This window comes from Phodopus roborovskii, unplaced genomic scaffold (genome assembly GCF_943737965.1).
Source record: "Phodopus roborovskii unplaced genomic scaffold, PHOROB, whole genome shotgun sequence".
NCBI lineage: Eukaryota > Metazoa > Chordata > Mammalia > Rodentia > Cricetidae > Phodopus > Phodopus roborovskii.
In genome coordinates, this window is record NW_026126407.1 from 21,703,354 (window position 1) to 21,819,324 (window position 115,971).

General features: G+C 41.9%; 7 protein-coding genes and 1 pseudogene across 12 annotated transcripts; 3 read left to right on the forward strand and 5 right to left on the reverse strand.

Moving 5' to 3' along the window:
* Positions 1-8,465: 8,465 nt before the first annotated feature.
* LOC127219231 (butyrophilin-like protein 10) lies at positions 8,466-15,207 on the reverse strand. The gene is made up of 6 exons (XM_051180588.1): positions 14,996-15,207; positions 14,249-14,338; positions 13,727-14,080; positions 12,706-12,987; positions 10,029-10,208; positions 8,466-9,359 (listed from the first exon to the last, which is right to left on the reverse strand). The coding sequence occupies exons 2-6, from the start codon at positions 14,334-14,336 to the stop codon at positions 8,797-8,799; spliced, it is 1,467 nt and encodes a 488-aa protein (XP_051036545.1). The 5' UTR covers positions 14,337-14,338; positions 14,996-15,207; the 3' UTR covers positions 8,466-8,796.
* A 4,261-nt stretch (positions 15,208-19,468) lies between these two features.
* LOC127219230 (zinc finger protein 39) lies at positions 19,469-31,945 on the forward strand. The gene is made up of 5 exons (XM_051180587.1): positions 19,469-19,611; positions 20,880-21,044; positions 25,708-25,834; positions 27,643-27,735; positions 29,491-31,945. Exons 1-5 carry the CDS (start codon positions 19,609-19,611, stop codon positions 31,254-31,256), a joined length of 2,154 nt encoding a protein of 717 aa, XP_051036544.1. The 5' UTR covers positions 19,469-19,608; the 3' UTR covers positions 31,257-31,945.
* Positions 31,946-41,212: 9,267 nt separating this feature from the next.
* LOC127219233 (zinc finger protein OZF-like) lies at positions 41,213-75,522 on the reverse strand. Of its 4 annotated transcripts, none has more exons than XM_051180594.1 (4): positions 75,382-75,522; positions 48,663-48,789; positions 45,199-45,291; positions 41,213-44,014 (listed from the first exon to the last, which is right to left on the reverse strand). In XM_051180594.1, exons 2-4 carry the CDS (start codon positions 48,694-48,696, stop codon positions 42,642-42,644), a joined length of 1,500 nt encoding a protein of 499 aa, XP_051036551.1. In that variant the 5' UTR covers positions 48,697-48,789; positions 75,382-75,522; the 3' UTR covers positions 41,213-42,641. The 4 variants fall into 4 exon arrangements, with proteins under 4 accessions (XP_051036551.1, XP_051036550.1, XP_051036549.1 ...); XM_051180593.1 differs by lacking the exon at positions 75,382-75,522 and adding an exon at positions 54,619-54,726 and having other exon boundaries at positions 48,663-48,830; XM_051180592.1 differs by lacking the exon at positions 75,382-75,522 and adding an exon at positions 54,619-54,719.
* LOC127219232 (zinc finger protein ZFP2-like) lies at positions 62,748-79,739 on the reverse strand. Of its 3 annotated transcripts, XM_051180590.1 has the most exons (6): positions 79,597-79,738; positions 78,140-78,196; positions 72,562-72,688; positions 68,564-68,644; positions 66,497-66,564; positions 62,748-64,449 (listed from the first exon to the last, which is right to left on the reverse strand). In XM_051180590.1, exons 2-6 carry the CDS (start codon positions 78,173-78,175, stop codon positions 64,174-64,176), a joined length of 588 nt encoding a protein of 195 aa, XP_051036547.1. In that variant the 5' UTR covers positions 78,176-78,196; positions 79,597-79,738; the 3' UTR covers positions 62,748-64,173. The 3 variants fall into 3 exon arrangements, with proteins under 3 accessions (XP_051036547.1, XP_051036548.1, XP_051036546.1); XM_051180591.1 differs by lacking the exon at positions 68,564-68,644 and having other exon boundaries at positions 79,597-79,739; XM_051180589.1 differs by having other exon boundaries at positions 62,748-66,564; positions 79,597-79,739.
* Positions 79,740-83,028: 3,289 nt separating this feature from the next.
* Positions 83,029-83,933, reverse strand: LOC127219845 (ribonuclease H2 subunit B-like; annotated as a pseudogene).
* Positions 83,934-85,571: 1,638 nt separating this feature from the next.
* Positions 85,572-86,498, reverse strand: LOC127219755 (olfactory receptor 1019). Its single transcript, XM_051181524.1, has one exon. The coding sequence runs from the start codon at positions 86,496-86,498 to the stop codon at positions 85,572-85,574; it is 927 nt and encodes a 308-aa protein (XP_051037481.1).
* Positions 86,499-102,291: 15,793 nt separating this feature from the next.
* LOC127219756 (olfactory receptor 1019-like) lies at positions 102,292-103,269 on the forward strand. Its single transcript, XM_051181525.1, has one exon. The coding sequence runs from the start codon at positions 102,343-102,345 to the stop codon at positions 103,267-103,269; it is 927 nt and encodes a 308-aa protein (XP_051037482.1). The 5' UTR covers positions 102,292-102,342.
* A 4,418-nt stretch (positions 103,270-107,687) lies between these two features.
* Positions 107,688-113,701, forward strand: Cfap144 (cilia and flagella associated protein 144). Its single transcript, XM_051181526.1, has 4 exons — positions 107,688-107,884; positions 108,935-108,994; positions 111,412-111,515; positions 113,510-113,701. Exons 1-4 carry the CDS (start codon positions 107,752-107,754, stop codon positions 113,618-113,620), a joined length of 408 nt encoding a protein of 135 aa, XP_051037483.1. The 5' UTR covers positions 107,688-107,751; the 3' UTR covers positions 113,621-113,701.
* Positions 113,702-115,971: the final 2,270 nt, after the last annotated feature.

The window sequence follows — 115,971 nt, forward strand, 5'->3', positions numbered from 1 at the left end:
GACACTTGTCTACAAAGGTAAGTACAATTTGGTAGTGTGCTGCATTGATTTGATAGGTGTGTTTTGTCTGCACCTGCTCCGTAAGACTATAGGTGGATATGCTAAGAGACCATGTCAGGCATCAGTGGACTCCCAGTGATTTTGTTTTTGTTAGGGTCTTCCCCATATGGAAAACAGCCAGGTTTTAGGCACGTTTCAGACTTAACTTAGGGTTTTTGCAAGAGCAGTAGCATGCTGAGTAGAGCAGGTGAAGAGCCTTACAAGTAATGTGCATGTTAGAAAACAGGCCAATACAGCAGATTAATGAAGAATATGTGTCCTTAGTGCCTGCCCACTGGGGGCTGATCCTGGGACCTGTGCAAGTCCTCATCTGTAGCCCACACCCAGTGTCTGCTGTTCTACAAACCCCCTCTAGGTTACTTCTTGGTCTATTATAACTACTACTATGAACTAGTTTCATGTGGTTGGGGGGAAATGGTGAGGTCAAAGGTATAGAATACACTATAGATAAGGGGGTTGGAATCTTTGTGTGTGTTTCTGGTAATTTTCTCTAATTGCATCCATAGATGTGGGGCCCCTGAACAGGCCGACAGTATTCCAACATACAAGCCATTTAGTTGGGCCTTGATCCAGAGGTTCTCTGGCAGCACCTAACACTGCAGACTAAAGATGAAGTTTTTTTAGCTCCCTTTGGGTACTGTTTGTGGGGTTCTGGGTGAAACTGGCATTTCTTCCTCAGCAAAAACTGGCTGTGACTCTAAGGTCTTCTGCCCTAATCACCCCATAGTTAAGTGAGGGTTGGTGGCAGCTGTCCCCAGGCAGGTAAGTCAAATGGCCATTCTCATACCCACCTAGTTTTCTCAAGTGAAGACACCCCCATCCCCACTAACCAGAAGACTTCTGGAAATCCTGGGAAAGGGAGGGTTCCACAAGTTTTGTGCTACTTGATGCCCACATGAGTGTCTATTTCCATAAGAAGTTTAATTTGGAGGTAGGTAATTGAGTCGAAACAAAGGTTCTCTGTAAACTGGTTCATGAAAAGGAATGTGCTCTGAAGGAATTGCTAGGAGACAAGGCTGTGCTGGCTTTAGAGGCAGAATAACGACCGAAACGCCTTAGATACAGCACACAAGCCGGCTAGGATTAAACTCTCACAGAACAAATAGCCTGCTTTTTAGCAAGATGCCACTTTGGGGGCTGGTGGGGTGCAAGTGAGGGCAGGCGAACTTTATAGCACTATAACAGCTGCAAGGACTCCTTGGACAGGCTGCCCTGAGCATCAGGTATACTGTGGGGTTGTGACAGAACAAACATTTCTTTCCCATTTTGCACAGGCAGCATCTGAATCCCTGTGGTTCCTTTCATAAATGTAGAGGTTGGTATTCTGAAGACTGCTAAAATTTCCATTCCTTGGCCTCAGACCTTCAGCCTAAAGGACATGAGCAAATCTCAGGATATGCTGCTCTGGGTTGTTTTCTCTGTCTCTGTTTTGTGGCCTGAGGAAGAGGTTCCAGGGGTATATGGTGACCTTTGATTACAGACCCAAGGTCAATATGCTCAGTCAATCAAAGCATCATGCCTCCCATTCATTGCAAAAGAATGCTTTACCCTTTCTAAGCGGGCTCCCCACCCTGCCCTGTGGGGCTGGTGTATATACTCCTAAATCTTATTAGTTGGTGTTATTTAGCCAGGGTCGCTCCTTCCTTTTGGACAGCTCTGTATCCCGGCAAAGAAAAATCACCAGTCTCTAACCTAGAAAAGCATGGATCTCTGAGGAACAGGTCCCTGAGATAATGCAATTCTGTCATAGAATCCTGGCCATATGCAAATGAGGTGACTTCCTGGACTCTTTTGATTGGACAAGTCTCCAGAGCAGCCAATGGGATTTTCACGTTGCATTTCGTGCCCGAGGGCCCGATAGTCTAATGAAGCGAGAGCGTTAGGTTGTAAGCTGTTTATTCATTTCTGTTCGTCTGCTTCCTGTTTCTGTCTCCAACTATGTGGACCGCGAGAGCCTTGTTCCCCCTACCCGTCATCATGCTCTGGTGACTCAGGTGTTGCAGCTTTTCTCCCCCTCCAAACCACCTCCAGAGTGGAGGTCGGTGAGCCGCGGAGCTGATCACCGCACAAAACATTGTCTAACCCAGCACTCAGCAATGCAGGGGAGGTCACAAGGCTACCAGCTACAGTGATTTTGTCCACCCTCAGGGCCCACCAAAGGCTCTTTTCAAAATTAACCGGAATCGTGAGGTAGCTTAATGGACAAGCTTTTACGAGCTGCCCTGTAGCCATTTCTACCTGGGCCACCGTGGGGAATCTCCCCCTGGTGGCCTGGCAGAAGTATTACCGTGCAGCATGCTAGAGAGCGGTTTGTCTGAAACAGCTGGGGTTTACTCAAACAATTCTTGGATGCTAAACAGTTTCGTTAACTTGATTCTCGCTAACTTTGACCCCAGTACTGAGAGATAGGTTAGCCAGTACTACAAGTCTCAAACTAATTTTTAAAAAACCGTATTGAGATGTTGGCAGTGACAATTAATTGCGTAGCTCCCCCCCCATTTTGCTGTACTTGCAAGCTGTATGTATTATATGTATGTATGTATGTACTCTCGATATAGCTTCTAAGTGCTTCAAAATTAGTTCTGCTCCTGACTATTGATACTTGTTGAAACTGCAATAATTTGAAAAGGCATACTTTTAATCTACATCTGTGTTTGGCTTTGACTCATTTTCAAGACCAATATCCAACCTTCTGGACAACTATACACTTACCAAGTGTAGGGGTCTTAGCGGCTAAAGCCACCCTCACTTGAGGCTTTCGTCCACCTCCTCCGGGTACATATATAATGTGGTGGGCCATGAGTCCAAGTTGCCTGATCCCAAAATAAATAACGAACGGGACCTGAAAGCACAATGACTGTTCATCATCTGGGCCAACGCAGGCAAATCCCAGTAGAGGCCGGCTCTCTGACTTAAGTCCTATGTTAACTGACTAACTTCCACCAAAGGACAAATGTTAACGCGTAGGGTCCCGCAAGTGCTTGGCTAAACACCCCCTTTCGATCTGGTGCCCTCCTTGGGGAAAATTATGCTGCCAAGTTTCCATTGCTCTTTTATTTAATCTACATGAGGAAAAAATAAAATATGGCCGACACTTTGCTCTGTGTACTAATACTGATACTTACCCTTGATTAAGATATCAGTTTTAGCCCATTTCCATCCATTTTCAAACTTTCAGGAAGATTGTGAAACAGACTGAAGCAAGCAAGCGCTCCCAGTTTTTACAGCCAGTTGTTTTTCACCCTCATCTAAAGTTCTTAACAGATGTTACAGAAGTCTCAATTTTATATTTACGTGTAGACTGTGGCCATTTTTTAAAAGAATATTTTAACTTTAGCTGTTTATTTTACTGATAAATGTGGATCATAGGTAGGCACTGAAGAGGTGATTTAGTGGTTAAGAGCCATGGCTGCTCTTCCAGAGGACCAGGATTGGTTTGCTACATTGGCCAGGGTGGGTGGGTGGGTGGAGTGTCTGTAACTCCAACTCAGGGAATACAGCGCCCTCATCTGGCCTCTGTGAGCACTACATGCACATGGTCTGAAAAGCATGGTAGCTCAATGAATTTTGGTGACAACAGAAAAAAAAAATCCTAGATGATGAGTATAAATACATATGAACAAAGGTGTGTTTATATTTTAGCAAACCTTAAAATAACTTCTTCTTCCTATCAGATTTTTCATTAACAGAAAAGTTTATGAAGCTTGGCTAGGTGAGTAATTCTGGAGACCACACCAACCACCAAGACATCCTTCATTCTTAATTTTTTATTACGTTTTTTTATGCTTAGTGCATGCACCATAGCAAGCATGCGGAGGGCAGAGGAAAACTCTTGGGAGTGAGTTCGCTCCTTCCCTGATACAGTTCCCAGAGATTGAACTCAGGTCATCAGGTTTGGTGGGAGGCATCTTTACTCACTGAGCTATCTTGATAGCCATCCTTGGTTCTTTAAACACGTTTCCCCCAGCTTACCATCAACACAGTGGATTTACTCATGGTTCTCCCAAGAATGAGATCATTCTTTAGAATCTTCCTTACATGGTTGCCTCCCATGCAAATAAATCATAGAGGTAGGAAAGGGGACTTGAAAAAGATACCATAAGCATTCATGGGGGGGGGAGAATGGTGCTTACTTCCTGTTTCCCTTTCTCAATGGTGAAACCAGACAATGAAGGGTGAGCACAGGTCTTAAGCAGAAAGGTGACATTCCAATAGGGAAGGACTCTTGGGGGAACTGAGAGCCACTTAGATTTGTACCGAAGTCACTGGGCATTTTAAAGGATAATGTGAGGTTGTTGAGAAAGCTCAGCAGGTAAAATCACTTGCCACCAAGCCTGGCTGCTTGAGTGAGTTCAGTCCCTGGAGCCCACATTGTGGAAGAAGGAACTTCCACAACTTGTCCTCTGAACTTCACGTGTGCCACAGTGCACATGCGTGTGATTTAGCTCATGCTCGTGCACACACACACACACACACACAGTAATTAAGGGAGAATAGGTGAGTGGGATGGGGAAGGACTTCATAGTCACAGGATACAGGAATGTACAAAGTAGAAGGTCCATGGGGTCCATAGGTTCACCAGCATTTAGAGATATGTTCCTACTTTTCCATGAAGCTAATGTCCCAGCAGGATTGGACAAAGTGATGCCTAATGACTCTGTAACATTGTTTCTGGGTGTCTCCACGATAGTGCACTGAAGAAATTATCGGTGGGTAAAGAAGAGCCCTGTTTACCAATGTGGATGGCCACCACCCAGTTCTGCTGAGCGCCTATTGGAGCAAGGGACAACAGGCAGGAGATCAGGAGCACAAGACTCAGTCCTAAATTAATACTGGCACTTGAGAGGTTGATATCCTGTCTCACAATAAAACCAACATAAAGTTGAAATCTGCCTCCCTGTTCAGCTGCTGTATTAGTTAATTTTGGGTTGCTGTGATAAAGTACCATGACCAGGAAGAAGAGACTTAAGGAAGGAAGCTGATTTGGGCTAAGGGTCTAGGGAAGGCATGGCAGCAGGCAGCTAATATCCCTTTTCAACCATACATAGGAAAAGAGAGGACAAACTGGATGTAGGTTGAGGCTGTAAACCCTCAAACCCTGCTCCCAACAACATGCTTCCTCCATCACGACCACCTCCTCAACCTTCTCAACCACCACCACTAACCAGGGACCAAGGGTTCAAAGTCATGAGCCTAGTGGAGCATTTCTCATTCAGTCACAGCTGGTATTGGGGAATCTAGAAAAAGTTGTTTAGTTTTCTAGTGCTGTGACAATATCAGGATCCAAAGCAACCCAAGGAGGGAAAGATTTTAGCTTACAGGTAGAGTTCATCAGGAAGAGAAAGGGCAGAGCCCTGGAGGCAGGAACTCAGCAGAAGCCACCAGTGAACATTGCTTACTAGATTGCTCAGCCTGCTTTCTTAGGGCACCCAGGACCACCTGCTCAGGTGTGGCAACACCCACCAGACCTTCCCATACACATCAATAAAAAATGTTCTACAGCAATGTATCTCAACATATGGGTTTCAACCCCTCTGGGGTCACATATCAGATACCTTATGTATCAGATATTTCCATTGTTTCCTAACAGTAGCAAAATTACAGTTATGAAGTAGCAATGAAATAATTTTATGGTTGGTGGTCACTACAACATGAAGTGTATTAAAGGGTTGCAGAGTTACAAAGGTTGCAAACACCTGCTCTACAGTCTTGCCCACAAGCAACCTAATAGAAGCATTTCCTCAGTTGTGTCCCTCTTCCCATAATAACCTTAGCTGTGTCAAGTTGACAACAACATGGCATAAGACAAACCAGGACAGGAGAAGAGAGAAGCTGTCGATTGGATGGTGAAAAGGGGGCAGCTACTTGGGGTTCAACAAATTGTCTACCTATGTGCTCCCCAAAAGTGTCAGCTAAGAAACATGTTTCCCAACTACAGGTATTTTGTTATGACAACAGGAAATGAACTAACCTGACAAAAAAGTGATAGTATTATTCCATTTATTTAAAATTCCAGAACAGGTAAAAGGATTCATCACATGGATGTGCCAAATAGGATACCAAGAGAAAATGAAAGTTCTCAACTCAAGGATAGCCGAGTGGTCTAGGGCACCTGACTCAATTCAATGGTCTCAGTAACACTCCACAATTTAAATGGACTGATTTCAAATTAAGTTTAAGAACCAGAGAGGGGAAATCAAAACAAAATAAAAATTCCACAAATCAGTGGCTACACACAGTGGAATCATCAGTGGGGATCAAGTTTCAACAAATCCAAAGAAACTTTAATGGCAAAAGACCAATCTCATGGTGGCACTGCTACATGATTGTACACTTTGAACAACGTTCGCCATACTGCACCCTTCAAACAAGAAAGCTTGAAGCTGGAGAAGAGAGTTCAGAAGAGGACCTGCTCCATCGGAAGAACAGAGTGCTGATTCCAGCGCCCAGGATGGACAGCTCACAAATGCCTTACCTGCAGCTTCAAGGGATCTAGCATCCTATTCTGTCCTCTGAAGGTGTTTACACACACACACACACACACACACACACACACACACACACACACACCCCGACAGACACAACTTTTTTGGGTTTTTGTTTTTATAAGACACGATTTTCCTGGGTAGCCCCGATTGTCTTGGAACTCTGTAAACCAGACTGGCCTTGAACTCAGGTCTCTGCCTGCCTTTGACTCCCAAGTGCTGGGATAAAAAGCCTGGGTCACCTTCTGGTATGCAGACATTCATGTAGACAAATATCCATATGCATAATATATATAAATCTTAAAAAAAAAAAAAAACTATCCGGGCTGTGATAGATGGCACATGCCTTTGACCCAGAGGCAGGTGGATCTCTATACATAATTTTTTTTAAACTAGCAAATTTGTTACATATAAATATCACACTGATGAACAAAGAAGGAAAAAGTAAAAGTACTATCACCCCATGTTTGAAAAACTCTAATGTGCAGATGACAAGGCCGGGGTTCTTTTATTGAGTCCCTCCCTTCTCCCATTTCTTCCTGTATAAATGCCAGCTGCTCTCAAGCCCAGCTCAGAGTCACCTGTGCCTGTGACATTTCCTTGCTACTCCACAGACTAACCCCAGCTGTGCTTTTGACTAGGAACCCAAAATGCTAGGTATTCTTCAGCTACAGAGCTGGCCATACAATGACGGGCAGCATCTGTGATGATGTGCCTGCCGGCCAAGAGGGCTGGACTCCACCACACACTGGGAGGGAGGCCTGGAGTAGATTTTCCAGTGCTTCCCAGAGAGGCCAACACCAGTTCAATTTCTGGTCTCCAGGACATCTTTCTGCCCCAGTCCCCCTGGAGTGGGGTCTTGAATGCCACATAGATCCCACCAACAGATCCCTGCTCGAAATTATAACAAACACCAAGAGGAAATGTTGGCTCTGGGGGACAGTGTGACTTGGTGTTTCTCTTGGGGCCTCCAGCCTCATAGCACTGGACACTGCACCATAGAGCAGCACCCCACTCCTGGGGCTCTTTTCTCCCTTATGCTCACAGTTTCGGAGTGGAAGACTCTCAGGTAGCTGAGAGCTGGTTCCATGGTCTAGCTTTGTCTTCTGTATTCTCAAATGTGTATCAACACCCACTTCTAGCCCACTTTTTTTCTGTCAACACTGTTGTGGTTTCTGTCCTCACTGATCTGACCACAGCCTTAGGAATCTTGGGATCTTTGCCTTTGTGTGGCTTGAACTCATCTGTCATAGTGAGAGACAGAAAGAGATTTAAGGTAAAAAGAGACCGGAGGAGTGAGAAAAGAGACAGAAGGGGAAGAGCTGGAGAGAGACGGTCTGTGACTAAGAGCCCTGGCTGCTCTTGCAGAAAACCTGGGTTTTGTTCCCAGCACCCTCACCTGTCAGCTCACAACCACTGTAACTACAGTTCTAGGGGATCAGATGCTGTCTTATGGCTTCTGTGGGCACTGCACTCTCTCTCTCCCTCTCTGTCTCTCTCTCTCTCTCTCCCTCTCTCTTTCTCTCTTATGCATGGGTGCATGTGTGCATGTGCGCACAAACACACACACACACACACACACACACACACACACACATCACTAAATTATCATTTAACAGGAAGAAAAAGGTGGGGAGGAGGGAGAGAAAAGCAGGGAGGAAGAAAAAGAAAGATGAACAAGATGGAGGAAGAGTAAGAAGAGGACAAGACTCCGTTATCGAACAGCCATGGTCACCCACCTCTGAGCTGGACATTCAATATATGCTGCTAAGAGCATGGCAAAAATATCCCTGTTGTGCTTATTGTGTTGTCTCCTCACTGAGGGAGTGCAGCCATGATGATTCTCACTCAATTCTTACTCCCCAAGAACCACTTTCAAGTTCCAGAAGCTAGAAATCTGAGACTGCTGGTCTCCTTGGCTAGTGAGTGGCAAATCTGAGTCCCCACAGAGTGCATATGTGTTCTGATCTCCTCTCTTATAAGAACACCGGGTTTGTGGGGTTAAGGTTACCAAGGATTTCCTTCTCTTTCAGTGCTTCATCTCCAAATTACAACACCTTCAGAAATCCTGGGTGGGGAGAGGGTAGGGGGGTCAGCATTCATCAGAGAAATTTGGTAGGGGCAGCATATGCAGCCCCTGGTGTCTTGTGAAATTTTCACACAGGAATGCAATAAATGATACCAGGAGCCAGGGTGGGCAAGAAGGTAAGAGCCTGTCTTCCTAAGGATGTCTCAGGAGTCCCCAGGGAGGTCAAGGACCTTCAGAGGATTCTGTGTCTTCTCCGGTCTCTCTGACCACTGAGCAGATGGTCAGGGGCCTGGGGTCATGGGTCCAGAGGCAGAAGAATGGCTGTAAGGGACCAGAAAAAGACAGCCCAGAGAACACATAGATCAGTGAGCCATTGTCCGCATTGTGAAAGGAGATTTCCCCTGCCTCAAAGTCCAAGAAGATGCCCACATGCCAGAGGGGTTGTGGAGGAGACAGGTGAGTTCTTGGGTAGGAGAGGGCCTGGAGTTTCTTCTTGTAAAACTCCAGTGCCCAGAGGCCATGCTGAGGTGACTTGGGGATCCTACCTTCCCGCCCCAAACTTTCCAGACATACACCCAGAATCCATGCCCTCCTGTCCCCGACTTCCACTTCCCAGTAATGTCTCCCTGCATCAAACCGCTCTTGGGCCAGGATGCAGGGGTCCTGGTCAAATCTTTTGGAACTGGGAGACAGGTCCTGGGCAAATAGCAACCGCTTCACACTTTTCTGATCCTCAGACACCATGAGTTTGGGGCTCGCGGTTTCTGGGTCCAAGGACAGGCTGGCTGTGGAGAGAGGAAAGTGTCAGATGTGGGGGTTTCTGCCATCTTGGCCCTGCATAGATGAGGGTTCCAAGGTTTGTCTCCTACATGAAGAACATTTCCCCTCCACGTCTAGAAATCTGCTATTGTCCCCATTTAAACTATTTTTGTTATTCTCCAAGCAATGGGGGTGGGGGATTCTTGAGGAGGTGTGAACACTGCCTGAGACAGTTTTCTGGGAACCCTGGCTAGTTCCCATATGATCCTGATCCCCAAATCCTTGCTTATTCTGTCTTGCTATCTTCCATGATTTGTCTCAGCCAAGGAGCCCTCACCACATGGACCACGTGATCTTGGACATTTAGACCCCCAAATGTGAGCTCAATAACATTCATTTGCACATGACGAAGCCTCCGGTGTTTTGTTTCACTAGTGAAAAAAATAACAAGCCCAAGCTTCAAGCTTTTGACTATCCGTTTCCCAAAAGGCAGCCCTGTAATCTGTCCAGAATCATCTTGTGAAGAATAATTGAGCAAGGAATCTCTCAGGGGTGAAGGGTGGGTTGAAGTGGAGGAAATTCCAGAGCCAAAATCCCCACTCATTCCATTCCTGCTGTGTTGGGTCACACAAAGACAAAGCCTCAGACCAGCACTTGGTATCCAGGTCTCTGGTGTGAGGGTCAGGTGCACTCACCGTGGAAGGGCTCAACCTCAGCACTGGCTCCTGGGACTGCTTCTTCCTCCTCATTGTTATCCTCTTTGTGCGATCTCCCGAAGGCACAGGCGATTGCTGCCGTGACAAGTCCCAGCGATGCAAGGATAAGGGGCAGAACGGGTACCCTCTCCGTGGACAGAGGCCTTCTGAACAGGGGTGCTAAAAGGATTCCAGGGCATCAAGAATGACAGGAGGGGACTGTCTTTGTTGCCAGTGTGTGCACTTGCGTGCAGACACACACACAAAACAACAATAACATTCTAGACTAAAGGACACAGTGTTCAGAAATTTCTCAAAAGGGTTCAGAAAAAAAAAATGAGATAATGAGATGTCTTTGGATACACAGTGCTATAGATTGCAGGTTTGTGTCCTCCAAAACATTGAAATTGCAGCCTCTTCGATGATGGTGCAGGTTGGCTGTGGGAGGTTGAGGAAAGCATGAGGGTGGGAACCTCACTACCAGGATCAATGCCCTTATGAAAAGTACCTCAGAGAGGTCCTGGCTCTTCCTCCACACAAGGACACTGCAAGATCTAAGAACTATGGAGCAGTCGTCACCAGACACAGACCCTGCCCACCCTGACCATGGCCTTCTGTTGTCTGTTGTTTTCTTTTTTTAATTGTTGCTGCCTTTCAAGCTAGCCCATCCTATTCAGCAATTGCAACTCTGCCCCTACCACCAGCACTTAGGCAGCAAGAGCTGAATGAAGCCTGAGGAAATTCTGCTCCCTCAGGTACCGACTCTTTCAAAGCTACAAAGGAAATTTACTTAAATCTCTGTCTCACTAAAGAACTCAAGATTCAAAGAGGTAGAATCCTGCTTCCCAGAGAGGCTGAACTGCAAGCAGCTCACCTAGCTCACCTCTTCACGTCTCCCAAGAAGTCTTCCCGCTCTTTCTCTCCCCTCCTTATACTTCCTTCTCCGCCTGGCTTCTCCCTACAACTTCCTGTCAGCAGTTGCTGCCCCAGCCTCCTGACCACAGGTGAATTTTGTTTAATCAAACACATATCTGCATCATTAAACAAATGTTACAGAGCATAAACAAAAGTAACACACCTTAAAATAATATTCTACAACAGTGGTCTGTCTGAGAGTGCTAACAACACACATGTGTTCATGGCCCATGAGCCTAGAACAAAGTATGGTATGAGTTGAGGCAGAGTGGACTGAGGGATTGACATATGCATAGCCATATGGGTAAGATACAGGTATTAGATCTGCTTTTGTAGCATTTAGAATATAGTGTATAGAATATAGTAAGTGATACAGAGACTTACTATTTTTGCAAACTATGCTATCATTTTGCAAAATTCAACTGTAAGTTTAACATTGTTTAGAAATAAAACTTTTGCCTAGCCTTGTGGCATACACCTTTAATTCTAGCACTTGGGAAGCAGAGACAGGCAGATCTCTGTGAGTTCCAGACCAGCCAGGATTATACAGTGATATCCTTTTTCAAAAAGTCAAAAAACAAGTTTTTAAAGAAACAAAACTTCAAATGAAAAGCTAAACATATCCTCTAGCAGATAAATAGATAAATTGACTGTGATCTATCCAGTGGAATATTCAGTCCTCAAAATAAATGATGTATTAAGTGTTGTGATTTGAATGAGGATGACTCCAATAGTAGCCTATGTTTGAATGCTTGGTCCCCAGTTAGTGGAACTGTTTGGGAACAATTAGGTGATGTGGCTTTTTTGAGGACATCCATTGCTGGGGATGGGCTGAGGTTTTCAAAAGCCCACACCAGTATCTCTCTCTCAACCTGCAACTGGAGAATCAGATGTAGCTCTCAGCTACATCTCCAGCACCACGCCTGCCTGCTGCCACCTTGGTCTCTGCTGTGATGATAAAGGACTCACCCTCTGAAATGGTAAGCGAACTCCCAAGTAAATGCTTTCTTTTCTGTGAGATGCCTTGGTCATGGTGTCTCCTCATGACAACAGAAGGGTAACTAAGACACCAGGCAAAGGAAAGTCACAGAGAATGCTTAAATACACAATATTGATTGGAAGACACCAGTCTAAAAAGAATATGTTTGGTGTGGTTTCAACTATAAAACACCGGGGAAAGGCAAAATCCATTCAAAGAGAAAAAGGTCAGGGGTCTCCAGGCATAAATGGGAAGAGAGAGTATGAATAGGGAGGGTAGAGAGCTTGGAAGGTCTCTCCCTGTAATATCCCCTTCTGTATTCTCATACCTGGGAGAGTTACAGCTGTGAAATGATGTATGTAGGAAATCCAGGTCTCATTTCCAGCACCCACATGGCAGCTCACAACCATCTGTAACTCCAGTTCCAATGGAACTGCACACACACAGAAACATCTGTACATATAAAATAAAAGAAATAGCTTCTTTTAGAGAAAAGAAAATCTATGTATTTTGTGGTTAAATTTGCCATGAACTCATTTAAAAAAATTATTGAAACAACAACAGCAACCAATATCAGGATGTATCTTTCTTGCTTTCTTGATGGATCTCCCTGCAACCCTGTCACTGCTTCATCTTGGACACCAACATCCCCGTGACTCCCTTGGCCAGGTTTTGGCAGGGGTTTCTCTGGCTCTGTCCCCAGTTTTCTCCAAACATCCCTGGCACCCAGGGCCTGGACTCCCATGCTAGTGGCTTTGATGGCAGAACTGAACAGGTACTCACCAGGCAGGTAAGTCTTAGCCACTTTCTTCTCAGGGAGGAGGGGGTTGGAGATGGAGCAAGTCAGGCCCTCCACAGCTCTGTCCTGGGTAGTCACAATGGATACCACAGTCAAGAGGCCTGTGCTGGCTGTGGCTGACAAGTGAGTCTCAGCTGGCACTGGCTGTCCTCTGAGGTCCAGCCACTCCACCTTGGGCTCTGGGAACCAGCCTGCTGAGGTGCACTCTGCCCATATGCTTTTGTCCTGGGTGTCAGTAATGTGTATTCTGGGTGATGAGCCCAGCCCTGAAAGAAGAGACATCAGCTCAAATCCTGTAGCTACAGTTGTTTCCATGGGGATGTCTTGCAGGTGTTTAGTAGGTTCTATGACTCTTCATGGACTACCTGTCTGTGCAATTACACTAATAAGGCAGCACTGTGATTCCAAACAAAATGAGGGAAGCAAGGGAGGTTTAAGGACACTAAATGTGGGAACAAGGAAGGAGCTGGGGTCTGTCTGACCACAAAGAACAAATTCTGCTAACCTAGGGAAACTTCTCCATACCCCCAAATAATTTCAATCTCTCTTTCTGTTTCATCCTGTCTCTTTCAGCCTCTCCCTCTCAGTCTCTCTTCCTGTTTCTCTTTGTTTTCTCTCCATCTTTCTGCCTTCCCTCTGTTTTTCTCTTTTTTACTTTATTTCTCAATCTGTCTCTTGCTCATCCTGTCTTCCCATCTCTCCAACTCTCCCTCTCAGGCTCCATCCTTCCACCTCCAAGCTGTTTCCAGGCCTTGACCTCCTCCCCCACATCTGTGATCTCTTTCAGGTACAAGAGTGTGATGAAGGGAAGGCAGATGGGAAACAGAGTTCTATTCAAAACTACATCCTGGGGATGTATGATACACAGAGCTGTAGTTGTGCCTGAAAGCAGGTGTCATCAAAGCCTCTCCAGATTTAGGGCTCAGGGAGGTCATGGTCTGGCATTGTGGCTATTGCTGAGAGATGCTCCCAAGCAGAATGAAAGACCTACACACTGGTCCTCACCTGCCACCTTCAACCACAGGGTGGCCTGGCTATGGGAAGTGTGCTCCTTGAAGGCACAGTGATAAGTCCCGTTATCAAACATGGTGATGTTGCGTATCCTCACAGCAGCCTCTCCTCTGACCATGTGGTTGCCGACGAATGTGGTCCTTCCCCTGTATTCCACCATCTGCTCTTCGTACACATCCTCCCCTTTCTTATGCACATGCACAGCTGTCGAGGGCTGGTCCCTGTACCACCTCATCTCCATGCCCTCAGCACTGATGTTGGGTGACAGTTTGCATGGCAACTCTTTGTCTTGCCCAACTATGGCCAGAAGTGGGTGAGGAGGTCCAAGGACACGGAAATCTGATTTTCCTTAGAGATGCAAATGGAAGGGCTGGGTTAGGTGACATGAAGGAGGCAGGGGCTCCCCTGTACCCACTTAACTCTGAGGGCATGAGGCTTCCCTTAGTTCTGAGCTTCTGTTGGAAACCTCAGCTTGACTCTGGGCACCCCTAGGTCAGGAGGGGCCTGTTGTCCTACCGTTCCCAGCAGGCAGGAACTGCAGGAAGATGAAGGTGACTAAGAAGCTTGGCGGAGTAGCAGCATCTCCATGGTGTGGCCTTGCCATCCCTATAGGAACACACAGGATAATACACACTTCAGACATGGTGAAAGAAAAGCTAGGAGTCTAACAGGAGAAAGGAAACAGCTTAGGAGAGAAAGCTGCTCATTCACACACCACAGAAGTTCTTAGTTCTAGAAACTGTTGTTTCCCATAGACTCCGTCTGCACAACTCCACACATGGCCCTGTGTGTGAGTAAGCTGCACCTTACCACTTACTCCGGGGTGGGTTTTGCCCTAGCTCATGCCCTTAGCAGGCACATGGAGAAAAAGCAGCTCCAATAGGCAAATCTCAGGTCATCACTCTCCTGTAACACCCTCCACTGTTCAACTGCCCTAAAAGAACTTGTCACACAGCTTTCTCCTTGGCAGAGATGGGCACCCCACAAAACTCAATAATTTAGGGTAGAGACTAAGTTTTGGGAACAGAGTGGCCAGCCCTAAGAGGTCCTTCCTGGTACAGCCTTAGACTGCCCTTCATATCTAGTATATTATGCCCTTCATATCTAGTATATCATGCCCTTCATATCTAGTATATCATGTTGGCAAGGGCTCTGCGTGGTTTTTGGTTCTTGACTACTAGGACAGCCGTGGGAATTCCCTGCCCATTGAGTATGGGGAGAGGTCCAAACTAAAACATCGAGGAGTGCCGTTAATTCACTTACCTCTGAGCCTGCTGCCTGCTTTCCAGGGTGGGTTCTGATGACTTTGAGGGACCTGGTTTGGCTCCCTGAAAACTCCAGACAGGGCACAGTTCAAATGAGCCTGACTGTCTCCCGGAGGTGATAGGAGAGGGGAGACTAGAAACCAAGAACACACAAGCTCACCAGCTTCTCTTGAGTCCTGTTATTGCAGTCAGAAAATAACCAGCTCTTACCTTTGGAGAAGTTCCAACAGAGAGGAAAAAAACTCTTCCTAAGGGGCATGGGCAGCTGTACTGAGCACTGAAGATAATGGTACTGGTAACAGGGGATAAGGGAAGGCATGGCATTGAGGGGAGGTGGCCTGTAGGAGGGTGGCAGCTGGACCAGGTTGGGGCCATCAGGAGCCCAAGGGGAGGACATAGACTGTCAGTGCTGGGATCCCTGCCAGTTGTAGGCCCTGGGGAATTCAGATAAGATTTTCTGTTTTTTGAGACCTTCAGAGCAGCCACATTGGCTCTGCTGCTTTTGGAGACATTGTGATGTTGATGTTGACAGTGATCTGATTCTGTCATTGGCTGTGGAAACGCCTATCCAGAAATCCAGGCCAAACCCTCCCTTATCTCCTCCCTGTCCCCTAACACTGTATGGTCCTGGATGCTCAGGTACTTACACCTGTCACTTGAGTGAGGTACTGGGGTATTTGTCCTACTCTTCCTTCTTATTGACTTAAAGGTCTGGTGTTCCTGGAAGCTTTGGGTAAGAAAAGAGCTGCCAGGCTGGGCCACTTTGTTGTGCTCACCAAGACGCCCCCAAAGCTTCAAGGAGCCAGCAATGCCCAGATGCAAATACAAGAAGGTGTTTATTTCAAAAAACCAGCTAGCTGAGGCGTCACTCTGTCGGGAGAGTTGAAGCCCTGAACTACAAATGCAAGGTGTTTTTAAAGAGCAAAGAGTGGGGATGGGATCCTGAGACCCTCTGGTCTCATGTCACAAGGTTTCCATGGTTACAGAGATTTCTTAGTGTACAAGGTTACAAAGTTTCCATACAAGGTAATTGCAAGACAAAGGGTATTTAGCAAAGGAACCATAACTGTCCTCTGCTCAGGCAGGGTTGATGAACACATCCTGGGGGCCGGAAGAGGTTATCTAGCTCCCCTTTCTTTAAGGACATCCTAGGGTCTGGGGGAGACTACCTGGTTCCCAGTTTTCTTAAGGGACAATGGAGTGGGGAGTGATGTTGACACAGTTGGTGATGAGCTCAGACTCCCCTCTTCTTGTGGGAACTGCTTGTGTCTTCCTGTCACATAGCCTAGAGTCAGGGGTCCCTTGTTTAGTTGGGGTCTTTTTATTTTTCTCATTACAACCTGGCTCTGCAAAAAGGAATGTTAGTTTCAATTCAGCAGATGGTCAAGGACACTTAGGTGCTCTAGTCCCCTGGCTATTAAGAAAGCCCAGCCCTATGTCCCTCCCAGCATGCTTCCTTGGGGGGTGCACCCTCTTGTAAACAAGTTATTTTATGTAAAAACATGAGGGGATGCCACATGAAAACATGAATTGTCAGGCCTGCATGCACTCTGCCATCCAGGATATGTGTGGTCCAGAGGCTCCAGCTGGGACCCTAAGAGCTTCACCTGCTCGACACCTGGACATCTGCCTCAATTGTGAAGATTATGTCCAAGGCCATAAAACGTTGCAAACAGTAGTTTGCTAACTGGTTTGATGAGGGAGCGGGATGAAAGTGGGTATGGAATTACCGGATTACACAATGGTTTCAAATTTTATTTTAAGGCACTGGAAATATCTTCAGATCAGATATAGGTGTAGTTGGAATACGGTGTGAATGTCCTAAGTGCCAAAGTGGTTTGTTTTATGCTATGTGAATTTAGCTTCAACGAAAAAAAAAAAGAATAAGGAAAAAGGAAGTGAAGTGAAAAGTGGCACACGCTACCCTGTCTAGATAAAAATTAATAAAAATTAAAAAACAAAAGTCTCAATTTTGCTCAATGGAATTTCTAACTCTTGGCGCCCTCTGCAGGAGTTTGTGTGTCAATACACCTGTATGTCCCGTGTTTGGTTTTTTCCCCTCTGGGGTCGGAACCAGGAAGAGTGTTTATTTGCGCTAAGCTCCCTTTGGCGCTCCTCCGCAACACCCCCCCCAGCCCCCCGCAGCAGCTTTGCTCCTAAGGCCGGGAGCCCCAAGCAGGGGGTCAGAACTCTGCTCTCTTACAATTCCTCGAAAGTGGTCTCACCAAAGAGCTTCACCCCAGCAGGCACAGTGTCAAATGCCCTGGCTGCCAGCATTTTTGAAGCAACTACAAGGGTGTGTCCTGAGTTTTCCCCTCATGCTGTGGCCCTAGCCAAGACTGTAGCTGTCCCTGCTTCATACATAGCACACATAGCAAAGATTTTCAGGACCTTGCAGTCATGGGCCCAGAGGTCCACAGCAGGGGGGTGGGGGGAGTTCACTTACCCACCTAATAAAGAAAAGGGAGGACAAAAAGTGTTACTAGATGTCCTGGGAATCTGGGGAGGAGCCACCATATGATACCCAGAAAATCAAGGTCCCCCTCTGTCTAGGACTGGAGTTTGTAGGGCCGCAACTTGAACCAGCTGATCAGACCCGGGTCGTTCCTTAGGGAGTGTAGACAAGAGAAAGACTAGATATCGATGATGAAAGGAAAACAGAGACATACATTATGTCAGGAAGGCAGATTCAGTCCATACTGAATTCACCATTTTATTCATATACCAAACTTAAGTAGTCAACCAAAGGTGAGGCCAGTGGCAGAGGACTTCTTTATTAGTATAAAGGGCAAATAGCAATTACTTCCTCTAATCCTCAAGGCACTACATAACCGAAGTACTCTCTGCTTTCAGGGTGAGTGTAAACCCATCTGGGCCCAAATTCATGGTGATTTAGATAGGAGCCATCTCACCATCTAGACCTAGGCACCCTGTAGCCGGCAAGCTAATTAATGTCTTAAGGACAATAGAAGTAATTTGAGGTCTCTGAACTCGTGACAAGATGGAATTCCTTCTCATATACAGGTCCTGACATGCCTCTGGAGTTCTTTCTTGCTCTCATGTCCAGCTCAATGAAAACCTAGGGACAATTTATGTGAGTTTTAAAGAAAAACTCTCAGGTAGGCAAGCTGTAAATCTAGTGTGGCCTAGAGGACAAGGATAAAGCAGAGAAGTGGGGGGGAAAGGCCATGTCATTTGTAATAAGCTGGGCTGAAGGTCAGCTTTGTGAAAAAAGAAAAAAAAATCTATCAAAGGTAGCCAGCCCACCAAGAGCCAATATTTCACAAACCTCTTCCACCATTAACCTCCCCCAGTGGGTAAATTCTTGTTTGTCTGAGGTCTTGTGCTCTCAGGCAGTCTCTCTGAATAGCCAGCACTGAATTACTGAGGGACAAGTGGCAGGAAGCTAAAAGCTCACCACAGAGCAATTACTAATTAGTTGTTAAGCTCCAACTTAGGCTCTGAGGCAGAGAAAACATTGTTGATGGTTAGAATCAACATAAGAGGGTTTGGGTTTTTCTTTTCTTTTACTTTTTTTTTTTTGTGAATTTCACATCATGCATTCAGATCCCACTCATCTGCCCTATGCCCTTGCAACTTCCCCCCAAATTTAAAAGAAAAGTCAAAACCAACCAAACAAACACATACACTTCTCAGTGTGGAAGCTGTGGTGTGGCCTTTTGGTTCAAACATCTTTACTTGTACGTGTTCACTGTTTTGAGTCATTGGTCTGGTTCCAGGCCTCTGGCTTCTGCTGCACTATAGATAACGGGCCATCACTGGGACTCCTCTTGGATATCCTGTTGTGGAAATCTTGCAGTTTTGGATCTGTAGGTTCGGCCCCTTCCCATGCTCCAGTAGTTTGTAGATGAGGTGGATGTTGGGACGGGCCAACTCATAGCCCTGGTTCTGGGACCAGGTGGTAGCTGGGTTGGTCAGCTCATTAACTTTCCCTCATCATCACTACTGAAATGAACTCTCCAGCACTGCCTAGGCTAGCTAACCCAAAGCAGCCTGCAGCAAGGAGCGGAACCAGTTCTGCTCTTAGGCCCTCAGGTCCAGTTCACCCGCACCCACAGGACCAGTGCCTGCTCCACTGTTTTGCCCAGGTGTGATGCAGGGCCCCCTCTCCAATTGCTGTCCACCTGGAGTGAGCTTTATCTTCAAACAGCTGCAGAAAAGGGGAGCATAGTGCTCAGCTCCTGCAATCTCAGCACTTTGGAGCCGAGGCAGGAAGACTGTCATAAGTTCGAGGACAGTGCGGGTTACACAGCAAGACCTTGTCTCGAAAAACAAATTTCAAAATAACAACAAAAAAAAAAAAAAAAAAAAAAAAAAAAAAAACACAAAACACTCGTAGATGTCTCTATTCAGGGAATTCTGTCCTACTCAGCCATGGATTGGTGCCATCTGCGGTCACTCAAGGTATTACGGGTTGGGGACTGAGGTGCGATCCAATCAGGCACGCAGCCCGGGCGCAAGGGCGGGCCTTCGAGGTTTCGCTGGTTCGCGGGTCTTTGTCTCGCGCCATCTTAGCGCTTGGTCGGTCAGCTGGGCCGGGTAGTCCGGGTGTCTCAGGACTGTCAGCTGAGGGAGGCAGACGGGGGCGCCATGGTGAGTGCTGCCCGCGGGAACGGCCGGGGCAGGGCCTCGATCCCTGCGCTGTGCTGTGTGCAGACGGTTTGGCTCCCGGAGGCCTTTGCGGGGTTGCGCTCACAGCTTCTGTCACTCCCGGTCCTGACGTGGCCGAGCCTCCATACTCCCTGAAGCTGCAGGGAGACTTGTCCTCAGCCGCACCCTTCCCCTTCTGGTCCAGACCCCGGTGCTACCGCTTTTGTGTCTGGAGTCATCTTGTTTAGCAGTGACAGCCTGGGCGCTAGAGCAGCCTAAGGTGTGGGCTGAGCCTGGGCTGGTTTATCTTCTGGCCTCCCCTAATCCGGAAGGCTTTTATTGTGTTGGCTTGTGTGAGTAGGAACGCGCAGTCTCTTCCACACCGAAATCGGGTCCTTTGCTGTAATTATGTTTTGCTTCCGATGTACCAGCCCAATGGGTCTATGTACACCTTATTCCGTCTTCATAACAAGTATGTGTGCTTGTGATCTTGATTGTCCGCTTGGTTGGACTGACTGTTCTTAACATGAATAAAACACACCTCTGGCTGTGTGAGGGCCTTTCCAGAGGTGACATTCCAATGGCTCTGGCCTCATGAATAATCTCTTGATGAATCCACAGCACGATACGTACTTTTGGGGTGTTGCTGAAAAGTAGGAGTTGGGACAGAGTTGTAGGAAGTTGGTCACAAGTGTGGCTATGGGCAGCAAAGAATCTATGTACTTCTTTACAATGGTTGGAAACTTTTCAAACCCCATTTAAAATCCCTGTTTCCCCTAACTTTGTAAAAATCTCAAGTAGAGCAATTAGTAGAATACATCAGAATTCCTGCATCTTTGACTGTTCTGTAGCTATAATTTACATTATTTTCCATGGAACTTGTAAGGTTTCAGTTGATATTATTGCCAAGTGTCTTGGTAAGACTGATACATGTATGGAAGAAACTTAAAAGTTTTTGGTTTTTTTTTTTTTTTTTTATAAATACTATAGCAAAACTTGTGTGACTACTTAGTGTGCTGCTGTGATAGTCTCTAACAATTTTGCAAGTATTTGGAAGCATTTTTCAGCATTTGCGTGTATGTCAGTTTTAGCAAAGGGTCTGCATTGTACCGAGGGCGCTGCATTTGCCAGGCTCACATGACAAATAATGGTGTGACTCATTCATGGGAGACTGAGGGTCATTCTGTTGAAGTTTGCTTTGGATCATGTGTCACTGTAAATGTGGCTCTAAATCACTCATGTGGCATCTTCGACATCGTATGCTTTTGTAGAGGAACTTGCATCAGGACAGCGTGGAGAACTGTATGGGTCAACTCCCCAGTCAAACTCTTGAGATTGGAAAGCAGAAGAGAAGCTGCAAGAAGAGCTCAGTCACTTACAATCACTGGAGATGGTCCCAGGGGTGCAGAGCAAGAAAACACAAGGAGTCAGTAAAGGTAAATAAGAAACTATAGAAGGTAATATGTGTGCATGTTATCATCTTCATTGCCTTACTTTATCTAGAAACAGTATTATGAGATTGTGTGTGCGTGCATGTGTGTGTGTAACACTCTTTTGCCAAACATGATTTAATGTAATATATCATAGTAATCAACTTTTTGTAAGTCCACAAGATCACCATCAAGGTAGATCAGTGGGTAAAGGGTCTCAATTCTAACAATTGAGTTGGATCTCCAGGTCCCACAAGGTGAAAAGGAAGGAGCCAAATCCCATAAGACCTTCATGTGTGCTCTGTGGCATAAGCATGCACATACACTAAATTAAATGCATTTTTAAAAATTCACATTATCATTTCAGTAAATGCAGAAAACAAACTGAAGAAACTCCACCTTTTGAGATGAAAAGATACAACAGCATAGGAACATAGTTACATTTTACTTGTAATTAATGTCCTACTTAATAAAATCAGTATTTTTATTTCCTGAGAAGAGAAATAAGACACATCCATTCTCACTACTTTTATTATCACTGTCCTAGAGGTGCTCTGCAGGACCCATGGCAGCAGTAATGACTAAGAGCCCTGTAAATTTGAAAAACGGGGTCATAATCATATGCATTTGGAGATGAGGTGACACTGTGTTCATTAAAAATATGACACACGGAAAGGTTGAGCAAAGTCACGAAAGTCAAAAATGAAATCAACTGTGTTTCTCTATACAAAGAGCAGTCCAAAAATGAAGTTGAGCAATCCCAGTGAAGGATACCAAAAGCAAAATAATCAAAATAACTTTCTTGAAAGATTTGAAATCTTGATCATTGAAAACTAGACTGTACAGTTTGTTGTGGGGTCATCGGCTATCACCCTTACACCTCCTCCCTTGGCTCTGGGGCCTGTACTTTCGTACAAGGAGGTAGGGATTGCATTTTTGTCCTTTGCTCAGGATGAGGCCTACACACTCCAATGTGTGTTGCAGTCTCTATTGTTATGGGTAGAAGAATGAAGTCCACAGAGAGGGGCACCCTAAAAGTGGAACGCCACGTACTGATTCCTCTCACACTACCCTGCCTATAGCCTTTATTTAAAGGACCCCATATGCATACTATACCAATGGGAATTTAAAGGGGGATCTGGGATCCAGGGCTCTAAGGAAGGAGGCTAGGCATTCCACAGTGTGAGGGAAGATGGCTCTGAGGAACTATATCTGAGGAGGTTGTCCTCTGGCCTACATGGACAATACTGTTTGGCCAGCCAACCTAAGTGGGGCATTATAAACCTGATTATTGGATTGACTACAAGGAGGCATTTGATTTTTCATCAGAGTTAGGAATAGCAAATGCTGTGGGTGAATATATAATATAAGGATGAGGCTGACCACTAAAACCAAATGTCACTGTATCTGTAGATAGGACATTTTGGAGTTAACTATGCTTTTTAAAAAAAAAAAAAGTGCTGGTTCCTAATCTTATAGGACTAAGGGCCTTTAAAAGAAGAGGGAGAGAGTTGTTTCTCACTGTGCCTTTATAAGCCTGGAAAGGCCTCAGCAGAAACTCAGTCAGCTGGTATCTTGATCCTGCAGAACTGAGAAAACGTGGCATGTTATGGAAGCCCAAAGCAGTGAATGCAGGGAGGGATTTGTATTGGGGAAAGCAACTGTTTTTGTCCTTTAGTTCCCCCAGAAAAACAGAAATAAATCCCTTTGCCCATATCTATAAATTTGATGCTTCCATTGGACTGCTGTTAAATTATTTATTGGTCAACAGAAAGTGTCTTTATAATATAAAATTCTACTCCATCAATATGGTACTCTCTCTATTTGCTTTTTAAATCCTTCACCCTTTCCTCCCTTAGTATACTTGCATACTTTTGTAGTTAGTATGGCCAGCGCTTTATTTCAGTACTTTTCTTATATGAATAGTCTCACACGTAGAGTTTAATTTTTTTATAGTTTTGATTTATTGAGTTTTCTATTTGAGATACTTTACAGGATATCATCAGGTGCTTTTACTTCTAAATGCTAAGGAAGTCATAATGTGCACTTTTCCCCTTTTCATTTAACTCGGTTGGCATATCTTGTCCAGTGTTGGTGCTCATGAGGTGGGTCTTTATGTTGATGTTTGAGTTTTGTAGGCTTGCTATATAGACCAGGCTGACCTCTTAACTTGGGTCCTCCTGCCTCTGCCTTCCAAGTGCTGGGATTACAGGCCTACCAAATCTTGCCTGGAAAGATGGAGCATCCTTATCACTCCCTATTTTCCTAAGAGTCATAACTTTTATCATGAGAGGGAAACTGTTCTGAATTTTTCTTTTACTGAGAATCTTTACAAAGGGCTCCTGTTTTAATTGGTCAAGAACATAGACTGCTCTTCCAGAGGACCTGGGTTCAATACCTAGCACCCACATGGCAGTTCACAATCATCTGTAACTACAGTTCTAAGGTATATAATGCCTTCTGGCCTCTGTGGGCACATGGGACACATACATATATGCAGGCAAAACACCCACCTGTGTAAAATAAAATAAATGATAAAAAATGCCTTTTCCATGTCTTTGAGGATAATCACAGGATCACACACCCCCACCAGTGAAACTGTGAGTACAGTGAAATACATTAATGTATTTTTAAATATTGAGTCTTTCCTTATTCCTAGAAAAAGTATTTAAGAATGTTTCTAGATTCCTGTGGTCTGATTCTCTTTCTCAGTCACTGAATGTTAATGTTTCTGCAGATTCTGTACTTCTATTTTTACAATCTCTGTGTTCTCCTCAAGCCATTTCACTTACTCTGTTACCTTCATATAACTGAGGTTCTGTTGTTAGTGAAATCTTATTTTTTCCTGCTAAAACTGTCTTTTGATTGCTAGGTCCTGTCTTAGTTAGGGTTTCTATTGCTGTGAGGAGACACCATGACCACAGCAACTCTTATAAAGCAAAACATTTAATTGGGGCTAGCTGCAGTTTCAGAGGTTTAGTCCATTATTATCATGGCAGGACATGGCTGTGTGCAGGTAGACATGGTACTGGAGAAAGAGCTGAGGGTTCTATGTCCTGATCTGTGAGCTGTCATCACACTGAGTATAGCTTGAGCATAGGAGACCTCAAAGCCCACCCTCCACAGTGACACACTTCCTTCAACAAAGCCAAACCTACTCCAACAAAGCCACACCTCTTAATAGTGCCACTTCTTATGGGGTCCATTTTCTTTCAAACCACCACAGGTCCTAAATCCAATAGCCAGTTGAATGACCCACATGTCTCATCACAGAAACAGTATGTTTAGTAGGATATGGTGGTACACATGCCTGTAATCCCAGTACCCTGGAGGCAAGAGGATCAAGAGTCCAAGGCCAGCCTCAGCTACACAGAATGTGAATCTTGCCTGACCTACACGAGACATTGTCTCAAAAACAAACTAACCAATCCACAGTACATTTAAATGAATCTATTGTCTATCATGTTCATTGTACTTCCTCTTGATTTTTACAAAATTACTTTCTACTTAGTTGATCATGTATACAGCCTGGAAGTATAGATCTCTTTTTACCCTAGGCATAGCAAATGATTACCAAATTTTAATCCTGGAGTTTTTTTTTTTTTCTTTATTTTTCTAGGATGAATTTTCTGTTCTCTCTTTGTATATGTGCTTGTTTGTTTGCTTGCTTGTTTGACATGGGGTCTCAGGTCTCACTATGTAGACCTGGCTGGTCTTGTACTTAACAGAGATCTGCCTACCTCTGTCTCAATTGCGAGGATTAAAGGTGTGCACTACCAGACTTAGTTGTATTCTTTTATTTGGTGTTTGATTTTTGAGACAGGATCTTATGTAGCCTCACCTGGCCTTCAAATTGCTGCTTAACTAAGGGTGATTTCTATTCTATATTCTTAATGCTATATATCCCAGTGCAGGTAATTATGTGTCACTTGGTTTCATCCCTCATTATTCTTCATTTGCATCCTTCCCTGTCCTCCTTTTCCAAGACAACTTTCAGAATGCAGATCTCAGATTAAGAGGCAAATATAAGGATTACTATAATTGTACTTGAGTTGTTGGAATTAGACTTTTTAAATGCAGAATCACTGGATTGTTAGTCATCTGGACATGTAACTTTAAACTCACCACTGCCCAGGAACAGTCACCTACATGTGGTTCTCCATACAGGTCCATTAACCACTGGTTTGTTTTGTTTGTTTGTTTGTTTGCTTTTATAACTTGATTTCTGTGTCTTGTTACTCATAAGAACTCATTGTGTCAAAGAGCTAAGCTTGCTGTCAGTGAAGCATAACCTTAAGGATGCTTAGTAGTCCTCATCTGCACTGTTCTGCACTGACATGTGTGTACTGACTCTCTCTCTCTCTCTCTCTCTCTCTGTGTGTGTGTGTGTGTCTGTGTATGTTGCTGCAAATTGATTCTAGAGCCTTGTGAATGTTTTACTGTACATAATTCATCCATTTTTGTTAGGAATGGAAATGTTGTAGTAGTAGTCTTTTGAGTTACTAAATTAGTACAGAAGCAAGATAACAGTGATTTTTTTTTCTTCCCATGATAGAGAATATAAACCAATATGCAGCCTATGTGAGACACACTCACAAAGAGCACAATCCCACATTCCTATCTTCTGGTATGCCCAAAAGCTTGAGTTAAGGAGAAATGTTCATTACAGGGATTGGTGACATTTGAGGATGTCTGTGTGGACTTCACCTGGGATGAGTGGCAGGACCTGGATGATGCTCAGAGAAAGCTCTACAGGGACGTGATGCTGGAGACCTACAGGAGCCTGGAGTCCTTGGGTGAGTAAAAGGCACCAGTAGTATTAGAAGCACTTCCTTTGTTAGTAAGAACAGTAACCATGTCTGAAATTTGTTTACACACACACACACACACACACACACACACACACATACACATACACACAGAGTATATTATATATGTATAAACCTACCTCCAGAAATTGGCAGGTCTATGCAAACATATCATATCTTTATGATAAATCCTCTATTAGCTATTTTGGAACATTTAATTATTTATAACTATGGTCATGCTTCTGTGCTATAGAAAACTGAAATTTATACTGGCTATCCAGGCTATATCCCTGCATACTTTAACCATCTTTGCTCTATCCCTCCCTTACATACTCTTCTAGGCTATGATCATCACTCTGTCTCTATTTCCTTGATTGCAACTTTGTCTTCTATTTATAAACAATGATATGCAATATTTATCTTTTTGTGCCTCAGGCAAAAACATTCATCAGTTCCAACTTGAGATAATTCTTGGGTTTCTTAGTGAATAATGTTCCCTTATGCATAAATACTTTTTTAAAAAAAGACAAGATCTCATGTAGCCCAAGATTACTTTAAAATCATGATCTATCAAAATACTAAAATACCTAACATCATCCTATCCTCTGGCTTCCAAATGTTTATGCATGTGTGTATGAACTTGTACGAATTCATGCATACAAGCACATACACCACATATACACATCAAAATCATTTTAAAAATCCAAATAAATAAATTATTCAGTGAAATAAATAATAAACCAGCTATCTCTCCTTGAATCCACAGAAACTGCATGCACATAGTGCCTAGACATGCATGCAAGCAAGCATTCATACAGATGGAATGGAAATAAATCAGTTTCTTTCTTCATTTTAGAATATGATACATGCCTTTAATCCTAGTACTTATAAGGCAGAGGCAGGTGGGTATCTGAGTGTGAGGCTAGTCTCATTTACATAGTAGGTTCCAAGACAGCCAGAGCTACATAGTGAGACCCTGTCTCACATACACACCAAAGAACAAAACGACATCTGACCACATTATTCTAAACTTTAATCACTTCTGCTGTGGAAGCACCCATATTTTTATTTTCCTTAAGTTTTGGTTGAGTCTTAGCTCCAAAATTCAGATTAAAATTTTTTCAAGCACACACACATGCCGTGCCATGCATCTAGAGGTCAGAGAACAATTTGGCAGACATGGTGCTCTTCTTCCTCCATATGGTCCTAAAGGTGGAACCCATCGCAACAGGTGGACCCCTTCGGTTCTTAGTCATCCTTGTCTCCTACATATGAGTCTGCTTGCTGGTTTTCTTTCTTTCTTTCTTTCCTTCCTTCCTTCCTTCCTTCTTTTTTTAAAAAAGTGAATTGTATTGTGTCTCTTTAAGTATTCTTAAAACCATTCTTAGATTTTCTTTCCCCATTTATTTATTCTTAGTGCTGGGGATTAATTTACGGATTCATATATATTAGGCAAGTGTTCTGTCACTGAGCTGTATCCCCAATACATTTTTTATTTTTTATTTTGAGACAGGGTCTTGTTAAATTGATGAGAAAGACTTTGAACTGGATTCTTTCTGTCTCAGCCTCTCAGGTATCTGAGGTCACAGGCCTGCACTAGTCCCAGCTTTGCTTTCTTCCTCAAGCCATTTAACTGCGCTTAATAAAGGCGAGATTGCACACCATGAAGAATATGAGTGTGCACTCACAGAATGTTTAGATTTGTCTAGCAGTCGCTCATTTCCCAAAGCTGTTATCTCTCTGCAGTGTACTTGACTTAGCACTTGGCACAATCTTACTTTTTTTCCCATTAACAGGTCACTGCATTACCAAACCCGAGGTGATCTTTAAGTTGGAGCAAGGAACTGGGCCATGGAGAGTAGAAGACATCCCAGAGCAGCGTCAGCCAGGTCAGTGAATGTGCCCTGGACAAAGAGACCAGGATGACCAGAATCCAATAGACACTGATGGTGTTGAACTGTTTCACTGATAGTCTTGGGGTCAGCTGGTGACATACATCAGATGTTTTCTGTGTACATTTTCTAAGGAGAATTCTCATATGATCCTTCACTCTCTTTTTAATTTTGTTACATATTTTCTTGAGTTCACAAATTTCTGTAACTTTGATTAGTTGGTTAACTACTTCTCTAAATTCTCAGTTATCTGTGTTTTCTACCCCAGGCATTTTTGGCTGTGTTAGTTCTTTTATCATGTGGTATTTGGTTAATTGCTAAACATTGCACTTTTAAAATAAGACATGTAATATTAAAACATTCATCGCAGATAAAGAGATTACATTTTACTGAAAAAACTTAAACACAAAGTATTTGGTTGTAAAATAAAAGTCACAATGCTTTATTACAAAACAAGGAATAAAAGTATACACGGTTTTATTTCAGGAAAAGTCTAAAAGGAAGGGAATTTTAAGGAGATGATTATTTATTTAGTTTAATCTTGACATTGCTTTTTTTCAAATTTGGTATACCTAATACATAGGTGGGCAAAAAACATAGACTTGAGAGTGGCCATGAACTTAGTCCTTTGGAAATGAGTAGTTTAATATAAATATTTATATCATAGTTATTCAGGCATTAACTAAGGTGATTGATGAGAAAAACAGAAAAAGAATTCTAGAATCAAGTCTTCTGTCCACAGAATCAGAATCCATGAAAGTGAGGGACACTTAGCACAACCAAATCGCCCAGTATGCAAAGGGGAAACCTAGCTTTGATGGGACAAACAGCTCTTTGACATGAAGAGACTTAAGTGAAGCAAGATTTCCTGCTTAAGTTTCTGTGTGGGTGCGAAGTCTCTCATCAGCAGTCTCTCTTTGTGAAAATAATTTGGAGAGAATAGACTTATGTAGAAGGCTCCATTTATGATGTAGAAGACAGCTTAATACAAAATAAAAGCTTCCAGAAGCAAAGGTTACAAAGTAGGGATGCATGTACCTTAACCTAAGTGAAGAATGACAATTTTATGAATCTCAGAAATACATTTCAAAGAACAATAGGCATGGCTCAGTTTCCTGAATGAGTCCAACGAGGAGGTTGGAGCTTCCTGACCTTGTTAGGATTCAAGGAAACAAAAAATAAATTTTGATTAGGGATTTGGAGGTTTATCGTTAGCTGTTTTCATGTGGGAATGAGACCATTTACATTTATAAACCAGCCCCCTAAGTTTCTATTGTGATTCCTCATGGAAAAGTGAAAACTAAACACATAGGTATCAATCCTTTCCTAAGTCTAAACTGTATTTCTGACCCGGTGAAAGACAATACCAACTTCCACCCTTAGATAGCCAACTGACAAGAACCTTACCTTACAAATCAGAGAGAAAAGGAAAGTTGGATGATTTAAAGAACTAGAAGGAGGGAACAGGGGAAAATAGTAGGTAGAAATGAGTGTACTGAAATACACAGCTAGGCATGGGTGAATATTTAATTATCTCACGCTAGAAATGAATAAAACACTTTTAAATCAATGGAATGATGTGATTTGACATTGTAAATTCTAATTTATAGATTCATTGGGAACAAATCTATCTATATCACATATCAATATTATTTTGAAATCATAATATAATGAGAAGAGAAGGCAATTCTTTATCTTTCTGCTATAATATGAGCTTGGCTACTTCTGTTTTTTTTTTTTTTTTTTTTTTAGATGTCCAGAAAGTAAATGAACTGGATGAAACCAGCCAGGACAATCAAGACAGACATTTGTGGCACCTTGTAATTACCAACAGCAACACATCAACTGAGGAGAATGTTAAATTAGGAAAAATACTTAATGTGAGTTCAAACCATGTTTCAAATCTAACTATAAAGAATGGAAGTTCTTCAGGAATGAGGCCTACAGCACTTAATGTGTGGCAGAATGTGCATCCCCCTAATGTGCCTGATAACATGCAGACTGGAAAGGATCTTGATGGCCCTCTAACTAGCAAGTCCCCCATACATGCACAGCACCACAGGTTGTATAACAGAGCTCCAAGTACTCAACAGCATTTCCAATGTTGTAGACAGGAAGCAGCCTGCAATACAAAGACCTTATGGACAAATAAGAGCTTTCACATTGCACATAGTCCCAGTAAATTTGGTGAGTCTGGGAAAGCATCTGATGAGGTAGCTCCTAATGCCCAAGAGAGGACTTGGGTAAGGGAAGAAACTTTTGAATGTAATATTTGCAAGAGAACATTCTGTTCAAAGTTTAAGCTCACTAAACATAAGAAAATACACAAAGTACGGAAGTATTACAAGTGTAGTGATTGTGAGAAAACCTTCATTAAGAAGTCGTACCACAAAAAACAAGTAATGCATGCAGGACTCAGATCCTACAGATGTAGACAATGTGAGAAATTTTTTCATCAGAAAAAACAGCAAAATGTACACCAGAGAGTCCCCAAAGGAACAAAACTGTATGAACTTTATCAATCTGAAAAAAGCTTTAACGAGAAGCCAAAACTCAGGAGGTATCAGAGAACCCGTACAGGCTATAAACCCTATGGATGTCATATGTGTGGGAAATCATTTTATCGGAAGTCACACCTCAACAGGCACCAGAGAATTCACACAGGTGAGAAACCCTATGGATGCAAAGAATGTAAGAAAACTTTCTACCATAAGTCATCCCTCACTATCCATCAGAGAACTCACACAGGTGAGAAGCCCTATGAATGTAAAAAATGTAGGAAAACTTTCTACTGTAAGTCAGACCTCAATGTACATCACAGAACCCACACAGGCGAGAAACCGTATGAATGTGACGAGTGTAGAAAGACTTTCTACTCTAAGTCACACCTCATTATACATCAGAAAATTCACACAGGTGACAAACCGTATGAATGTGAAGCATGTCAGAAAACATTCAACCGGAAGTCAAACCTCACTGTACATCAGAAAACACACACAGGTGAGAAACCCTATGAATGTAGTGTCTGTGGAAAGACTTTTCACCGGAAGTCACACCTCAGCATGCATCAGGGAACTCACACTGGTGAGAAACCCTATGAATGTAAAGAATGTGGGAAAGCTTTCTACCAAAAGTCCAGTCTCAGCAGGCATCAGAGGAATCACACAGGAAACAGACCATATGCATGTGAAGAGTGCCGGAAAACATTCCTTCATAAGTCATCTCTCACTGTCCATCAAAGAAGCCACACAGGTTATAAACCATACTCATGCGAAGAATGTAGGAAAACATTTTACAGTAAGTCACACCTCACTGTACACCAGAGAACTCACACAGGTGAGAAGCCCTATGAATGTACGGTATGTGCAAAGGCTTTTCACCAAAAGTCATATCTGAACAGGCATCAGGTAACTCATGAGAGTGAGAAACGATTTGAGTGTGAGGAATGTAGGAAAACATTCTATCATAAGTCCTCCCTCACGGTGCATCAGAAAATTCACCTGAGGGAAGGCCTGTGAGTAGAGTGTGGAAAGTTCTTAGCAGAAACATTCAGTAGGCATCAGACAAGTCACACATAGGTGATACTCTAAAAATTGATGAATGAAGACAGTGTTTCCCTGAGAAGGCCACTTAGCAGGCATTACATTTAATCAGAAAATTCTGTGTAGAACAAGTTGGCTGTTTTCTTTGGAACAGTCTCCATTAGGTAATCCACCTGACTGTGTAACAGCCCTACAGAAAAATGTGCACATATATGATGATCACTGTTACTACCAGGCCCATAGAAACACTTTAAGTTTTTTCTCCCTCAGTTTTCATGAGTCTGGGGACCTGAAGTGAACGTGATCTGCAAAATGGCCTTGACATCCATTGTCAGAAAGCCACAAATTTAAGAGAAATATTACTGATTGGAGAGGGCAGAGATGTCCTCATTTTTATCCCCAAATACTGTTTTTAGTTTAGTTGAGGAATACTTTCTTGAACCATTGTGCATGATGTTTTGATAAGATTGCAAACCCTTCATAACTGGATGAGATGTTTGAGAGAACTTATATGTTCTTTAATATTTCAAAAATTGTACATGCATAGCAAATTGTCAATACTGTATTAGAGAAGTTTCATTGAACAATTTGAATAAATTAAATGTTGATAATGTGTGAAATTTTGAGCAAAATTTAAATATCAGAAGTTTGTAACAAAGGAAAACTACTGGTCTTTATAATTTTAATATTAAAATGAAGGCATACATGTGCCAATAAATAATATGAGTGATATTATTGTGTCAGAGTACATTGTGTGTGGGAACAATTGTGGTTGTTATAACTGGAGGTTGGGAGTTGTTACTGGCACAAAGTAGATAGGGGCCAGACATGCTTTTTAAACACCCTGAGCACTTGCTCAAGTGGTTCTGATGAGAACCTGTTGTGTTTCACTTCTGCTTTGTTCTCTGCTTCATGCTTGTAGTTGAGATGTGGTCTCTCAGGCTTCTGCTCCTCCTGCCACACCCACCCAAAATGATGGACCCTTATCCCTCTGGAATTGTAAACTAAGACTCTATCAAGAGTCACTTCAGGTCATGGTATTTCATCACAGTAACAGAAAAATAACAAATACATAAGTTGGTACTAGGAGTGGGGTATTTCTGGAGGACCTGAATGTTGCAGAATATTCCTTTACACTGTGTGAAGATGTGTCACTGTGATTCGTTTAAGAAAGAGCTGAATGGTTAATAGCTAGGCAGGAAGAGGTTAGGTGGGACCACTGGGGACAGAGAAGACTCAGATAGGAAGAAAGGCAGGGTTGCCAGCCAGAAGCAGAGAAAGCAGCAGGAGCAGTATGAAGAGACAAAGTAACAAGGCATAATAAGTGTGTGTCATTATTTGGGAGCTGGCAGTACAAAAAAAAAAAGTTGCTTTTTGGAAAAATGTAGAAGGCCTTGAAATTTCAGACTAAAAAAGTTGTTGGATGCTATAAGCAGAGCTTAAAAGGCCATTCTAGTAGGAGTTTGGGATACAGTAGTGATGAGAATGTGGAGACTCAAGAATTTGCAGAAGGGAACAATATTAGAAACATGGCTAGAGGCCATTCATGAGATATTTTGGTAAAGAATCAGGCTGCCTTCTCAGGAAGTCCCAAGGACTTGCCTGAGGGCAAATCAAAAAGTAATGGCCTAATTTCTTTGGTTGAAATTGTGGCACAGTTGTTACTAATAATATTTATGAAGTTCTATAATGCTTGTGCTAGAAGACAGGCTATAAATGTTGAAAAGATTAGCACCCTTAATGAGACATTATCTGCACTGGAACAAAGGGGAGGATTCCTCCAGAGCAAGATCCCACTCAGATAAGCTTCCATCTTTTGAAAGGAAAAGGTGTAAGTTTTATGCTCCTAGAAAACAACTGAATACAGAAGCTGATGCTAATGTGGTTCAAGGTGGCAGGTGGTGGGTGGGCAGAGTCCATTCTAAGATGACAGTGGAACTTGGCAGTATCATCCACATGGTGTGTTAGCTTTAGAGAAATGAAGGATGCAGGCGTGAAGGGGTTAAGGATTCTTCCTCTGTGGTTTCAGAGGCCAGAAAGCATGTGACAGGTAGTCCTTGAGTGAAGGCTCTGAGAGGGAAAGAGGCCCTGAGAGGCCATTGTGTGATGCCATCTGAATGAATCTGGGCTTTGATGGAAACCCCAAGATGTTAGAGATGCCAGAGCCATGGGATTATCTACCCAGGAAAGCCATATACAGGAAGTGGAACCAGCCCAAGAGAAGGATGTACATGTTGCAGGCAGCAAAGCTGAAAAGGCAGAGCCATCACAGCCTTTGGAAAATAAAAATACAAGACACTGAACCACAAGATTTGGAGTTTGCCTTGCTGGGTTTCAGTCTTGATTGGCCCAGTATTTCCTCACTATAGCCCAATATTTCTTTTGGAGTTGCAATGTATATTCTGTACCATTGTATGTTTTGAGTGTGTAATTTGCTATTTTGAATTTATAAGGAGTTATCATTTTTAACAGTTCCAGAAGTCTCTGAAGAGATTTTGAAATGTTAAAACAGTGGGGACTTTGGAGTTAGACTAAACACATTTTGCATTATAATATAGCTAGAAGCCTATGGGAACTGAGGTTTGAATAAGATGTTCCCATACATTCAGGCACTGGAACACTTGGTTTCCAATTGGTAGCACTGTTTGGGGAAGTTTAGGACATGTGGCCTTTCTGGAAGCTGTTAGTAGGGGCAGGCTTTGAGATTTCATAGCCTCATCCCACTTGTGACTCACTCTGTCTGCTTAGTATTGGTTAAGATGTGATTTCTCAGCTTCCCATTCCTGCTGTCATACTTCTCTGATATGATGAACTTAACCCTCTCGAGTTCTAAGTCAAAATAAACTCTTCCACCAGTCACTTTTGGTTGTGGTATCTTATTTTTATCATAGCTACAAAAATTAATCGGTGCACATGTGATATCTTTCACTGAGCTTTGGGCTCAGTGATAGAACAAAAATAGCTGCTTAATAATCTCTGGTAATCCTCCTCTTGGCCACCTCAGCAATAGGATTACAGGAAGGCATCATGACCATTGCTAGAATCTTACATCAGATGAGGATCTAACCATGTAATGAAAACACTTTGCTGAATAAGCCATTTCTCCATCCCACCTCATGGGTTTCTTGTGTCGTGCTCCCTTATCCACTGTCTTAAGTCATTCAGATTTTATGTGCAACAAATTTCATCTGTAAAGTATTGGTCTATTCTTCAAATTATTGAAATTATCTATCTATATATATATACATATTAATACACACACACACACACACATATATATATATATATATATATATATATATATATATATATGTTCCTTGTTTTCCTGTTCTCTGAAATTAAAATGTATTCATGACCTCAAGTTGCTTATTTGCTAATAAAAACCTAATGTTTTTCATTCATGTCCCAAGTCCTTCAAAAAAAGCAAGTTCCTCATTGGCTATTTATTGTCCTTCACATCATTCACACTGGTTGGAAAGCTTTGTAGCATCACAATTATAGAAACCACATTTGGAGGGACAAAGTTATCAATCAGAAATTATGACTAAAGAGACCAGTGTGTAACTTACTCCATGTCTTCTGGAACTACTCTAAGAGAGGTGTTATGGAACTTCCACTACACCCCATCCCAGGATGCTAATAGTTAGGTCATATGCTTAGCTTTAAAAAAAAATTGGAAGATTGATCTCGTCTAATTATAAGTAAAATTGAGATAAATGTCTGAGTAGCATCCAGAAGAGACATCAAAGCCAAATCACACATTGGCAAGGTATAAGATGGTGTTGTGTGCTCAAAACATTCTGTTGCAGCCTCCTACCAGATTATTAATATGTACTTATAAACTGTAACTCCTATTACTATGTTGAGATGATACACTGGTTACTAATTCTAAGTAGCATTGACAGAAACTACTTTAGGTATGTCATGTTGAGAATTGAATGAAACAGGTTGTATTCTTTAAACACACACATTACTCAGTTGTACAGCATATACTCAGATCTACCTTGGTGCTCAATTTTAAGACATGAGAAAAAGTAATGAAAAGGAACTTATACCAAAACTATTTCTCTTAGAGGAGGGAGACAAGTACCATTGTTCACAAAGGTCTAAATCAATTTACAAATAGCTGTGAAAAACAGCTGTGAAAAAAGCTTTATTGATGTTTTTCTATCCTGATATTTATTCTCTTAGAAACACTGGCTCACTTTAGGACACCATGTTAGAAAAACACAAACATCAATACTTGGCAGATAGTTGGTGACAGTCACCTCATACTTGTATGTTAAAAGATTAAGAAAATACAAACTAGAAGCTTACAAGATGTAAACAGGCTAGGATTGTATTTAATGTTGACAACCCTAATGAAATCACAATAAACATTAGAGTAAGTCTATTTCCTGCATGTCCCTGCATATGGCAAACACCTGCTCTTGTGATAACATCAAATGCACAAACCTTACATATATCAGGATATCTTGTGCCTGATGTGTACCAGTACCTTCTGAATTAAAACATTCCCATCCTTGAGGAAGGCTCATTAAGACTAGGATATAAACCCGTAAGTCTCACAAAGTCCCAAAATGTATAAGATGCACAAATTTTGTTCCCTTCCCAAGTTTATTTTTATTTTTTAATTTTACATATCAATCCAAGTTCCCTGTCCCTCCCTCCTTCCCTCCCTCTCTCTCCCCCTCACATGCACCCTGACAATCCTCCCCTCACATTTCCCCCCCCCCCACTCCATGTAGGATGATGCCATCCTGGAGGGGTCATCTAAATCTGTCAAATCATTTGAAGTAGGGACTAGGACTTTTCTCCTGTCTCTAGGTTAAGGGAGTATCTCTCCATGGGGGATGTGCCCGCAAGGTCATTTTGTGTACCAGGAATGCATCCTGGTTCCACTGTCTGAGGTCGCTTAGACTGCTCAGGCCTTCTGGCTGAGACCCATATTCAGGGGGCCCTGAGTCAGTCCATGCTGGATTCCCAGCTATCAGTCTGGGGGCCCATTAGCTCCTCCTTGTCCAGGTCAGCTGTCTCTACATGTTTCTGCAGGGTGCTCTTGTCCTTCCTCTCTGCTTCTGGGTTCTAGTTCGGCTCAGTGTTTAGTTGTGGGTGTTTGTTTCTGTTTCCAATAGGTACTAGATGAGGGCTCCATGATGGTGGATAAGTTTGTCATTGATCTCATTACCCGGGAAGGACATTGATGGTAGCCTTTCCACTATTGCTCAAATTGTGGGTGTTTGTTTCTGTTTCCAATAGGTACTAGATGAGGGCTCCATGATGGTGGATAAGTTTGTCATTGATCTCATTACCCGGGAAGGACATTGATGGTAGCCTTTCCACTATTGCTCAAATTGTTAGTTGGAGTCAGTCTTGTAGGTCTCTAGACATTTCTTTAGGTTCAGTTTTCTCTTCTAACCTATAAATGACTCCATCTTTTATGCTCTCTCTCTCTGTCTTCTATTCCTCCCCTGACTCAGTTTTCCTAGTCCCACGTACTTTCCTCTCCTCCCCTTCTCTTTCTCCTATTTCTCTCTCCATTCACAGCCCCCCCCCCACACACACTTCCCATGTGCTCTGGAGAACTTGTCCCTTCCTGCTTCTGTGAGGGACCTTATATGAATCTCTTAGAATCCACCTTGTATCCTAGTTCCTCTGGCAGTGTGAATTATAGGCTGGTGATCCTTTGCTCTAGGTCTAAAATTCATATATGAGTGAGTATATACCATGTTCCTCTTTTTGTGACTGGGTTACCTCATTCAGGATGGTTTCTACAAGTTCCATCCACTTGCCAGCGAATTTCAAGATTCCATTCCCCCCCCCCCCCGCAGAGTAGTATTCCATTGTGTAGATATGCCACATCTTCTTTATCCATTCTTCAGTTGAGGGGCATCTAGGTTGCTTCCAGGTTCTTGCTATTACAAATAATGCTGCTATGAACATAGTTGAGCAGATGTCTTTGTTGCATGGATGTGGATCATTTGGGTATATGCCTAAGAGGGGGAATGCCGGGTCCTGTGGTAAACTGATTCCCATTTTCCTGAGGAACCGCCATACTGATCTCCAAAATGGCTGTACAACTTTGTACCCCCACAAGCAGTGGAGGAGTGTTCCCCTTTCTCCACATCCTCTCCAGCATAAGCTGTCATTGGTGTTTCTAATTTTAGCCATTCTGGCAGGAGTAAGATGATATCTCAAAGTTGTTTTGATTTGCATTCCCCTGATAGCTAAGGATATTGAGCACTTTCTTAAGTAACTTTCAGACTTTTTGATTTCCTCTGTTGAGAATTCTCTCTTCAGTTCTGTACCCCATTTTTAAATATGGTTATTTGGTATTTTGTTGACTAGTTTCTTGAGTTCTTTGTATATTTTGGAGATCAGCCCTTTGTCAGATGTAGCATTGGTGAAAATCTGTGTCCTTTGCCTTCCAGAAGCTTCTAAGTTTGAGGAGGTCCCATTTATTAATTGTCGATCTCAGCGTCTGTGCTACTAGAGTTATGTTCAAGAAGCAGTCTCCTATACCAATTTGTTCAAGGGTACCTCCTACTTTCTCTTCTAAGAGGTTCAGTGTGGCTGAATTGATGTTGAGGTCTTTGATCCATTTGGACTTGAGTTTTGTGCGTGGCGATAGACATGGGTCTATCTACAGTCTTCTACACACCCTCATCCAATTGTGCCAGCACCATTTGTTGAAGATGCTTTCCTCCCCCACTGTATACTTTTAGTTGTTTTGTCAAAAATCAGGTGTTCATAGGTGTGTGGGTTAATATCAGGAGTTTCGATTTGATTCCATTAGCCTACTTGTCTATTTTTGTGCCAATACCAGGCTGTTTTCAGTTACTATAGCTCTGTAGTCGAGCTTAAAGTCAGGGATGGTGATGCCTCCTGAAGTTCTTTTATTATACAGGGTTGTTTTGGCTATCCTGTGTCTTTTGTTTCTCCATATAAAGTTAATTATTATCCTTTCAAGGTTAGTGAAGAATTGTGCTGGGATTTTAATGGGGATTGCATTGAATCTATAGATTGCTTTTGGCAAGATTGCCATTTTTACTATGTTTATCCTACCTATCCAAGAGTATGGGAGATCTTTCCATTTTCTGATGCCTTCTTTAATTTCTGTAAAGACACAAAGTTCTTATTATATAGGTCTTTCACTTGTTTGGTGTTACCCCAAGATACTTTATGTTGTTTGTGGCTATTGTAAAGGGTGATGTTTCTCTGACTTCTTTCTCAGCCCCTTTGTCACCTGAATAAAGTAGTGCTACTGACTTTTTTGAGTTTATCTTGTATCCAGATAGTTTGCTGAAGGTGTTTATCAGCTGTAGGAGTTCCCTGGTAGAGTTTTTTGGGTTGCTTATGTAAACTATTGCCCCGACCAGCAGGGCCTAGTTATTCGTGGGTCGAGGTGGGCTAGAACCTGAAAATAATGGGAGAGAAAGAAGGAACGAGTGTAAGGAGTATGGTTTTTCTGCCTGCCGCAGCTGGTCTTGTCCCACCATTGCACCAGCCCCAAATAACACACTGAGACTCTGTATTTGATATAATTCTGTTGGCCCGTTACTAGTTTCTTATCGGCTAGCTCTGTCTTAATTATTAACCCATATCTGCTGATCTATGTATTTCTCTTACCGGGGAGCCAGCCGGCATACTGCTTTCTCCAGACTCTCCATTTTGGCTCCTCCTTCCTACTTCCTCTTTCCTCCTTGTCTCCTAGTCCCGCCTATCTTGCTTTCCTATTGGCCAACAGTGCTTTATTCATTAAACCAGTATGAGAAACATACAGAATGACATCTCCCATCAAACGAGACCAAGCAATCTTTGTCAAGGTCTAACTTAATTAGGCACAAAGAGGGGTTTTTAAAGCAAAGCGGGGAGGAAATGGGGAGGGGGAGCTGTGCTGACTCTGGGGCTCTGGTAATGTCCCAGGCCATAAACATCAGACCATAAAGGTCTGCTTATCTCAATTCCTGGCGTCTGGTTCATCTCAGTTCCTGGGTTGAGTGGAACAGACTGCTTGTTTAGCAGTTTTCTGTTTTACCAAGATAAGGCTCAGTTAGAGTTTTAAGGTGTAAGTAATTGCAAGAGGATGTGACTCAAGGCCGGCTCCCAACAAACTATCATATCATCTGCAAATAGAGAAAGTTTGACTTCTTCCTTTCCAATTTGGATCCCCTTGATCTCCTTTTGTTGTCTTATTGCTTTAGCTAGAACTTCAAGTACAATATTGAAGAGATATGGAGAGAGGGCAGCCTTGTCTTGTTCCTGATTTTAGAGGAATCGCCTTAAGCTTCTCTCCATTGAGTTTGATGTTGGTTGTTGGTTTACTGTATATTGCTCTTATTATGTTTAGGTATATCCCTGTTATCCAAGGTGATTGTGGCCTTGTAAAAAGAGTTTGGAAATGAACCTTCTGGAACAATTTGAGGAGTTGGTATAAATTCTTCCTTGAATTTTTGGTAGAATTCTGCACTGAAGCCATCTGGCCCTGGGCTTTTTTTGGTTGGAAGGCTTTCGGTGGCTGCTTCTATTTCGTTAGGGATTATATATAGGTCTATTTAAGTTGTCTGTTCTTGATTTAATTTTGGTGATAGTTATCCAGAAATTTGCCCATTTCCTTTGAATTTTCAAATTTTGTGGAGTACAGGTTTTCAAAGTATGACCTGAAAATTGTCTGGATTTCCTCTGTGTCTGTTGTTATGTCCCCCTTTTAGTTTCTGAGTTTGTTAATTTGCATGTTCTGTCTTTGCTTTTTCATTAGTTTGGATAAAGGTTTGTCTATCTTGTTGATTTTCTCGAAAAACCAACTCTTTGTTGCATTGATTTTTTGTATTGTTTTCCTGGTTTCTATTTTATTGATTTTTAGCCCTCAAATTGATTATTTCCTGGCATCTACCCCTTGGGGGTGAGTTTGCTTCTTTTTGTTGTAAGGCAGTGGGGGTCTGAGGCCAGACAGGTGGGGGCTTCGGGTGGTCCCACGTAGATAGGCAGGTGCTCAGAACAGCTCCAGGAAGTTCCCTGACAGTGGCAGGGTAGTTGGCTCCACCCTCTGTCCCAGTGCTCAACCAGAGTGGTGGGCCAGTGGGCAGGGTAGGGGGAGGGCAGGCTCTTGGTGGGTGTGTATCAGAGCACCAGAAGTACTCTCAATGGGACAGGACACAGTGGGAAGGAGATCCAGGGCCAATCCAGGGAGTTCCCAGGGAAGGGTGTGGGGGGGCATTCCACTGAATTAGTCTCAGACTCACCTCTAACAGAGGCCTGTCGATAGGACTAGGCTGAGATTTAGGATATTTCTGCACCTATAGGTGGATCTAGCTGGGCCCTTCCCAAGTTTATAAAGACAGAAGGGCTGCTGGTGAGGGAGGAGACTTTCTGACCTGATGTATATGTGGCCTAATTTGTTTCCTGCAAGTGTTTCAGTTTTCACAAGTCATCCCCATGCTGGGGTGGGCTTTTCAGTGATACAGTTGTGGAATCATTCCTGTTCTTGCTAGGCAACCTCTCACTCATACTCTTGTAACCTCAAGGAACTCAATGGATTCCCCAGTGTGGAGTTTGGCAGAAATATTTATTTGGTCTGTTGCCAGTGCCCTATCTAGGCTGAGTACATATCTCTGTTCACACCTCAGGAAAATGACAACAGAGGCCTCAGGGAATTCAGCTGCATCCCTGGTATCCACTAGTGTCAGTCGAATCTCTCAAACTTTGGTTGTGACCAACACAAATGTCCTCAAATATAGACCAAACCACTGCATCAGGCACCATCATAAATATCATCTGGCATATTCAACAATCTTTTTTTTTTCTTTTGAGACAGGGTCTCATTATGCAACCCTGTTGACCTGGAACTCTCTGTGGATCAGGCTGGCCTCAAACTCATAGATATCTGCTTCTGTCTCCTGGGTTCTGGAATTTAAGACATGTGCTACCACACCTAGCTCAAAAATAATTTTAATAGTGTAATTAACACATCTTAGAAATTGACAATTTCATTTTATGATTTCTGATACATATGAATTTCAATGTTTTATGGATATACACATTTCACATATGAAATATACTTTAGTATACCTTTAATGAAATGCTGGTACCAGGTAAGGCATTTAAATTTATTGAAATTTCATGTTTCTTTTTCTCCACAAAATGGCTTGAAAATACAAAGGTGACAAGAAGGGCCTTCTCCTGGGTAAACTTTCTAACATGAAAGGTCCCCTGTCTGAAACACTTTTAAAATGGGTCACAACGACTTTGCATTATGTTGCAAAAAGGTTATATCACTCATACAAACAAGAGATTTATAAACACATATAAAGTCTCGGCTCTCTCCAATAAAGCATGTAACCTACGTCAATTCTTACACATACCTCAAGAATAAGAGATATTTTCTACAATCTTTAAATTGAGTTTTGTTTTTTCCTTCAGTTTTTATATTTGCAGGGTTTTGTGTTTGTGTGGATCTCTAGTGGAGGCAGATATCCATCTTATAGAACTAAGTTTTTACACATATTAAATTGATATGGCTTATCCTACATGTCTTCTTTGGTATGCAGTGAAGGATGACTCACATTCAGAGGGCTCCTCACCTAGTGACTGCTGAGACTTGACATCTGGGGACAGGTTTCTTCACATACACTGCATTCAGTTACTCAGCTGTGTGTGTTTTATGTGCAGTGAGTTGTATCTGCTAATGAGACCTCCTCCCCTTTCCATTTTCAAGTATTCCAGTATACATTTGTTGGAAATGTTTCTTAGTCCTTACATTCAGAAAGCCTCTTAACTGTGAGGTTTCTCTAATGTGTATATAGGTTTGACATGTGGTGGGTGACCATTCTATAGAATGCACCGATAAGCATCGTCAACTCTAAATTCTGTGATCCACATGGAGAGGTGACAAATGTCTGAAATGCTTTCCTACATTCTTTATATTCACAGGCCTTCTTACCTGTGTGAACTCAAATTCAGAGATGGGACTTCCCATTAAAGGGCTTTGCACATGTAACTACACTCACAGGGTTTCTCATCATTATGAATTCTCCAGTCTTATGAGGACTGACTCTTTCCAGACCTTACAGCCAGAGGGTTTCTAACCTGTAAGAGTTCTCTAACAACTAAAGTATGACATTTGGCAGAAGTCTCTGAACATACCTCACACTGGTAGGTCTCTCATGTTTTGGGTACACTAATTGATGAGATTTGACTCATAGCTGACAGATTCTCTTCAACCTTTACATCCACAGGAATCTCCACCTGAGGCTGAGGGAGAGATGACAAGTGACTTAAACTTTTCCTGCATTCTTTATGCTCCATAGGTTTCTGTAAGATGTCTGTGGAGGTTTGTCTTCTGATAGAAGGCTTCCTCAGATTTCATGCATGAGCTTTCTCACTCAAGTGAGTTTTTTGATGTATAGTGAGATACGACTTGACACTAAATGATTTCCTACATTCTTTACATTCAAAGGGTTTCTCACCTGTGTGAATTTTCTCATGTGTAGAGAGATTTGACTTCTGGTTAAAACGTTTTCCACATACACTACATTCGTATGGTTTCTCACCTGTGTGAATTCTCTGATGTACAATGAGCCCTGACTTTATACTGAATGTTTTCCTGCATTCTTTACACTCGTAGGGCTTCTCACCTGTGTGAACTCTCTGATGGATAGTTAGGTCACACCTTCTTTTAAAGGCATTTCCACATATGTTACATTCGTAGGGTTTTTCGCCTGTGTGAGTTTTCTGATGTACACTGAGATTGGACTTCACACTGAACAGTTTTTTACACTCTTTACACTCATATGGCTTCTCACCAGTGTGAGTTCTGTAGTGTAAGTAGAGATTTTGTGTGTGTTTAAAGGCTTTTCCACATACCTTGCACTGGTAGGTTTTCCCAGATCTGTGCCGTCTACGAGGTTGCTTGTTGATTTTTGCAGATGTATTGCATTCATGGGGTTTTCTACCTGTGTGAGGTCTCTGGTGCACACTGATTATTTTCACATTCTCTTTACTTGAGAAGACACTCTGATTAACACTCTGTTTTGGCATCTGACACACACATTTCTCACTGTCATTGCACACACAGGGCTTTTCCCATGCACGCAGAGTGCTCTGAAGATTTATAAGGCCTGGTTTTGTATTGAATGCTGGTTCACAATCAGTACATTTATCACATTGGTGCCTCATGCATGTTTTCAAATGCTGAGTATGGTTACACTTGTCAGAGAATGATTTCTCACACAAGTTGCCATCAAAAGTTTCTTCCCTTATGTGAGTTCCCTCATGGGCACTAAGAGCCAACTTACATTCCTTTAACTTACTTGAATTATCTTCTAGAGGAAACACCTTATGTGTCCATATAGTGTTCACGCTGAAGGCTTCATCACAGTGACTATACTGAAAGTGCTGTTGCCCACTTTCAACACCGTGATCCAGACTAAGAGGCTCAGGAGGTCCACATGACATCCTAGTTGCAGTAAGATGATCAAGTTCCTCTATAGGCTGCATCTGACTGTGCTCACCAGGGAGATACACACTTTCCCATATATCAAGCACCTCAGATCTCATTTCAGAAGAGTTCCTATTCTTAATAGCCAGGTGTAAAACATGGTTTGAACTCATATTAATTATTTTCCCAAATTTGACCCTCTCCTCAGTTGATGAGTTGCCAGTGATTACCACGTGGTTCAAATGTCTCTTTTGATTGTCCCAACTGGTATTGTTCAGGCTCTTCACATTCTCCATAGCTGAAAGGAAATGAAAGTTGCCCTCTATGAACAACACAGAAGTCATTCTGATAGAATTCTAACACAAAAGTGAAGAAGTCTCCCCCTCTCCCCCCACTGCACCCCATGATGTAATATTACACAACAGGCCTGGAGAGATGGCTCAGAGGCTAAGAGCACTTGCTGCTCTTGCACAGCTTCCACTGGGGTAAAATTTCATAGCAAATGCTGCACAAATCTGTTGACTTAGAGTGAGTTTCACAATGAAAAAGGTCGAGGGCTAACTAGATATTACAATTTCCACATCAAATAGGAGCCTTTCAACAGAGCCTTGGCTCATCTGGTCTCCATACCCAAGATCTCCTGGATGATGTGCCACACCCTAGGGCTACTCTACCAGGACTCTTTGCAGATGCTCCTTGAATCACATAAATTCTGGTATCTTGGTATACACTATTTGATTTTGGACATCTTTTCTCATATTTGAATTCTACAGGTGAATGCCTGAAACTTATGTTTTCAATATTAACTTAGAACTACTAATACCACTTTAGAACCTGTAGTGAAATCATAACTACTCTGAAGACTAACGTTCCTATCAACTTATGAACTTGTACCAAATTTGTCAGTTTCAGAATTAATCTGACATTAATTTTAAAACAATCTCCTTAAAGCTGCTTTTCCTTAGAAACAGCCTGTATTTTTTCACTCATTTAGCCAGCTAAGAAAACATATTCTTGTGGTCTTTCTTTCAATGCCAAAGATTTCTGTGCCTCAACACAGCGGAAGCTCTTTAAACAGCAAATCTGTTGGATCACCACTGTTGGTCCCATGTAGTAGACCACTGTCTATGAGGAATCAAATAAAAAGTGATGAATGCATCAATAAACCAATGAATAGATGCTTAAAATGAAGCATCAGATAAAAATAGGGGAAAAGGACAATGGGATTTAGAGTAACCACTTAAAGATATGTTTAAACAGAGTGAGCAGGATTTGCTAGACCTACAAAAATACAGAGAAAAAAAAGGAAAGGAGGGTCCCTTTGGGAATGAGGCCTCCCTTGGACACAATGCAGCAAGCAGCTTATTAAGAAGTTAGTTTCAAAATGGAAGATGGCAAAATTGAGTGAAAAGAAATTCACACACTTCCCATCTCATGAGTATTCACTAGTCTGGACTTGCCTGCCTTGGCGCATTCACTGACCTGGGAGCCTTTGGTCTGGGACAACTTCTTCCTTCCATGGCCCAGTTCCTTGCTCCAACTTCAGGATCAACTCAGGTTTGGCATCACACTGGTCTATTAAAAGGAAATATTGTGTAAGTTGTACTCCAATGATAAAATACTGGCATCAGACTCTCAGGAAAGATAGGACCAATATGTACACTCTAGGAGAACACTAACACTAAGGACATTAAAATAAAAGAAATACATATAGAATAAAAGGATTATTTTGACTCACCACCTGGATCGGGGGAGGGGGGGACAGCAAGTAAAAAATTTTAAATGCATCGAATTAACAAAAATCTAAAGCTCCTCAGCCAGATGCTACTACAAGAGTTGGCAAGATCAGAAGATGTTCCAAAGCAGTGATCTCTGAAACCCCCTCCTCCCATGCCCCTCTAAAAACCAACACAGAAAGCAGAAGAAAGCGGGAGATAAGGAGAAAAAGAATGTATAAGAATTTAATAAAACAAAACAGCAATGGAGCAACGAGAGTTAATTTTTAAAGGAGAAATCATCTTTTGGTACTTGGATTCTGTTCTCTGCTACTCTATTCTTGGTATCAGCAGATCTGCTTACTCCACTAGAATCAAGTAAGAAGAGCCGACTGGAGAGAAGCCTTTTTTTGGAACACCAGGGACACAGCACAGAAGGGCATCTCCAAGTGAGCTAAACAGTCCATGTCTATAGCCAGAGAGGGGGCTTCATACACAAACACATGTAAATGAGGATTGTCTGCATCAGTCAAAGCATCACTTACTTTACATCAGTCACAACCATCTCTCTGTCAGGCTATAAGGGACATATTCCCTTCCTGACCCCTACAAGGACATGACTGCAGAATCACCCAGAATTCACCAAAACCCAGGAGAGTAAAAGTCAGTTAGAAACTTTGGGAATGTGCTAGCCTGTTCTGCATCTTCAGGAGTGAGAACAAACAGCTGTAGTTTCCTCAAAATGCCCTGGGACTGTTTTAAAGCAGCTGGCAGCTGGGATTCCGTTTGCTCAAGGCACCCAGGGCAGCAAGTCAGTCTGCCCGATTCTTAAAATCTTTCCTTCTTTACAAGACGTTCAAAGGAGTGCTCACAGTAACTTAAAGACCTTATCATTAACATAAACAGTGCTTACAAAGAGTCCGTGATGCTTAACACCTGCCCAGGACCACAAGGAAAGTTCGATTCACCACATCTGTGTTACTACTACATAAGTGATTCACATGTACAAGGTAATCAATACCAATGACATTCTGGAAGTTATAAGTTTTTATTAAAGGAATAAAAAGTTGGATGTGGTAGTACATGCCTTTAATACTTGGGAGGCAGAGGCAGGTGCATTTCTGGGTTCAAGATTGACCTGGTCTACAGAGCAAGTTCCAGGACAGCCAAGGCTACACAGAAGCCTTGTCTCCAAAAACAAAACAAAAACCGAACAAACAAAAAGAATAAAACAGACAAACAAAACAACAAAACAAAAAACCCCTAACATCAAAACATAATCGGAAGAGACAGTTGCTAAACAGCTTGCACAGAGAATAGAACAAAGTAACAGAAAACTAAAAGCAAATATACAGATTCACAGTCAAGCAATCCTCACATAAGGAAACAGAAACAAATGTTTAGAAGGAAGATCTCAGTGTCTGTGAAGCTGGATAACCTTGTGATGGAGAAAGGTGTTAAACCTGCCTCTTAACATACACGGAAGTAAAAATGGGATTTCAATGTAGACTTGAAAAATCATAAAAAAACAATAACTTGAAAACACAAAAGGATACAAATCTTGGCAAAGGTGAACTGTTAAAATACAACACCAAAAGCACAGTTGATAATATCAGCACTGAAAACCAGAATTGTTGGGGCTGGAGAGATGGCTCAGTGGTTAAAAGCACATACTGAGTTTGCAGAAGAACTGAGTTCAGTTCCCAGCACCCATGTAAGGAGGCTTACAATTGCCCGTGCCTCTAGGCCCAGGGAAGAAGCCCTCTTCCAGCCTCCACAGCTCCTGCACTCACATCTACAAACCCATACACATACAAGAAAAAAAAAATTAAAGTAAAAACAGGATTGTATTAAATTTTAAAACTTCGGTTCTAAAAAGCTAACAACTGAGAGTTAAAAGAAAACAGAGAAAGAGAAAACATTACCAATTATTATCTGATGACGGACTGCCTCACACAATTTATACAATGCACTGGCATAAAAGTGAGTAATCTGATGAAATCTGGGCAAATGACCACAACAAATATTTCTCCAAAGACACAAGGATGTGAATATCCCAAACTATCACAGAAATGCAAATCAAACAGCAATGGGATCTCACTGTAACATAACTACAATGATTAGCAATATATAACATTACAAATGCTGGTGAGGACACACAGAAAAGGAAGTCTGTGTTGCTAGAAATGTAATTAACAGGCACTGTGAAAAATAACACGGTCCTGGAAAGTGAGTTGCCACAAAACACAATCCAGAGGAAATCCACCTAGGTTTTTTTTAACTCTCTGTGCATGCAGTTACTGCAGCATCTTATACAGAAGAGATGATATGGCATCTACTTTAGTGTCCACCCTCAAATGAATTGATAAGAAAATGTGCTAAATATAGAGGGGATGATGACCTCATCTAGCTATGGACACAGCTCTGAATTTTCTCTCAAGGGACCATGGATATAATTGAAAGATACTTGTATTAATCAAGGGAAATCAAGCTAAAAGAAACATTGCACATTTATATCTATGGCAGGAAGCTAATGTTAACCTGAAACAAAGAAAAAACATCTGGCTACCAGAGCCTAGGAATGGTGTGTGGGGAGGAGAGAAGGAGAGAAGGTGGTTCATAGATGCAGGGGAACAGGGACACATGACTCCACTGCTCTATAGCACACAAAAGGTAAATACAGCTGGCAACAATTACTTGAAAGTAAAAGGGAGAGCCTTAGGGGTTTGAGAAATGGCTCAGTGGGTAACAGCATTTGCTTTTTTGCAGAGGACTTGGATTTGCTTCCTATCACTCAGGTAGCAGTTCACAACTATCCATAATTCCAGTTCCAGAGGATCCAACATCATCTTCTGATCTCATTGGGCACCAGGCATACAAAGACGCAATCATACAAAATATTCATACACAGTAGAGAACAAAAAAGGAGGAGGGTTTTAAAAGTTCTTAATGGAAAGACATGATAAATCTAAGTTTATAGACTTATAAAATACTGATCATTATGTAGAGTATACAAGTATTGAAATGACAACTTTCATTATAAATATGTACAGTTACTGTGTAGAAAGCAAGATGGTAGGGTGCTTGCCTAGCATGTGCTAGGTTTTGCCACTAGCATAGGAAAAACAAAACAAAACAATCAAAATCAACAACCAGCATCCTTTGAAGTGGCTCCTGTATTTATGAAAAAGGAATGTGCTTCTAATAGGATTACTATAGCCTTCTACTCACTCAAGGACAGCAGGCTGCTGTAGGTCTCCAGCATCACATCCCTGTAGAGATTCCTCTGAGTATCATCTAGGTCCTGCCACTCCTCCCAGGTGAAGTCCACAGAGACATCCTCAAATGTCACCAACCCCTGTAATGAAACAATTTTCCTCAGCCCAAGTTGCCTTCAGCCTTGGGTCAGAGAGAGAAACACAAGAGGTTATGCCTCTTCACAAGCATCTTTTCCATGATAGGTGTTCTTTATTAAGGAAGAAGAAGAACAAAAACCTACAAAGTGCCTTGCCTTCTCACTAGCTTGGTGATGAGTAACTGAGGGAGTAAACGTGTAGCCACAGTGGATATTCTTTTGGCTTTCCATTTAAACACATTCCCAACTTCAAAAATGTCATTCATAACATAGTTACACATTAGTTTTTCTAGGCAGTCTTATGTGGCCTTCCTAAAACCAGAAAGAGCTGGTAGTATCCCAAAGAAGTACATCACCAGTGTCCTATAAAGAAGGGTTAACTGGGGGTTAGGGATTTAGCTCAGTGGTAGAGTGCTTGCCTAGCAAGCGCAAGGCCCTGGGTTCGGTCCTCAGCTCCAGAAAAAAAAAAAAAAAAGATAAACTGGCCAGGTGTGGTGATGCACACCTTTAATCCAAGCACTTAAGAGGCAGAAGCAGGAGGATCTCTGAATTTGCAGCAAGTCTGGTCTACATAGGGATAAATGACAATCACTATGATGGGCAGGAATTACAACTGATCTTATACATACTAGTCTAACGTTTTTTCCCCCATCAAATGCACAGATGCCTAACAGGCAATTAGACAAACAAGATCTTACAACATATTTTTTACAAGGAACACAAAGGAATAGAAATTTCAGTGGTAGCTAACTTCACCAAACTGAGTGAAACAGCTAGTTAGCCCGATACATATGATGGCAAACAACAAAGAGACCCTGCCTTAAAAAGAAGGAAGTAGAGGGCCAAGCCCTGAGGTTGTTCTCTGACCTTCACATATATGCCACGGTGTTCAAACACTTGAATATACTCACATCCAGACATACAAATCCATACACATATGTGTGAACACACACACATAAACATAATGCACACAAAAAGACTTAAAAACTGAACTCTCAACTGAAAATATTGGAAACTCAGTGATAAGTAGGGAAATACAGGTGGTGAAAAACATATGTGACTAAAGAATTTACTGTTATGTAAGGTCAGAACAAATAACCCACAAAGCCAAAGGTAAATATTTTATACATATCACATAATACACAAACCTCCAAACCTATAAATCTCAGTCCACAGATCACAAGCTATGTATGTAGCAGAGGATCGATGTTTCCTGAAGAGAGACTGCGTCCTCAGCATAGATCCTGGGAGTTCAGGGCTCAGTTCTAGCATGAATCTCTACTTCCATAAGCCTTTGGGCCTTGTGTATGGTCTCTATGCTTACGGTGGCAGGCATTTGTAGGGACAGGCTTGGATCGTGTGCTATCAGCTTGACCTGATACTTGACACGCAGGAGACTAAGGAGTCAATGGTAGTCAGTGACATGTATATGGTTGAACTCCAAGAAATATTAAAAATAGTGGATAGGAGGAGAGTCACTGCTTGCTACCTGGCTGTGGTTATCCACTGTTGTCTGAACAAAGAGCTAATGACACAGGCCTCGACGGACAGAAGACAGCCAGGAGTTTCCACAGTAAGGTGAGTCTCTTGGACTTCACTCTGTGCTCCTGGTCTCCTGTTGACTATAGTGAATCCTTTCCCAGGCATAGATTGTAACTATGAGTACAATGACATCTCTGAATTCTCCATTTTTTTCTAGGTACTACGACACCGGTAGATGAGCTGGAGGACCTAAACAGTTGTAGGCAGTAACCAACAATTTCCCCGAGGAAAACCGAACATTTAAATCGGGAAACAGCATAGAAATTAGTACACAAAGGCAGATATGACTAAGCTGCCAAAAACCCAGGAAAAAAGGTAGACATCTCCATGAATATAGTGAGCATGGAAGCAAACACACTTTAACTTTCAGGCTCTTTAAAAAGCTATTAGCATTTCAAACAGGAGGGAAACACAGTATGGCAGGTTTCTAACACTTCAGAATAAAGTGTTTAGTATCATGACACAGAACAGGGCAGAGAGAAGCTCAGCTGCATTACTCTAAGGTCTGTATGCCATAGGAAGTACTGCCACACCCCTTAAAGGGAAAACAAAACTGTACATAACCATTAACGAGTGGCAGCTAATAAGCAACAGGCTCATAGCTGCATCTGCCACCCAGGCTGTAACTCCCCTGATTCTATTTCTTAGGAACTTTTCCTAAAGAAGACTTGGAGATGGCTCCACTGGTAAATGAGCTTGCTGCCACGCCTGCCAAACATGAGTTGGCTTCCTGGAACCCACATGGTGAAAGAACTGATTCTCCCAAGTTGTTCTCTCTCTCTCTCTCTCTCTCTCTCTCTCTCTCTCTCTCTCTCTCTCTCTCTCTCTTTCTCTCTCTCTCTCTCTCTCTCTCACACACACACACACACACACACACACGTTAAAAATAATTTTAAGAGCTGGAGAGATGGCTCAGTGGTTAGGAGCACCTGTTGCTCTTACAAAGCACCTGGATTCAGTTCCTAGCGCTCATATGATGACTTACAATTATTTCTAACTTCAATTGCAGGGGCTCTGACTCTCATACATATAAAACAAACCTTTAAAATCCGAAAAGTAAAATAATTATAAAGCTGTAGCAAACATTCTGAGTCTAGGGTAGAGGAAGAAGCTGATATAAAGACAGAATGTTGCGTGGACAGCAGGGCTTAGCAGGCTTGCATGGTAATAGCAGTGTTTGCCAGGTGACACAAACAGGAAAAAGAATAGAACCTACAACTTTTCAGGAGTGGCCGGTTTCCGAAGGCCAGGAGAGACCTTCTCCCAGGTCTCATGGTGCCTCGTGACAGTCTGGTCACCAGCTTCCCCAGCACTCCGCCTCCTTCCTGAGTACATCTCAGGTCAAAAGGGACACTGTCCAGGCTGCACAAACCCACAAGCTCAACAGAACTAGGTCTGTAGCTCCTGGTAGAAGCACTGCCCCTCTGTAGCTAAGACTTCTAGGCCAGCAGAGAGTGAGGTCACTTGGAAGAGAAATCAAAGTATGCCTAATTCTAGCACTCTACTTGTTAAGTAAGTCCTTTGCTAAAACCCCCTTTTGGTGAGGTTTATAAGGGCACACATACATCTTCATTACTTCCAGTATTCACAGAGGTATGCCAACATTCCTGTCCCCTAAATGTCTCTGGCCTCAACTTTCCAATCATGTTCCTTCCAAGCTGCTGACCTTGAACCCACTGTGTAGGTCAGTGAAGGAAACAGTTCATGACACTTTGCCCATCTTTACCTGCTGACTCCTATACTCTGGCTTCTACCCGTGACGAAAATATCAGGCAATGTACTGACCCTGAGTCAATGCACATACAGCCTTGTGGAGAACTCAGCTCCACCACTGTGGGGATAGAAATCTATCTGGCTCTGCATCGTGTGTCTTTATAGCGTCAATCCCATTCTCTACATCAGGGTAGAGGCTTCAGGAGGGTGGAGTCCAGAGCAGAACCTTCGAACTATAAGGGCCTGGGCTCATGTCATGTAATTATTGCCTATGAAGTGAGTTGTTCCACTAAAAGTCATGTGTGGTTTGAGCTGGAAACTGACAACTTTGTGTAGTCTACCAACTAAACAAGAACACTGGCATAGAAATACAAAAGCAAAAATATGTAATATTCAGATGTGTGCTCCCGTTTTTAACTTATGCTCTGTGTGCCTTTCTCATGACTTGTACACAAATGGTATCTCTCCCCCTCCCCCACCCCACTAACTTCTGTTTTCTCCATTTACTTCAAGGCCTTCACCACACCCACTTGCTAGCAGTACAGCTCATCAGCACTCTGGCATCACCACTGAGGACAGACCCTTCCAGCCTAGCAGAGACAGACCCAGTGTGAACACGAAAGTTTATACTTGTCTTTAGGTAACCACACTTCCTCACCATCTACAGCATCACTTACTGCCACTGGAACAAGAATGAACAACAAAGCCAGCAGAAATTGTAACTCATAACATTAGACCTCAGGGGGAAAGGACAGGGAAGGAAGAAGAAAGTCCAGAAAAAGTAAAGATAAAAGGGAGGGAGGGAGGAGGGAAGGAAGGAATTCCTCTTTTTAGTGTAGGATAAAGGACATTTGGTATATTGTTATCAATACTATATAAGGAAAGAATAGAGGATTTGATTTTCATTTTGACAAGGGAAACTTGAGGTGCCTCTGCATAACTACACAGGAGTCAAACTTATGATCTGAAAGCTGACGAAAGGTACAAGTTACAGAGAAGTAGTTAAGAAAGTCAAACCACAGAGGCCTGCAACCCTGAAGTCTACAGTGGAATGGGAGGGACACAAAGCAGAACACAAGGAATAGTACCAACAGGTCATGACAGGAACTGAAAGGGGAGTTGAGGATAAAATGCTTGCTATGTAAGACTGGAGTCCTGACCCCTAGATCCCACATTAAAGCCAGGCAGGTATAGTGGCAGCCTGTAACCCCAGTACTTAGGAGGCAGAGACAAAGGATCAACAGGGCAAGCTGGCTGGCTACAACAGTCAGGATTTGTCAGTGAGAGACCCTGCCACATAATAAAACAGAGTGATGAAGGAAGACATCCAATATCAACTTGGGTCTCCACATGCCTATGCACAGTAATGCATTCAGTCACATTTGCCCACATCTACACACACACACACACACACACCAAACTTGAAATGGAAGAATTTCCACATGAGATTACTGACAGTAGTTTCAAATGTAGCAGAATTTTCAAGTAAGGCAGGTAGAAAAGTGTGCTAGCATTTGACTATAATTTAAAATTTTAAGGAAACAGGTATCTGAGTACCAGAGAATCCTGATAGATGTGAATGCTGTGCTCAGCTCTGGGTTGGGAGTGAAGCATTACACACATCATTATGCAAGTGTCTATGAAGCCTGTTTACACATCACAGGGCGCGAGAACTGATCATATTCTCTTCCTGGGGTCAATCCAAACTCTATAACAAATGGCATAGGATCAGAAAAACTAGTGATGCCAGGTGGTGATGGTGTATGCCTTTAATCACCAATACTAAGGAGGGAGACAGGTGAATCTCTTTGAGTTTGAGGCCAGCCTGCTGCTTAACAGAGCTAGTTCCAGGACAGCCAAGGCTACACAAAGAAAACCTGTCTTGAATCCCACCTCACCCCACCTCCCAAAAAGAAAAGAAAAAAACCAGCAGCACAGTTTAAATGACTCTAAAACCTTTACAACATGATTCGATCTACATTAGTATCTTATTGTGTCTGTGTATATGTGGGTGCCCATAAAGATGGCTGCACTCCATCTTGGCATAAAGACAGAGAGTTCAAAGCTGTCAGCAAGTCACAAGACCTAAAGGTCAAAGGTGTGGCTACAGAAGGATGTTTCAGCCATCTTAGTCTAAATAACAATAGACCTGAATCTGAAGTGTGGCTACTCCTGACCTCAAGGCATAGGAAGAAGTTAGAGATAAGGTGTGGTTACTGAACCCTTAGAATGAGAAAGAAAGGTCTGTTCCTTATACATGATACTGTGTTCCACTTTTTAGTTATGGTATATAAAAGTGGTGAAAAATAAACTCGTGGTATCAGTAATGACTGATCTGCCCTCCTGACCTTTATTTTGTCTGTCTTTATTATCTATAGCTAGCCTCTCCCTCACCCACACTCCCCGACTCAGGTACGGACTTGGGGCCACTCGGCTGGCTCCAATTGCAGCCCCGCAAAGACTGCTCCCGACATATATATTTGTCTTATGTTTGTTTTCCCAATTTTAATTAAGGAGCTCTTACAAAGCTCTTAAACCACAATGTAAAACGAGGTCAAGAGTAATCACACCACTTACCACAACTGTGTTCATTTTCCTCGCTCTCTAAGGCACATGGAGTACCTTGCAATCACAGCTGGAAAAGAAAACAAACAGAAGTAAACAGGCATTTGCCATGCCTTGTTTGTGAATTCCAATGTGCAAAGATCTCTATATAGTTGCTGAGGAAAAAAGCTAGAAAACAACAAAAAAAAACCTCCTGTGTGGAAATAGTCTCTTACACTTGAGAACTGACACAACAGATCTAATGAAAGGAACACAATTAATTAGAAATTAAACTTACAGTTTACCCATAGGTTAGTGTATTTGCTGCCTGCTTAGTGACTATAATGTGAAGATGTACTGCAAAGTTTTAATGAATGCGATACAGTTGAAGAAATTGTAGAAATCACTGCATCAATGCAGAGGCACCACACAGGATTCCACCCACATCTCTTGGTTTACATATTTAAGTTTCATAGACAACATGCTTTGTATAATTTAAACATTTTGGCTCAGGGCTGTACCTGTAAAGGAACATGACCCATATTTATGGCAGTACCTTCAAATACTATTTAACCAGAGCCTGCCTATGGTGTCCATGCCTGGGTGTAGCTTCCTCCCATAATGCCCCTCAGCTTTGTCTTTCCATGTGCTCTGGCCAGCAGGGCCTCAGTGTGATAAAAGGATAGTTTTCAAATGAGGTTTCCCATGCAATCTTGCTAGGGTTACAGTTTTGTTACCATGCCCTGTTAGTACATCTAAATTTTATAACAGTATCAAGTCTTCTCGAGAAACTCAAAGCACAACTACCATAGGGTCCAGGAGTCACAATTTTGCATGTTTCCACAAGAACTGAAATCACATTGTGCCAAACAGCCCATTCCACTGTTCGCCGTTGTGCTTCGTTTTTTTCCCCTCTGGGCTAACATTATTCCCCCATCTCCATCTTGGAGCAGAGACTGACCAGGGGGCCATAAGAATGAAATAAACCAAAAACACAGATCTACAATAGTGGAAATGGTGCTGTTACACTCTAAAGTAGGAGAGGAGGAGAGCTACAGACCTTCATCTGCATGCACCTTTCCCATCTAAAGTATGCAGGACATGGAAAAGTAACTGAACATGGGGCTCAATGAGGTGGCTTCCATGATGTTACAGTCTATAATGGGGTGGGCCTTGGTGGTCTGGAAGGAGAGTCAACCATCCTCGCTACGTAAGTCAGTCCAATAAACTCACTGGATCACCAAGTTGGACTGTGATGGAGTCTACTTTGGTCATCCCTAAGTGCCCATGTGTGTACGTTTCCTCAGTAAAAGTCTGTGCAATTACTGTGCACTCTCCACAGAAGCCAACACAGAGCCTTCCAGTTGAGGAGACAGGAGATGGCCCAGCCCAGGCTCACCCCACACCTCAGGATGCTCTAGGCCCCAGGACTGTCACTGCTAGACAATTGGACACCAGACAGCAGTTGTGGTACTGTGGTCAGGAGCACGAGGAGACTGGGTACCGCTGAGGACAAGTCTCCCTGCAGCACCAGGGAAGGGACGTCTCAGCCACGTTAGGAGCACTGGGCTCCGGGATGGCACCGTCTGTACACCGCACAGCACCCGCCCCAGCCGGCAGAAATCAGATGCACTCACCAGAAGGCAGGCGTCTGACTACCTGTAGATGTCCTACCAGGCTGCCGCACGACTGAGGAAACAACCTACCCAGCGGAAACCGGAAGCAAGATGGCGGCGCCGGAAACAGACCGGAAGTGCGCGGAGACCGTCCGGATCACAGAGCGTGTGAAACTGTCTTTGGTTCTTGAGCCTCTGGATCGCTAGTGACATCGCTGCATTCGGATTACTTCAAAGCTCTAAAGCGAATGCTTTGTGAGGGTAAACCCAGCAACAGCTGCTTTATGCAAAAAACAAAACAAAAACTTCAGTTGGGTGGGCGTGGTGGCACACACCTTTAATCTCAGCGTCAAGGAGACAGGTGAACAGATCTCTGAGTTTCAGGCCAGCCTGGTCTACATAGAGAAATCCTATGTCATAGTCCCCCCGCCACCAAAAATAAATAAACAAACAAATAAATAAATACAATTCTTGTGGAGCTAGAGGCTTGGCTCAGTGGTTAAGAGCACTGGTTGCTCTTCCCAGAGGATTCGGGTTCAAACTTCCAGCACCTACAAGGCGGCTCACAACCAGCCCCGGGAATCTAGAATTCTCTCTGGACTTTATGGGCAGTGCACACATGTGCACAAACCTACAGGCAAAACACTAACACACATAAAATAAACTAATTATTATGTAGTTAGATAGCTAGACAGGTGTTATCAGGTCTGTGTAGGGACACACCTTAAAACCAAAATAGTACAACTGCCCTATGATTTCAAACCACCACCATCAGAAGGGGGAAGCATGGATGCAATTGCCCCTCTCAAAATGTAAAATTCTTCGTGAAAGATGGAATAGTTGCTTGTTGAGGCCCCTTAAGGGAAGGCTGTTTCCTATATTGCATCATAACTTTCTTTAAAAATTTTCACTTAAAGACAAACAAACAACAACAACAAAAGGAAGTAGAGGACCTGAGCCATACCTCTGGTTCTGGGTAGAAGTGTGGTATTTTAAACTGTCTCAAAGTTTATCAAACCAAACACACAGACTGGGTGTGGTGGCCAACACCTTTAATTCAAGCCCTGGAGAGGTGGAGGCAGGGAGATTTCTGTGAGTTCCAGGCCAGCTTGGTTTATACAAAGAATTCCAATGCAGCCAAGATACATACCTTGTCTCGAAAGTAAATAAATAAGACATCAAAGACATGTCCCAGAAACGTCAGTGTGTGGTGTAAAAGCCTATTTCCCAATGCAGTCTTTGGCCATTGCTTTCTCTCCCCCTTGACAATGTTTCATCTTATTCTGTAATAACTATGCCCTGTGCTCATGCAATATTTATTTGATCTCACTAGATAGAGAACAATGCCTGGGGAGCTGAAGGAGAATCACAGTGACTTCCTAGGAATACACTCTTGGTTAAAGCCTTTCCTACTGATTTTGCTCCTGATGGAACCCAGTTCCACAAGTACCCTGCTGTGTGAAGGACAGTGTTCTAACTGTGAGCCTGGTGAGAATCAAGGTATTGGAACACTGTAAGGAAAAGCTGTATCATAAAAATGCAGAGTTGGGTTGGAGAGATGTGTCATTGGTAAAGAGTGTGCTTGTACATGAGAGCAGAGAACCTGAGTTTATTCCTAGCACCCATACCAGGAAACTCATAACCTTCTGTAACTCCCAGGGCACCCAAACACCCTCTTCTGCATTGCCATGAAATCTTTGTGACACTACATAATATTGAAATTTTCATTAATGTATAGCATGCAAACAAAAATAAATGTGAAAAGCTCAATGAATTACTATATAATGAATACACTTGTGTAACAGTAAAAAATTAATTAGCCTCTTTCATGTTCTCAATAACTTTTGCCTTACCTATTCCAAAAGGTATCCAAGATTTTTGTTGTTGTTGTTTTTAAGACCAATTTATTTTTATTGTAGGTGTGTAAGTGTTTTGCCTGAATGCATGTAAATATACCATATGAAGGTAACATTGAACTGATCTTCCAACCGCCACAGGATTGACAGGCTGTGCCATGTGCCAGCATTATAGACATTTGCCACTACACTTGGCTTAATTTTATTTATTATAAAATAAATATTTTATTATAGAAAAATATGCATACATATGTAAATATACACACAAAACTGAACAATATAATAGACTTTTCACAGCTTCAACAATGACTTATTAGGCACTTTTAAACTTTCTTCATTGCTTTAACCCATTACCTACTCATTAACCCAAACATGCTTATTTTTAGTTCCTTTGTTTGTAAAATCAGATGTGCATACATTGAAATCTAGATTTTAAAAATTGTTTTAATAATTATATGTGTGTGTATGTGTATAGGGGTACTTAAGGAGGCTGGAAGCCTCCATTTGAGTCTCCCCCTGCCCTGAGAGCTGGAGTTATAAATTATAGGCTGTTGTGAGGAACTCAGTGTGGGTGCTGGGAATTGAACTCAGGTCCTCTGGAAGAACAGCAGTGCTCTTAACTGCCAAGCCATCTCTGCAGCACCAAACATTCTTCCATTTAAATTTATGAGTGTGTGTGTCTGCTTGCCTCTGTGTGCACCACTTGCATGTAGTGCCCATAGGAGGGCACTGGATCCCTTAGAACTGGAGCTACAGGCAATTGTGAGGCACTGAATGTGGGAACCAAACCTGGATCCTCTGCAAGAGTGGTGAGTGCTCTTAGCCACTGAAACACTTCTTCCTTCCTCCCTCTCTCCCCCCACCCTGTCTTCTTCCCTCCTTCTTTCCTTTCTTTCTTCCTTTTCTTTGTTAAGACAGGCTCTCTAGCTCTGGATGTCCTGGTACTCCCTGTATAGACCAGAATGGCTTCAAACTCACAGAGATCCACCTGCCTCTGTCTCCCAAATGTGGGAATTGAAAGTGTGTGCCACCGCTCCTGGCTTATGAAGCTACAATTAAATGTACACTTCATTTTTTTTTTTTAAATCATGTTTGTGTGTTTTGTCTGCATGCATGTCTGTGCACCAGTACATGTCTGGTGCCTTCAGAGGCCAGAAAAGGGTGTTACACCCCCTGGAATTGGACTATTACAGTTTTTTAGCCACCATGTGTGTTCTGAGAACTGCTATGAGTTCTCAGGAAGAGCAGTAAGTGCTCTTAACCATGGAACAATCTTTCCAGCTCCTTAAATGTACACCTTAAAGAAATACATCCATATATCCATATATTTTTCATCTGTTTTAATATTTTATACTTTTCCAGTATGGGAGGCACAGAGGTCCTTGTTTTTTATTTTTATTTTACATGTGGATCCCAGTTCCCTCTCCCTCCCTCCTTCCCTTTTATCCTCTCTCCCTGCTCACATGCACCCTGACTACCCTCCCCTCCCATCTCCCCACCCCAATTCCACATGTAGGGCAATGCCATCCAGGTGGAATCATGTAACTCTGTCAAGTCATTTGAAGTAGGGACTAGGACTTCTCTCCTGTCTCTAGGTTAAGGGAGTATCCCTCCATGGGGGATGTGTCCGCAAGGTCCTTTTGTGCACCAGGAATACATCCTGGTTCCACTGTCTGAGGTCCCTTAGACAGCTCAGTCCTTCTGGCTGAGACCCATATTCAGTTCCATGCTAGATTCCCAGCTATCAGTCTGGGGGCCCATTAGCTCCTCCTTGTTCAGATCAGCTGTCTCTATGTGTTTCTGCAACCTGGTCTTGTCCTCTCCCTGCACAGAGGTCTTTGTACTTGGAGAGAAGCACTAAGGGAACCAGGAATGTTAAATACAGTGCCGTACCTTCAAAGAAAACGATTCATAACCTGTAATCTGCCCAGAAGGCTGGGAGTAGATGTGCTCAGTAGCCTGGGTCCTATCCCCAGACTCTTATTCTGAGCTTGTCAACCTATAGAATCTATACGGAAGGTGTCACCTACAGCCAATCTATAGAACCCATCTTTATGGAAAATGGCACATTTACAAAGGGTTTCAATGTAGTCATATCTTAAGGTTTATTGTGCACATGGGACTGAGTTAATTATCATCAGAAAAGTTTTCACCAAATTGTGCTGTGCTTAAATGTGCTTAATATAAACTACTCAGGGTCAGTGTCCTGAAGTTTGAATGAACACCACCTACTAAGTCATGTTGAAATGAATTACTTTCTTGCCTCTCACCAATTATTATTCTGTTGGCCATGGTGGTTGAAGAGACCCCCTTTGCTCCAGAACATCTTCTCTTGTTCCTACCCAGGAAGTTATTTTTCAATCTCCTGGGTACGAGATTATGAGCATGAATTACCATTAGGGTTTTATGCTGTGCTGAAAACCTAATTGAGGACATTGTGCATGCAATGAAACAGGGAGACATTCTATCCAATGAATTACAGCCCCATTATTTTCATGACACTGGAAAATACTCAAGGTTCATTTTACATTTTCTTTCCTAGACCTAGAATTAACTATTTCCCCTAGAACCTGTTTCCTGATGAACCTGATGAAGATAAATCTAGCAGCCTGTCTGACTCTGTACAGACATACTGACATAGCCACTGAATCATACTGGTTCTGCCCACTGTAACCCAGAACCATAGGATCATTGCAATGTACTGTGTTTGTCACTTGTACTTTGTGTGGCCTGAGGAGACTACACCCAAGTTTCCTAGTGTATTTACTTGGGTGCATGGTAGTTTCAGAATCACTAACAAATATTGTTGTAAGAGGCCGAATCTACCAATTAAAATGCAAGTTTGTGTTCAGCTCTTGAATCTAAATCTATTCACTTTGAGTCTCTTTCATTAGGTCACTAAGTCAGGACTGTTCGTTCATCATCTCTGCTTCTGTATTACTGTGTAAACATTTCTAATACTTTGGTTTGCTTGTTATTTTCTGCAACCATTTGGATTCCTCTTAATACCCCAATGGTGTTTTAGGTTTTAAAGATGGGTTGTGTGAATTTTTGGATTTTTTTTCAGTTTGGCTACCTTGTGGCTTTATAGTTTAATTTTGTTTGTGAGTAAGCTCAGTTCATGAGGCTGGATGTCTCCATAGTCCCAATCTGGCACTGAAAGCCTGGAGGATTCCTAGAGAGGGAGAGCCAGTGGTCTTCAGTCTATGTTGAAATCCTAAAGATGTTGGTTCTAGTATCACTGAAGGGATGCTGCAGCATCAGGGTAGATGAACTTGCCAGCAAGTGTCAGGATAAGCAGACAAAAAGCAGTTTCCCACTTCCAAGTCCTTTTACCAGAAGGTACTACCCAGATTTAGGGTGGGTCTTTCATTTTCAAATAATCCAAGAAAACTCTTAATTAAACATTAAGAAAACAAGAGTGCCAAGAAGTTTGTTTTGGTTGATTCTAGACCCAGTCAAGTTGATAAACAAGCTTAGCCATCACGTGGGGCCATGATCACTTATATTTAGCTTCAGAAGAAACCTTATCTGCCATATGAGAGCTGTTTCTTTTTTGACAGGTGCTGGACGGGCAGGATGGGAACATCTTAAGGCACCTGTTCAGTTCTAGTTGTCTGTCATTGTTACTCTACATATCCAAGTGTCTGCTTAAGCAGAACTACCATGGCTTTCACTTAAGAAATGTATGCTGTATACTGTCCTCTCAATGCCTCCTCTAGCCCTAGTGTTCCAATCATAGGACTCTAGTTCCAAGCCTCTTCCCCTTGAGTGCTTTGCTTTACATACTAAACCCATACTTAAGATGTTGTATCAGTGACTTTCAATACTCTGTAAGTACCTACTTTGCTTTAAATCTAAAAATACTATTTTGAACTGTAATCTACTATTCTCTGAAACAATTATTTTTCGTCTGGCTGTGTTGTCTCTCATACATGCCTCACCATTTTTCCTTTAAGTCTGCTTATAAAGTAGTATTTGTCTATGATGACTATCACAGTAGGTCTATTAATGGGGAGTGGCAGGAGTGGCAGCAGGGATGCTTAACTCAAATCAAAGAGTCTAGGGAGCAAGTGTGTATGTGTGTGTGTCTGTGAAGCAGTAGGCGTATGGATTGGGAGTGACTCCTTACACAGGCCTCAAACTCATAATGCTGTCAATCCCTCCAAAGGGCCAGGATTTCCCACAAGCATGAATGCTTATGTTGGCTGTAACTTTTTTTCCTCTCTTCTTTCATTTATTGTTTTTCAAGATAGGGTTTCACTGAGTAGTCTTGGCTGTCCTGGACCTCAGAGATCTGCCTGCCTCTGCCTCCCAAGTGCTGGGACTAAAGGCATGGCCATCAATGCTGGGCTTAGAGGATGTATCTTTCATCACATTCCAGGTTACACAGCAAGTACTTTAATTTCAGCATATCACATTGAGACGGGTTCTGTATTTTAATGGAAATTAAAGACCCATAGTTACAGAGAATTTGGTGCACAAACTCACCTATGCTGGTGCCCCATTTAAAAGTGTAAGAAAGAGGAACACAGGGAAATTACCTCCCTGAGGGTGCGGGGGAATGAGCACTACAGTTCCTAACAATCCAAAATCAACTCACACTCCAGCTCCAAACAAACATTCTTTTTTGTGCTTCACTATAAATACTTTCCCTATCAGACACACAGGTCCACTCCAAGACATCGTATTAGGAAAAGAATACCTTTATTTACTTGAGTCAGTAACAACTGTTATGTACATTTAGATGTCACTAGACTAAGAAAGTATATAATACAATGTCTGAGCCTAGGAAGATATGAAGACGCTAGAATGGCATCGAATGCAAGAAATATCAATGCACATTGCAGCATGTTATTACATTAATCAATGTACACTGTAACACATTACACAAAGTCATGGAGAGTCCCTTCTGCTTAGTCTCATGGAACATGATTGATATGACATACTTGTATCCATGAACCATACATACATGAGTATACTATCCAATATTCTGTAAGCTATCCAGCTATATCCCTGTGCCACTGGCCTCTCCCAAACTCTTTTTAACATCACAAATGTCCCCAGACAGAAAGTGATGCCCACTGATAGGCATCATTACAAATATTCATGAATCTCCTGGCATGCAGATTTTGAAAAACAACTGGGATATGAGGTTTAACAGTTCTCTCCAAGAAAAATTAATGTACAAATTCCATAGTGATAATTTTCCTTGGTCAAGGATCTTTGAAACCTGACAGGGAATTTTGTTGAAAGGTTTCACACATATATGTGCATTCAATGGTCTGTTTAATGGGAGACCCCTACCAGAAACACACCCAGTATTTATGGGAATTTTATCAGAATTTCTTCTTCCTCACAAGCAGCATGAGAATGAGGAGTGGCAACAAGGTGCTCTCCCCTGATAGTTCTTTAAAATGACAATCTATTTGTCTCCCCTACCTCTTAGAGTGAACTAATGGCCGTGGGTCTCCACTACTACAGATTGTGCAGATCTCCCTTCCATACACTAGAGAGATGGTAGAAACATGCAGGAGACTCACAGCTCTCTGGGGAAAAACATATTCCTAAGCCACAGTGCCTTTCTATACATGGCTCCCAAACACCTATGGATGGGCACCCAGGTGGAGTTTGTTGTAAGACTTTGGGGGACAGTGGGATGGAAAAGTAGAACACAAGCATTTACATCCCACTAAAGAGCTTAGCATGAGGTCCCACAAACAGAAATGGACTACAAGACACGGGCTGACGAGTGCAGCAAAGGAAATAAATCTTGGGAAGCACATACATGGTAGTCTGCTACCTGGAACTAAGGACTTTGTGGGATGAATTCCTGTCGAGTGACTTCTTAAACATTGCCCATGTTATTACCTACTTTAAAGTGTCCCCCTCGGTGCTGATTCAAGTATTTCCTGAGGTCTGACTTATGTGACTCTTACAGATACATACAGTGATTACTTCTGTATGAGTGAAGGTCTGACAGCCAATAGAAGGGTTTCCCACATACATGACTCATGTGCTTCCAATCAGAGTCACTGCTATTTAGAGAGGTCTGCCTATTGAAAAAGGCATTTCCCTGTAGACCACTCTTGGGGTTCCTCAGAACTGCAAGTTCTTTAATGCAAAGAGACTTGGCATCTCCTAAAGGGTTCTCTGCTTACATTATACTCACCTATGTGTTTAGGGTTACTCACCCATGTGACTTCTTGCATGTACAGCAGCAGATGGCTTATGGTTGAAATATTTCCTACAGTATTTATAGTCATAGGGTTTCTCAGTTTTGAGTTTTCAGGTGGACACGGTGGTTTGTCTTGAGTAAGTGTTTTCTGCACATAATCAACATTCATGGAGATGTCCCCATGTGTCTTCTTTGGTATGCAGTAAACAGTGACCTATGGTTGAAGGATTTTCTACATTCATAGGGTTTCCTTATAGGGTGTATATTACCTAATGACTGCTGAGATATGATATCTAGAGAAAGGTTTTTCAACATTTCACCCATTTGTATGTGTTTTAATAAGCAGTGAGTTGTTATCTTATGGTTGAGATATTTTTGTACACTTATATGCTCTTAAGATTTCTCACGTTTGTGAGTTTTCTGATGTATCTTTGGCTAGATATTAGTTTTTAATTATAAAAATATGTCATCTGCATGAATTCTCTGATGTGTGACATCTGGCAGATCTTTTCACATGCATAACATTGATGGAGTTTCTCACCACTAAAGCTCCTAATAAATATGGGCAGATGACTAGTGGCAGCCAGTTGTTCTCCAATCTTCCCATTCATAGAATTTCTCACCTGGGTGAGTGCTGGTGTACACAGGTGTGAGCTCTGCCGAAAGGCTCATCCACACACTTCTCACTGATAGTGTTTCTCACCTGAGTGAGTCCTCTGATGTCTGGTGAGATGGAACTTCAAACTAAATGATTTCCTGCATTGTCTACATTCATAGGGCTTCTCACTTGTATGAATTTTCTTATGTGTGTAGAGGCTGGGACTCTGCTTATAACTTTTGCCACACACAATACACTCATAGGGTTTCTCACTTGTGTGAGTTCTCTTATGTGCATGAAGGTGAGAATTCTGCTTAAAGGCTTTTCCACATATATCACACTCATAGGGTTTCTCACCTGAATGTGTTCTCTGATGTACAGTGAGATATGACTTGAGAATAAAAGACTTCCTACATTCTTTACATTCATAAGGTTTCTCACCTGTGTGAATTCTTATGTGCGTATACAGACTTGTCCTCTGCTTAAAACTTTTCCCACATGTGTTACATTCAAAGGGCTTTTCACCTGTGTGAATTCTCTGATGTACAACAAGAAATGACTTCAGCCTAAAGGTTTTCCCACATTCCTTACAGTCATACGGCTTCTCACCTGTGTGAGTTCTCTGATGTGCATGTAAGTGGGCTCTTTTGTAAAAGGCTTTTCCACACACGTTACACACATAGCGTTTCTCCTGGGTGTGAGTTTGCTGATTCACAATGAGTTTCGACTGCTGACAGTCTTTACACTCAGAGGGTTTCTCAGCTGTGTGAGCTCTTGAATGTGAGTAGAAATGTGTATGGTTAAAGGTTTTCCCACATGTTTTACATTCATATGCTTTCTCATATCTGTGCAGCGTCTCAAGTCGGAGGTCTGACTTACTAATTGTTTTTCCAGATATACTATATTCATAGGATTTCTCATTCTTGTGAGGACTCTGTTGAACACTGTGATTTAATTTTGAGCAAACAGCTTTCCCATACACATTCCTTCCATCCCCCCCGATTCTTGGCTGAACACTTTTTTCTGATCTCTGACAAGTGTATTTCTCATCTTCATTACATGTATAAGGCTCTCCCCCCACATTCAAATACTGATGTTTAGGGAGGTTTGATTGTATATTGAATATTGGCTCACAATCATTACCTTTATAGTATTTCTTTTCTTTGTGTGTTTTTAAGTGCTGTGTGAGATGACAATTTTTATAGAACAATTTTCCACATACTTTACATTCGTAAGTTTGCTGGGTTCCCCCTTGGGCAGGAAGAGCTAACTTTTCTATTCCTTTTCTGTAGTTCCTCAACTTACTGGAGGGATCTCTGATAAGAAATGTGTTCTGTAACCACACTGTCTTTGGGTGGAAAGCTTCACCGTGCCCATGACACTGAAAATGCTTTTCTTCACATTTAGTACTGTGATATAGACTACAAGGCTCAGGAAATCTGGGGGACATCCTGGTTACATTAGGAAGATCAAGTTTCTCTACAGCCTGCATCTCCCTGTGGTCACCAGGGAGGAGTGCATTATCCCACATATTAAGTGCCCCAGGTCTCATTCGAGAAGACAGGCCACTCTCTATAGCCAGCCTTAAAACACAGTTTGAGCTAGTAAATGTTTTTCCTGCTTTAGCCCTCTCCTCAGCTGCTGTGCTGCTCTTGGCAATTACCAGATTGCATCCATGTATCTGTCGATTGTCCTGGCTGATCTCATTTGGGTCATTCACATGCTGCATATCTGGAAGAAATAAAGAAAGGGAAGGCTTTCTGGTTAGTGCCCATACAGATCGACTGTAGTAGACTTATCTATTACCTAAGAAAGAATGTCGTGATGAGATAATTCAGACACCTCCAGTGTTTTCCAAATACTAATAATCTTCCTCCATATACAGATGGATTCTTAATATTCCTAATTTAATCTGAATTAAATATAACTCATAGGGAAATCTGCAAACATTAGGTTCTCTAAGTCAAGGTGAACCCACAATACTGGAAATTGCTGCATAGGTTTGGCATGAATGACTGGCACTTTCCTATCCACGTGAACACAGACATGCTGACCCATAAAATCATGCTTCTCCATGCCTTTATTTATGCTTTGGCACTTTGACTATGTTAAAATTTCTAAAACAAATGGAATTCCCTGAACAAATTCACTGCATATGTCAAATCAGAGTGATTTCCACAAAGAAAAAAAGTGGAAGGCTAATTACTCAGTACAACCCTTCACAAAATATGAACCCAGAAACAAGCAATCTGTGGGTCGTTTGACCTTCAAGTCCAAGGTCTCCTAGATGTCACCCAACCTAAAATCTGCACTAGGTACCTCTTAGCTTCACAGATTCTGCTATTGTCATATACACGATTTCATTTCAAGAATCTTTTCTTATATTCTATTAATTCATTGGTGAGCTGCCTAAAGAACTATGTTTTCAGTATTAGTTTCAAACTAATAACATCAAAATTGGATTCTTAATAAAATAATAAGCACTCTTGAGAGTTCTTGTCTAACTACATACTGTATATTAATGTTTAGAAATTAATGGCCTAAAATTAAATTAAATCAAAAGGAAGTGATCATCTTAAAATTGCATGTTCTTTAGACCTTAACTTTTTTTTTTTCTTCTTCTTTCATTCAGGGAAGACTTTGGGGAAGGGGTGATGATTTTTTTAAAATGCCAAAATTTCTATTTCTCAACACAAGAGAGCTCTTTAGCCTGTTGATAAATTTCTTGACTTACCACTGTTTATTCCAGAATAACAAACAAGTGTACAAGAGGGAGCAAATAACAAGTGATAAATACATGAATAAATGGTCAAATCAGGCTGTAAAAATGAGTAACAGACTAGAAGAACTTAAATAAAATAACCTCACCAACAAATATGTCTAAGAACAACCACAGGTTGAATAGAATTTGCTAAACCTAAGAAAATATATTACAAAAACTAGAAAGGGGAATGAATTGATATGTGAAGGCTTGAACTGAATTTGCTAAGCCCAAGATAATACATGGCAAAATAACTAAAGTGGTGTAATGAACAATCTTGGTTGTCAACCTGACTATATATCTGGAATCAACTAAACCCATGCAGCTGTACACACCTGTGAGGGACTGGATCATTTGAGGTGGGAAGGCCCAATCTAATTCTCAACCAAACAGTGTGTGGCAGCTCATATAAAAGGTCATGGAAGAAAGAAACTTTTGCTTTTTGCCTGTTTGTCCTCACTCTCACTGGCAAGTGCATCTACCTTGTTGCTGAGGTTTTAGAACCTCTTCAGGATTTCAATGCATACTGAAGACAGAAGCTCTCTAGAGATCCTCAGAGACTCCAGCACAAAATGGTACTGCTGAGACATTCAGTCTTATTCACCTGACTGAACAACTACCAGATGCTTGACCTTTCTGTTGGTATGGCCTTTGTTGGACTACTTGGGCCACAGTCTGCAATCCACTCTAATAAATCCTGTGTGTGTGTGTCTGCATGTATGTACACACATACGTATGTATATGTGTGTTTATTCTATCAGCTATGTTCCTCTAGGAAACCCTGACTAACATAAGTGGTATGCACTTACATGAAAGAGCCTCCCTTGCAAACTGTACGTACCAATTGTTGGATGAGTAGGAACACTCATTCTCAAGTTTGGAATATGGGAAAAATGGAGAAAAGAGCTCAACACACCAGTTAATGAGCTTTCTCAACCTAGCATCCCTATCCAGGGTATATTCACTGACCTGGGAGGATATCTTCTTCCTTCCATGGCCCAGCTTCTTGCTCCAACTTCAGAATCAACTCAGGTTTGGGATCACACTGGTCTATTAATAGGAAATATTGTATAAGTTTTGGCTCACTGCTAAGTCAGGTACTTTAAATAATGACTATACATTGGGCTGGAGAGATGGCTTGGAGGTTAAGAACACTGGCTGCAGAGGACTTGGGTCTAATTCCCAGAACCCAAGTGGGGGGTCACAACTGTTTCAAACTTCAGTCCCAGGAGCCCAGATGGCCCCTTCTTGCTTCTGAAGGCACTGTATTCATGTTGTGCACAGGTATACATGCAGGTAAAATTCCAATACACATAAAATCAACATACATATATCATTATGAGCATTGGGCAGTGACAGGACCAATGAGAACATTCTATGAGAGCTTTAAGAACATCCACAGAGTAAACCAACAGATCAATCCCCAAGGTGTATTACAGTCAACTATGAAAAGTCCAAGAAAGGACTGGCGAGACGGCTCAGCAGTGAAGAACAAATGCTTCTCCTGCAGAGGACCAGGGTTCAGTTCCTAGCACTAACATCAGGTAGCTCACAAACAACTGTAAACTCCAGCTCTAGATCTGCCTTCTTCTTGCATCCTATGTGGACACCGTACTCACATAAATTTACACACAGACACACATAATTGAATATCATTAAAAAAAAATCCTAGAAAACAAAGACTGACTTCTAAGACAGCATGAGAGCTAGCATGTGGCACATTTTTTTTTTTTTTTTTTTTTAAATAATGTTAGCACTGAATTTTAGAGGAAAGTCTGTGGAGAGAGATCTTTTCTTTTTGGTTTTCAAGACAAGTTTTCCACATGTAGCCCAGGCAGTCCTGAAACTCATCCTGTAGACCAAGCTGGCCTTGAACTCAGAGATCCACATGCCTCTGCCTCCCAAGTGCTGGGAGGATTAAAGGTGTGCATCACTGTACCTGGCTGAGAAATTATAGCTTTAAAAAACAAAAATTTACAAATTAAGAAAGTGGAAAAAAAGCAGATGAGATAGTTCAGCAGCTAAAGGCACTTGTTTCTAAGACTGATAACCTGAGTTCAATCCCCAGGAACCACATGATGAACAGAGAGACCTAATTTCTGCAAGTTGTCTTCTGACCTCCACATACAACCCATGGCATACACATGCTCCACAACACAGAAAAAAAAATTATATATATATATAGCAATACAAACTTTAAATAAGGCAAAACAGTATGTCACACACTAAACAATACCCATTATAGTACAGCAAACATCTCCAAATGTAGAAACTTTACAGACCAAGAAAAAAATGAAATGATATATTAAAAATTATCAAAAAGTATTTCCAAGCAATAGTATCATAGCCAGGACATTCCAATAGAAATGAAAGCTTCCAAATGTACCTTCATTACCTTGGGCTGCCTTGCAAAGAAATGGTGACCATCATGAAAACATATGGAAAGACAAAAAGGCAAAAACAATTCCTATCTGTACAGGAAATCACAAAACAGCAAAGATTTATCAGAAAAGAACAGGAGACATGAAGAGAAACAGCATCAACAAAACCCCAGAATAGAATTTTGTAAGAATGTAATCTGGGAATCAGAAGATACAGGCTGGCAGAATGGCCAACAGAAATAGACTTAATGATGCCCTACCTTAGCAAAAGTCACTGTGCCAGTGAAGATACACCCAGATTGACAGTGAAGGGACTGAAGCAAAGGCCAACACACACAGACCTCAAAACTGTTAACTATACTTGTCAGACAAAGTAACTTTAAAGCCAAACAGTGTAAAAAAAGATAAAGGTCATTACAACGATATATGCTACATATATAGACATTTTATAACATTTCACACACACACACACACACACACACACACAGACTCACACACACCAGTGCTGGAGGACCCAATTATACAATGCAAACACATGAGAAGTAAATGAACACTGCAATGAAACTTTACTTAAGAGACCAAAGAGGCTTTAAACATCACAGAATTATTCTACCAAAGCACTCTCCAGGACAGAGCAAATGTTAGGAAACAAAACAAAAAAACTTCAATGTATCAACAAACAAAAAAGGAACAAAAACCAAAAACAACTGAAAGAAACCCTAGGTGTCCTAGACCACAAAGAACAAAACTAGAAATCAATAGTAAGGATTGGCTTGACACAATGGGTCACATCTATAATCTGCACATGGGGCAGAGTTTGGTAAAAGGATGGTGAGCTGCAGCATAGCTGTGATGCTCTGAATAAGAATGACGTCCATAGACTCTTACATTTGAATATGTGGTTCCCCATTTGGTAAAACTGCTTGGACATTGGGGAGGTGTGTCACTAAAGTCATGGGCCATTCCCCGTGTACTCTTTCTGCATCCTGTTTGCAGATAAAGACGTGAGCTCTTAGCTCTTCCTGCTGCCATGCCTTTGTTCTGCCATCGTGGACTCTAACCTCCTGAAACCATGAGCCCAGTTAAATGCTTGATCATGGTGTATTACTACAGAACAGAAAAGTGACTAATACATTAACCAAAGCTACACAGGAAGATCCCATCTTCAAATGGGGTCAGAGGATTTATAAATGCTTGTACAATCAAGATGATCAGAGTTGGATCCAGCACACAGCACGCAGATGAAGCCTCCTGTGGCCTCCTCAAGCATGCAAAGGGTCAGGCAAGCTCCACAAACAGATGTGCATGGACCACATGCAAACAGCAAAATATACATCCAGCCCTTCCCCCACCCAAGTCAGGCATTTAAAAAAAAAATTCATGAAAAGTACACTGAAAGTAGATAACACTGTCCTGTTAAAAATAACCAAACACAAACAAACAAACAAACAAAAAACCCCATAGCAACAAATAAAAACTAGACCACCATTAACAATGTGGTAAGATGTGTGAAAAGGAATAAAACGGAAGCAGTAAGTCCTTATACAAAAACAATGAATGAAAGAGGAGCAGAGAGAGGATAAAACAGCAAAGTAGAAATTAGTACAAAGAAAATACCAGCAATAGCACAAATATAAAAACTGATACAAGCACAAAACCAAAAGAGAAGTTGACAGGAAGCTGTTGTACATTTGGTTTTTGTTATTTTGAGACAGTTTCTATGTAGTTTTGGCTGGCCTTGAACTCACAGAGACCGGTCTGTGTCTTCCTCCCGAGTGCTGGGATCAAAGGTGTGCACTATCACGTGCAATATATGGGGAGAGATTTTTAAGAAATAAATATAAAACTTTAGCTTCTGCTGTTCAACATGACATGAAGCCCTCTCTGTTCTGTGCTGCTTTTCACTGTGTTAACAGCTCAATGAGGCATACATACCCACTATAATAAGGAATAGAAGAGTACTAGAGGGGAGCTGCTCATCTAGTCTAATGCTGCTAAACCGGAGAGGCAGAACATCTTCATGAATATGTACAACTATGATGTGCCAGTTAAAAATATAAATAGTGCTGGACATAGTGGTGTACGCCTTTAATCCCAGCACTTGGAAAGCAGAGGCAGTTGGATCTCTTTAAGTTCTAGGACAGCCTGGTCTACATAGTGAGTTCCAGGACAGCCAGAGCTATGTTGAGACCCTACCTTAAAAAAGCAAGCAAACAAACAAACAAACACACATACACACCAAATAGTAAGTAGCTTGGAGAAATGGCTCTGCTATTAAGAATACTTGCTACTCTTGCAGAGGACTTAGGTTTGATTCCCAGCAACCACATGACCACTAACAACTGTCTGTAACTCCAGTTCCAGGGGCTCCAATGCCCTTTCTGACTTCCTTGGGCATTGCATGCACATGGTGCACATACACACATGGAGGTAAAATATTCAAATAAAAAATAATAAAATAACTTACCTATTGTTACACAAGACCCAGTTTGGTCACTAGCACAAAAAAATAATGCTTGGAAGTAGTTCCTATATTTGCCAAAAAGGAATAAGCTTCTAATAGGATTAATGGGGACTTTCACTCACTCAAGGACAGCAGGCTGCTGTAGGTCTCCAGCATCACATCCCTGTAGAGCTTCCTCTGAGTATCATCCAGGTCCTGCCACTCATCCCAGGTGAAGTCCACAGAGACATCCTCAAATGTCACCAACCCCTGTAATGAAACAACTTTCTTCAGCCCAAGCTGCCTTCAGCCTTGGGTCAGAGACAGGAATACAGGAGGTCCACAAGCATCATTTACACAAGATACACATAAAAATTTTCTTATCATGGAATAAAAATTGTCTATAAAATGCTTTACAAACACACTAATTTAGTAATGATAGAGAGAAAAGGCAGAAAACAAATGTAAGCAATTGATAATCCTTTGGTATCCCACTTAAATACACAATTCAACAATTACAAATCCAAGTAGTCACTGTTGTCTGTATATTATTCATAAAGTACGGTCATAGGCATCTACAAATGCCCTTCCTAAGTTTACAAGAGCTGCTAGATCCAACAGAAATAAACATCACTAGCATCCTATAAGGCAATATATAAGCAAGAAGAAGCCACCTCGATATTTTACAAGTCATCCCATGACTTAGGGCAGAGCCAGAGGAGAAGAATCACTTCACAATTCCCACCCTGGGAAACAGGATGAACACAGAATGAAGACATGCAATGTGGTAAGCCCCACAGATTCCACTCCTCCAGTAGGCTGAGGCAGGGAGACCAAGAGTTGGAGGATAGGCAGACAAAAGAGGTAGCAAGGAATTGGGAACTCATCACAGAAGGAAACACAGAGCAGCAACAGAAAGTAAAGAATGGCATTTTCATTAATTTCCTTTGTCTTTCATTAAAGACCAGCTTGTTTCCAAGCTTTCTATATAAACCACTATATAGGAACTGATGTGTTAACTATGCTACATGAAAGAAGGGGGATGATTTGCCGAAAGGAAACATTAGATTTTTTTTCTCCTGTGGTTTTGCTAACCTGTGAACAACTATTTTCTCGTGATAACTTGTTTCCTAATGTCTTTTGGAACACAGTCAAATTAAGGTGGTATGTATAGACCCAGAACAGAACACACACCTGCATTCCCACTTCACTTCAACTCAGTCAGGACTAGCTGACACTGCGTGTGGAAATATCTGTGGAAGTGATCTGTCACCTCTGATGACCCTTTTAAGCTGGTGCCTAGTAACTGATTTCGACAAGAAACAGCATTCAGACGTGTGAATGAGAAAGAGGGAAAGGGCTTCTTATTCTCTGAGCACAATACATTCATCATCGGAAGATCAAACTTCCTGGGAAACAGAGTAAGAAGTTCCTTAACTGGAGACATAGGCTTGGAGAGTAATGACCAGGAGCTCCCAGGGCACAGAATCAGAGCCTCATCTAGGAAGGTGTCCAATCTTCAGGGTTAAGGCCATCCACACACCTGCCCAAGACTCCAAGACTGTAGTGAAGTTGATGCCTCTCAAGTTTACCCTTCAGCTCATTCAGGTTCCCACACATATGCCAATCTGTTATACTTTGTACAGAGTAGGCTGAAATTTATCTAAAACAATAGCAGTCATAATGGGTATCAAATGAAATCCTGCCATCATTTTGAGACACAAGATAATAAGCACAGTGCACTAAAAAGCTGGTACCTTGGATGTGCTGGCATATGTGTGGAAGAGGGTTCCAGGACATGGTGACCACTGCCTACTCACTCATTTTCAGTGCTGTTTATGTGAACAGAGCATATACCTCCATTCCTACCTCCCTCCAACCCAAACAGGACTGGCTGACGCTGCCCATGGAATCACCTGCAGACGTGATGACCTTTGAAGCTGGCATTTGGTTTGCTCTTTTCCTCACTGTTCAGTAAACTCCAGGAAGCTATTCTGTGAAGCTATAATGGCCACAGATGTGATATACACCTTGCTTATGTAACTTCACAAAGCTCGAGTTGTTGCTTATCAAAATATAACCTATAGCTCTGACATCCGAGGAAATATAGTTACAGCTAGAGAAGATCCAGCCCTGAGGATGGACCAGGGAACTCTAGAAACAAACACTAATAAACACCACATATGCACACTGAACCAAGTTTACAGCTCATACCGAGTCTGGGTCAGAACTGTTCTAATTTTTAGTGAGGAAATACCTTTTTTTGAAGGGAAGTAGAATCAATAAACACACAACTATAATAAAAGCTGAGAAATTTGAATTCATACACATTAAAGTTAGATTCCAAGACAAAGAAATATCAGTCCCAAAAAGATGCAGTCACTTCTAAAATGTTTCTTCCTAATGCTATACCTAAGAAAAATTACAGAAAAAAATAAACACCCAAAATATTTGCTTGATAAAACATTGCTGAAAAGTGATCTACCATAGCTACATCCTCAGACGTAAACATACTTTCTATAAAACAGAAATAGCTGACATAACTAGTCTTCATTTCTTTAACTGGGTATGTATGTATATATATGTTAGCTGTCTATCTTATTCTAGTACTCACTCTATTTCCCCAGCCTCCAGCAAGTGTCCCAGCAGGCCTTGTTTCTTTACTAGGAGAGCTGACCCACACAGTCACAATTGAAGTGTCTGGACTATATGAAGTCCTGCCTAACGGGGTTGTTTTGACTACAAGAGGGCACAGTTACACTAAGAGATGCCCTTGGTGATTTCCTGTATGCTAGGAATACTCTTCCTTTCATGCTTTGAATATGGAATGTTCCCTACAGGCTCACTGTTTTGAGCATGTGATCCAAAGTATGCAGTGTTTCTTTGAAGGCTACAGAGGGTTTAGGTGGTAGGGTCTGGCTGTTGGAAGTAGACTAGAAATGGGATGTCTTTGAAGGTTATACCTGGCCCTGGTTCCCACATCTCTCTCAGGTTCCAGGTCTGCCATGGTGTGAACAGCTGCTCTTCTTCATACTCTCACCTCCACTGATGGAACCACTCCAACCTGCCATCACTGCCATGATGGACTGATACCTCTGAAACAATGAGCCAAAATAAATCTTTCCTCCCCTAAGTGGTTTCTTTCAGGTATTTATTTGGTCACAGCAACACAAAAGTATTAACATCCTCCCTTATCTCCATTGTAGACTAGTCTAATTTTCCCTTGGTAATCCAGATTTCTCAGGAAAACCATCACTATCTCCCTTTCCACCTATTGCCTTAGAGTCATAAGAAGCAAAGTGCTTCGGATAAATCAGTCCCACCAGATGAATAGACTCATGGTTGTGGCCTTTGGTAGAAGTACTGCTCTTAGTCAATAAAAGACAGCTAGGTCAGTAGAACATGTGTCTATGGGAACAGAAACAAAACAATGGACTTAGTGGCTGGGTGTGGTGGTGCATACCTTTAAGGCTAGCACTTGGCAAGCACAGGCAGGTGGTTTGTGAGTTCAAGATCAGCATGGTTTACAGAGCAAGTTCCAGGCCAATCAAGGTCATATAAGGAGACCCTGTCTTGAGAGTTCCTAGTGCTAAGTACTTCACTTATAAAGTCTTCTGCTGAGGTAATTTCTGATGAGGTTTGACAGGAGACACAAATGCCATTATCTCTTTCAACCATCCAGATAATATGTCAACAGTCCTGTTCTCCAAATGTCCTTGGCCTCAATGTTTAAATCCAGTGTTTCTTCTAAGTTACTGACCATGAACCTGATCCACTGTGTAGGTCAGTTAAGGTAAAAGAGCAGCATACTCTTCTTATCTTTACCTGTGGATTCCTACACTCCAGCTTCTGTCTATGGGAAACACCAGGGAAGCTGTTGAACCTGACCCAGTGTACTTACAGCCTTTGTAAGAGAGTCCTGCTCCAACCCCATAGGGACTTCAATTTAGCTGGTCCTGTTTCCTGAATTTAAAATTATGTCAAGACATTTTTGAGCAAGGAATATACTTTGTATGATCTATGGAAGCATTGACACAAAATATATAAGCAAGATGTGTACATTATTCAGATATGTGCTCCCATTTTTACTTATGCTCTATGTGCCTTTCTCATGACTTGTACACAATGGTATCTCCCCCTCCCCACCACCACTAACTTCTGTTTTCTCCACTTACTCCCAAGGCCTTCACCACACCCACTTGCTAGCAGTACAGCTCATTAACACAAAGGCATCACCACTGAGAACAGACCCTTCCAGCCTAGCAGAGACGAAAAGTTCCAGTGTGAACAAGAAAGAATATACTTGTCTTTAGATAACCACACTTCCTTACCATCTATAGCATCACATGCTGCCACTAGAACAAGAATGAACAACAAAGCCAGCAGGAATTGTACCTCATAACATTAGACCTCAGGGAGCAAAGGACAGGAAAGGAAGTAAAGGGAATAAAAAGAAGGGTTGGGGGAGAGGGGGAATCCCTTCTTTCAGTGTACTCATCAAGGCCACAAGGTAGATTGGCATCAATACCATATACAAGGAAAAAAAAAAAAAAAAAAAGGAGGTTATGACTTCCATGTTGACACACAGAGCTTGATGTGCCTTTGCTTATCAACACGGGAGTTAAACTTATGATCTGAAAGCTAAACAAGCAGTCCATGCTACCAAGTAATAGTCACTAAACTCAAACCAAAGGGCTGGATCACAGAAGTCCTCTAAGATGGAATAAGTAGGGAACTGAACAGAAGAAAAGGATAAGCTATGATAAGGAGAAAAAGAACTCAGAAAATCAGCTAAGAAAGTATCATCAGTATCAGGACTGAGATGAAGAGCTTCCTGGTAAAGATGATGGGCAGAATTCTGCAGCATGGCAGAAGATTAAGTAAGGCAACTGGCATAGAATACTGTTTCCATTTCATTGTGATGAAAGACTGAGACTCTGAACCAAGAGTACAGTGAGTAGAAGTAAAAATGCAAACAGTAAAGACAAATTATTACTAGAAATGTATGTTTGAACATTGTTATGATCTACACATACACACAAGCAGAGAAAATGTAGGGAGAGAAATGAAGGAGTCGCAGTACATTGTCTTCATACATTCCAGGTCTCATCTGACATAAGTGGGGTCTTCCCCACTTATGTTGGAACCATACAACTTTAGCCAGCAAAGAAAACCCCTGTGAACCCATCAAGTATGAGCACTCGTTAACTGACACCACTGAATGCTGTGTTCATCTCCAGCTTGGGAGATGAAGCTCTGTTCACATCATGCATGTGTCCATGAAGCCTGTTTGGACTTCAAAGGACATGAAAAGCTGGCACTTTCTGAGTTAATCCAACACCTACAACAAACAGACCATATAAGGAAAACCAGGGACCAATTTTCATGCGACTTTTTCACTCTATAAAAGACCTTATATTGCCAGACAGTGCAGGTACACGTTTAATCCCAGCACTGGGGAGGCAGAGGCAAGCGGATCTCAGTGAGTTCAAGGCCAGCCTGGTCTACAAAGCAAGCTCCAGGGTGGCCAGGACTGTTACACAGAGAAACCTGTCTCAAAAAAACCAAGGGGTGGGGGTGGTTGGTGGGAGACCTTATATGTCAACACATCCAATGCTATCATTTGCACACATCTATCTTACACAAGTTTTTTCTTCCATGCCAATTTTCAAAAGCCCTAAAATATAATATAAAACAAGGTGAGGTTAACTATAAACTTACCTCAGATGTGTCCATTGTCCTAACTCTTTGAGACATGAGAGGACTGTGCAATCACAGCTAGAAGAGAAGGTCAACAGAAATTAACTCACTCGATATGCCTTGCTTTCAGATCTCAATTCACACAGACAGGGAGAAAGCTACAAGACAACAAAAATGTCTCCCTGTGTGGAAGTAGTGTGTTATACTTGATAACTGCCACAACAGATCTTGTTGAAGGAACACTTTTTATTTGAAGGAACCATTTTATTAAATGGTAAAGATTCAGCATTCAATTACATACAAGTTAATGGAAATATCTGCTGCTTGCTTAATAACTATGTTATTCTGAAATGATTCAATGTTTTAAGATTGGGTGTTAAAGAACATTATTGAATCAGAGAAATTACAAATGCTATTTAGGGAATAGTACAGTTCAATATAAATGAACCACACAGAACTGTCCTATTAGCACATGTCTTGTTTTACATATTTATATTTCATACAAAGCATGTCTCATCTAATCTAGATGGTTTTCTCTCAAGACTATACCGGCAAAACTTAACCCTGAGTGTATTCACTGCAGGACTTTGGCAGTGATGTTTCACAATGGCTGGCCTCCCTGCACTCAGGCCTTGGTATAGCTCCTTCCCACAAATTCACGTGCTCTGGCCAGTGTAGCTACAACAAATGTGACCTGTACAGTTTTTAAAATGAGTTTTCCCAGGGGAACTGGCTGAGATGACAACTTTGTGTCCCTACATAACGCTTTCAACACCGTTTTTTGTTGTTGTTGTTGTTTTAAAAAAAACAGTATAAGGGTTTTCAGAACACTAGAGGTAAAGCTACCACAGGCTGCTGGAAGTCACCGTTCTGAGTGTAGGTCCAAAGGTGCTGGAACCACAGTAAGACAGGAGTTCTCCTCCGTGAACTAATGCTGTGTCATAGCTTTTCCCTACAGACAGAACAGGTCTCTACCGACACTGCGAAGTAGAGATGCCCTTGGCAAGAGGGCAGTGATGGCTAAGTCTCTGGTAACGTGACCTAACTGATAACACTCAAAAGTCACAGGCCACTTCACCTAGGCTTCCAGCCATTGCTTCCCTCTCAACATCCTCCCCACCAGCTTTTCCCTCTCTAATTGACCGACTCCTCATGCCTTCCTCTCTCTGGTGAAGCCTACACAATAAAACGTTACAGGAACGTCTGCAAAGTCCTTTTGAACTGCAGCGTGGGGACACACACTAGACAAGCTGGTGGAGGAAGGACTACGCTCAGGAGCCGCAGGAGCCGGACTCGGGAACAGGGTCCACTTCTGGGGCCCAGGGCAGGCTGAGCACAGCTTCCGGAATTGGGGGAGAGATAGGAGGAGATCAAACCCGCACAGGTTACCAGCCCAGCGCCATCTGCACACGGAACAGCCGAAGAGCTCAGGACCGACCCCGGCCAGCTCCCGCCGGTTCCCCATAGACTGTACTCACCTTGATGCCAAATGTCAGCCTCTCTGTGGCTTTTACCTACTACAACGTAGGGCCAAACAAACGGTGACCAACCTCGCCTCGGCGGAAACCGGAAGCAACATGGTGGAGTCGGAGACAGATTGAGAAAGTACGCCCCGCCTCAAACCGTGGGTCTGATTGGACAGATCCAGAGTCTCCACCATGATTGGGTAGAATTTCTTGAGTGACAGTAAATAGTACCAATCGTTGACGAAACAAAGCTGACGGGGGGGGGGGGAATTCTACCACTTTAGTCTGTGATTCTGTAACTTAAGACCCCCCCCCAACTTAAACCTGCAACATCATTAAGTATGTTTCTTTCTCTACCTGGCTATATTCCATTTAGCATGACATCCTTCAGGTTAATCTGTGTTGTCCAGAGTGACAAGGTTTTGCTATTTTTGATTTGTATTGCATTGTGGATATTCACCTTTCCTTTTCATATACCTATAGATGAACGCAAGTAATTTTAATAGCTTGGCCCCTATGGATAGTGCTGCAGTAACTATAGCAGTGCATGAGTCTCTGGCATATTGGCCTGAAATCCTTTATTTAAATGTTCAGAACTGTACTTGCTGGTTGCTATAGTAATTGTATTTCTGGTTGTGAACTGCAATGTGGGAGCTGGAGCCATGTACTCAATTTTATAAAGTTAAATAATTATGTATTTGACCAAAAGAATGTAAGATAGGAGAAAGGGTATATTTGAGTTCTACATAATAAAGTTAAATGTTCATCCAGGTCTCACAGTCACAGATATTTGTTAGTCACACCCCCATAAGCAATATATCAATATCAGGATCTGGGAGGGAACTCACCTGCCACTAAACCCCATCTTTCCTTCTCTACTTTGAAGATAGGGTTCCCAGCAAATGGGGATGTGGTTTCTGTAGAACTTCCCCTCAGAGTGACAAATGTTTCCATATGGAACAGGTCACTTCTGTTTGAGCCTCATAGCAGGGCCAGGCACAGTCCTTGCCAGCTTTTGTGATGTACTTCAGGCACTGAATACCATCCTTAGATTATCAAACCACCAGAGTCCCTATGTGACAAGGTTCAATATGAATGCAAGGAGCTATACTCAAGTCTAGGGACAGCAGGAGGAGAGGTACAGACAGAATGCCCAGGTTGTGTTTCTGTCTCAAGGTCTTCTCATGTGTATGAATCTCAAACACCTTATTCATTTATGAAATCAAGATACAAAATGTAGCCTTGAAAGATGGAGCCACTTTTCCAAGAGGAAAGGACAGTAAGTATGTTAATAAAAACAAAAAGTTCTTGTGAATTATTTAAGGTAGAAAGTTGGTATTTCTACCTGAGATATCATTCTTAAGTGTTGAGTAGCAAAGGTTAAAGTCAGAAAATGTTTGCCTTTGAGGCAGAGATTTGATAAGAAAAGAGTCTAAATTAATATGTTTCTCCAGACCTCATGAATCAGAAAAATGGGGAAGAAAAATGATATCAGAAATGAGCACAGGGACATTTGTATCCTTCATGTTTTTCTGAAAAAGTGAGTCTATCAAAGTATCTCAACATGTTTCTGTTTTTGTTTTTCTCTTTCGTGTGTATGTGTGTGCTGTGCATATATGTGTATATGCATGTTTGCATTTGTGTGAGTTTATGTATCTGTGGGTGGTGGCCTTTACCATCTGAGCCATCTTGCTGGCTTCCCATGTTCCTCAATTTCTTTTTTTTTAAAAACAATATCATTGAATGTTTATTTCTAAATCTTTTAATTTTTTATTTATTTAGAAACAATATTATTTCACATATCAATCCCAGTTTCCTCTCTTTCCCATCCTTCCATTCCCCCCCACTGACCCTGCCATCCCTCCCATCCACTCCCCAGGGAAGGTGAGGCCTTCCATGGGGGATCATCAAAGTATGTCATATCATTTGGGGAAGGGCCTTCCTCCATGTATCTAGGTTGAAAGAGTAGCTCTCCATAGGGAATGGGCTCCCAAAGTCCATTTGTGCACTAGGGATAAATACTGGTTCCACTGTGAGAGGTCCTGTAGACTGCCCATGATCTCTAACTGATAACCACATTCAGAAGACTTGGTTCAGTCCAATGCTGAGTCCACAGTTTTACAACTGGGGTTTGTGTGATCCCACTTGGTCAGGTCTGCTGTTTCTGTGGGTTTCTCCAGCCTGGTCTTGATCCCCTTGCTCATCCCTCTCCCTTTCTACAACTGGATTCCAGGAGTTCAGCTTGGTGCTTAGCTGTGGATGTCTGAGTCTGCTTCCATCAGCTACTGGATGAAGACTTTAGGATGGCATTTAAGGTAGTCATTACTCTCATTACAGGGGAAGGTCATTTAAGGTAGCCTCTTCACTATTGCTTAGATTCTTACTTTTAGTTTTCATGTATCTATATATTTATTTAAATGGAATTATAGATAGAATACAGTTGCATTTTTTAAAAAATATAATCTATTTTTTTAAAGACAGGGTCTTTTTATGTAACCCTGAGTGGCCTAGAACTCATTATATAGACCACACTAGTCTCAAACTCATAGAGGTCTATCTATCCTTGCCTCCGAAATGCTAGGATTAAGGGCATGAACAATTATGCATGGATCTCTGTCTTTTAATGGTATATTTTGATAATGTAAACTTAAAATAATTATTTACAAAATTAGATTTAGCCACCATATTTGTAAATATTTCATAATTATTTTCTCATTTCTTTCTCCTTTTCTGTTTATTTTTTAATTTTCATTTTTTCTTTTAGTTTTATAGTTACACTTATTTTTAAAGTTCACGTCCTTGAGTTTCTTTCTTTCTTTCTTTTTTTTTTGAGAATGCACTTTTTTAGTTTTATACTTTTTTTTTACAAAGAACATGAATTCATACAAACAAAAATACAGCTAATTGTAAGATTTACCGAAATGTACAGTTTTGTTGTCCAGCTCATTTCAGTAGATGCCACACATGATGGAGCAGAGACTAGGCAGCCATCACTCGAAACTTCCTAAGCAAGTGGTGATTCTGAAACCCTGCTCACTGGATGACTTTTCCTTATGGCAAACATTCCAGAGACCCCAGGCAGTAGCTCACACAATCACCTGCCCATAATTTGTTAGACACAAAGTCAGACCCCAGCAAGTTACTGGCAGGATCTGAAAACCACTTCTCCTGTTTGTCAGCGGAGTGACTAAGGGTCGGGGTGGCAGTGGCAAAGAGAGGGAAGACAAAACAAGCAAGAGGCAACTTCTCTTTCTGCTTCATCAGATGTTATTCTCTCCACTACAGATCTTTCCAGCTTTTTTATTTTTTGCACCAAAAAAAAAAAAAAAAAAAAAAAAAAAAAAAGCATCAATGCTTTTCATTCCACTCTTGTCAACTTTAGCCAAAGCCTTCTGAACTGCAGTCATTTTGCTGTTTTTCTTGCCAGTCTTCAAGTCTTTAGTGTTAAACTTCTTTCGCTTCTACAGGCTCATCTGATACCTTTAGTTTCTTTGATGGAGGGTTTGGAATTGAAGATGGAGGTTCTGGAAGCTTCAAGGACTTAGATAAGTCATCACTTAATTCTTTAGGGATGTAATCAGAGGTCAGACCATGGGCATAGCCAACATAATCCTCTTCCTTGTCCCTGGAAACCTGATCACCAGAGAAATATGCAGATGACTGTACCCGGGCTCCCACATTGATATCATTGGCTTTCAGTGCTGCCACAGTTTGGTTGACCTTGTTCACCAGCCACTTCAGGGTCTTCTCTGTGCTATACTTGTAGTACTTCTTGCTGTTTACTTCTTTCTCCTCTGTCACATGCCGAAGTGACTTCTCAAGTTCAGGAAATCTCAGCAATCTGGAAACATGTCTTCCACAACCATCTGATCTAAGGGCTGGTACTTCCCCTCTTTGAAGAAGCAGAAACAGAGGATCTATGGGTATTGCAAAGTGGAGAAGGCCCCCGGATTGAGCTGATTGATTTATAAACCACGAATGGTGTTTTTCCTTGAAAACTTTTATTTCAAAGAGCTGCTGCAGACACCTATCAAGTAAGTAAAAGGCTCCTTCCCCTGAGCGTGGGTCGGCCAGTTTTACAAACAGGAGACCACTCTTCGTCTTCTTTGAGGTATCTTTTAAATATTCTGGAAGTAGGAACACGAGCTGCGGCACAGCCAAGTCCCTGTGGTCTCAGCACGTCCTTGAGTTTCTAAAATGCATATTTTTAAAAAACTTAGGCCAATTTAAAAATAACACTGTACCACCACTTTTATGTAATGCAATACATAAAAGAATATCCATTCTATATCATGACATTACCTATCAGAAAGAACTAAAAATAAATTGTTTACCTTCACATTCTCCATGTATATTTGATTCTGTCATATGGACTACATGAGAAAACATATTTATTTTTGTATAGTTTGATGACAATTTAACAGAGGGAAATATCCAAACATTATAACTATTTAAAACCAAAAATTATGATCACATATTTTTTGAGATGGAAGTTAGTTTCCTTTTTTTTCTATTTCTTCCTTCTTTCTTTTTATATTTTTTTCATTTCTTCTTTTTAGAAAATATTCCAGACAGGTTTCTCTGTGTAGCCTTGGCTGTCCTGGAACTCACTCGATAGACCAGGCTGGCTTCAAATTCATAGGGATCCACTTGCCTTTGCCTCCCCAGTGATGGATTCAAAGGCATGCACCACTGCCCTCTTAAGAAAGTTAATTTTCATTATTTTAAATGTTAGATTTTAGATGTGTGACTTCATAGTAAAAGCATTCAACAATAATGTAAGTATCGAGAAACAAAAATTGATAAGTACCCTAAGATACTGAGTTGGGATGGATGATTGTTACAAAGTAAGAAACAGGACTCAGCCTTGTGAATCCTCCTTATAATCCCAGACTTGGGAGGCAGAGGCAGGAAAAGGAGGAGTCAAATAGCACTGCCGAACAATCCCTGAAATACACGAGATGAGGCCACATTTCTCATAAATTGATTTGAGTAAATTTTTTTAATTAGAAAAGAACTTAAATACTTCATTGAAGAGTGGACAGTATCCATTTATAAATGTGTTCACACTAAGGCAAAGGCTTGAACCAAGAGACAAAGGTCTGTGATAGAATCACATAGCAGAGCTTATCAGAGAGACAGTGACATTGGTAATGGGAATTGCTGTTCCTGAAGTACACAAAACCCAAAATGTTCATTTGAGAATTGTAGTGAAGATGCATAGGGCTGACATAGTAAAATCACTTTTTATTATCAATAGAAGATATCCAGTGGAAATCCAATAATAGTACATTATTTACAGTGAAATAGAGGGACAGATACCAGATTTGATTAAGGAGAGACAGTCTATTCCACATGGGGACTTTGCAGCCACTCAATAAAAATGGTGCTCCTGTGAGTTCTTCCAGAGCCTGGGAAGAGAGAGTCAAACAGCCCCTGCTGACCGGCCATTTTCTTGTGTATAAATTCAGGTTCTGCAAACAGAGATGAGACTGGGCAGTTAGAAAGCAGGTTGGCATACTGTTGAACACAAACCACCAAACAGCTTCCTCAGAGGTCAGAGGCCTCTGGTGGCAGACACATATTTGTTTGTTTGTCTTTTTGTCCCAAGAATCTGTCTGGGTATAATTTTTCACTTGATTTAAGCCATTCAGTTTGTTATTTCTGAGAACATTCTGAGCGCATATTTAATTTTTTAATGCTACCATTTATGTGTGAATCTGTATGTAGGTAAGTACACATGGGTCTGGATACCAATGGAGGCCAGAAGACGACAGTGAATCCCCAGGAGCTTAAAGGTCATTGCAGGGACTGTGGTAGTGGCTTCCTGCAGGTTCTGCAACTGATTTGATCAGCAATATCAAGTGTCACAGCAAGAGAAAGGGAGTATGGTGTGTGTGTGTGTGTGTGTGTGTGTGTGTGTGTGTGTGTATAATGCTTGGCTCCAGCAACAGCCATCAAAGCCACACACTATAGTTTTGTAGAACTCAGTACTTCATTCCAGAATAAAGCTTCTGCAGAGCAAACTTCATATCTTTGTTCCTCAGACAATAAACAACCGGATTCAAAGAAGGAGTGAGGACAGAGTAGAAAATAGATGCCAGGGGACCCTGGGTCGGGGAGTACCGAGAGGCAGGTCTCAGGTACACGAAGCTTCCAGTACCATAAAACAAGATGACTGTGGTCAGGTGAGAGGAGCAGGTAGAAAAGGCCTTCCACCTGCCATCCACCGAGGGGATGCGAACAACTGTGGACACGATGCCGGCATAGGAGAGGACCGTGAGGGCGAAGGAGCTCATGACGATGCAGCTGCTGACAGCAAAGCCCACCTCCTCATTGAGGTGGTAATCGGTGCAGGACAGTCTCATGACTGGAGGGATGTCACAGAAGAAATGCTCAATCACATTGGGACCACAGTATGGGAGGGAGAAGGTGTTGAAAGTGTGGAAGGCTGAGTAGATGGCCCCACTCACCCAGGCACAGGCCACCAGCTCAGCACAACATTTCTGGCTCATGATGGTCCCATAGAGCAGTGGTCTGAGGATGGCCAGGAACCGGTCATAAGCCATGGCCGTAAGCAGGAAGCATTCGGTTGCAGAGAGTGTGATAAATATGTAAAGCTGTGCTACACACTCGAGATAGGAGATGACCCCTGAGCCTGTGAAGGATATAACCACTGCCTTGGGGATGGTGGCTGAAGTGTAGCACATGTCCAGGAAAGATAAATTCTTCAGGAAGAAGTACATGGGGGAGTGGAGCCTACTGTCTCTCATCACAGCTGTGATGATGGAGATGTTCCCCAGGAGGCCAAATGTGTAGACCAGCAAGAAAAACAGGACGACCACCAATCTCAGCTGTGGGGCATCTGAGAAGCCCCTGAGGATGAAGTGAGTCACTCTTGTGTGATTGGACATGTCTGCTCAAACTGTGTCCTGGTGCAGGAACCACACAGCTAAGGGAGGGGACAGAAAGAGGAGGCAGGCCCAGAACATGTATGTGTAGCTCCATGTCTACAGAGTCAGGGCTTTCATCAGAAAATCAACATTGTGAATCAGCTCATCTAAATGGCATTTCAAAGAACTGAGGAGGGGGAGGAGACGGAGAGGGAGTGGGAGGAAACGGGGAAGGGAAGAGATAGAGGAGAGAACTTGCCACACCTGCCAACTTCTCTTGCTCTTATATTTTCTATGGAGTCAGTTGTGAAGCAGTTCCGTGTATTTACATTCAATGTATTGAAGCAAATCAACTCATAGACATTTCAATGTTGTTTTAAAGGATAGAGTAGTTTTTTTTAAATTTACTCATTATTAACACATTTCCTTCTTAATATTCTATAGATTTTCTGAATCTCCTCATTTTCTTCTATTGCTGATTCATATCTCTCTCTCTCTCTCTCTCTCTCACACACACACACACACACACACACACCTTCTGTAGTTGTAATTTTACTATTCATTTTTCTTAGACTTTTTAAAATTAAACTAATCATTCTACCAACACCCTTGGGCAAATGTCCTCTGAGGAACACATGTAATGTGAAACATTTGAATTCTAGGTTTCTATAAATCCCCGTTCCCAGAGACGTGGCTTTTGTTTGTTTGTTCTCCTGCTTTTTTTTTCTCTGTAGGTGTGTGATGTAGGAACATGCTGTACTCTTTATCTGTAGAGATGGTCAGTATCTGATCATGAGCCCTCAGTGGACATTAGTGAATGGGTAAACCAAGGCAAGCATGCGTGGTCTCCCTCAGACTTCAGCCTTGAAGCCTAGCTCTGAGTCAGAGCTCTCCATAGACTCAGTTGTGAGCTCACTCATGTGTGTGGGCAAACATAAGCCCCTGGTACTCACTGATGCTGAATATGTAGCCTGTGGATTAGGTTTAGTAGAACATGTTAACATCCATGGAAGTATCTGCTGCTCTGAGCTCTTTTCCTGGTTCATCAGCATCTCTGGAGAAGATATCTGGTGTGACTAGGCTATGGCGTTTGTTAGAAAGTGGTATTAGTGTTGAAGCTATTGGCTAATGTTTGTTGTGAAAGTTAGAAAACATTTGTAACATTTTCCTTTGGGGCTTGTGGAAACTTGTACCTTCTAAGCTTTGAAACAGTGTTCCTCTAAGAATGCCCTTGTTAATGTAGCAAACGTTGACAATATCTTTACATTGTAAATCTCCCCATTTATCCACAAGTGTCCAAAACTTGTAGTTTCTGTCTCTGTAAAACATATTTAATATTCAAAGTGTAACTTGGGTAGGAATCTAAAAGTAATGATAAAAGTGTATATAAGATTGTGATGTGATACTACTAACTTGTATAAATTATGGAATTGTTTTCATTATTGGCACTAATCAGAGTGGTTGCTCTCTATTATAAAAGAGTTTTTTCCTTTATCAATTTCTAAGTACATGGAGTGATTTCTTACTGAAGGCCAGAACAGTAGCAGCATTGTGTTTTTGTCCCTATCTTATTGAAGAAGTATGATGTCAGCTCATCCTTCTGGTTGACAGAGAAGGACTTCTCTCTTTTCTCTACTGTGCAATATTCCGTGTGTGTGTGTGTGTGTGTGTGTGTGTGTGTGTGTGTGTGAACTTTTTATTCATTCCTGCTTTTATGGGCACTTTGATTGTTTTTGTATCTCAGGTCTTCCAGTAGTGCTTCTGTGGGCATGGTAATGCAAACATCTCTTCAGTGTATGGATTTAAATCCTTTTGGTACTTACTCAGAGTTTGTTTTGCTATATCATAGGACTATTCCATTCCTAGCTTTTCTGAGAATTCTGCATTCAGCTTTGTTGTAACTGAAATGGTAAGAAGGTGAGGTGGCGAATGATTATTAGCTTAACTTATAATTCTGCAGTGTGCTCAGGCATCAAAATACACATAAAACCTATTAAATTATCACTAATGAAAAACTGGATACAGGGCTCCAGAGACAGAAGCAGGAGAATCAGAATTTTAAGATCATTCTTGGCTATCTAGAGTTTGAGTGTAACTTGGGATACATTAGGGCCTGTTTAAAAAAATGTTTAAATGCACCAAGAAAAATATATTGGCTACATAGTTCAGTTCAGAATAAATAATGCAGTTGGCCATTATTGTATCTTCAGTAAGGAAGCGAGAAATTAATGCTTGTGTTCAGCCTGATTTCTCCTTTTATACAGTTCAGGGTCCCTGCTCAGGATGGTTCTGCTTCACACATTCTCAGAGGCTGGTCTTAGTGTGAGCAGTCCCTCATAGGTGTGCCTAGAATAGTCTAGGCTATTGTAGATCTGATCAAATTGACAAGTGAGATTAAATAGGCAAGACAGGTGGAGGCCTGCCTTTTCACTCATTAACGGAATTGAGTTATGATATGAACTGAGGAGAAATATCCCCTTGCTGTGTTTTCTGTTGCAGCTTGAGTCCCTAGCTCACCAGAGCACAGATTTCCAGCGTCAACTTCATTCAGATCTCTGGTGTGTTCAGATCCTGCTTTCCCCCAGACTGGCTCATTAACTGAATTTAGATAAATTTTTAAAGGCAGATATTTTGATTGTGTATGTTATATTCAATTCCTATGAGTTTGTAATTTTAGTTCCTAGACACTGTGAGAGAAGGACCAGCTTAGACTCAGGCCAAAAAATAAAAGAGATGATGAAATACAACATTGGGTCACAGAGCCCGTCCTTGGTAACCCAGTCATTGCTCTGAATCCCATCCTCAGCAGGCATTCTCTCTAGAACTGTGACTTAACTAGCTTCTTTGAATTCCACAGATATTACATGGCTTCATTTATTGCAATTCTACTATCAGCCATTTGTACAATTGGTTCTTGGAGAGAGGGGAATTCTGGACATTGGTGGTCCTGATTGTCTGGGAGAGATAACAGGCAGGCTTCATCCAGGAGAGGACGTGTATTGAAGGTTGAAGCTGTCTAGATGGGGGAAGTGTACTCAGGCACAATGAAGGATGGCTCTGAGACACTCATGAAATGGGAGAAATCACTCTATATAACTCTGTGATTTTCTTCTAATCAGATCTTTTAATGATTGTGTAATGAGTTATTAGAAAACTGTCTTAGTTACTGTACCATGTATATCAATAAAATGTTTGGCTTGGGTATGAAGTTTTAAAAGATAGGATCCATCATCATGGTCAAGGCAGGGCAGGGTGAAGTTAGCTAACAGAAAGGTAGACTCAGAAGCAAAGAAAAATGGAATGCTGTGATTTTTGGCATCAGTCTCCCAGACTCTAAATGCAGTCAAGCTGACAATGAGGGCCAGTCTTCACGTAAGCATGTATGGGAACATGCTCAGTCCCTGGCCTTGTGTTAAGCACCATATTTTCCAAGATTCAGAGTCTGTGCCTTCAGCAAACTTCTGTGCAGTTTGCCAGAAATTGTTTACACAGAGCCTATGTCATTTTGAAAATACGTAGGTAAGTAGCAAAAGGTGCCTCCAGTACAGTGTGGGGCACCTTTACACATATTTAAACCAAAGCACTAGCTCAATAGAGTCTGCAGCTCAGGGTTGAAAATCAAAACCTCTTCTTGCCGAGTCTAAATCTTCATTAGCCTTAACCCAGTTTCCTCATACTTTAATGTCTTCCTAGAGCTAATGTTGTTTGCACTGACCATGAAAATACATGCACCAAAGATTCATTTGTATTGTACTTGAGTGTGAATATAATTTCAAAAGAGTATATTGCTTCTGCAATTAAAAAAATCATGAAAAGCATTCATCAAACTATAGCTTAGGTTTCAAAGTAGAATAAAGTCAGAGGTGAAGAACTCACACCCTGGGACCAGGTATCTTTGTGCCTTTTGATTAGGATATTTCTAGGTGTTGGAGTGGGTCAGATGAGCTGCCTGAACACAAGCAGCTAAGGGTGATACTGAGCAAGGGGGTGTTTGTCTTAACTGCCTTGCCTGAGATCTCCCTTCTGGCTCTTCTGATGGTTTAATTTCCTGCTCTTCAGACACTAAGGCTGTGTTTTCATTCTGGTGCCCTCCTGAGCCTCCCATATAAAGACACATTGTTTTCTGTTTGTTCTTTCAATCATCTCTGCAAAGAACAAATGCTGGCCTGACCTAACCTTGGTAAGGCACTCTATGTACAGCCCACTATGGTTATTGAATGACTCCAGTCCTCAGGAATCTAACGTTTAACATGGATAGGAAACTTCCTTCTTAAACAGAATTCTGTGAGGCCCTCACAGTTTCTAGAAGCAGCTGATGCATTGGACTTGCTCAATAAATTTGACTTCTGTTTGATCTTTCCTCTGGCAATTTGGTTTCTTTTGGATTCAAGTTTACCCTATGCCAGTTCCAGCTTTTCTTGGGCTGTGAGATCCACAGCATGCAGGACCCTACTTCTGAGTGCTGTGCATCATAGGATGCAATTCATGATTCCTGCAAACTCAGACAGCTAACCATTGAGATATGTGAATATAGTTAAGAGGATAGTTTTAAGACAATATCATTAGTTACTTGGCTTTGAATTCACACCCCAGTCAAGAAGACCTTAAACTTGTTCCCTGCCTGTACCTCTGAAGTAGCTGGGCTGACAGTCTTGTGCCATCAGTCCATTGTCAATATTCTGAGTCAGACCAAAGATACTTGAACAACTTTAGAAACAATAATTATAGCAGTTGCTATTCCAATATGTTAACAAGCCCATTAAGCAAAAATCACTTGTTTATCTTGTGCCCATTTGATGATATACTAAGAGACAGTGGTGCAATCATACTCAGAGTAGTTGTGATATAAAATTGCTCAGCTTTTTCATAAAAATTTCTCTAATTTATAGACCTTCAACTTTCCTAAAAGAAGTACAAGTTGATAGATACACGATGAGCACATTGCTTGCAGTTATCCACAGAGAAGTTTTTTGTTTGTTTTTAATCCCAATCTGCCCTTACCTGGTAGAGCAATGCCTACTTTCTGTGTCTAAATGTCATCAGGTGATGAACCAGACAGGTAGGACTGTCTTAGGCAGTAAGTCAGATGCCCTGGCAAGGAGTTGCTGGAGGTGTGGATGGATGAAGCTGTCTGATTCCATTTGCATGTCTTAAATATTGTGAAGGGATTCACGATTCACCTTCCTGTTTATCTGGGAAAGGAGATAGCATGCTTTGAGCTACCTGGGGAGCTTGCTCAGGGAATATGTTTGGTTTCTGTCAGGTTCCATTGACTAAGACTTCTCAGGGTCCCTGTGGATTACCATAACCAACTTAAAAAATGTTTCCTGGGGCCACATGAAAATGCCAGTTGGTATAACAAAACTATGGTCTAATTTTTCAGAAAACTAAGATTTAAGGCTCTATGAAATAGATATTTATTTTAACACAAAACATCTGTATTATATACAGGCCACACATACGAAATTGTGAAATAGGAACTCATCATTTTCTATTTTTTTAATTTTCTTTTTTTATTTTTTATTTAATTTATTATTTTACATGTCGATCCCAGTTCCCTCTCCCTCCCTCACTTTTACCCTCTCTGCCCTCTCACATGCACCCTCCCCTCCTATCCCCCCACCCCAATTCCATATGTAGGGGAATGCCATCCAGTTGGGGTCATGTAGATCTGACAGGTCATGTGAAGTAGGGACTAGGACTTCTCTCCTGTCTCTAGGTTAAGGCAGTTATCCCTCCATGGGGGATGGTGAACTCATCATTTTCTTTGCCCAAGTTCTTAGGGTACTTAGAAGCATTAACCAACTCCATTACACTCTTATATCTGCTTCTATGATATGTGACCCCAAACACTTGATCTCTCAAAGCCTTGTCTTGCCTGACAGATACCCATGGATAACGTAATTTAAATGACAGATATACTATTACATGCCATAAATGATGAATTCCACAATTAATTTTTTGTCTATTGCTTACAACAGGATCTATCATATTTTTAAATACACTAGATTGGTGGACAGAAAACAAAACCCAGCACTGATGGGGCTAGGAAGGAGGACTATGAACTTGAGGCCATCCTGGGCTGTGTAGCAGGGACCTGTCTAAAGACAAAGAAGTGTGTGTGTGTGTGTGTGTGTGTGGGTGTGTGTGTGTGTGTGTGTGCACCTGCACTACTGGCATTTTCTCTACAGTATCTACTCTGGTACAGTTTGTTTTTTGAGTTTTGCCAAGGTCATTGTAGAAACACAAATATAAATGGAAACACACAAATCTGAAGTCTAAAGGTCTATGCTGTGTGAAGTTCATGTGACCAAAGCTCTGGTTAAGCAAAACTTGACCATTAACTTGGGTGTCTTTCGTACCTCCTCCCAATCAACATACCTCCAAGGATAAGCTGGAGGTAATCTGAAGATCAGGGCCCAAATTTGCAAATATGCTCTGACTGACATTTGCATCTGGCTTCTTTGACTTACATTTTGTATGTGAGACTCATGCATGTTGTTACCTATATTTCTAATATGTGTCATTATATATTTCCAAGTTTTGTTATTTTTAAGAAGGCCATGCTGATAAATATGGGCCAGACATATAAAGAGCTCAATTTATAGCATGAACATAAAAATTTAAATATGGGCAAAATACTGGAATAGTATTTATCAAAAGACATACACTTGCCCAATAGGTACAGAAAACATACTCAAAATCACTACTAGGGACGTGTTTTAACATTGTTGCTTTTCGAATGTAAAGTTTGCAAATATTGTCTTTCCCTTTAGCCTCATTGGATTGATTCTCTCCTTTGCTATGCAAGGTATTTTTGGTTTGATATAATCTTACTTGACTTGATCACGCCAGACCACCTGAAACAGAGTACAATTTCATAAAAATTTCTCTAATTTATAGACCTTCAACTTTCCTAAAAGAAGTACAAGTTGATAGATACACGATGAGCACATTGCTTGCAGTTATCCACAGAGAAGTTTTTTGTTTGTTTTTAATCCCAATCTGCTCTTACCTGGTAGAACAAAGAGTACAAGGTGATCCTACATTCAAAACAGCTGGACAAAGCAGCCCTACAGACTACAGCCAGGATTTCTGAATCTTCTTCGATTCCCCCATGACAGCACCCCTTACCAGCAGGAAGTAGTTTGGAAAGAACGATGCCCAAATTCCCAAATATTGTGTATAAATGTTTGTTTTCATTTAATTGGACTTTGTTATATAAAATAAAAAAAATAATCTTACTTGACCATGTTTGCTTAGTTGCCTGTGATTTGGTGTCATGCCTCCCAAATCAGGTCCAGCCCCAAACCATGGAGGTTTTCCTATATATATTTTTTTCAATTTGTTTACAGTTTGGTCTTATATTTAATCCTGCAATTCATTTAGGCTGATTTTTAGATGTGGGGTGAGGTAAGTGTCTAATTTCATTCTTCTCCATGTGGACACCCTTTCTCCCACAACATCAGATTTGAAGAGACATTACTAACCCATCAAATGGTTTTAGTTATAGCAGTTTTATATCATATTTTTTTATACTTGCAACTAAAAGCACATAGTACTTTGAAGAAAGAGCCTAAAATGGATGTAGGCATTTACAGCAAACAGATTTCCAACATATTGACAAGAACAGGGGTGCTAGGAATAGGGTACCCAGGGCTTGGCACATGCCAATAAAAACAAAACAAATCCCGACAGTCTCCCATGTCTTGGTGGAGAGACTTCTCACTCCTAACTTGTATACTTCTCAGAGGAGTAAAGCAAGTAAACAGGCCCGGCTCATGAGGAGAACAGCTTCTCCATTCAGACCAATGATTCATGAAGTGGCCGCATGCTCACAGGGAGACTCCTGTCTGAACACTTCAGAGATGAACAACAGCCAGACTTTGACCTAGGAACTAGGATGGTGGCTCTGCTTAACGAAGTGTCTAACAGCCACACTCAGTCAGGAGTACCACCTCCACATAGCGAGGACAGGACCTGGACTTGCCCTACCAGAGGGAATGTCTGGCATAGCGAGGACAGGACCTGGACTTGCCCTACCAGAGGGAATGTCTGGGAGCACATGTCCAGTGGACTTCAGTCCCAGCCAGCAGTTCTACCCGATGCATACATAGTTCTATCTTTGGTCTCACAAGATAATAGAGTCCAGCAGGTTCCCTCACCCAACAACAGAGCAAAGGCAGCATCTTAGCAAGTTAGAGAGGTGATGAACACTTTGGATGTCCCATATCATCTCCACATGGCCTTTAAGTATCTATCCTCAAAGAGCATCTGTAAAAGCCAAAGTGTTTGCGTTGTCTTCAAGTGCACAGAAAACACTAAGACACAAGGGATGTGAAGACCCAAAGGATCATGGCATCTCAAAAAAATGTAACATGATAGAACAAGACCCCAAATGAAAAACAAAACCAAGAGAGCTCCAATAATGGGCCAGAAAGAGATAGAGGTTGGTAACATTTTAAGGTAACATTTTAAGACTGAGAAAGAACTCCTGGCCATACTTCTAAAACAGGTCTATGAGTTACAAGGATGTATACATATCCATCAAAGGGTCCAAGTTCAGCTGTAGAGCTGTAGAGCCCTCCAGCAAAGCACAGAGTGCAACACATCAAGTCACATTAGTTTCTGCCTTCCAAGTTCATATGGAAGCTGTACTTAAAAGCCATCATATGTGATATAAAACATTCACACTTTTTGTCTTGAACTTTTAGTTTGCATTGTTTCAGTATCAGTCACAAAAACTTTAAACACATTCACTTACTCCCTAGCCAAAGAGAGAAAAGGAACTCCAGAATACAATACTATGTAAATAAATATAACATTATTTTTCTTAATACACATGAATACATTTAATTCAGCACAATTATGGAAGCTACTAGACTTTGCATTATTGCACTGAGTTCATTACTTGGATTTAGATTACATCGAACAGTGAACAAATATTTGGTAGTTGATAATTGAAGAATATGTGTGGGGAATTTAAGGAATGCTCAAGACACATAAAGCAAGAGCATTTTTTATTTTATTTTGGTTTTTTGAGACAGGGCTTTTCTGTGTAACAGCTCTGGCTGTTCTGGAACTCACTTTGTAAACCAGGCTGGCATCAAACTCATAGAGATCTGTCTGCCTCTGCCTCCTGAGTGCTGGGATAAACGGAGTGCACCACCACTGCCTGGCTGCAAGATTGTTTTTTAAAAGGTGTAAACATCGAAAAATTACAATTATTAATTACCAACAGCTGTCTAATTGGATGTTAGACATGCTCTCAACAGCAGTGAATTCATGTATGGTACTACATACCTTGTTAAGTACCCATGTCTATAGAGGTCATAGACTGTAGTGGAGAACCCAGCATTGCCATCTTACTAAACGAGTATGATTTTTGTCTTCAAAATACTTATAGCCATAGGTCAGTGTAGCTCTTACCCCTCATCAAAGAAACTTTCTTTTGAAGTATATAGGAATTACTACAGACATCTACAACTGGCTAAAATGCAGAGTGGTACCAGCCCTAACTGGATACATCCATAGCATAACCCTGCATCCAAGAGTCAAAGAAAAGCATGGAAGAGGGACAGAAAGATTTTGAGACATGGAGAACCCGCCGAGAGATCATGTCTTCTAGACATGACAAGGAAGCTGTACCCAAGAAATCCCAGTAATATGGTTGCCTAAATAAGAGAAGTCTCAAGAGGAATTGGATAGGGAATAGGGAGGGGAGGAAATGATATAAATACGGTATACCTGTAGAAAATTCTCAAAAAAAAAAAAAAAAAAACCTAACCAAACAAAACAAAACCCTAAAACCCTAAAAGAACTTCAGTGAAAAAAGGTACAATTAAATAATAAAAATTGTAACATATCAACATAATAACCTATACTTAAAAACATTTTTAATAAAAATTTTACAAGGACATCTTTTTATGTGATATCTTGCATTAATGTACAATTTATATTTTATTTGGGTTAATTATTATGGCATATGGATTTTTCAATGTTAACAGCTTCAGCAGCCAAACAGCCAAAATTTTTTCACTTGAAAAATTAATATTGATTGTTTTCAAAACAGAAGTGTATACCCACCAAATTTCTTTGTTTCTTTTTCTTTTTTAGAGATAGAGTCTCACATAGCTCAGGCTAGCCTCAAACTATGAGGATGACCTTAAACTGCTGATTCTGACTCCACCTCACAAGTTCTGGATCACAGGGCACACCACCACTTCTCATAAACCTCAAATGGGCTTTGACTTTCACTGAATAACTCAATGCATTCTTCTTGTTATTTGACTTGAGGCTATTATTTTCTCAGTGACAAATATTCTTTAGATTCACATACTCATTAACTTAACAACTGAGAAGATGGATATCTGGAAGAATACATATTAATTGATGAGAATGCAAATTAATACAGTCATTTTGGTAAATACCATGAAAGTTGTTTGCAAGACTAAAAGTAAAGTTAATATGAGATGTACTAGATGCTAAACTGAAAACCCTAATAGGTTAGGTACATGTAGTACCAGGAGTGTTTATCACTCCCGTTGTGGGCCATAACACAGATGCAGCTTATAGCAATTGATAATTCAGATGTCAACTCACCAGAGACATTGACTCTGAAAACTGTTGCTTTCATTTATGATTTCACTTGTGCGATAACAGCTATGATCTCTTTCCATTACCATGCATTTTCATGTAATATATATACGGAATCTCATGACTGCATCTCTATGAAGTTGTCCATCCTTAAAGGGGGAAAATCATGGCAGGAAAAATGAATGAAAGTCGGGGGGGGGTGTCATCATATTAACTGGGAGGAATCAAACCCAGAAAGACAAACAAAAGTGCTTTCTGTCACATGTATAAATCTAAATTTTAAAAAATAAATAACAGGAGTAGAAGGGAGACTACTTGGGAAAAGACAGGGGACCTGTGGGAGGAAGGAGATACAGAATGGATTAATGAGTGAATGTGCTCAAAGCACATGCTGTATGTGTATGGAAGTGTCATGAGAAAACCATCCATCCATCCATCCATCCATCCATCCATCCATCCATCTATCTATCTATGTGTATGTCAAACCAGGCCTCACTATGCAACCCTGGCCAACCTACAACCCTCTATGTAGTCCAGCTGGCCTCAAATTCACATAAGGTATGACTGCCTCTGCCTCTATGTGTACCACCATGCCCAGCTGAAACCCATTATATGGTATAATTAATATAAGCAAATAAAAAGTGACATATGTGTGACTGCTCTATTGTCTCTTCAGTGATAAAAAGGTGGCATGGTGTTGTATGTCACTTTTTTTTCTTAACTTACTGTTGTTTCCTCTCTGAGAGAAGCAACTTGAGGGAGAAAGGTTTATGTAGGTTCACGGCTTCGGAAGTTTTAGTCTATCATGGAGGGGAAACACAGAAGAGTTCACAGTGACAAGAGCGTATTCCAGTATTTTTAGAATAGTGACAGAACCAGAAGCCAGGGACCAAAGCACAATCCAGTCATAATCCTCATGGCCTCCAGCAGCTGAAACTCATATCCTAAGGGTTTCACAGCCTTCCCAAATAGTACAACCAGCCAGAGGCCAGGCCTTCAAATACCTGTGCCTGTGGGGGAATTTTCATACTCAAACTGACGATAGTTAAGATGCAGGTGTCAACAGATTGTGTTCTTCTTGTGTTACCCATAGTAAGCAGACACTGCTGGCTTATGATGAAGTTCCTACGACTATGTGAAGTCCTACAGTATAGGTGTACACACATCGACTTAACTCCCTTGTTCCACATCATGGCTATGTCCATTTTATCCCCAAGTGGACTTCCTTATGGCCAAGAGTGACTCTGGCCCCGCAAAGCTCGCCAGGCCCAGTCACTTCCATCCAATTAATTCATTCCTTTCTGTTCTAGTCTTACCCAGTCTGTTGCTGGAGCACAGCCCTGATGCTGTAGACCTCCAGAACCTAATGTTCAACAATCAGAACCCAATGTTCAAACCCCTGTTTTCCTCGAAAGACATACAACTTAATTTTTAAGGGATGGAATAAGTGGATTTGGTGTATGAAATTAGTGTAGGATTTTTTTTTTTTTAACATTTGGGCCTCATCACCTGAGAATAAGGTCCATGAACATAACTTCAATGAGTGAATTTGACCCCACAAACTTAGACAGCTAAGGTTTCCATTTTTAAAACCTTTTTCTTAGCACTGCCTTGTATCTCTGTGGTGGTGAATTTACTCCTACAGAGAAAATCATTTGTCTGCCTTGCCTGTCTGGATGTGACCCCTGCATTGGATGTGCCTGAAGGTGGCTGACATCAACAGCTACTGCATGGAGAATTTCAACTTTTGAATTGACTTCATTATAGCCATATTTCACCACGTGTTTCAATGGACACTGATTTTGAGCAGGCAAAAGTCAATGTGAAAATTCTGAATAAGTTCAACCAAGTCACTAATGGATGTCTGTCCTCCCATTTTGGAAGATTTAAGAATGTTTTGACTTTACTGTGCTACCCTAGCCTTGGAATCTTGTAGATGGCTTTCCTACAGCCATAAGCATGCTTGCCCCATGCTCCATGCATAGTCAAAGCACCACATAAGAAAGTGATATGATGAGAGAAAACACAGTGGCATTAATGGCTGAAATAATGAAGTCGGGTTTTGGAATGTAGGAGAAGTTTTAGTAAATGAAGTATTTGGACAATAGTCATGGGACTCATTAAGCTAACAAGATGACAACCTCCGGGGACTGTTTTTCAGAGTTCCTTGGTGAGTTACACAGTAGCCAGACTTCTGATGAAAGTTGGATCTTCTGGGAAATTAAGAGACTAAAGAATGAGTGTCACTCTGGGATTGAGGAAAAAAAAAAAAAAAAAAAAAAAAAAAAAAAAAACCCAAACCAGTGTCCCAGAGCTTCCCTGGGAGGAATGAACCAAGAAAGAAGCAGCCCCAGCGGATCTGCTGTCCTTGTAAGGCTAGTGCTAGAACAAGCAGATAGAACTCTGCTACCTCAGCGAGGCAATTCTGCTTGCCTTGTGTCAGTCAGCATTGTCACATGACATGGAAGTAAAAGAGTAGGAGTTTAGCTTTAGAAGAATGAATTTGATTGGAAAATCTCTTCTTAAAAAGATCTGAACAGGGAATATTACCTCTGCATTATTCCTCTGCATAGACTTCATTGTTGACATTGGTCCTTGATCATGGACTTCTGGGGCATTACCTCATTTTTTCACACTGCCTTTCAGAACATCTTCTGTTCTCATCCTAAATTGGCTACCAAGACTGTTATGGGCTAAAAGTGGGCAGGGGCCAGGAAACCTACATTATACATTTAACTATGACAATTATATACAAATCATTTTTAAAAACAATTTCATGTCTACCTACCACAAAAACACATGAAGTAAAATGAATAAGCTTCACATGCGTTTTAAGACTTTTGTGCATATTTATGAATACAAAAAGAGTGAAAAAACAAACAAACAAACAAAAAACTAAGGTACTTGGAAATAAATTAGAGGGCAAGACATATGCTTGTAAGAGCCTGAAGAAGCAAGAGGAATACGTGATTTATATAGAAGTTATATAGAGTTTATATAGAGTTAAACATTTAAGGAAGAGATTAAAAATTTAAGCTCAAAACAAAACAAAAACTGGAGAAGATAGCACTAAAATCAAGAGATAAGCTGCAGGTTTCTCAGATGTTAGTTTGGTGTGTCTACATATTACATCTTTCAGGAGGCTTGTGTTTGTGTAAAAACACAAAACTCTGATCGTCAAGTTGTCAGTGGTACTTGGTGAACATATTTCTAGAGGATCCTAAGGAACACTCTTGTGTTTTGTTTATCATAAGACTTTTAAACGTTTGTCCTTAACCATCTTTGCCCACTAACCCTAAACATAACAATAACCATAATCCTAACTCCTACCTCTAACCCCTAACACTAACAATAATCTTAACCCTAACAACTCTAACCCTAATCATAATTCTAACACTAACCCCTTTAAAACTAACTCCCTAACCCTAACTCTATTCCTACTCCTAACACCCTAACCCTTAACAACCCTAAACTTAAATCTAAACCTAATTCTATCCCAAACCCAAAACACTAACCTAACACTAACCCTAACAACTCTAACCCAAACTTTAAGCTCTAACTCTAAACCTAACCCTAACACTAATCCTAACCTAACCCTGATCCCTAATCCTAACCTTAACCCAAAACCTAAACCTAACATAACCCTAAATCTAATCTTAACAATGAACCCTAATCCTAACCCTAACTCTAACCCTAACCCAAATCCTAAACATAACTCTAACCCTAACCTACCACTAACCCCTAACCCTAATGCTACTCACCCCCAACTTAACCCTAACACTACACATAGCCCCTAAGCTAATAATAACCCTGAACCATAACACTAACTCTGACGCCAAAGCTAACCCAAACCCTAACCTTAACCCTAATCTTAACAACCCTAAATCTAACCATAATCATAACCCTAACCATAAAATTAACACTAACTCCTAACTTCTAACCACAACCCTTACAACTCTTACCCAAAACTTCACCCTAATCTTAACCCTAATTGTTTTTCTTTTTTAATTGTTCTGCCTTTTAAGCTACAGCTATTCTATTCAGCAACTGCCACTCAGGGACTACCAGCAACTGCTAAGCCATAAGAGTCGAAGCCTGAATGAATTCTGTTCCTTCAGTCACTGACTCTTTCAAAGCTACTAGGAAAACTTATTTAAATCTCTGTTCCTCTAAAGAACTCAAGATTCAAAGGTTAAGGTAGAATCCTGCTTCCCAAAGAGACTGAATAGCAAGTAGCTAACCTTCTCATGTCTCCCAAGAAGACTTTGTGTGCTTTCTTGCCTCTATTTATAAACCCTTCTCTACCTGGCTCCTCCCTACAACTTCCTGTCAGATTTGCTGACCCAGCCTCCTGACTGCAGGTCAATTTTATTTAATCAAACATGTCTTTGCATCATTAAACAAAAGAATAAACAAAAGTAACATACCTTATAATAATATTCTACAACACCTAATCCTAAACCTGATACATAACCCTAACCTAGCCTTAAACCTAAAAATTCTATCCCTAGCACTAATTCTAACCCTAATCCTAACAACACTAAGCCTAACCCTAAAACTAATCGTAGCCCTAACCCCTAATTCTAATTAACCTTAACTCTAATCCTAACCCTAAAAAGCATATCCCTAAACCTAAAACCTTAACCCTAAATTCTAAATCTAACCCTAACATAACCTGAACCTGAACCCTGAACCCTAACCCTAACCTAACCCTAAACTCTAGCCCATAATCCTAACCCTAACTGTAACCATAACAACCCTAACCCTAACTCTAATGCTAACCATAGCCCTAACCCTAACTCCTACCCCACACTCCTAACCATAACCTAACCCAAACAACTCTAATCCTAACCCTAAACTTTACACAAACCCTAAACCTAACCCCTAACTCTAACCCCAACCCCTAACCCTAACTTTAACATTAAAGCTAACACTAACCCTAACCCCTAGCCCTAACTGTAACTCTAGCCTTTACCCTAATACTAACCCTATCCCTGAACCCTAACCCTAACCTAAGTCTAAACCTAGAGCTAGTCACTCCTCATAACTTTAGTAACCCCTCTATCTTTTCCCTCCACCCTTCTCCCTCTTCCTCCCTCTCCTCCCCCTAATACCCTTTGGATAAGCTGATTCACGGTGTTGTTTTTCTGATGAAAGTCCTGATTCTTAGACAACATGGAGCTACACATACATGTTCTGAGCCTGCCTCCTCTTTCTGTCCCCTCCCTTAGCTGTGTGGTTTCTGCACCAGGACACAGTTTGAGCAGACATGTCCAATCACACAAGAGTGACTCACTTCATCCTCAGGGGCTTCTCAGATGCCCCACAGCTGAGATTGGTGGTCATCCTGTTTTTCTTGCTGGTCTACACATTTGGCCTCCTGGGGAACATCTCCATCATCACAGCTGTGATGAGAGACAGTAGGCTCCACTCCCCCATGTACTTCTTCCTGAAGAATTTATCTTTCCTGGACATGTGCTACACTTCAGCCACCATCCCCAAGGCAGTGGTTATATCCTTCACAGGCTCAGGGGTCATCTCCTATCTCGAGTGTGTAGCACAGCTTTACATATTTATCACACTCTCTGCAACCGAATGCTTCCTGCTTACGGCCATGGCTTATGACCGGTTCCTGGCCATCCTCAGACCACTGCTCTATGGGACCATCATGAGCCAGAAATGTTGTGCTGAGCTGGTGGCCTGTGCCTGGGTGAGTGGGGCCATCTACTCAGCCTTCCACACTTTCAACACCTTCTCCCTCCCATACTGTGGTCCCAATGTGATTGAGCATTTCTTCTGTGACATCCCTCCAGTCATGAGACTGTCCTGCACCGATTACCACCTCAATGAGGAGGTGGGCTTTGCTGTCAGCAGCTGCATCGTCATGAGCTCCTTCGCCCTCACGGTCCTCTCCTATGCCGGCATCGTGTCCACAGTTGTTCGCATCCCCTCGGTGGATGGCAGGTGGAAGGCCTTTTCCACCTGCTCCTCTCACCTGACCACAGTCATCTTGTTTTATGGTACTGGAAGCTTCGTGTACCTGAGACCTGCCTCTCGGTACTCCCCGACCCAGGGTCCCCTGGCATCTATTTTCTACTCTGTCCTCACTCCTTCTTTGAATCCGGTTGTTTATTGTCTGAGGAACAAAGATTTGAAGTTTGCTCTGCAGAAGCTTTATTCTGGAATGAAGTACTGAGTTCTACAAAACTATAGTGTGTGGCTCTGATGGCTGTTGCTGGAGCCAGGCAGTTCATCCTCCCAATCCTCTTTCCCCTCCCGTGATACTGATCAAACCAGTTGTAGGACCTGTAAGATATGCTTTACTTTCTCCCAGTGACCTTTAACAGCTTATAGATCCTGCAAAAGTTGTATACGTGCCATTTCTCCAGAAACATCCACAAGTCTTTTTCTAAGCCTGGTGTCATATTAACTGGTAAGGTGGGGGGGGCAGGATTAGGACTTCAAATCCAGACTCAACTGGATAATGAGTTCAAAGTCAGTGTCTTCATGGAACTGTATATCAAAAAACCAAAGCAGGCGATGGAGAGATGACCCAGCCCATTAAGAACACTTGTTGCTGTTACAGAGGACCTGTGTTGAGTTCCTAGCATCCTCATGGTGGCAGTTTCAGTTCAAAGGATTCCAACCTTCTCTTCTGACTTCTGTAGGCACAGCATGTGTGTTGTGCACTACACATACACAAGCAAAACACCCATACATATAAGAAATAAAAAATGAAGCAACCCAATCCTCCACATGATATAGTTGTGGAATTCATGTTTTCTGAGCTGTGCTCATTACAGGAGAAAGGAATGTCAGGTCTTTATCATCAGCCTGGTGCAATGGCCGCTAATGGTGTAATGGCCATTGGATTTTCAATGTTTTTTTTTTTTTCTTCTTCATTTTTCCTGGCTATCCCATAAGCAACACATTTTGTCACTTTAACTGTTCCTTTCCTTTCAATGTTAAACTGTTCTACTCTTTCAGTAATTTGGACCTTTCTCTGATTTTGTCCCATGCTGAAGAATTTTAAATATCCCTCATTTCCTCTTTGACTTTCAGCTAAGCATCAACCTTCAGTCCCCACACCCTAAACATCTCATTGTGCCCTCAGTTGCCATCTCTTCTTAGTCTAGGCTGTTTTTCTGATCTTCCAGGAAGCCCTGGCACGGGCCCTGCATGGAGGGTCCCAGATATGAGGCTAAGAATTCAAACTGAGGGACACTTTATTGACAGAGCACAGGTGTGATCTTGTAAATTATTTTCAAATAAACCATGTAGCTTTGAAGGCTTGGGTTTATTTCTTTTTACCCTACAGAAGGCAGTGAAGACTTGAAGAGGCTGTTTGATCCTTGCTTGGGACACAGAGGCCAGAAATGGGTCACATTGATAAGTCCTAAAGGTACTATATTGCACTAGTTAAACCAGTGTGATACAATCTGAATGTTTTTGCTTTGTTTGTGGGTTGTTGTTCTCTTTGTTTGTTCTTATTTTTTGAGACAGGGTTTCTCTGTAGCTTCAGAGCCCATCTTGGAACTGGCTTTGTAGATCAGTTCATAGAAAACCATCTGCCTCTGCCTCCTGAGTGCCAGGATTAAAGGCATGAATCACCACTGCCAGCCACTGAAAGTTTTAAGTGACTGTATAATGGTATAAGCAAACAAAACTACATACAACCAGTAAGCCAGCAAATACAGAACATATATCTACCTCTGCTGCACAGGGACTGGGAATGCAAAGAGAGAGATAGGAGAAAGAGAGAGAGAGAGAGAGAGAGAGAGAGAGAGAGAGAGAGAGAAAGGAGAGAGAATGCTATATCTCATCTTAAGTAGCTTAGATATGTAGAAATATCTAACTAATATAAGTACATTTAGGAAAGTAACTAAGTTGGCAATAAAGCATGAACAGACAGGGACTCCGGAAAGACGATGGCAGGTAAGTTCATATAAACATTGGGTAGAAAGGTTCTGCAGACATGACACAAAGAAGGCTGCAGGCCAAGAAGAAAAAGCAGCTAACTATGAAGTCATTGGTAGATGGGGTGATTTGGGGATTGGAAGCAATGGCTGCCTGCCTGTCACAATACTACCATACATTAGGCATCCTGGGTCATGAATGTATGAATGAGTGAATGAATGAAAGAGTTCAAGCTTTAGCATCTGTTTTTGGCCGCTCACTAGAGCTCACTAGTCTCCTTACTGTAGGCTACTTCTGGTTATTTCAAAGTAAACCATGTTATAGAAGGTTTTTAGGGACTGAACATAGGAATAGAAAGAAAGATGGTGGCTGCAGGGGATAGGTCAGAGGACAGTTGCCTAAAGGGTGGGTTCTGGAACTGGGTTTCACACTGTGCCCATACTTCACGCAGCTGGACTACACACTTGACGACAGCTAAGATGAGAGGTCTTAGAAGATGTGTATTTCACCACAATGAAAAATGAAAGTATTTGGATCTGGTGGAGCAGGTCTATATTCCCAGCAACTCTGGAAGCAGAGGCAGGAGCATTGCAAGTTCAACCTCTGCCTTGGCAAAGGCTGGAGTATAACTTAGTGGTGGAGCAGCTCCCCAACATGCAGAGGCTCTGAGTTCAATCCCCATTATTGCAAAAATAATGACTTAGATTAGAAAGGATGGTAGGTGAATCTCAGACAGGCAAGGTCTTAAGATCCTTGGGCTCCATAATGTTTCTCATTACTACTGTGTCTTTGCATGTTTGTGGCTGCTGTTTTTCTCTGGTATCTGGCAGAATGGGTATGGGGAGATCCACAGCCTTTAATGTAGTCTTAGAAATACCCAACTCTACTGGACATTTTTGCCTGTGGATTATTATGAAGATGTTTTCCTCTTAAGCTGTACTGTTTAACTGAAGCAATGATTTTATGCAATAATAGTGTTAGTTTAAATAGAATTTTGATGATTGAGGGTTTTTAATAAATATGGTAGGGATTATGAAAGAGGTTAGCTTAGTGGAAAAATTAACATAATAGGATAAAATGTCCCTGCTTCTGATAAAGCAGAAGATAAAAAAATAAATAAAAAAACAAACAAAGACAAACAAGGAGATGCCACACAACTAGATTCTCTTGAGGGGCCATATAGACTGTGGCTTAGATAATGATTAAGGAAAACAACCGAGTCCCAAAATTCTTTTAATCTTCATGTTGGGAGACAAGCTCACAGGTTTTGGTGTGCATCATAGCTGAAACAAAGCTTTGAAAATGACTTAGACTAAAATGTTATCAACAGCTTTGAGATGAAAAAACTCAGGAAGACAATCTAAAGTTTTAGAAAGGCACATAGCTTAGTGACTGACTAATAATTATTAGTTAATACGCCTTTCTTGCTAGGAACAAAGGTGATGATTAATTCCTTGTATCCATTTCTGTGCCCTCAGCTTCCTGATACAGATATATATATTTAAAATAGAGTTGGCTGATTCGTTTTCATATGTGGAAGTTTAGGTTTGTGATTCCTTTAAAATTTCTTATAAGGTTCCCTTTTGAGATAAGTAATAAAAAGATCCTTTCTTTGTCACTACAAAATCCAGCCTACCATAAACAAAACAAAACAAAACAACAAAAAACTGGCTGAGAAAAATACCTTGCTTTCTTAAACTCCATTAACCTATAACAAGTTGTTTAGGTATGAATGTGTGTGGGTTCTTGAGACAAGTTGCTTTTCATATGTAGTACACAAAATGTTTAATCATGTAGGGAAAATGGGAAATGTTTTTTTTATACTGTATTCATTATAATAATTCGCTTGAAAAGTAGAATCCAACCACATTGTAGTTTTTATACTGCTTGAAATATTTTGTTGGTAATATATAAACTATAAAGGAAAAATACAGAACTGAGAAGATGAAAAAAGACCGTGAGTGTGTGTATGTATTTCCCTCTCTCAGACAGTTAAGTTTAGCTCCCCCTTTCTGGCCCCAGAGAATTAAGTATGACTCCCTCAGATAGAAAGTCAAAATTCTGACAACTCCCACAGGCTCCCCCCTCAAGCCCTGAGCTGCTGGAGGCTGGTCCTCATGGCAGCAATATTTGACTTTTTCTCTATGTCTCTGGGCCACCCTGGTGTGTTTTTGTGTGTCAGAAGTGTTTTGTTTTGTTTTTTCCTTTTCTTATGTTCTTTTCCTCCCTCCCTCCTTTCCCTCCCTCTAACCCCCTCCTTTCCTAATTTTCCTTCCTTCCTTCCTTCCTTCCTTCCTTCCTTCCTTCCTTCCTTCCTTCCTTTCTTCTTCCTTTTAAAATTCTGGGTACCTACTCTCAAACCCATAGGTTTCTGTCTCCTCCTCAAACCATCTTTAGGAAATGATCAGCCATGCTGAAGTTCTTCAGTTTTTTCTTGCCGAGTCAGGGAAGGGACAGCAGCCCTCACCTAGCAGTGCATAGTGGCAGCTCTAGATCCAGATTCTGGGTCTGGGTCTGAGAACACTGATGGAGGATTAATGAATCTCCAGGAGCCTGAGAGTTGGGAGGGGTGGAGTGGACAGAAGGCAGAGACTGTCAGAGAGGAGGGTGCTGTGGAATCTGGACGCTGTTACCTAGAGACTGAAAGGACTCTGTTGCCTGAACACAAAGGGAACACAGTTGCTAGGAGACAGTAGAATGCGACCTTTCTCCAGGCAAGGGAAGGTCAGATAGCCCGACCTCTCAGAGCAAGGGCAAGGCCATGGCAGGACACTTGGGACACAAGTGGATCCAGGATGAAGTTCATCAGAATCAGATCTTGCGAGAACTATTCCTCAAAGAGCTGCGAACACAGAAGCTGTACACGCAGTATCACGTGAATCCCCTGCGCAAGGGTGAGCAGGCAGAAGAGGGTTCAGAGGAGTGGGAGAGCAAGCATCCGCTGCTCTTAACTGCTGAGTCGTCTCTCTAGCTATCTAGTAGCCTCCATAGAGTTCAGACCTGATGAAATTTTAGGGGTTCTCTCCCCCACACCACCCCAGGCATAATAGATGCACTAAAATACATCCAGAATTGAGTATTTTAGATGTAGAATAAAGATAAATGATTTGGGGGTTAGTTTTGCTTCTCAAACAATTGTGCAGGATTTTTGTATATGCTTTTTGTTAGTAGTTTGGTGTCTTTTTTTTTTTTTTGGTATGGTTTGTTGTTGTTATTATTATTTTGACTTCTGGCCACAGACCTCCCTTTGGGTGTATCGGACTTCACCAGGCTGTCACTCATCTTCTTTCCACATGTTCTCCCACCATGTACCCCGCCCCCTTCACTCAGGACTCACACGCACCTCCCTGGAACTCACCAACACACCCATGCCATCACTTCTATGCACACAGCCTGCTCTCAGGTTCTCTCTCACATGTTACGCCGTGTTGGTGTGCTGCCAGTCACCACACAGAGGGAAGGCTCCAGGAGCAGGGAGGACTTCCCTGTCTTGCTCACAGCACAGTCTTCAGTGCTCCCATCAACACCAGGAACTGGAGGATGTGGATTCAGTTACTCTGATCGATGGTCTCCTGCGTGTCCATCCCTGTCTTGTTCTCAGTAACCAGCATTCAGGCATGTTTGCTTCTCTGACAACCAGCACTAGGCAGAGAAGGCTTTTCCATGCTGGAAACCTGAAGTCACTGTCCACGTGGGATACTTGGAGAGTGTCCCTGTGGTGAGGAACTATTAGCTGCGCTTTATTCTGGGATTTCCAGGTCAGGTATGCATTCCTGGCTATGGTACTGGATGGACATGCTTGCTGTGAGGCCTTGCTCCTTAGTGTCCTACACAGTTCCTGTCAGATGCCAGACTCCTTAGGGAATGCTACACAGGGACCGTGTCTAAGCTGATTCTTAGGACAATCTTAGCTAATGTGAATTGTGCTGCTTCTTTTTCTCTAGTTCACACAATCACCAGAAAGCCCATGTCTTGGCACGATAACTTGGAGGAGCCTGCAGATGGTGAGTTCTGGGCTCGAGAACACCAAGGTTCAGGGCACAGAGGGGCGGGCAGGCTGTAGACACCTCACAGGGTTCTGCCTCCTTGGGGCAGGTATGGAGTCCTCAGGTCACAGGAGACTGATAATGGTCATAAATCCCTAACCTTGTTTGTATCCATCCATCCATCCATCCACCTGCCTGCCCGCCAGCCCATCCATCCATCCATCCATCCCCCTGAAGTTATATTGACTGGTTTTAATGTTCAATCCTCTACCCACTTAGCAAGTGACTTTGGGTGGTACTCTAGTTTCATCCTGATGTGGTGGTAAAACACTCTGACCAAAAGTAACTTGGGGAGGAAAGGATTTATTTCATCTTACATTTCTAGGTCACATTCATCTGAGGAAAAGTCAGGGCAGGAACTCAAGCAGGAGCTTGAAGCAGAAGTCATGGAAGAAGGTTGATTGCTAGCTCAGTCTCTGGCTCACTTGCTTTCATTATTATGCTCAGGTAGCTGTCTTCTACAGCCCAGGACCATCTGTGTAGGGATGGTGCTGCCCACAGTGGGCGGAGCCCTTCACATCAATTATCAATCAAGGTAATCCTCCAAGGACATGCCCACAGGTCAATCTGATCTAGGTAATTCCTCAGTCAGGGTGTTCCTCTTAGATGATCCTAGGCTGTGTCAAATTGACACTTAAAGCTAACTAGGACTAGTTTTGTTTTTTAAACTTTTCTGAAACAATTTTTAGGATTGTTATCAGGACTAGGCAAAATAATGCAAGTGCTAAGGGTGGGCTGTGGTATGTGGCACTCAGTAAATGTTGGCTGTTGTTTTCATAATTACCCTGTAAGAGTCCATGGGCTGGGGCTAGGAGGAGGGCGTCGTTATGAAGGAGAGGAGTTAGGAAATGGAATGAGTGAGCCAACATCACAGGCTGGTTCCTGTGTCAGGCAGTGGCATTCTGGGAAAAGTTCTCAGAGACTCCAGGCAGAGGCAGAGCTTCTCCGAGGAAGCCCGTGCAAGGACATGTTATGATTTGTATGAAGGCGCAGAAAGGAGAGGCAGCAGTATGGTCTGAGGACTGTGTACAGCCTGGCTCTTGTCCGTTCTGCCCACAGTGGGCTGTCCCACTATGTCTTTCCGGGGCTGCTTCCTGCTCAACATTCTGGAGTCCCCCCTCTCTCACTAGTTGTGTGACAGTGGGTAGGTTATTGAGCAGCTTTGTGACACAGTTTCTTTGTCATGAAATGGAGGTGTTACGGTACCTCCTCCTCTTTCTAGAGTTTGGGTCACTCTTTGGGAGATTTCTGTGCATGCCTGACTATTCTGTCCTTTGTTCTCCATCTAGTTCACAAGCCACAGGATAGCAGGGCACACGTCTGTCTTGCCCAAAGCTCTGCCCCCAGGACCCAGAATCCAGTTTGACAAAATAGTTGAAAGGTGGACAGAGAACCAGATTCACACATCTTGGGGCCTCTGAGGCCATTGCTTTTTCTCCAGGGGAGTCCATGGCTAGGTCAAAGACAGGGAAACATTTGTTTTCAAGACTCTGACTTTTTAAAAAAATTATAATATGATTGCATCATTTCTTCCTTTCCCTTTCCTCTCTCCAATGTCTCCCATGTATCTCCTCATTTTTTCTCAAATCTTTTCCTCTAACTGTTGTTATACATACACACCCTGATCGGTCTGCATAAAGTTACTTGTATTATATGATTCCAGGGCTTCCCACTTGGCATTGACTAACCAATTGGAGGGCTCTTCCCTGGGGAAGACTATTTTCTCTGCTCTCAGTGTTCTTTAGTTGCCTGTAGTTTTTTGTCTAGGGTTGAGGTCTCATGATCTTCCATCCCTCCATCTTAGCATGTGTAATCGGTGTCGTCATTGTTCAGCTTTTGTTTAGACAGTCATGTTGGTGACACATCATAGGTGTAGCTTTGGAATTTCTAGGATACATAATCTCAAGCATCTTGTTTCTCTAGCTCTTACAATCTTTCCACTCCCTCTCCCTCAATGGTCTCTGAGCCTTAGATGCAGGAATTGTGTTGTAGATGTATTAATTGGGATTGGATGCCACATGATCTCTTATTCTTTGTGGTTTGGCCGGTTTTTCTGTAATGGTTTATTTGATGAGAAGTGAGAACTACACTTATGTGTTGACATACAGCTATTTCCAATGCGAGTAGGGATTATACTGCTTTAGTAAAGTGTGGTTGTAGGATCTTCTCCAAGACCCATGATTTCACTAGCCCAGAGAGGCTGACTAGTTTTCCAGTACAAGGCATGATTTCCCTCTTGTTGAGCAGGCTTTAAGGCCATTTAGGGAGCTGTTGGTTACCACCAAGGTATACATGCCACTATTGTACCCTTCATCATGCCATGTTCATTGTTGTTGTGGTTTCTGATTCCTTTTTAACTGTGTTTCATCTCCCAGTCAAGTTCCTGAATCTCATTCATCATGCTGCACTGGGTCCAAGGAAGAAATATTCAGAGACACAGACTGAAGCCCAAGAGATTGGATGGGATGCAAATCCCTTGGTAAGTATGGCTCCCTCACTTAGTGGTACTTGGGAGCATAACAGCAATGCCAGTGGTGGCCAAGAGGACAGGTTGGAGAGGCAGTCTCTCCTGGGCTTGAATTCTGGGTTACGGTCTTTAGTTGTGTGACATCGCTCAAGTCACTAAATTGTGACTTAGTTCTATCGTTATGATGTGGAAATACTATAGTACCTATCTCTCAGGGTTTTTAAGTGGAAGAAAGGTGTAAGAATAATAAAATGAACATAAGGAGAAATAATGAAAATAAAAAAGAATATTTGTAAGGTTCCTAGAACTGAGCCTGGCACATAGGTACTACATTTCTCAATAGACATGTGGCAGGCTGTTGTGACGTGGATGTGAACAATCACAAGGTGGGGGGGGGGCTAGAGCCCAGCTGAGCCCCACATCAGGTGCAGAGCCTGGCTCCTTGGCTTGATACCCATTCTCTTCACCCACTAAGAGACTTTCAAGTATCCTTCACTCCCAAGAACTCCCCCATGTGTCTCCCCGTCTCCCCGCTATTCTAGGGGCTGGCTTCTCACCCATTCATTATACAGCTCTAAGCTCAGCAGGTGCTGCTGCTGTAGAGCTGCTCTCTTCCATGGGGTTTTCAGTAGAAGACTCTGTAAGCCTAGCTTTATATACCAATGCTCCCCTGCAATGGCTCTTCTTCAGGCATGGGGTATTGTCTGGGAAAGAGAATTCTTCAGGAAAAGGGGAAAGGATGCCAACAGGAACCTAGAACCCACACAAGAAGCCTGAACCTGAATGGGAGAGAAAGGAATGGCTAGAGAGCCCGAGAAGCAAAGACTATTCAAAGCAAAAAGAGAGGGGTGAGAGAAAAACTTAGTGATCGTGTGTGAGAGAATGACTTATTCAATGACATTGCTGAAAGTGGATAATAAATCAGTCATTTAGTAATTGCTTAAAAATGAAAGGAAGGCATTATTCAGATGGGAAATGGTGCTGTGGGCAGTAGCCCACGACTGGGATTTGTGATGGACAGAGATTGGGCTGAACTCTGAGGGCAGTGTGGACAAGTGAGAGCAAGCATGACACTAAGGACCAAGGTGTGGGGGTCAACAGACAAAGATTGTTAACAGGAAGCTTCAGGGATGAGGGGGGTGCGGGCTAACCTAACCTAAGAGGATCTTTGCTGAAGGCAGAAAAGGTGACCAGCTTCACATGTGGATTGGTGGACAGAGGAGCCTGGTGGAATTTGGAGAGTGAGAACACACCACTAAGGACGGTGGCTCTTGTTAGCAGACTTAGCAGGACTTTGGCTAGAAAGTGGACAAGATAGGGATGGAGATGGAAGCTCAGAGAGACAGATCTAATTAATAGAGCACAGGCCAGCCTGAGCAGTTCCATCAATGAGAGAATCTTTCCCACAGCAGGAGAAGGAAGGTTTGAAGGAAAGAAAATCATGAGAAAGGCAGAAACTGGGCCAGTTAGATAGCGGATCAACACGGAAAATTATTACAAAGCACAAATTATTTAACTCAGCATCCCTCCCCTTTCAGAGAGTAATTTATTGTAGATTCATAGATGGCTACTTAAGAGAAAGATAGCCAGCCTGTTTGCATAAAACCAGATTTATGTGTCACAGTGCTCACTTTAGCTTCGTACTCCTTCAGCAAGCACACACTTGCCAGGTAGCCCATGCTAGGTGCTATCCACTATAGTAGCTTGGATACAGTAATACATATGCAACCTCTCCTCCATGATGAGTCCTTAGGCAAGGTCTCCTTCAGGCAGCAGGGAGGGGGACTGCCTCAGCTTTGACAGGTTACTGTCCTTCAGTTTGGGGATCTTCGATGTGAATGTTCACATATTGGTGTCATAGCACAGGGTATAGCAAGAAAAAGCCCCACTGTTACAGGGGCGTGGGCTCTGATTCAGACCCAGCTCTACATCATGAGAGCTCTGCTCCCCTCCACCCCCCCCCCCCGACAGACTGACTGCTTTCTGATCCTGGCCCTCCCCCTTAGGTCAATCCAGAACGCCAGGACCACAGGCTGAACCACTTCAAGGTCTACCATGATATCACTCTGTACAAGGCTAAACTGTGGAGCTTGGGGGAAGATGATTACCAGAAGTAACACTCTCTCCGTGGAGTGAGTCTGCATACTGAATTCCAGAGGTGTGTGTCACCCAGAGAAATAAATGCTGCTTCTGTTAAAAGTTACACATGGCATTTTTCATAGGTCATCACATCATAATTTAGAGTCAGGCAGTGCTTCAGGAGGCCTTGTGGCATCACACAGGCAGAGGGAAGAAGGGGGCCGCACAGAGAACAGAAGTGAGGTAAAGAAGCAACCCTATTAGTTATAATCTGTGCCCATTTTACTTGGAATGGTTTGAACAGTTGCTCTTTAATCCCAGCTTTCCTGACAACTCCTCCCCCAACCCTCTGCTTTTTTGAGATAAGGTTTCTCCGTGTAATCCTGACGGTGGTGGCACTCACTCTTTAGATCAGGCTGGCCTCTAACTCAGAGATCCACCTTCCTCTGCATCCCAAATTCTGGGATTAAAGACATGCACCACCACGCCCAACAATGTGTTTGTTCGTTCCTTTTGTTTTGTTTGAGACCTTCTCTCTCAACAAGTATCTGAGCTTCAACCCCCATCACCAGTGGCCAACTGTGTCATGTGAGCCACTGAATTAACATCACAAATGGTTTAAACTGCATCAGAGCCCCGGATTCGTGTTCATATTTAGGGTGTTTCCGGAAGCAAGGCAGGACCTGCAGAGGTGAATCACATCACACCTTCTGGTTCATCTTCTGTGGACTCTGCCTGGGATATTATGTAAGATGTGCAGGGCAACATTAGTGCTTCCGAGAAAAAAAAAATACTGTAGAGAAGGGCTTCAGATGAAAACAGAATTAACAGAAGTAAGGGGATAAAAAGATTAGTCTCCATGTCGTTCTAAAGCATTATCTACGAGTTGCTTTTATATTTGTCTTGTCTTTGGAAAACAATATATAAAACTAACATACTCATGTACATTACAAATTATTTTATTTGTAAAAATGATACTTTAAAAATGGTTCAAATTGATTACCTGAAATTCCTGTAGGCCTATAACTTACTAAAAAATGATGGGGTGTGCTCTGCCATCTAGAACTTTATATTTTAAATTCTATTTTCATCCTTCTCCTGAAATGTTGTATCTCAGGACACTATTCTTCATAAGAAAGATTTCAAGTTTTTCAGGAGCGGAATCCCTTGATGGAATAGAAACCAGTGCGATAATACAGCACAACCAAATGTCAAGTTTTGTTGCTTCAAGTAAAGTGGAAGAGGTTGGAAAGGAATTCCCAAATATACACAAAGTCAAAAAGTTCAGAAATCGAGTCTGAACATTCTAATGTATAGCTTTATTTGAAAATTCCAAATACTCTTTTGAATATATGAGTGAATCGCAAATTGTTTGCTGTGGAAACAGCAGCATTTTCAATTTTTATTTTCCAAGACTGAAGTACAAAGTTAACAAAACAAGATACCCAACCTGGAAGTAAACCCGTACAGAGACAACGCCAGGAAAACACACACACACAGGAAGCAGAATGAGGTGCCAGACTTCCTATGTGGAAAGGGTTGACATGGTTAGGGTAACTGTACCCTGTGTGAACTGCTTATGAAGTGAAAACACGTAATTTTAAAAAGGGCTAAGGTCATCCACATGTCCATTACCAAGCAGGGAACAATAGTGATGTTTGAAACACGAGGGTATTATTAGCAATTTAATTATCAATTTAAAAGAATAGTGTGTAAAACTGCAGAGAATCTTCACAAACATATCACACACACACACACACACACACACACACACACACACACACACACACACACACACACACACACGCACGCACGCACGTGCCATTGGTATCCAGCAATGGAACAACATAGGATGGGAATGGAATTCAGAATCCATGGGCAGATGTTTCATTAGAAAAGGGCTCCAGGGACCTCTGTGCTGTTTTGGACTTTACATCTCTTGGTAGCAGGTACAAAGGTAGAGGTCTGTAGAATGGTCTGGAAGATAAAGCTTGCTGTGAGTACCCTCTGGCTTGAAAACTGCTTCAGTTACCCCAACTTGAAATCAACTGGCAGTTTATACATGAGGTTGCTTCATTCCCTGCTAGCATGAAAATTCATGTGTGGTGAGGCATGAGAACTTGTCACTGAGAATTTGTGATTTTTCAGGTTTTTGAGAATTCCTTTTGGAATGACGAGGCAGCTTCCAGCATGTAGTTTTACCAAAAGCTCTGAGTGAAGCAGAAAATACACCAGGCATGGGCACTTATGCACACATACACCCCTTACTTGTGGCTTTGCTTCCCTCACTCAACTGCCAGCTGAAAAACAATGAAAACTTCCAGAAGTATTCGACTCTTCCACTTACAGTGCTGCCTTCTGAGTAGCATGTTGAGATGGCATACAGTTC

Coding starts and splice junctions, on each gene's coding strand:
- LOC127219231 (XM_051180588.1), bottom strand. CDS start 14,336: ATGGCAAGGCCACACCATGGAGATGCTGCTACTCCGCCAAGCTTCTTA. Junction 14,081..14,248: donor GTTCCTGCCTGCTGGGAACG/GTAGGACAACAG, acceptor TGCATCTCTAAG/GAAAATCAGATTTCCGTGTC. Junction 9,360..10,028: donor TGAGGTTGAGCCCTTCCACG/GTGAGTGCACCT, acceptor CTCTCTCCACAG/CCAGCCTGTCCTTGGACCCA.
- LOC127219230 (XM_051180587.1), top strand. Junction 21,045..25,707: donor AACACAAGGAGTCAGTAAAG/GTAAATAAGAAA, acceptor TGTTCATTACAG/GGATTGGTGACATTTGAGGA. Junction 27,736..29,490: donor CCCAGAGCAGCGTCAGCCAG/GTCAGTGAATGT, acceptor TTTTTTTTTTAG/ATGTCCAGAAAGTAAATGAA.
- LOC127219233 (XM_051180592.1), bottom strand. Junction 45,292..48,662: donor CAGCAGCCTGCTGTCCTTGA/GTGAGTAGAAGG, acceptor TCCTTTTAATAG/ACCAGTGTGATGCCAAACCT. Junction 44,015..45,198: donor CCCAGACCAAAGGCTCCCAG/GTCAGTGAATGC, acceptor ATTTCCTTTCAG/CTATGGAGAATGTGAAGAGC.
- LOC127219232 (XM_051180589.1), bottom strand. CDS start 78,175: ATGTCTCAAAGAGTTAGGACAATGGACACATCTGAG. Junction 68,645..72,561: donor CAGCAGCCTGCTGTCCTTGA/GTGAGTGAAAGT, acceptor TCCTATTAATAG/ACCAGTGTGATCCCAAACCT. Junction 66,565..68,563: donor GGAAGAAGATATCCTCCCAG/GTCAGTGAATAT, acceptor TATTTCTTCCAG/ATATGCAGCATGTGAATGAC.
- LOC127219755 (XM_051181524.1), bottom strand. CDS start 86,498: ATGTCCAATCACACAAGAGTGACTCACTTCATCCTCAGGGGCTTCTCA.
- LOC127219756 (XM_051181525.1), top strand. CDS start 102,343: ATGTCCAATCACACAAGAGTGACTCACTTCATCCTCAGGGGCTTCTCA.
- Cfap144 (XM_051181526.1), top strand. CDS start 107,752: ATGGCAGGACACTTGGGACACAAGTGGATCCAGGATGAAGTTCATCAG. Junction 108,995..111,411: donor CTTGGAGGAGCCTGCAGATG/GTGAGTTCTGGG, acceptor TTCATCTCCCAG/TCAAGTTCCTGAATCTCATT. Junction 111,516..113,509: donor GATGGGATGCAAATCCCTTG/GTAAGTATGGCT, acceptor CCTCCCCCTTAG/GTCAATCCAGAACGCCAGGA.